The 144,179-nt window shown below is 41.8% G+C and overlaps 4 protein-coding genes and 2 long non-coding RNA genes across 9 annotated transcripts; 3 read left to right on the forward strand and 3 right to left on the reverse strand.

Annotated features, from left to right (window-relative positions):
- Nucleotides 1-1,779: 1,779 nt before the first annotated feature.
- Nucleotides 1,780-24,650, forward strand: LOC107077571 (butyrophilin subfamily 1 member A1-like). Of its 2 annotated transcripts, XM_069195879.1 has the most exons (8): nucleotides 1,780-1,974; nucleotides 2,379-2,517; nucleotides 7,085-7,438; nucleotides 20,010-20,294; nucleotides 20,816-20,941; nucleotides 22,103-22,448; nucleotides 22,936-23,009; nucleotides 24,049-24,650. In XM_069195879.1, exons 2-8 carry the CDS (start codon nucleotides 2,472-2,474, stop codon nucleotides 24,345-24,347), a joined length of 1,530 nt encoding a protein of 509 aa, XP_069051980.1. In that variant the 5' UTR covers nucleotides 1,780-1,974; nucleotides 2,379-2,471; the 3' UTR covers nucleotides 24,348-24,650. The 2 variants fall into 2 exon arrangements, with proteins under 2 accessions (XP_069051980.1, XP_069051981.1); XM_069195880.1 differs by lacking the exons at nucleotides 1,780-1,974; nucleotides 2,379-2,517 and adding an exon at nucleotides 6,727-6,810.
- Nucleotides 9,183-12,304, forward strand: LOC107077546 (uncharacterized). Its single transcript, XR_011191134.1, has 3 exons — nucleotides 9,183-10,447; nucleotides 11,011-11,084; nucleotides 11,936-12,304. It is a non-coding gene; the product is annotated as an uncharacterized lncRNA (long non-coding RNA).
- LOC138241866 (uncharacterized) lies at nucleotides 20,172-40,350 on the reverse strand. The gene is made up of 7 exons (XR_011191135.1): nucleotides 40,269-40,350; nucleotides 35,438-35,525; nucleotides 32,758-32,805; nucleotides 29,575-30,954; nucleotides 24,744-24,831; nucleotides 22,058-22,105; nucleotides 20,172-20,254 (listed from the first exon to the last, which is right to left on the reverse strand). It is a non-coding gene; the product is annotated as an uncharacterized lncRNA (long non-coding RNA).
- On the forward strand, nucleotides 29,456-35,344 carry LOC138241865 (butyrophilin subfamily 1 member A1-like). The gene is made up of 6 exons (XM_069195882.1): nucleotides 29,456-29,776; nucleotides 30,710-30,994; nucleotides 31,516-31,641; nucleotides 32,803-33,148; nucleotides 33,636-33,709; nucleotides 34,743-35,344. The coding sequence occupies exons 1-6, from the start codon at nucleotides 29,512-29,514 to the stop codon at nucleotides 35,039-35,041; spliced, it is 1,395 nt and encodes a 464-aa protein (XP_069051983.1). The 5' UTR covers nucleotides 29,456-29,511; the 3' UTR covers nucleotides 35,042-35,344.
- A 14,040-nt stretch (nucleotides 40,351-54,390) lies between the features above and the next one.
- b3galt8 (beta-1,3-galactosyltransferase 8) lies at nucleotides 54,391-56,160 on the reverse strand. The gene has a single exon (XM_015348897.2). It carries the CDS (start codon nucleotides 55,719-55,721, stop codon nucleotides 54,750-54,752), a length of 972 nt encoding a protein of 323 aa, XP_015204383.2. The 5' UTR covers nucleotides 55,722-56,160; the 3' UTR covers nucleotides 54,391-54,749.
- Nucleotides 56,161-62,024: 5,864 nt separating this feature from the next.
- On the reverse strand, nucleotides 62,025-74,254 carry LOC102696570 (prostaglandin E2 receptor EP1 subtype-like). Of its 3 annotated transcripts, none has more exons than XM_015348899.2 (3): nucleotides 74,150-74,254; nucleotides 69,226-70,099; nucleotides 62,025-64,286 (listed from the first exon to the last, which is right to left on the reverse strand). In XM_015348899.2, the coding sequence occupies exons 2-3, from the start codon at nucleotides 70,063-70,065 to the stop codon at nucleotides 64,020-64,022; spliced, it is 1,107 nt and encodes a 368-aa protein (XP_015204385.1). In that variant the 5' UTR covers nucleotides 70,066-70,099; nucleotides 74,150-74,254; the 3' UTR covers nucleotides 62,025-64,019. The 3 variants fall into 3 exon arrangements, with proteins under 3 accessions (XP_015204385.1, XP_015204384.1, XP_069051984.1); XM_015348898.2 differs by lacking the exon at nucleotides 74,150-74,254 and adding an exon at nucleotides 72,847-73,262; XM_069195883.1 differs by lacking the exon at nucleotides 74,150-74,254 and adding an exon at nucleotides 71,101-71,745.
- Nucleotides 74,255-144,179: the final 69,925 nt, after the last annotated feature.

Below are 144,179 nucleotides of genomic sequence, written 5' to 3' on the forward strand. Positions count from 1 at the left end.
CAAAAGATCAAGGTCTGAAAACACCAAACTGACAAAAACCAATTCAGAAAGCTACAGACAGAACTCAAGAACAGAGAAAAGGTGAACATTGAACAGGTTGGAAAACAGAAGCAGGAGACAAAAACAGGAACCAGGGAAGAATGTACCAAAGTCTCAAACAAGCAACCAGAGTAGTGGCAACAATAGTGAGCACGGCTTGAACCATGAGCAGGGTTTAAGTACGCTGGAGCAGGGGAGGCGTGGTGAGCTGGGACACTAGGGGAGTAATGTTTGGCTACAGACATCTGCTTGTTCGGATCCTCGGCTGTGTAGTCGGAGTAGGCGATAGAGGTTTGCGTGCCCTCTGGTGGACAGATGGTGAAATCGTAACACTAAGTGTTTATTACTATAATAGTTCTGTCATTTTTATGTATATCATGACAGTACATACAAAAAATGTCCCATCAGATATCTGACTATATATAAACCCTCTGTTGTGTTGTTGCTTTGTTTTCAATTGCATTTGCAATTGATTTGTATTAAACATCATACAGTATTCAGAAACCCTGTCTATTCTGCACTCAGAAACAGCTGCAAATGCACAGAATTCTGTCAGCCTACAAGACTGAATCTAGAGTGCTGTCAATCTGGACACTCAGTGGCCTCTCTGTGTGATGTCCTACACAGGCAAGAATGATAGCCGAGTATTTACACAACAGGTTAAAGCTCTAAAGGATATGGGATTTAACTCACATTATAATAATTGTGGAAAATATACTTGTTTTATTTATAGTCATTGCTCTTTGCAGTTCATTTAAACACTTATGGTCCAATGATATCTTTGTGAAGTAATTGAATTTGCTATAAAGGCAGTACTGTTGTCTGTTCAATTACTGCTACACAAAACATGTATTTCTGAGTTATTTATTTTCTTAGCAGGTGCCAGTATTCCGGAGTTCAGAATATATACTGTACAAAATTTACATTGTGTATTAGGAAAATGTCATGTTATTTATTTCAACAAAATGAGTCAGGCTGGAAATATTAAAACTTCACCTCAGATGACCCCCACTCTGATTGGCAAAAAGATCATCTGCTGATCCCCAAGAGGCAACATCAGCTACAGCCATTCTCCCATGGGAACTCTTTGCAGTGATCAAGAGCCTGCAGTGGTTATGTTTCATTCAAGCTGTCAAAGGTACAAGATTAGGTAGAGATAAGGACTGAGCTGTCTTGACCTGCGGGTCAAAGGTTATAGTTCAGTGGTTCCCAACTGGGTCTGAAATCCAACAGTTTTTTAAGGTCCTCCTAAACCCTGAAGAGCTCTTCACTGGGGAGACGTATTAAACTGATCCAAACTAGTAAAAAATCCCTGTCAGGGTAACAGACAATATAACAAAGACAACAGGAAATACACAGTAACAGACCATGTAATTCGGTCGTGTTGGGAACTGTGACAGGATGTGTTGGCTGCAAAAGAAAAGGCAAAAGTCCATTCTGTTTTTAAGAAGAGACTGGCGTCTGTGACTGGGTGGCATCGTGGTTAGTAGTGCTGGGGCCGTGGGTTCAGTTCAGGATATGCGGTACTGTCTGCATGGAGTTTGTTCATTCTCCCTGTCTTTCTAGGGATTTCTTTCAGGCTCTCTGGCTTCCTTCCATATTCCAAAGATATATTAGCTTTTGGGATATTTGGCCCTAAAATGTGAGTGTGTGCTCTGCAGTGGACGGGGCAGGTCCAGGGTGTATGCCCCAGCCCCTGGCTTGTGCCGTTGCTCCTCTGCAATCCTGAAACGGGAGAGGTTAGAATTGTTGGATGAATCGAATAGCGTCCGAACGTCCTAATCCTTAAACTCTCAAAACCAGAAAAAGCCGATCATATCAAAGCAGATACTTAACGAATTCACACATAGCTCAAATTACAGAAACAATAACAAACCCGCCCTCTTTCATCAACTTCCATTTTCGATTAGAATTAAACGCGAAATGACATCCAAGGTACAGTATGTTTTTTAATCCACTGTAAATACGTCTGCAAAAATAATTTAATAATCAGTCTGAATTTGTCGATTCGGCACTGAAAACCGCTTTGCTAAAACATGATCTGCGGTAATTTCTCGGTTGTTTCCCTGTCGTAAACGCGACGCTCCCAAGAGAAGTACTGATTTTAATTGTTCTAGCACGGTAATTGTAAAACGCAGTTTTACTTGACTTTTTAAAAATAGATTTGATAAACCAAAGAATAATAGATTGCCTGATAAGGGAAATTATTAGCTTATGCTACTCTGTGTAATTTTTTTTCGATTCTCGAAAGTCTTTCCAGATGATTATATTTTATTCAACAGGTTACCAAGACATTCCATTGTTTTGTGCAGTGTGCATGTCTGTCTTTCTCTGTGTAGGGTTAACTGCTGTGAGGTTACACTGACCAGCCGGAGCTGCAGATAGCTTCAAAATCTTTTGAAAAGCTACAGCTGACTTGAGGTGTTTGCGACATGAAGTCATTAATCATCCTTGTACTGGTTCTTCAGGGTGTTAAAGGTAAGATACCTGTTAAACTCGGCGATACTGCTACCATGTAAATAAGAAAAGCAAAATGAATATTTGAACTGGAAGTTTAAAACCCGAGATTTATCCGCATATCTCTTCTTCTCTTTTCAGTATTGAAGAAAACCTTACTTGTTCCTTATTTATTCACATTATCTGTTTATAATAAAGAGCCTTTTTACTTTATAGAAGAACAAACTACATTTCAAAATAAAATGTAATAAAATTATTTTTTTTCCACTTTCGCACGACTGTAGACATCTATATGAGAAGAAAACGTAATTACAGCACAGGCATAGTATGGCTTTGAATTCACTTTAAGAACGTCAGCAGAAAAGGCTAGTTTCAATTTCTCGATTCAGTACTTGCAAAACCGGTTTGCTAAACAAATTCTGCGTTCATCTCTCTGTTGTTTCTGTATCGTAAACACAACGCTATAAAAGGAAGAAATGCATTATAATCACTCTCCGCAAGAGAAACGCTGTTTTACTTTACTTTTAAAAATACTTTTGATAAAACAATAATTAAATGGTAAATACGGGAAACTGTCAGTTAGTGCGGTTCGATATAAAATCTTCCAATTCTCGAAAATGTCTCTCCAAAGAAACACCAAAATTACAAACGTTTTTAAAATTGTTTTATTGAACCGTATTATATCTACCTCAGAACGCGGAGGCACTCGAGGATTATGCAGAATGGTAGCTTTATTGAACAGCAAAGCTTCCAAAGAACAACTAACTAAACTCATCTAAACTACTTCTCCCGGAATCACGTAACTTAACCCCCCCACATCCCCTGTTAAAAGAGAGGTACAACTAACGTTCAGTTCCACAGTACACCACATCCCTTACCCCTAATCCACATAGTCCTTCACCCCTACAGAGGGGCCCCATGCTGATGTCTCGTACAGGGGACACTATACCTTTCACTCTCAGGCTCTGCGCTGGTGTCCATAGCTGGTGAAACAGGGACAGGAATAGAGGGTGTGTCCGAGTGGACAGAGTGGTCCAAACATCCTGAATCCTCAACACTAGACAACTGCAAGCTATCAGGCTCAACCGGCAACCATCCCTGCATCTGATCCACATGGCAGAGATGAGTGCGGCCATCAGCCGTCACTGCCCTGTATGACAGTGGTCCTGTTGCCTCCACCTCTGTAGCAGGCACCCACTTTGGGCCCCCAGCGTCACTACAGATTTGCACCTGATCCTGTAGTTCAAATCTACGAGCTACACCCCCACTCTTTGAAAACTTGTGCGTATCGTTGTACAATAGCCTGTGCTGAGGGCTGTATGATCTGATTTACTCCTGTAACCTTGATGCCAGGTTGTTCAAAGCAGTCACGCCCCAGCAAACTAGTCCCTCTCCCTTTGATGATGAGCAGTGGTAATTTGCATCGCTTATTATGATATTATACATCCACCCTGATCTCTCCCACCACTGTCTGAGTTTGGTTTATTTCAGGCGGTGTGTTGGGCCAAAAATACTGATACGTTGCATCATTTAGAAGTGAGCAGGCTGATCCCAAATCCACTTCCATTTTATATTTCTTGTTCCTAATCAAGACTTCCGCATAATACGCCATTCTCTTTTGTTCTCTTTGATGTACGCTGTAAATTCTATACTCCTGACTGTCATTCTGGACACACCCAATCTGTCCCGTGAGCTCCTCATCCTCTGTTTCAGTCACTGTGAGCAGTTTACTGAGATCCGTCTCATCTGGCAATCTCCTCTTTTGTTGCGGTTGTGGCACACAGCTGTAGAAAAGTGATAATCATTCAGATCGTGTAAACCTCCACATTGAAAACAAGGTTTTTCTTCATGTTCTCTGCTGTCATACTGAGCCCTATTTTTTCTGGTTTCCTTAGGTCTGATGCACCTCCACTGGTATTAGAGTGCTTGTTTCAGGTTCTGGCCTCAACTGGCGAGAATTTATGGTGGCTTTTTCTGCAGCCAGTGCTTTTTCCTCAGCCATTTTAAAAGTTAGTGTTGGTTCTGCCAGTAGGTGGCGCTGCAGCGCTTCATCATGGATGCCACACACTAACGTGTTTTGCAGCATGTCCTCCAGCTGGTCTCTTAACTCACAATGCACTGACAATTTCCTCAGTGCCACTATGTAGCTTGCTGTGGCTTGGTCTGGCTGCTGTGTACGATGATGGAAATAAAATCACTGCACTATAGTGGACAGCTTTGGGTCATAATGTTTTCGCAAGCACTCAATTCATTCTGCATAAGCTACTTCAGTAGGTTTTCATGAGGCTACAAGAGATCTGAGCATTGAATATGTAGCTGCACTGCAAACGTTAAAAGAAGTGAACGTTTTTTTTCAGGTCTCACAAAGTAATTTGTGTAATAAGTCTACACTATACATGATGTTGCATCTATTCAGTAACTGACTTTCTTCTGTTGTCACCTTCACTTAATATACTCCCTACGGAAATCCAAGAGGGTCATTTATGTTAACACATATCCTTACAATACTCCAGTCTTTCTGCATATTCCAGCCACAAACTCTCTCTGTTTGCCATAAACTCTTCCATACGTCCAATAGTCGCCATTTTAGACAATGTTTATGCCGTCAGTATCTGTACAAGCGAAAAGGCAACCGACACTCCTGTGATAACCATCGTGGCATAAAGGATGGCATGATGGCTCATGTGCTGGATGATGGTGAGACCTCAGAAACCTTCCCTGTGACAAATGGAGTAAAGCAAGGGTGTGTACTTGCCCCGACACTGTTCAACATGATGTCCTCAGGCATGCTGTCTGATGTTTTTTGCAACAGTGAGGAAGGCATCCACATCAGATACAGGAAAGCAGTCACCAAGGTGAAGGAGACAGTCGTCAGGGACTTCCTATTTGTCGATGATTGTGCACTCAATGCTGCCAGCGAGCAGGACATGCAAGCCAGCATGGACAGTCACGGGATCGACACTCAATGTCGTAGATAGCTTCACCTATCTGGGCAGAAATCAGGCATGTGAACATAAATGAAGAATTGAACTGCAGAATTGCTAAGGACAGTAGTGGGTTTGGGAGGTTGCGAGTCAACGACTGGGAATGTAGACGTATTAGTCTCAAGCTGAAAGTCTACAAGGCTGTAGTACTTCCAACATTACTTTATGCATGCGAAACTGGACCATCTAGAGCAGACACGTCAGACAATTGAAACATGTCCACATGAGGTGCCTGCACAAACTGCTGAAAATCAGGCAGCATGGTAAGATTCCTAACAATGAGGTTCTCGCACCCTGCTGCAGAAGACTCAGGCCTGATGGTGTCCACATGAGGTGCCTGCACAAACTGCTGAAAATCAGGCAGCATGATAAGATCCCTGACAATGAGGTTCTCACCCGCACTCACACCCTGCTGCAGAAGACTCAGGCCTGATAGGCCTGTCATGTCCTACACGTGGATGATGAGTGTCTTCCCAAGAAGCTCTTGTTAGGTGAACTGGCAGAGGGAAAGCGCCCAGTTGGGAGACCCAAGATGCGATTTAGGGATAGTCTAAAAACCTCCATGAAAAGCCTAGGAATCTCTGTTGACACTTAGGAAAGCTTTGTATCTGAACACTCAGCATGGTGCAGCGAGATCCTCAAAGGAACAGAGGCTGCAGAAGAACAAAGCATAGCCAAGGCCAAAAGCAAGCGTGAGACAAGAAAAGCCAGAGCGGTCAGCACCTCCACCACAGCAAACCCTGGACTTAATGCCATATTTGTGGTAGAAACTTCCGTGCCCAGATTGGACTCATCAGCCACCTCAGGACACAATCAACTCAATCTTAATCTCTTGATAGTTTATCGACATCCATGCACAATCGCCCTCATGCGCGGAGCGGTATTTCTTTCCCTGCTTGAGCTTGGTATATGGACATCTTCTGCCTACCTCTTCCCTCCGCCTCGTTTCCAGTATTATATCTAAGAACACGGAGGCACTCGAGGATTATGCAGAATGGTAGCTTTATTGAACAGCATAGCTTCCAAAGAACAGCTAACTAAACTAATCTAAACTACTTCTCCCGGAATCACGTAACATAAACCCCTCACATAACCAATGTTCATAGTACACCACACACAGGTTCTCAAGACGTTCAAATGTTTTGTGGATTGTATAGCTGTATATCTGTCTATCTCTGTGTAGTTTTATCTGTTGGGTGGTGATTACAATGACCAGCCAGAAATGCAAATGGTTAAAAAATATTTTTGAAAAGCTGCACTTGACAGGAAGTGTTTGATTGCGACATGAAGTCATTAATCTTCCTTGTGCTGGTTCTTTAGGGTGTTAAAGGTAATCTGTCTGTTCAACTCGGCGATACTGCTCTCAGGTAAATATCAGAATTGACTATCACATTTTAACGCAATACTATCTTGTATAAACACACTTTTTTTCTCCATGGTGCCAATAATCTGGTTTTAGCTCTCTTCCAAAGGACCTACAAAAATCTGCTGTCCAGGAGCGGGGACACCCAGGACTAAACTGAAACTGGACAAGGCTCCTGAGTTACGCTCTATTAATTTCCCCTTTAGTGAAGATTTTGATTTTAGTCTTTTCCTTTTACAAGGGACCCCACGTGTTCACGTGCTGACGCCAGCGATCACTGCACTGCGTGGGAGTGATGTCCGAATCGACTGCCAGTTCCACACTTCAGGGATGAGGAAAGACATTGTTGGCGAGTGGCTCCAGAAGAGACAGGGACGTACAAAGAGCATTCACCTGTTCCACCAGAGCCCAGAGCTGTCACACGTTTGGGACCACGGTGTCACTGGGAGGAGCACGATGTTCCCCAGTGCCGTTGCTAATGGAAACGCGTCCCTGCTGATCTCCAATGTGGAAATGACTGACGAGGGCGAGTACATCTGTTTCATTGTGATGGATGGTGCTGGTTACAGAGACACCGCAGTGTTGACAGTAGTGGGTAGGTACAGCTGCACTGTATTCCAGTTACAGTTTGTTGTCGTGTAAATTAAGACTTAGCTCCAATTACTGGAAATGCATTGCAACCGATTCCGTCATTTAGCTAAAATGTATGGGCTCAATTACACCACTGGCTTGATTACAGATTTATTTTATTTTTGATAAAAATAAATATAAATTAAAAAAGGTAGAGTACCTGTGAGAAATGATTTTGGGCCAGTCATCGTTTGGAGTACCACCTTAAGAATAAAGTCATCCACTACTAGTAAGCATGGAACAGCTCTTTCACAATGTCTCAAAAGGAATGCATACTGCTTATTTTATTTCTGGAAAGTTGTTTTCTCCTTAAGTTTCTTATTGCTCCCTGAAATTGAGCAGTTGGAGTGGTCAGCAGTGCTGTGCTTTGGGAAGGGCAGGGCTGTTCAAGGTCTGACACAGACTCTCTCACTCTCTGCAGCCTCCTATGAGCAGCCAGAGCTGAAGCAGGTCCTGGAGCAGGAGGCTGTGTCGCTGAGCTGTGTGTCTCGGAAGGGGTTTCCTGCAGCTCTGGTGAGCTGGATTGATGACAGGGATGAAAGTTACAGTCAGGAGGCCATCACAGAGCTCACACTGACCCCAGAGGGGCTGTATGATGTGCACAGTCGCCTCAAGAGAGCTTTCACCTCCCAGCGCAGGGTCTGCTGCATCATCACCAACAGCCCCCTGCAGGAGAGCAAGAGGAGCTGCGTTCAGCTCGGAGCAGGTAAATCACTAGAACATCAGCAGGCACTTCTCTGAGCAAATTATTCTCATGAGGAGTGGTGTCTAAAAATTCTGTGCAAACAACTGTCAAACACTGTCAGAACTCTGTAGAGTGAACCCGAACCCTAACCTAGGTCAAGCCACAGAAGTACGCAAGATATTGTTAGAACAACTAAAATCTTGTCAGATATTGTTTGTTCCAAACATTTCAGCATTTGGGTTTCTGTTGCAACCATGCTTGTGTTCCTGTAAAATTCCATTGTATTTTGTAAGGATGGATATTCTATTTTAATTCCCTGTCCTACAATATTACCAACCAATTCACACAAAGATGAATTCTCCTCTACTCATCCACAAGTACTATTGACTAAGAAAATGTCTGCCAGGTACTACACAAGTGTGTGGTTGACATGGGCAGATTTAAAAATGAACTACTGATATGCCAATATTTAAAATCTAACAAGAAGCTTGGTTTTTTTCCCGCTTTAATATATATCTGCTTAGTTAATAATTTCTCTGGTTTCTGCTGTTCTGCAGCTGTAAGGAATAAAAGAACACTCACAAACCTGTTTAAATGATCACTTATGTCTCTTTCAGAGCAACAAGAAGATGGCAGAACACGAGACATTTACACTCTGATGGTGTCTGTGATGTTTGTAATAGTCCTACTCATTTTATTATATTGTTGGTATTGTCTAAGAAGAACACCACAGAAGTCACCTGGTAAGCAGAAGTAATTGTAAAATACAAATATTTAAAGGGAAACCTCACATCTGTTCTGCTTAAGCTGACCTGACTGAATTTAACGTGTGTGATGTTTAAATTGTTCTTGATTTATGCATCATATTTCATAAACTCTTACTTCTTAGGTGCATTAACGTGCTGTAGCTTGATCTAGTCAGAGCTGAACAAGTAAGCAGACAGGGTCTGGTTAGTAAGGGGACAGGAGATCACTGAGGAAAACCTGGTTTCTACTCCAAGTGGTGATGCTGGACCAGTAGGGGCCGCTCTTCCCCAAACCAGTGCCCCAGTATAGTGACAGGGTGCACTGCTCTGTAAGAGATGCTGTTTTTTAGACATTAACCAAATAATCATGACTTCTGTTGATCATAAGCTAATTACTGTTAAAGCTGATCAATGAGCAGGACATTATGGGAAGTGTGTATCATGCACTGCAGTGATGGCAGTTTTGACTAATATGTAAAGCAATCATGCTACGTATATGTCAGGGAACTGGCAGGTAGTTTTATGAGGATCCTATGCGTAGCTGTGAATTCTGTGGGATGCAGAGGCAAACAATCCAAAATCATAATCCAGAAACAAGGTAGATTGGAGAAGCTATAGATCAGATAAAATAGACCGGAGACAAAAACGCGCACTAGAAAGCTCTAAAGGAGGCTTCTCAACAGGGTTGGTGCGTGAGGGAACTTTAAATCCTGAAGGGAGAGGGATGTGGTTGGATAATTGGTTAAGGAATGAGAAGCTATGGAATCTGGTGCCTGTGAGAATGGGATGGGTTCGGTTAGGAATGAGATCATGAAACAGTGGGTTTGGGAATGAAACAGCGTTTGCGAGGTAGAGTGCGGGACGCGACAATATAGGTTTGAAATAATCATGTTGACAAACTTTGGCATGGCTGAGGACCTGGTACTTTCATGTGGCGGAGTTATCTGCTGTCCTTCCTTCAGCCATCAAAAAGGACAAAAATCAATTGTGTCCTTTTGAAGCCCAGTATAAATATTTTAGATGCATTAAACCAAGATCGCTGCCTTCAAATAATCAAACATTGACTTGAAACTGCAGACTTCTGTCAGTTACAATTAACTGTACCTGCAACTAGAACTCACAGTAAGGCTTATAAGCTTTAAGGTTGCTTACCGCTTGTTACAGAATTTCTCTGAATATTACGTGTCTTTTTCTCAGGTGCTGCAGAGAAAATCCGCAAGCGAATCGGTAGTTTTTCACAGCCAGTTACTATTCGGATGGTTTCTCCGAGACATCAAGGACTGTCCTCCCTGCTGAACTCTTGCCTGTATGTTTATAAAGATAAAGAGCCGTACCAGAATGTAGCAAACTCTCGTGCTCCAGCACCTCTTGGTACTCAGGCTCTGGAAAAACAGCTCACTGAGAGCATCACTTTGAAGAAAGAAGAGCTATTTGAAGTAGTGGAAGACGAAACATTCTGGAGCCCTAAAGATTCAAGGGATGTGTATTTATCCAGATGGAGGGATGAGAGAAGTAAAGACTTCATCAATGTATACGTACACAGGTATGAAAACAGATTTATCTACATTGCTCAGGTTTCAGTTTTATTTCATGATACATAAAGATGCCTTGAGGTGAACTGAAGTAGGTCTGTAGCCCACAGAATCTTCCAGAAAGAGAAAGGCATTTTTCACTGAAGACTTTAGAACAGTCTCTGAATTTTGCCTCCTGTATAACCTCAGTGTTACATGTTGATAATCATGTAGCAGGAGGGATTGCCTGTAGCACAGAACACTAATAAAACACCTCATGATTTTGTGCATGCCCCTCAAAAGAGAAATTTCAAAATAATTGGTACAATGGAATGTTTTAGTGACTCTCTTACCACTTCATTGTAAAACTCAAAAGGAAATAAGACTTGCTGTTAAAGATTCTTCAGAAATTCAAAATTGATTGCGCTGAAGCAGTGAAGGATACACTCAGGAAGCAAAACTATTCCACAATTTCATGTCAAATACATTTCATCCCTACTCTGAGACTGTCTGCACTTTTTTCTCCAAAAACCTATTTCATCCACTCTGCACCATGTACACTATGTACATTAATTTGTGTACTGTGTTTCCACAGGGGTAACATGAAACTAAGTGATGTTTTCCAGGAAGAAATTAAGCAACTTTTTGAAGACTTGAAGCTACTGACAGGTACTTTATTGCTTAAAATCCACACATGACCCTTCTGTTTGATTGGTATACTTTCTCATTGCGCTTGTCAGTAGTGTATAGGATTATTATAGATTGTAGTGGAATAATTCTGGAATTTTTAATTCACTTAATGAAAACATAATAACCTGGAGTGACATTAAATTTCTACAATCTTGAAGACGAAACCAATAGTTCTTTGTCCTGGTGCTAGTAATATACTGTATATGTGCTCATCATTACCTTTCATGGAATATGGCTGTTAATATGCATTTCAGTGTGGCACGTCCCCTTTAAGTAGTGTGGCTGTGCAGGAATTGCACATGAAGCCTTAATTACAGGGAGATACAGAACCATGGATTTGGACAATTTGACACCGATGTAATAACTTTCCCAGCTCTAGATCCAACTCTGGTCCATGACCTACTGACTTTCAATTTCTCTTTTAATACATAGCGCTTGTCTCACCACAATAAAACCTGGAACCTATTTATTAAGGACCTTGATGATAATAAGTATTAAATTCCTCTGATAACCTCATGAGGAGGCCTTGATATTCCTCTCTTGAGTGTCCCTCAGTGTCCCTCTAGTGCCAGAATCCAATACCTGATCCTACCATTCCAGTTGCTTTGTTGCATTATAAAATCCACAGTACAAAACTTAATTTATACTGGAGTGCATCCCGAGCAGCAAATGTACGCTAGCAGATATACTTACTTATTACCTGGTAAAGGAAGAATAAGTAAGGGCTAGCAATCACAGACCATTTCTGAAAGGAAGAAATTGGCCTGTTAGTTTCAACTGTAAGTGGTGTGCTGTCTTTACAGAATTAATTTGTCTCTGTTCCTGAGCAGGGTCGTACCCAATTACTGTGCTGACCATGAAGAACAGAGGAGTGGAAAAGAGGTTGAAGCCTTTTTTTCTCAATCTGGGATGCAGACACGTAGTTTCAGTCCACAACTACATCATCGATGACCACAGTAGAAGCCCAGAAAGAGATAATGACATACTGGATTTCCTGAACATCTGTCTTGATGAAGCAGAATCACTGAGATCAACACGTGAACTTGACCCATCCCCTTCCAGCTCTGCATCTTCATTAACTCCATTGATAAGCATTTCATTATCAAGGAAAAGAAGAACATCCTCTCCCACCTCTCCCTCTCCCATCTAAAACAATAAAAACAAGGAAGACAATCATTACCAAAAGTAATGTAGTGTTACAGGATAATTCCTTTACATTGAGAGAGATATTGCAGTGGGGATGAAAGATTTCCTGAGTCTGTTAGTTTTACACCTTTTTCACCTGGGGATATAGAGGGATCTCCAAGATGGGAGCAGTGTAAATTCTCAATAGAGGGGATAAGACCTTTGTATAAATATGTAATATTTAAATATTTAAATTTGCCCCAGTTATTTTGCTACTTACTTTCACTACTTTTCCAGCTAATTACAATTAACGGTCCTGATGTTGCCAAATCAAAAAGGGAGACAGCATGTTAAGACACTTTCAATAAATAACTTGTAGCAAAGTGTTAAAATAGTTCCACCTACCTCAGGTATTTGTCTTAATCCACTCAGCAAGTCAGGAAAACGATGACACCGTTTGAGTGAGAAACGTCTCAGGACAAAGAAGTTTTCATTCGACATAGGTATAAGGCACTTTATGCAAAGTCAAGTAGGAAACATCATCTGTTATGCTTTTCCTCTAGTTCAAGCTCAGTACCCGAAAGAGGCATTTTCCTATAAATTAGGAAAAGGTGTTTTGCACTAAGTCTCTCTTCAGCAGTGGGATTGTAGCCTCAGGCTAGCAAGTGGGTTGATGTTCACTTTGTGACGTATATTTTGAGCCACAGTGCCTTATAGAGCAGTTAAATTCTTTAAATGTGTTTCACAAGGTTATGCTGTGTTTGCGTGTTTTTTTTTTGTTTTGCTGTTAAAACAAACAAAAAAAAGATCTTAAAACATTGTTTTATTCTTTTCCAGCAAATTATGTCATTTGCCAAACCGCTTTATACTATATGGTGTCGCGGGAAGCCGGAGCCTACCGATCAACTAACGAGCGCAAGGCAGGGTACAGAGGATGAGCTCTCAAAGTCTAACCCAATACTTAGCAGTAAGTTGGGACAGGGGGTAAGGTTCAAGTAGGCTCGAGAGGTTAACGAGGTCTGATTAACTTACGCTTCCCCAGAGTGGTTAAGGGACGTACTATCGGTTTGGGTCCCCTCTACTGGAGGGATGCTGGTACTGTAACAGAATATAAGATTTTTCTTCCAAGATGCTTAGGGTATTGGAACAACGAGTGGGTGTCGATTAATTGGACACTCATATGGAATTAATCCATCCATCCATTTTCTAACTGCCTCTCACACTTTTGGGTAACAGGGGAGCTGGAGTCTATCCCAAGAAGCAAGAGGCACAAGGCAAAATACACTATCACAGGGCACGTACGGACCTAAAAACACTAACCTGAACCAACATGCGGAACACATGCAAACTCCACACAGATAAACTTTAGGAGTTAATCCCAGGGCCCCAGGACTTTTTTCACTTTGCTATTTGCTATATCATACATGCAGTTTATTTAACCTTGCTATATAACCACTGTGCTGTCTCATTGACCCAAAACCAGCAATCAAGTAGGTGCATTGCTAGACAAACACATTTACACTTACCTATAGCACCAATTTTCCCAGAAGCTTAAGGCTTAATCCTCATACATATTCATTACATTTCAGTGTGAAAGAAATTATTAAACAGTGCACAGATGCCAATACATTTGTTCCAATGTATCAAAACTAGGAACAAAAATGACTGATACTTTATGTCTCTGTAGGGATAAGGGTCCAAAAAACAACTTTTACTGTAATATTGTGTAGAGCTATTTTGAGAGGATGTTGTTTATGGAACTGTGGGGCAGGGCGTGATTTTAAAACTATTCATTTTGGAGGTATTTCTGTCAATAAAGTAAGAAATTATGGAATTTGTTGTGTAATTGTAGCAGCAAAATATAGGTTTGTGTTTTTTAAATAAATTCTCCGTTGTGCCATTGCTTTGTCTTTAATTGCATTTGCAGTTAAAAACATACAATATTCTGAAACCCTGTTAAATCTTTTCTTGTACTCAGAAACAGCTGCAAATACACAGATGTCTGCCAGCCCATAAGACTCTGAATCTAGAGTGCTGTCTGGACACTCAGTGACCTCTCATCTACAGCCTGTCTGATGTCCTGCACAGCAAGTCAAGCAGAAATGATTCACACAACAGTGTAAAGCACGAGAGGAAAGAGCATTTAAACCACATCTTCATACCTGTTGAAAAATATACTTTTGTGTTATTTTTAGCACTGCTTTTTGAGGTTCATTTAAACACTTATGGTTTCATTAGATCTCTTTGAAATAATTGGATTTGTTGTATAGGATTTACTGTTGTCAATCCAATTATTGCAACACAAGAAAGGTCCATTGCCTTATTCGCGTCAATAAAATGACTCAGGCTTGAAATATTAAAACTTCACCTCTTATGACCCCCCACTCCGGTTGGCAAAATGATCCAAACGAGTGAAAAATCCCTGTCAGGTAACGGACAATATAACACAGACAGCAGATAATACACGGTAACAGACCATGTAATTCAGTCGTGTTGGGAACTGTGACAGTATGTGTTGGCTGCAAAAGAAAAGGCAAAAGAAGAGACTGGCCTGTATGTGACTGGATGGCACCGTGGTTAGCATGCTGGGGCCCTGGGTTCAGTTCAGGATATGGGGTTCTGTCTGCATGGAGTTTGTTCTTTCTTCCTGTCTTTCTAGGGATTTCTTTCAGGCTCTCTTGCTTCCTCCCATATTCCAAAGATATATTAGCTTTAGGGATATTTGGCCCTAAAATGTGAGTGTGTGCTCTGCGGTGGACGGGGCAGCTCCAGGGTGTATGCCCCAGCCCCCGGCTTGTGCCGTTGCTCTCCTGCAATACTGAGAGGTTAGAATTGTTAGATGAATCGAATAGCGTCCCAACGTCCTAATCCTTAAACTCTCTAAACTTCCATCAACTTTCATTTTCGATTAGAATAAAACGCGAAATGACATCCAATGTACAGTATGTTTTTTAATCCACTGTAAACACATCTGCAAAAATAATTTAATAATCAGTCTGAATTTGTCGTTTCGGCACTGAAAACTGCTTTGCTAAAACATGATCTGCGTTAATTTCTCGGTTGTTTCCCTTTCGTAAACGCGACGCTCCCAAGAGAAGTACTGATTTTAATTGTTCTACGCAAAGGAAACGCAGTTTTACTTGACTTTTTAAAAACAGATTTGTTAAACCAAAGAATAATAAATTGCCTATTACGGGAAATTATTATCTTATGCTGCTCTGTATAATTCTTTTTCGATTCTCGAAAGTCTCTTCAGATAGTTATATTTTATTCAACAGGTTACCAGGACATTCCATTGTTTTGTGGATTGTGTATGTCTGTCTTTCTCTGTGTAGGTTTAACTGCTGTGAGGTTACACTGACCAGCCGGAGCTGCAGATAGCTTAAAAATCTTTTGAAAAGCTACAGCTGACTGGAGGTGTTTGATTGCGACATGAAGTCATTAAACATCCTTGTACTGGTTCTCCAGGGGGTTAAAGGTAAGATGCCTGTTATACTCGGCGATACTGCTACCATGTAAATAAGAAAAGCAAAATGAATATTTGAACTGGAAGTTTAAAACCAGAGATTTATCCGCATATCTCTTCTTCTCTTTTCAGTATGGAAGAAACCCTTAGTTGTTCCTTAGTTATTCAATTTAGCTGTTTATAATAAAGAGCCTTTTTACTTTATAGAAGAACAAACTACATTTCAAAATAAAATGTAATAAAATTAACCTTTTTTTCACTTTCGCACGACTTTAGACATCTATATGAAAAGAAAACGTAACTACAGTCCAGGTATAGTATGGCTTTGAATTCACTTTAAAAACGTCAGCAGAAAAGGCTAGTTTCAATTTCTCGATTCAGTACTTGCAAAACCGGTTTGCTAAACAAATTCTGCGTTATTCTCTCTGTTGTTTCTGTATCGTAAACACGACGCTATAAAAGGAAGCACTCCATTATAATAACTCTCCGCAAGAGATACGATGTTTTACTTTACTTTAAAAATACTTTTGATAAAACGATAATCGAATGGTAAATACGGAGAACTGTCAGCTTGTGCGGTTCGATATAGAATCTTCCTATTCTCGAAAATGTCTCTCCAAAGAAACACCAAAATTACAAACGTTTTTTAAATTGTTTTATTGAACCGTATTATATCTACCTCAGAACGCGGAGGCACTCGAGGATTATGCAGAATGGTAGCTTTATTGAACAGCAAAGCTTCCAAAGAACAGCTAACTAAACTAATCTAAACTACTTCTCCTGGAATCACATAACATAAACCCCCACATCCCCTGTTAAATGAGAGGTACAACTAACGTTCCATTCCATAGTCCACATAGTCCTTCATCCACAGAGGGGCCCGATGCTGATGTCTCGTACAGGGGACACTACACCTTTCACTCTCAGGCTCTGTGGTGGTGTCCATAGCTGGTGAAACAGGGACAGGAATAGAGGGTGTGTCCGAGTGGACAGAGTGGTCCAAACATCCTGAATCCTCAACACTAGACAACTGCAAGCTATCAGGCTCAACCGGCAACCATCCCTGCATCTGATCTACATGGCGGCGATGAGTGCGGCCATCAGCCATCACTGCCCTGTATGACAGTGGTCCTGTTGCCTCCACCTCTGTAGCAGGCACCCACTTTGGGCCCCCAGCGTCACTACGGACTTGCACCTGATCCTGTAGTTCAAATCTACGAGCTACACCCCCACTCTTTGAAAACTTGTGCATATCGTTGTACAATAGCCTGTGCTGAGGGCTGTATGATCTGATTTACTCCTGTAACCTTGATGCCAGGTTGTTCAAAGCAGTCATGCCCCAGCAAACTAGTCCCTCTCCCTTTGATGATGAGCAGTGGTAATTTGCATCACTTATTATGATATTATATATCCACCCTGATCTCTCCCACCACTGTCCGAGTTTGGTTTTATTTCAGGTGGTGTGTTGGGCCACAAATACTGATACGTTGCATCATTTAGAAGTGAGCAGGCTGATCCCAAATCCACTTCCATTTTATATTTCTTGTTCCTAATCATGACTTCTGCATTATACTGCATTCTCCTTTGTTCTCTTTGATGTACGCTGTAAATTCTATACTCCTGACTGTCATTCTGGACACACCCAATCTGTCCCGTGAGCTCCTCATCCTCTGTTTCAGTCACTGTGAGCAGTTTACCGAGATCCGTCTCATCTGGCAATCTCCTCTTCTGTTGTGGTTGTGGCACACAGCTGTAGAAAAGTGACAATCATTCAGATCGTGTAAACCTCCACATTGAAAACAAGGTTTTTCTTCATGTTCTCTGCTGTCATACTGAGCCCTATTTTTTTCTGGTTTCCTTAGGTCTGATGCACCTCCACTGGCATTAGAGTGCTTGTTTCAGGTTTTGGCCTCAACTGGCGAGAATTTATGGTGGTTTTTTCTGCAGCCAGTGCTTTTTCCTCAGCCGTTTTAAAATTAGGGTTGGTTCTGCCAGTAGGTGGCGCTGCAGTGCTTCATCATGGATGCCACACACTAACGTGTCTCGTAGCATGTCCTCCAGCTGGTCTCTGAACTCACTATGCACCGACAGTTTCCTCAGTGCCACTATGTAGCTTGCCATGGGTTGGTCTGGCTGCTGTTTACTATGATGGAAATGAAATCGCTGCACTATAGTGGACAGCTTCGGGTCATAATGTTTTTGCAAGCACTCAATTCATTCTGCATAAGCTACTTCAGTAGGGTTTCGTGGGGCTACAAGAGATCTGAGCATTAAATATGTAGCTGCATCGCAAACGCTAAAAGAACTGAACGTTTCTTTTCAGGTCTCACAAAGTCATTTGTGTAATACGTCTACACTATACAGTACATGATGTTGCATCTATTCAGTAACTGACTTTATGCTGTTGTCACCTTCACTTAATATACCCCCTATGGAAACCTAAGAGGGTCATTTATGTTAACACATATCCTTACAATACTCCAGCCTTTTTGCATATTCCAGCCACAAACTCTCTCTGTTTGCCGTAAACTCTTCCATATGTCCAAAAGTCGCCGTTTAAAACAATGCTTATCCTGTCAGTATCTGTACAAGCGAAAAGGCAACCGTTACTCCTGTGATAACCATTGTGGCATAACGCTCCTTTCTATAGCTGGTAAGATACTGGCCCGAATCATGCTGAACCGCCGCATCCACCATCTCGAGCAAGATCTCCCCGAGAGTCAATGCAGCTTCCGCACCGGGCATGGTACAGGGGACATGACCTTTGCTGTGAAACAACTTCAGGAAAAGTGTCAAAAGCGGAACAGGGATTTGTACACCATCTTTGTGGACCTGACTTTCAAGCTTTCAACACTGTCAGTAGGGACGGAATCTGGAAGACAATGGCCAAGTTCAGATGTTCTGACCAGTTCATCACCATTACACGCCAGTTTCAGGATGGCATGATGTCTCATGTGCTGGATGATGGTGAGACCTCATAAGCCTTCCCTGTGACAAATGGAGTAAAGCAAGGGTGTGTACTTGCCCCGACACTGTTCAACATGATGTCCTCAGCCGTGCTGTCTGATGTTTTTTGCAACAGTGAGGAAGGCATCCACATAAGATACTGGAAAGCAGTCACCAGGGTGAAGGAGACAGTCATCAGGGATGTCCTCTTTGTTGATTATTGCGCACTCAATGCTGCCAGCGAGCAGGACATGCAAGCCAGCATGGCAGGTTCTCTGAAGCATGCAACAACTTCGTTCTCACAATCAGCACAAAAAAGACAGCAGTGATGTACCAGCCCACCACTGGTAAGCCTCTCAGAAACTCTGCATCACAGTCATGGGATTGACACTCAACGTCGTAGATAGCTTCACCTATCTGGGCAGTAATCAAGCATGTGAACATAGATGAAGAAATTAACTGCAGGGACAGTAGTTAAGGACAGTAGTGGGTTTGGGAGGTTGCAAGTCAACGACTGGGAACGTAGACATACTGTATATTAGTCTCAACACAAAGCTGAAAGTCTTCCAGGCTACAGTACTTCCAACATTACTTTATGCATGTGAAACATGGACCATCTACAGCAGACATGCCAGACAATTGAATCACCTCCACATGACGTGCCTGCGCAAACTGCTGGAAATCAGGCAGCATGATAAGATCCCTGACAATGAGGTTCTCACCCACACTCACACCCTGCTGCAGAAGACCCAGGCCTGATGGGCCAGTCATGTCCTACACATGGATGATGAGTGTCTTCCCAAGAAGCTCTTGTTAAGTGAACTGGCAGAGGTCGGTATATGTACATCTTCTGCCTACCTCTTCCCTCCGCCTCGTTGCCAGTATTATATCTACCTAAGAACACGGAGGCACTCAAGGATTATGCAGAATGGTAGATTTATTGAACAGCATAGCTTCCAAACAACAGCTAACTAAACTAATCTAAACTACTTCTCCCGGAATCACGTAACATAAACCCCTCACATCCCCTGGGAAAAGGGAGGTATAACCGACATTCATGGTACACCACAAACAGGTTCTCAAGACATTCAAATGTTTTGTAAATTGTATAGCTGTATATCTGTCTATCTCTGTGTAGTTTTATCTGTTGTGTGGTGATTACAATGACCAGCCAGAAATGCAAATGGATAAAAAATAATTTTGAAAAGCTGCACTTGACAGGAAGTGTTTGATTGTGACATGAAGTCCTGAATCTTCCTTGTACTGGTTCTTTAGGGTGTTAAAGCAGTTGGAGTGGTCAGCAGTGCTGTGCTATGGGAAGGGCAGGGCTGTTCAAGGTCTGACACAGACTCTCTCACTCTTTGCAGCCTCCTATGAGCAGCCAGAGCTGCAGCAGGTCCTGGAGCAGGAGGCTGTGTCGCTGAGCTGTGTGTCTCGGAAGGGGTTTCCTGCAGCTCTGGTGAGCTGGATTGATGACAGGGGGGGCAGTTACAGTCAGGAGGCCATCACAGAGCTCACACTGACCCCAGAGGGGCTGTACGATGCGCACAGTCGCCTCAAGAGAGCTTTCTCCTCCCAGCGAAGGGTCTGCTGCATCATCACCAACAGCCCCCTACAGGAGAGGAAGAGGAGCTGCGTTCAGCTCGGAGCAGGTAAATCACTAGAACATCAGGAGGCACTTCTCTGAGCAAATTATTCTCATGAGGAGTGGTGTCTAAAAATTCTGTGCAAACAATTGTCAAACACTGTAGAGCTAACCCAAACCCTGACCTAGGTCAAGTCACAGAAGTTAGCAAGATATTGTTAGAACCACCAAAATCTTGTCAGATAGTGTTTGTTCAAAACATTTCAGCATTTTAATTCTATTTTAATTCCCTGTCCTACAATATAACCACCAATTCATCAAAGACAAATTCTTCCCTACACATCCACAAGTACTGTTGATTGAGTAAATATCTGCCAGGTACTACACAAGTGTGTGGTTGACATGGCAGATTTAAAAATGAAGTACTAGTATGCCAATATTTAAAATCTAACAAGAAGCTTGGTTCGTTTTTCGCTTAAATATATGTCTGCTTAGTTAATAATTTCTCTGGTTTCTGCTGTTCTGCAGCTGTAAGGAATAAAAGAACACTCACAAACCTGTTTAAATGATCACTTATGTCTCTTTCAGAGCAACAAGAAGATGGCAGAACACGAGACATTTACACTCTGATGGTGTCTGTGATGTTTGTAATAGTCCTACTCATTTTATTATATTGTTGGTATTGTCGAAAGAGAACACCACAGAAGTCACCTGGTAAGCAGAAGTAATTGTAAAATACAAATATTTAAAGAGAAACCTCACATCTGTTCTGCTTATGCTGACCTGACTGAATTTAACGTGTGTGATGTTTAAATTGTTCTTGATTTATGCATCATATTTCATAAACTCTTACTTCTTAGGTGCATTAACGTGCTGTAGCTTGATCTAGTCAGAGCTGAACAAGTAAGCAGACAGGGTCTGGTCAGTAACGGGACAGGAGACCACTGAGGAAAACCTGGTTTCTACTCCAAGTGGTGATGCTGGACCAGTAGGGGCAGCTCTTCCCCAAACCAGTGCCCCAGTATAGTGACAGGGTGCACTGCTCTGTAAGAGATGCTGTTCTTTAGACATTAACCAAATAATCATGACTTCTGTTGATCATAAGGTAATTACTGTTAAAGCTGATCAATGAGCAGGACATTTTGAGAAGTGTGTATCATGCACTGCAGTGATGGCAGTTTTGACTAATATGTAAAGCAATCATGCTACGTATATGTCAGGGAACTGGCAGGTAGTTTTATGAGGATCCTATGCGTAGCTGTGAATTCTGTGGGATGCAGAGGCAAACAATCCAAAATCATAATCCAGAAACAAGGTAGATTGGAGAAGCTATAGATCAGATAAGATAGACCGGAGACAAAAACGTGCACTAGAAAGCTCTAAAGGAGGCTTCTCAACAGGGTTGGTGCGTGAGGGAACTTTAAATCCTGAAGGGAGAGGGATGTGGTTGGATAATTGGTTAAGGAATGAGAAGCTATGGAATCTGGTGCCTGTGAGAATGGGATGGGTTCGGTTAGGAATGAGATCATGAAACAGTGGGTTTGGGAATGAAACGGCGTTTGCGAGGTAGAGTGCGGGACGTGACAATATAGGTTTGAAATAATCATGTTGACAAACTTTGGCATGGCTGACGACCTTTAGACATCAAAAAGGGTAAAAATCAATTGTGTCCTTTTGAAGCCCAGTATAAATATTTTACATGCACAAACCAAGACAACTACCTTCAAATAATCAAACATTAACTTGAAACTGCAGACTCCTGTCAGTTACAATTAACTGTACCTGCACTTAGAACTCACAGTAAGGCTTATAAGCTTTAAGGTTGCTTACCTCTTGTTATAGAATTTCTCTGAATATTACGTGTCTCTTTCTCAGGTCCTACAGAGAAAAACCGCAAGCGAATCAGTAGTTTTTCACAGCTAGTTACTGTTCGGATGCTTTCTCTGAGACGTCAAGGACTGTCCTCCCTGCTGAACTCTTGCCTGTATATTTATGAAGATAAAGAGCCGTACCAGAATGTAGCAAGCTCTCGTGCTCCAGCACCTCTTGGCACTCAGGCTCTGGAAATACAGCTCACTGAGAGCATCACTTTGAAGAAAGAACAGCTATTTGAAATAGTGGAAGATAAAACATTCTGGAGCCCTAAAGATTCAAAGGAGGTGTATTTATCCAGATGGAGGGATGAGAGAAGTAAAGACTTCATCAATGTATATGTACACAGGTATGAAAACAGATTTATCTGCATTGCTCAGGTTTCAGTTTTATTTCATGATACATAAAGATGCCTGAAGGTGAACTGAAGTAGGTCTGTAGTCCACAGAATCTTCCAGAAAGAAATGACAAGGGAGGCATTTTTCACTAAAGACTTTAGAAAAGTCTCTGAATTTTGCCTCCTGTAAAACCTCAGTGTTAATCATGTAGCAGGAGGGATTGCCTGTAGCACAGAACACTTATAAAACACCTCATGATTTTGTGCATGCCCCTGAAAAGAGAAATTTCAAAACTATTGGTACAATGGAATGTTTTAGACACCCACAGCAGTTTTCCATTTTGGGACTCTTTCTTACCACCTCATTGTAAAACGCAAAAGGAAAAAAGACTTGCTGTTAAAGATTCAGGAGGCAAAACTAGTTTTCTCCAAAAACCTATTTCATCTACTCTGCACCATGTACAGTTGTTACATTAATTTTAGTACTGTTTCTTTACAGGGGTGACATGAAACTATATGATGTTCTGCAAAAAGAAATTAAGCAACTTTTTGAAGACGTGAAGCTACTAACAGGTACTTCTGTTGCTTAAAATCCACACATGCCCCTTCTATTTGATTGGTATACTTTCTCATTGTACTTGTCAGCAGTGTATAGGATTTGTATAGATTTTAGTGTAATAATTCTAGAATTTTAAATGCACTTAATGAGAACATCGTAACCTGGAGAGACATTGAATTTCCACAATCTTGAAGAAGAAACCAATAGTTCTTTGTCCTGGTGCTGGTAATATTCTGTATATGTGCACATCATAACCTTTCATGGAATGTGGCTGTTAATATGCATTTCAGAGCGACACGTCCCCTTTAAGTAGTGTGGCTGTGCAGGAATTGCACATGAAGAACTCCCTTAATTACAGGGAGATACAGAACCAGGGATTTGGACAATTTGACACTGATGTAATAATTTTCCCAACTCTAGATCCAACTCTGGTCCGTGACCTACTGACTTTCTATTTCTCTTTTAATACACAGCACTTGTTTCACCACAATAAAACCTGGAACCTACTTATTATTATTATTATTATTATTATTATTATTATTATTATTATTAATAATAATAATAATAATAATAATAATAATAATAATAATAATAATTGCTTACACTTATATAGCGCTTTTCTGGACACTCCACTCAAAGCGCTTTACAGGTAATGGGGACTCCCCTCCACCACCACCAATGTGCAGCATCCACCTGGATGACTAAGGACCTTGATGACAATTAGTATTGCTCTGATAACCTCAAGAGGAGGCCTTGATATTCCTCTCTTGAGTGTCCCTAAGTGTCCCTCTAGTGCCAGAATCCAATACCTGATCCTACCATTCCCATTCCTTTGTTATATTCAAGTATCCACCATACAAAACTTATTTAATACTGGAATGTGTCCCAAGCGGAAAATGTACATTAGCAGATATACTTACTTATTACTGTGTAAAGCAAGAATAAGTAAGGGCTAGCAATCACAGGTCGTTTCTTAAAGGAAGAAATTGGCCTCTGTTAGTTTCAACTGTAAGTGGTGTGCTGTCTTTACAGAATTATTTTGTCTCTGAGCAGAGTCGTACCCAATTACTGTGCTGACCAAGAAGAACAGAGGAGTGGAAAAGGAGTTGAAGTATTTTTTTCTCAATCTGGGATGCAGACATGTGGTTTCAGTGCACAACTACACCATCGATGACCACAGTAGAAGCTCAGACAGAGATAACGACATACTGGATTTCATGAACATCTGTCTTGATGAAGGACTGAGATCAACCTGTGAACTTGACCCATCCCCTTCCAGCTCTGCATCTTCATTAATTCCATTGATAAACACTTTGTTATCAAGGAAAAAATCATTCAGAATGGATCCATGACATATTAAAGGTCCCAATTTTGGAGTCCTTTAATAAACTGACCAGGGCTGTTTTTCACTCCATTTTAATTCCACTTTTTACCAATGATGTCTATGCATTCCAATGCCTGAAAGCCATTTTTACTTACCTGTAGTCCTTTGCCTCCTAAATGACCTGTGAATAATGTTACTGGTGATGTTTTTTAACTTTAAATTCAGCTCTACATTTTTCCTTGATAATACATACATTTGTCTGTATGGAATTATATGCCTTACCCAGTTATTAGTGCTGAATATAAATAAAACATGCCCTAGAATGCTTTTACTGAATGTTTTACAGTGGTTTGGGGTACTGTGACATCTTTCTGCAAATTACCTAATTCCCCGTAAAAGCAACGACATATGAAATAATTCCTACCTCCACTTTTCTTCCTTTTCACCACGGTTGGAGGTCCCATCCTCTTCAGGGGCAACACGTGCCTTATTTTTCCATCTAAAACAATTTCCTTAAAAACATAAGAACAGCACAAAATGTTGTGGGAGAGTTTTGAGTATTTTGTCTTGAGGTATATATATATACAAAACCCTAAACACTATTCCGTATAACTCCTACGGGGAGACCTTCTTGCCTTGAGCTGTGAATTAGAAAATCCAATACAACTCTTTATCTGAAAGTTCTACTTTAATCTCTTTATCATGTGATTGTCAATCTCGAGCACATCTGATGCTAATCCACCAACGCTTGGGTTTTAAATAATCGTGATTTTATGTTTGGTAAATAAGTATTGTTCACGACCAATTTTAAGACGGAATTTTAAATTTTCCACAGTAGTCTTTTACTAGAAAAATATTTTGAGTTGATTTCGTCACAGGTGGATGAAGTTTAACAAACTGCCACCAGGCGTCACAATGGGGTCATTCTTTTTCTGAACAGAGGCGTGTCTTCTTTCCCTCAGTACGTCGTTTCATTGTTGTCGTGTCAAACACAGTATCCGCTTTTTATATATTAGTAAGGCCATGCAAAGAGAGAAAAATAATATGACTCCTCTACTGCAGAGGTCTGCAACTCTCGTGATGGAGAGTGACTGCGTATTCTGTAGGGCTCTGAGTGACATAATTGGATCTGTTGAACTTAAGACTGTCTATAAAACATTCGTTACTGAAGCTCTCTGGGTCCACGTTAACAAAACAACTTTGTTAGACAAGAGTACATACAGGTAAGTGGCAAAATAAAGGAAACGTTGTCAACTGTGAAAACAGTGTGAAATACAAGAGACAGTGTCAAAGGAAGGCAGTGTCAACATAAAGTGTCTCATCAGGGCGTTGGCCCACAACAAGCCACCATATCACCAGATACAAGTGTACTTTGCTGGAGGGACACAACACCATTTTTCCATGATAAATTCCATCATGGGGTGTTTTGTTGGTGGTGGTGGTGGTGGAAATTGCAGTCTTTGAATCTCCCATAAGTGTGCAACTGGGTTTAGATCTGGTGATTTGGACCTGTGACCTTCAACCCTGTGACTCATCAGTGCTTCCTTATACGGTAGTTTTATTTTTTAATATGTTTCACGTAGTTATGCTGTGTTCGGGTGTTTTTTTTTGCTATTACAAAAATTGGGAGAGGCTACCAAGAGGCCGATGGCAAGTTTGAACGAGCTAGACACCTTTATGGCAATGACTGGTCATTGTGAACATGTGACAACAATATCACAAGCACTCCACAAATCTGGCCTGTATAGGAGGGTGGCAAGACAAAAGCCACATCAAGTGTTGTTTATGTTTTTCTAAAAACCACCTTAAAGATGCTGTGGTCAGATGAGACAAAAACGGTACATCTGGCGAAAACCCAATACATCTCACCATCCAAGGAACACCATTCCTACAGTAAAGCACAGTGGGGCAGCATCCTGCTGTGGGGTGTTTCTCTTCAGCTGGGACTGGGGCACTTGTCAGGATAGAAGGGAAGATGGATGGTGCAAAATGCAGGCAAATGCTTGAAGAAAACCTGCAGCCCTCAGACAGGAAGTTGAAAATGGGAAGACGGTTCACCTTTCAACATGACAGTGACCCAAAGCAACCGTACAGTGGCTGAAGGACAGGAAGGTGAATGTCCTTGAGTGGTCTAGTCAGAGCCCTGACCTCAATACCATCGAAAATCTTTGGAATGACTTGAAAAGGGCGGTCCATCAACGGTCACCACGCAGTTTGACTGAGCTTGAACAATTCTGTAAGCAGGAATGGGCAAATATTCCTCCCTCTAGCTGTGCAAAGTTGGTAGAGATGTATCCAAACAAACTAAAGGCTGTAATTCAAGATAAATTGGCTTCCACCATGTATTAACTCAGGGGGTGTTCTCTTATCCAACCCAGTTATTCTACTTTTTTAAAGAAATTTTGTTTTCTCGGATGTTACAAGGTACATTTTGTAAATAAAACTGGAAAAAGTCTGATTTGGTTTTCTTTTTCGGCTTTAGGGCAACACAAAAGGTAAACATTTTCAAAGGGGGTGGTGATTTTCTATCCCTACTGCATATACATCAATTACAATGAAACCTGTTTAATTTGTTTTGTCAGAAAAAAATCAAAATAGGGGAAAATAATTTAAAGACACAATTCAGTTTCCCTGAAATGTTCTTTAGAGCACAAACATAACCCTGAATGACTTTAGACATGCGTGTGTAACTCCTTTATTGTTTGAAAGACAGTTTAACTATCAGTAAACTATACCTTTATTAAACCTTTTGGAGATACCAGATCCCCTGTGTAAAGATTAAGACCGAATTCATTTCCTTTAATAACTAAAAGCATGCAATTGGTGAATAATACAGGAAATGTTTGCTTTTAGACTTTTCATACGTTAATAGTGTGTGTGACAGTGTGTAGTGGGATCCTAATAAACGGGGTCCAGCCTGGGGGAAAAAAAGAACCGCTAGCACAACGGACACCAGACTGGACTGACACTATATAGCGGGGTCCAGTCTGGCCAGCAGAGCTCGTAAATTCGAAACAAAACATGAACTGTGTACGTAACAAGAACGCGTTTGTATGCCTGCCGCAGTGAACGTGCGTGATGAGACAGGCAAAAAGAAAAAGTAAACCTTACGCGTTTGCAATCCCCTCCGAAACTGCCCGTGAAAATTCCTTTCTACCAGGGCTCCGCCTCCACACTGGCCACACCCCTTCGCGAACGTCACATCCGTTTTTAACTTTATGTGGTGGTGGTAGATTAGGATTGAGTGATGTTGAATATTGTTTTGTATTGTAACGCAACAGGGGCTCAGGCGGGCGCCCTTGCCGCATCTGGTCGGCCCCATCCCGACTGGAGGCTCGAACCCGGGACTTCCGCGTCTCTCTGCAGCGACCTAGCCCCGTGAGCTAAGGAGAGTCTTTAGCTCACGGGGCTAGGTCGCTGCAGAGAGACGTGGAAGTCCCGGGTTCGATCCCCGGACGGTGCAGGGGCCGAACAGATGCGGCAAGGGCGCCCGCCTGAGCCCCCGTTGCGTTACAGTATTATAGTTTTGTACTATCATTGTATTATTGTCGTATATGTTGCTGAACTTCTGATGTGTAGGACAAAAATATTGTAACGCTTACGGCCCACAAGCACTGTGTGTAAGAGCCGGCATACCAGAGCGGGTGACGTCACCGCCCTTCCCTGTGATAGGAGGACCACAGCTACTGGGCTGTGGAGAGATCTCTCTTTAGCTCACGGGGCTAGGTCGCTGCAGAGAGACGCGGAAGTCCCGGGTTCGAGCCTCCAGTCGGGATGTGGCCGACCAGATGCGGCAAGGGCGCCCGCCTGAGCCCCCGTTGCGTTACAATATATATTAGAATGATATAAGATATTTCTTCCAAGTTACTTAAGGTAAAGGTCATTAACTGGATACTATTGTATTAAGGCTAGTACATTTGGCTGCTTAATTTTGTTCATAGAACTGTGGGACAAGACATGATGTTAAAACCTAATTTTGGGAGTATTTCTGTAAATCAATGAAAAATGATGGAATAATAATTTTAGTGGAAAAAGATAACTGAATTTTATTCTCAACAGAGGCAATTTCAAGAGGGCTAATAAAGTTCTAATGTTTAAAAAAGCCTGCAGAAAACGTTTTATAATTACTTTCAATTTCTCGACTTCTCACTGAGAACCGCTTTACTGAAAAAGCGTTAATCTCTCGGTTGTTTCCTCTTCGTTAACACGAAGCTGCAAGTGGAAGGTACTGTATTCTAATCTCTAATCTAATCTCTCTCCGCAAGTGAAACGGTGTTCTACTTCTAAAAATACGTTTGATAAAACAATAATCAAATTCTTAATACGGGGATTGTTAGCATGCGCCATTCTATGTAGAATGTTTCTATTTTCGAAATTGTCTAAAGAAACACCCAAATTACATTTTATTCAACAGGTTCTCAAGACATTCCAAATGTTTTGTGGATTGTGTGTATCTGTCTATTTCTGTGTAGGTTTACCTGCTGTGAGGCGGTTACACTGACCAACTGGAGCTGCAAATAAGTTTAAAATATTTTGTCAGTTGAACCCTTTCTGGAGGTGTTTGATTGCAACATGAAGTCGTTAATCATCCTTGTACTGGTTCTTCAGGGTGTTAAGGGTAATCTGTGCAGATCGGCGATACTGCTCTCGCGTAAATATCTCAAGCATAACGAATATTTGAAGCTTAAAACGTGACACGTGGCAGCATTTTAGCGGTTTACAATAAAGAGTAAAAGGAAGAAAAACTTTTTTAAATCCATTTTTAAATTTGAAACTGTTCATGATGAAGAAAAGACTCACGCCGAATTACTTTAATAGTTTTCTATGAAATCAGTCTGAAGTCTTTGAACTCTGAAAAACATTCCAGTAGATTTTCTGGGAGTCCTGAATCCAGCAACTCCAGACCAGTGCAGAACAGTTACATTAATCCACTGAGTTACATTAGTTATCTTACTTGCACTCTTCCTAAGGATCCAGAAAAATAATCTGTTCAGTATCTGGGACCCAGGTTTAAATTGAAGCTGGACAAGGCTCCTGATTTACGCTCTATTATTAATTTCCTCCTTATTGATGATGTTGATTTTCATCTTTTCCTTTTACAAGGGACCCCAAGTGTTCACGTGCCAACGCCAGCGATCACTGCACTACGTGGGAGTGATGTCCGAATCGACTGCCAGTTCCACACTTCAGGGATGAGGAAAGACATTGATGGCAAGTGGCTCCAGAAGAGACAGGGACATACAAACAGCATTCACCTGTTCCAACAGAGCCCAGAGCTGTCACACGTTCAGGACCACAGTCTCACTGGGAGGAGCAGGATGTTCCCCAATGCTGTCGCCAATGGAAACGCGTCCCTGCTGATCTCCAATGTGGAATTGACTGACGAGGGCGAGTACACCTGTTTGATTGTGATGGATGGTGCTGGTTACAGAGACACCTCAGTGTTGACAGTAGTGGGTAGGTACAGCCCCACTGTATTCCTGTTACAGTTAATTTGTTGTATGATGTAAATTAACACTTTGCCCTGATTACAGGAAATGAACTGCAACCGATTCTGTCATTCAGCCAGAATGTACTGGCTTGATTACAGCACTGACTCAATTATAGTTCTTTCATAAAAGAAATATAAATTTAAAAAGATACAGTACCTGTTAGAAATAATTCTGGGCCAGTCATCCTTTGTAGTACCACCTTAAGAATTAAAACAAGAACTTAGAGAACTACTAGTAAGCACTGAAAAGCTGTCTCACAATGTCTCAAAAGGAATACATCCATTTTATTTATTGAAAGTTCTCTTCTCTTTAAGTTAAATTTTATTTCTCCACACAGTTGAGCAGTCTGAATGGTCATGTTCATTGGTGAGTCAGCAGTGTTGTGCTTTGGGTGTTACGCTGGACACCAGCTCGTGGGGAAGTGATGGACCTTACGTGGGTGACGAGATCACGATGAAGCAGTTAACAGGATGATCAGTGAAATCCAAATTCGAAGTCTAAAGACTATCACAAAAGGTCAAAAGCCAGAAGAGAGACAAACCATATAATACCCAAGACAAGATCTAGAAATCGGGGTCAAAAGACAATCCATAAACCAAGAAGCAGTTGAAGGACCATTGCAAAGAGGATCAGATACAGTATGTAGCTCACCAGATAAAATCCAATACTGATCAAGGTTGGAACAGAGAACAGGGTTGAAGTAGGCTGGAGAGGGGAGGCATGGTGATGAAGAAGTACTGGGCTTGGCTAATGACGTCTGGTAGATCCACGCCTCCCCTGAGTAGTTGAGGTAGGCTGTAGTAGTATAGGTGCCCTCTGGTGGTGGGATGCTGGTACTGTAACATTGGGAAGGGCAGGGATGTTCAAGGTCTGACACAGACTCTCTCACTCTCTGCAGCCTCCTATGAGCAGCCAGAGCTGCAGCAGGTCCTGGAGCAGGAGGCTGTGTCGCTGAGCTGTGTGTCTCGGAAGGGGTTTCCTGCAGCTCTGGTGAGCTGGATTGATGACAGGGGGGGCAGTTACAGTCAGGAGGCCATCACAGAGCTCACACTGACCCCAGAGGGGCTGTACGATGCGCACAGTCGCCTCAAGAGAGCTTTCTCCTCCCAGCGAAGGGTCTGCTGCATCATCACCAACAGCCCCCTACAGGAGAGGAAGAGGAGCTGCGTTCAGCTCGGAGCAGGTAAATCACTAGAACATCAGCAGGCACTTCTCTGAGCAAATTATTCTCATGAGGAGTGGTGTCTAAAAATTCTGTGCAAACAATTGTCAAACACTGTAGAGCTAACCCAAACCCTGACCTAGGTCAAGTCACAGAAGTTAGCAAGATATTGTTAGAACCACCAAAATCTTGTCAGATAGTGTTTGTTCAAAACATTTCAGCATTTTAATTCTATTTTAATTCCCTGTCCTACAATATAACCACCAATTCATCAAAGACAAATTCTTCCCTACACATCCACAAGTACTGTTGATTGAGTAAATATCTGCCAGGTACTACACAAGTGTGTGGTTGACATGGCAGATTTAAAAATGAAGTACTAGTATGCCAATATTTAAAATCTAACAAGAAGCTTGGTTCGTTTTTCGCTTAAATATATGTCTGCTTAGTTAATAATTTCTCTGGTTTCTGCTGTTCTGCAGCTGTAAGGAATAAAAGAACACTCACAAACCTGTTTAAATGATCACTTATGTCTCTTTCAGAGCAACAAGAAGATGGCAGAACACGAGACATTTACACTCTGATGGTGTCTGTGATGTTTGTAATAGTCCTACTCATTTTATTATATTGTTGGTATTGTCGAAAGAGAACACCACAGAAGTCACCTGGTAAGCAGAAGTAATTGTAAAATACAAATATTTAAAGAGAAACCTCACATCTGTTCTGCTTATGCTGACCTGACTGAATTTAACGTGTGTGATGTTTAAATTGTTCTTGATTTATGCATCATATTTCATAAACTCTTACTTCTTAGGTGCATTAACGTGCTGTAGCTTGATCTAGTCAGAGCTGAACAAGTAAGCAGACAGGGTCTGGTCAGTAACGGGACAGGAGACCACTGAGGAAAACCTGGTTTCTACTCCAAGTGGTGATGCTGGACCAGTAGGGGCAGCTCTTCCCCAAACCAGTGCCCCAGTATAGTGACAGGGTGCACTGCTCTGTAAGAGATGCTGTTCTTTAGACATTAACCAAATAATCATGACTTCTGTTGATCATAAGGTAATTACTGTTAAAGCTGATCAATGAGCAGGACATTTTGAGAAGTGTGTATCATGCACTGCAGTGATGGCAGTTTTGACTAATATGTAAAGCAATCATGCTACGTATATGTCAGGGAACTGGCAGGTAGTTTTATGAGGATCCTATGCGTAGCTGTGAATTCTGTGGGATGCAGAGGCAAACAATCCAAAATCATAATCCAGAAACAAGGTAGATTGGAGAAGCTATAGATCAGATAAGATAGACCGGAGACAAAAACGTGCACTAGAAAGCTCTAAAGGAGGCTTCTCAACAGGGTTGGTGCGTGAGGGAACTTTAAATCCTGAAGGGAGAGGGATGTGGTTGGATAATTGGTTAAGGAATGAGAAGCTATGGAATCTGGTGCCTGTGAGAATGGGATGGGTTCGGTTAGGAATGAGATCATGAAACAGTGGGTTTGGGAATGAAACGGCGTTTGCGAGGTAGAGTGCGGGACGTGACAATATAGGTTTGAAATAATCATGTTGACAAACTTTGGCATGGCTGACGACCTTTAGACATCAAAAAGGGTAAAAATCAATTGTGTCCTTTTGAAGCCCAGTATAAATATTTTACATGCACAAACCAAGACAACTACCTTCAAATAATCAAACATTAACTTGAAACTGCAGACTCCTGTCAGTTACAATTAACTGTACCTGCACTTAGAACTCACAGTAAGGCTTATAAGCTTTAAGGTTGCTTACCTCTTGTTATAGAATTTCTCTGAATATTACGTGTCTCTTTCTCAGGTCCTACAGAGAAAAACCGCAAGCGAATCAGTAGTTTTTCACAGCTAGTTACTGTTCGGATGCTTTCTCTGAGACGTCAAGGACTGTCCTCCCTGCTGAACTCTTGCCTGTATATTTATGAAGATAAAGAGCCGTACCAGAATGTAGCAAGCTCTCGTGCTCCAGCACCTCTTGGCACTCAGGCTCTGGAAATACAGCTCACTGAGAGCATCACTTTGAAGAAAGAACAGCTATTTGAAATAGTGGAAGATAAAACATTCTGGAGCCCTAAAGATTCAAAGGAGGTGTATTTATCCAGATGGAGGGATGAGAGAAGTAAAGACTTCATCAATGTATATGTACACAGGTATGAAAACAGATTTATCTGCATTGCTCAGGTTTCAGTTTTATTTCATGATACATAAAGATGCCTGAAGGTGAACTGAAGTAGGTCTGTAGTCCACAGAATCTTCCAGAAAGAAATGACAAGGGAGGCATTTTTCACTAAAGACTTTAGAAAAGTCTCTGAATTTTGCCTCCTGTAAAACCTCAGTGTTAATCATGTAGCAGGAGGGATTGCCTGTAGCACAGAACACTTATAAAACACCTCATGATTTTGTGCATGCCCCTGAAAAGAGAAATTTCAAAACTATTGGTACAATGGAATGTTTTAGACACCCACAGCAGTTTTCCATTTTGGGACTCTTTCTTACCACCTCATTGTAAAACGCAAAAGGAAAAAAGACTTGCTGTTAAAGATTCAGGAGGCAAAACTAGTTTTCTCCAAAAACCTATTTCATCTACTCTGCACCATGTACAGTTGTTACATTAATTTTAGTACTGTTTCTTTACAGGGGTGACATGAAACTATATGATGTTCTGCAAAAAGAAATTAAGCAACTTTTTGAAGACGTGAAGCTACTAACAGGTACTTCTGTTGCTTAAAATCCACACATGCCCCTTCTATTTGATTGGTATACTTTCTCATTGTACTTGTCAGCAGTGTATAGGATTTGTATAGATTTTAGTGTAATAATTCTAGAATTTTAAATGCACTTAATGAGAACATCGTAACCTGGAGAGACATTGAATTTCCACAATCTTGAAGAAGAAACCAATAGTTCTTTGTCCTGGTGCTGGTAATATTCTGTATATGTGCACATCATAACCTTTCATGGAATGTGGCTGTTAATATGCATTTCAGAGCGACACGTCCCCTTTAAGTAGTGTGGCTGTGCAGGAATTGCACATGAAGAACTCCCTTAATTACAGGGAGATACAGAACCAGGGATTTGGACAATTTGACACTGATGTAATAATTTTCCCAACTCTAGATCCAACTCTGGTCCGTGACCTACTGACTTTCTATTTCTCTTTTAATACACAGCACTTGTTTCACCACAATAAAACCTGGAACCTACTTATTATTATTATTATTATTATTATTATTATTATTATTATTATTAATAATAATAATAATAATAATAATAATAATAATAATAATTGCTTACACTTATATAGCGCTTTTCTGGACACTCCACTCAAAGCGCTTTACAGGTAATGGGGACTCCCCTCCACCACCACCAATGTGCAGCATCCACCTGGATGACTAAGGACCTTGATGACAATTAGTATTGCTCTGATAACCTCAAGAGGAGGCCTTGATATTCCTCTCTTGAGTGTCCCTAAGTGTCCCTCTAGTGCCAGAATCCAATACCTGATCCTACCATTCCCATTCCTTTGTTATATTCAAGTATCCACCATACAAAACTTATTTAATACTGGAATGTGTCCCAAGCGGAAAATGTACATTAGCAGATATACTTACTTATTACTTTGTAAAGCAAGAATAAGTAAGGGCTAGCAATCACAGGTCGTTTCTTAAAGGAAGAAATTGGCCTCTGTTAGTTTCAACTGTAAGTGGTGTGCTGTCTTTACAGAATTATTTTGTCTCTGAGCAGAGTCGTACCCAATTACTGTGCTGACCAAGAAGAACAGAGGAGTGGAAAAGGAGTTGAAGTATTTTTTTCTCAATCTGGGATGCAGACATGTGGTTTCAGTGCACAACTACACCATCGATGACCACAGTAGAAGCTCAGACAGAGATAACGACATACTGGATTTCATGAACATCTGTCTTGATGAAGGACTGAGATCAACCTGTGAACTTGACCCATCCCCTTCCAGCTCTGCATCTTCATTAATTCCATTGATAAACACTTTGTTATCAAGGAAAAAATCATTCAGAATGGATCCATGACATATTAAAGGTCCCAATTTTGGAGTCCTTTAATAAACTGACCAGGGCTGTTTTTCACTCCATTTTAATTCCACTTTTTACCAATGATGTCTATGCATTCCAATGCCTGAAAGCCATTTTTACTTACCTGTAGTCCTTTGCCTCCTAAATGACCTGTGAATAATGTTACTGGTGATGTTTTTTAACTTTAAATTCAGCTCTACATTTTTCCTTGATAATACATACATTTGTCTGTATGGAATTATATGCCTTACCCAGTTATTAGTGCTGAATATAAATAAAACATGCCCTAGAATGCTTTTACTGAATGTTTTACAGTGGTTTGGGGTACTGTGACATCTTTCTGCAAATTACCTAATTCCCCGTAAAAGCAACGACATATGAAATAATTCCTACCTCCACTTTTCTTCCTTTTCACCACGGTTGGAGGTCCCATCCTCTTCAGGGGCAACACGTGCCTTATTTTTCCATCTAAAACAATTTCCTTAAAAACATAAGAACAGCACAAAATGTTGTGGGAGAGTTTTGAGTATTTTGTCTTGAGGTATATATATATACAAAACCCTAAACACTATTCCGTATAACTCCTACGGGGAGACCTTCTTGCCTTGAGCTGTGAATTAGAAAATCCAATACAACTCTTTATCTGAAAGTTCTACTTTAATCTCTTTATCATGTGATTGTCAATCTCGAGCACATCTGATGCTAATCCACCAACGCTTGGGTTTTAAATAATCGTGATTTTATGTTTGGTAAATAAGTATTGTTCACGACCAATTTTAAGACGGAATTTTAAATTTTCCACAGTAGTCTTTTACTAGAAAAATATTTTGAGTTGATTTCGTCACAGGTGGATGAAGTTTAACAAACTGCCACCAGGCGTCACAATGGGGTCATTCTTTTTCTGAACAGAGGCGTGTCTTCTTTCCCTCAGTACGTCGTTTCATTGTTGTCGTGTCAAACACAGTATCCGCTTTTTATATATTAGTAAGGCCATGCAAAGAGAGAAAAATAATATGACTCCTCTACTGCAGAGGTCTGCAACTCTCGTGATGGAGAGTGACTGCGTATTCTGTAGGGCTCTGAGTGACATAATTGGATCTGTTGAACTTAAGACTGTCTATAAAACATTCGTTACTGAAGCTCTCTGGGTCCACGTTAACAAAACAACTTTGTTAGACAAGAGTACATACAGGTAAGTGGCAAAATAAAGGAAACGTTGTCAACTGTGAAAACAGTGTGAAATACAAGAGACAGTGTCAAAGGAAGGCAGTGTCAACATAAAGTGTCTCATCAGGGTGTTGGCCCACAACAAGCCACCATATCACCAGATACAAGTGTACTTTGCTGGAGGGACACAACACCATTTTTCCATGATAAATTCCATCATGGGGTGTTTTGTTGGTGGTGGTGGTGGTGGAAATTGCAGTCTTTGAATCTCCCATAAGTGTGCAACTGAGTTTAGATCTGGTGATTTGGACCTGTGACCTTCAACCCTGTGACTCATCAGTGCTTCCTTATACGGTAGTTTTATTTTTTAATATGTTTCACGTAGTTATGCTGTGTTCGGGTGTTTTTTTTTGCTATTACAAAAATTGGGAGAGGCTACCAAGAGGCCGATGGCAAGTTTGAACGAGCTAGACACCTTTATGGCAATGACTGGTCATTGTGAACATGTGACAACAATATCACAAGCACTCCACAAATCTGGCCTGTATAGGAGGGTGGCAAGACAAAAGCCACATCAAGTGTTGTTTATGTTTTTCTAAAAACCACCTTAAAGATGCTGTGGTCAGATGAGACAAAAACGGTACATCTGGCGAAAACCCAATACATCTCACCATCCAAGGAACACCATTCCTACAGTAAAGCACAGTGGGGCAGCATCCTGCTGTGGGGTGTTTCTCTTCAGCTGGGACTGGGGCACTTGTCAGGATAGAAGGGAAGATGGATGGTGCAAAATGCAGGCAAATGCTTGAAGAAAACCTGCAGCCCTCAGACAGGAAGTTGAAAATGGGAAGACGGTTCACCTTTCAACATGACAGTGACCCAAAGCAACCGTACAGTGGCTGAAGGACAGGAAGGTGAATGTCCTTGAGTGGTCTAGTCAGAGCCCTGACCTCAATACCATCGAAAATCTTTGGAATGACTTGAAAAGGGCGGTCCATCAACGGTCACCACGCAGTTTGACTGAGCTTGAACAATTCTGTAAGCAGGAATGGGCAAATATTCCTCCCTCTAGCTGTGCAAAGTTGGTAGAGATGTATCCAAACAAACTAAAGGCTGTAATTCAAGATAAATTGGCTTCCACCATGTATTAACTCAGGGGGTGTTCTCTTATCCAACCCAGTTATTCTACTTTTTTAAAGAAATTTTGTTTTCTCGGATGTTACAAGGTACATTTTGTAAATAAAACTGGAAAAAGTCTGATTTGGTTTTCTTTTTCGGCTTTAGGGCAACACAAAAGGTAAACATTTTCAAAGGGGGTGGTGATTTTCTATCCCTACTGCATATACATCAATTACAATGAAACCTGTTTAATTTGTTTTGTCAGAAAAAAATCAAAATAGGGGAAAATAATTTAAAGACACAATTCAGTTTCCCTGAAATGTTCTTTAGAGCACAAACATAACCCTGAATGACTTTAGACATGCGTGTGTAACTCCTTTATTGTTTGAAAGACAGTTTAACTATCAGTAAACTATACCTTTATTAAACCTTTTGGAGATACCAGATCCCCTGTGTAAAGATTAAGACCGAATTCATTTCCTTTAATAACTAAAAGCATGCAATTGGTGAATAATACAGGAAATGTTTGCTTTTAGACTTTTTATACGTTAATAGTGTGTGTGACAGTGTGTAGTGGGATCCTAATAAACGGGGTCCAGCCTGGGGGAAAAAAAGAACCGCTAGCACAACGGACACCAGACTGGACTGACACTATATAGCGGGGTCCAGTCTGGCCAGCAGAGCTCGTAAATTCGAAACAAAACATGAACTGTGTACGTAACAAGAACGCGTTTGTATGCCTGCCGCAGTGAACGTGCGTGATGAGACAGGCAAAAAGAAAAAGTAAACCTTACGCGTTTGCAATCCCCTCCGAGACTGCCCGTGAAAATTCCTTTCTACCAGGGCTCCGCCTCCACACTGGCCACACCCCTTCGCGAACGTCACATCCGTTTTTAACTTTATGTGGTGGTGGTAGATTAGGATTGAGTGATGTTGAATATTGTTTTGTATTGTAACGCAACAGGGGCTCAGGCGGGCGCCCTTGCCGCATCTGGTCGGCCCCATCCCGACTGGAGGCTCGAACCCGGGACTTCCGCGTCTCTCTGCAGCGACCTAGCCCCGTGAGCTAAGGAGAGTCTTTAGCTCACGGGGCTAGGTCGCTGCAGAGAGACGTGGAAGTCCCGGGTTCGATCCCCGGACGGTGCAGGGGCCGAACAGATGCGGCAAGGGCGCCCGCCTGAGCCCCCATTGCGTTACAGTATTATAGTTTTGTACTATCATTGTATTATTGTCGTATATGTTGCTGAACTTCTGATGTGTAGGACAAAAATATTGTAACGCTTACGGCCCACAAGCACTGTGTGTAAGAGCCGGCATACCAGAGCGGGTGACGTCACCGCCCTTCCCTGTGATAGGAGGACCACAGCTACTGGGCTGTGGAGAGATCTCTCTTTAGCTCACGGGGCTAGGTCGCTGCAGAGAGACGCGGAAGTCCCGGGTTCGAGCCTCCAGTCGGGATGTGGCCGACCAGATGCGGCAAGGGCGCCCGCCTGAGCCCCCGTTGCGTTACAATATATATTAGAATGATATAAGATATTTCTTCCAAGTTACTTAAGGTAAAGGTCATTAACTGGATACTATTGTATTAAGGCTAGTACATTTGGCTGCTTAATTTTGTTCATAGAACTGTGGGACAAGACATGATGTTAAAACCTAATTTTGGGAGTATTTCTGTAAATCAATGAAAAATGATGGAATAATAATTTTAGTGGAAAAAGATAACTGAATTTTATTCTCAACAGAGGCAATTTCAAGAGGGCTAATAAAGTTCTAATGTTTAAAAAAGCCTGCAGAAAACGTTTTATAATTACTTTCAATTTCTCGACTTCTCACTGAGAACCGCTTTACTGAAAAAGCGTTAATCTCTCGGTTGTTTCCTCTTCGTTAACACGAAGCTGCAAGTGGAAGGTACTGTATTCTAATCTCTAATCTAATCTCTCTCCGCAAGTGAAACGGTGTTCTACTTCTAAAAATACGTTTGATAAAACAATAATCAAATTCTTAATACGGGGATTGTTAGCATGCGCCATTCTATGTAGAATGTTTCTATTTTCGAAATTGTCTAAAGAAACACCCAAATTACATTTTATTCAACAGGTTCTCAAGACATTCCAAATGTTTTGTGGATTGTGTGTATCTGTCTATTTCTGTGTAGGTTTACCTGCTGTGAGGCGGTTACACTGACCAACTGGAGCTGCAAATAAGTTTAAAATATTTTGTCAGTTGAACCCTTTCTGGAGGTGTTTGATTGCAACATGAAGTCGTTAATCATCCTTGTACTGGTTCTTCAGGGTGTTAAGGGTAATCTGTGCAGATCGGCGATACTGCTCTCGCGTAAATATCTCAAGCATAACGAATATTTGAAGCTTAAAACGTGACACGTGGCAGCATTTTAGCGGTTTACAATAAAGAGTAAAAGGAAGAAAAACTTTTTTAAATCCATTTTTAAATTTGAAACTGTTCATGATGAAGAAAAGACTCACGCCGAATTACTTTAATAGTTTTCTATGAAATCAGTCTGAAGTCTTTGAACTCTGAAAAACATTCCAGTAGATTTTCTGGGAGTCCTGAATCCAGCAACTCCAGACCAGTGCAGAACAGTTACATTAATCCACTGAGTTACATTAGTTATCTTACTTGCACTCTTCCTAAGGATCCAGAAAAATAATCTGTTCAGTATCTGGGACCCAGGTTTAAATTGAAGCTGGACAAGGCTCCTGATTTACGCTCTATTATTAATTTCCTCCTTATTGATGATGTTGATTTTCATCTTTTCCTTTTACAAGGGACCCCAAGTGTTCACGTGCCAACGCCAGCGATCACTGCACTACGTGGGAGTGATGTCCGAATCGACTGCCAGTTCCACACTTCAGGGATGAGGAAAGACATTGATGGCAAGTGGCTCCAGAAGAGACAGGGACATACAAACAGCATTCACCTGTTCCAACAGAGCCCAGAGCTGTCACACGTTCAGGACCACAGTCTCACTGGGAGGAGCAGGATGTTCCCCAATGCTGTCGCCAATGGAAACGCGTCCCTGCTGATCTCCAATGTGGAATTGACTGACGAGGGCGAGTACACCTGTTTGATTGTGATGGATGGTGCTGGTTACAGAGACACCTCAGTGTTGACAGTAGTGGGTAGGTACAGCCCCACTGTATTCCTGTTACAGTTAATTTGTTGTATGATGTAAATTAACACTTTGCCCTGATTACAGGAAATGAACTGCAACCGATTCTGTCATTCAGCCAGAATGTACTGGCTTGATTACAGCACTGACTCAATTATAGTTCTTTCATAAAAGAAATATAAATTTAAAAAGATACAGTACCTGTTAGAAATAATTCTGGGCCAGTCATCCTTTGTAGTACCACCTTAAGAATTAAAACAAGAACTTAGAGAACTACTAGTAAGCACTGAAAAGCTGTCTCACAATGTCTCAAAAGGAATACATCCATTTTATTTATTGAAAGTTCTCTTCTCTTTAAGTTAAATTTTATTTCTCCACACAGTTGAGCAGTCTGAATGGTCATGTTCATTGGTGAGTCAGCAGTGTTGTGCTTTGGGTGTTACGCTGGACACCAGCTCGTGGGGAAGTGATGGACCTTACGTGGGTGACGAGATCACGATGAAGCAGTTAACAGGATGATCAGTGAAATCCAAATTCGAAGTCTAAAGACTATCACAAAAGGTCAAAAGCCAGAAGAGAGACAAACCATATAATACCCAAGACAAGATCTAGAAATCGGGGTCAAAAGACAATCCATAAACCAAGAAGCAGTTGAAGGACCATTGCAAAGAGGATCAGATACAGTATGTAGCTCACCAGATAAAATCCAATACTGATCAAGGTTGGAACAGAGAACAGGGTTGAAGTAGGCTGGAGAGGGGAGGCATGGTGATGAAGAAGTACTGGGCTTGGCTAATGACGTCTGGTAGATCCACGCCTCCCCTGAGTAGTTGAGGTAGGCTGTAGTAGTATAGGTGCCCTCTGGTGGTGGGATGCTGGTACTGTAACATTGGGAAGGGCAGGGATGTTCAAGGTCTGACACAGACTCTCTCACTCTCTGCAGCCTCCTATGAGCAGCCAGAGCTGCAGCAGGTCCTGGAGCAGGAGGCTGTGTCTCTGACCTGTGTGTCTCGGAAGGGGTTACCTGCTACTCTGGTGAGCTCGATTGATGACGGGGGGGCAGTTACAGTCAGGAGGCCGTCACAGAGCTCACACTGACCCCAGAGGGGCTGTACGATGTGCACAGTCGCCTCAGGAGAGCTTTCACCTCCCAGCGCAGGGTCTGCTGCATCATCACCAACAGCCCCCTACAGGAGAGGAAGAGGAGCTGTTTTCAGCTCGGAGCAGGTAAATCACTAGAACATCAGCAGGCACTTCTCTGAGCAAATTATTCTCATGAGGAGTGTTGTCTAAAAAGTCTGTGCAAACAATTGTCAAACACTGTCAGAACTTTGTAGAGCTAACCCAAACCCTGACCTCGGTCAAGCCACAGAAGTAAACAAGATATTTTTAGAACAACCAAAATCTTATCGGATACTATTTGTATCAAACTTTTCAGCATTTGGGTTTCTGTTGGAAACATGCTCATGTTCCTATAATATCCATCTTTATAAAGCAAGATGGAATATTTTATTAGAATTCCCTGTCCTACAATATTACCAGCCTGTTCTTTAGAGATGAATTCTCCTTGACCCATCCACGTACTATTGCTTGAGAAAATTTCTGCCAAACAAGCATGTGGTTGACATGGGCAGATTTAGAAATACACTACTGCTATCCCAATATTTAAAATCTAACAACAGCGATCTCAGCTCTGATTCTGCATAAATACATAATTTCTCCCATTTCTGTTGTTTTGCTGTTTTAAGGAAGAAAATGCTGCACAAGCATGTATAAATGATTGTAACCTTCTCTTTCAGGGCAACAAGCAGGTGGCAAAACACAAAATACCTCCTTTCCAATGGTACCTGTGATAGTTGTAATAGCCCTTACGTTTTTATTGTTTTACTGGTATTTTCGAAAAAGAACATAAAAAAGTTACGTGGTAAGCAGAATTATTTATACAGTAACATATTTCATGGGATTATGACATTTATTAAACTGATCTGACCCATTGAATTTAACAGATTCTGATGTTTGAATTGTGTTGAGCATTTGATTCATTCCATTTCATAAACTTGTACTCCATAGCTGTATAAACATTCTGTAGCTCGATCTAGTCAGAGCTGAACAAGTAAGCAGACAGGACCTGGTCAGTCAGGGGACAGACGACCACTAAAGAAAACCTAGTTTTTATTCCAAGGGGTGATGCTGGACCAGTAGGGGGTGCTCTATCCCTGCTCTCAACTTTCCAAACCAGTGTCCCAGTATGGGGACAGGGGACACTGCTCTTTCGATGAGACATTAACCATCATCCATACAGGTGGATGTAACCCTGTATTGCTTTTGCCTGCCACACCTCCTACAGTGCCAAGAGACCTGCTACAGGGTGTTTAGCCGGGGACCACAATTCATTGTTTTGCCCTTTACCCCAGTCCTAGTGGTGGGGCAGTGACAAGCTGGTGTATCTCTTGGGGGTTTTGGGCTCCCAGGCTCCTATCTCTTCTCCTCGGCAATAGCCAGAAGCTTCCTTTTTCCACATCTTCCGCTAGATCCCTTACTGCCCTCTTCAATGCTATGCCAGCCACTCACACATCCCTTGGGAGGTGTAAGATTGATGTACACTTTAAACAAATAATCATGACTTGTGATTATTATAGATCTCATGGCACTGTTCTTAAGAACAGGGGTGTTAACCTCAATCTCTTGACTAAACTCCACTCAGGGCTTGCTCAGTGTGGTCTCCCTAAATTTCCTCATTTAATTCTATTGGTGAATTAGCTACTCACTTCATCTGATCTGCTGTGTAGTGGGGCTGCTGGTGCAGAATGGGGGTGGGGTTGCTTTTCAATGGTCTCTACTTGTGTGTGAAAGCTTTGGGATTTACATTTAAATTCAAACAATTAACGTAAAACAAAGTACACTTTTGAATGTTTACTTTGTGACAGTTTTTCTGGAGTTATTCATAAGCTCAATTCTATTAATACTGATGATCGAGCAGAACCTTTTTGGAAGTGTTTATCATACACTGCAGTGATGACAGTTTTGTCTAATATGTAAAACAATCATTCTAATTATATAAAGTGGCTATCAAAAGTATTCACCCCCTTGGACTTTTTTATATTTTATTGTGCTACAACATGGAATCAGAATGTATTTAACTGGGAGTTTTTGTCATTGATTGACAGAAAAAAAAATTACAACGCCAAAGTAAAAACAAAATTCTACAGATCCTCCTAAAATAATTATAAATATAAAACAGAAAATAACAGATTGCCTATGTTTTCCCCCTCTTTGAGTCAATATTTGGTAGATGCACATTTGGTAATAATTACCGCTAGGATGTCTTCTTGGATAAGTTTCTACCAGCTCGGCACATTTGGAAAAGTGTTTGCCCACTTTGGGGGCATAAATGCCCATTCTTCCTTGCAAAATTGATCAGACTCCCTCAGGTTTGATGGGAAAAGTTGATGAACAGCAATTTTCAACTCCTGCCACAGATTCATGATTGCACTGAGATACGGGCTTTGACAACGCCACTCCAGAAAATGTACTTTTTCTGGAACATGAGTCGTCTGCCAAGTCCCATGTCTCCTGCAGACTGCAGTAGGCTTCCTCCAGGATTTCTCTGTACTTTGCTTCTTCCATTTTTCCTTCCGTATTCACAAGTCTTCCAAGGCCCTAATGCAGCAAAACATCCTCATAACATGATACTGTTACCACCATGCTTCTCAGTAGGAATGGTGTTCAGCGTTATGCTTGTGCCAAACATACGCTTTTACCATTGAAGCCAAAAAGGTCCATTTGAATCTTGCCAGACTAGAGAGTCTTTGTCAGTGTTGGTATCAGAGTCTCCCTCATGCCTGCTGGCAAAGTGTAGTTGAGATTGGATGTGATTTTTTTATCACTCTCCCATGAGGCCCAAATTTGTCTGTTCCTCCCATAAAATAAATACTTTTTATTCCTTTAGAGTTGTCACAGGCCTCTTGGTGACCTCCCTAAGTAGCGCTCTTCTCGCCTGGATACTTGATTTTTCAGGACACCCTGATCTTCACAGTTGTGACATATTTTCTAGATTTTTTTATAATGGATTTTACTGGGAAATATGTTATGCCTTGGTAATTTTCTTATACCCTTTCCCTGATTGGTGCTTTTCAATAACTCTATTGAAGTACCTTTGTCTTTCTGATGTAGTCGTTATTGGGAGCTGTACCTATCAATTGTGGGACCTCCCAGAGAGAACTCCTGTGAAAAACCCAAGTTGCACACAGGTGGACTCCGTTCAACAAATGATGTGAATTCTAAAGGCATTTTGTTGCATCAGAGCCTATTTAAGTGTGTGTTAGTAAAGGGGTTAATACTTTTCCACTTTGACATTATAGAGTGTTTTGTGTCGATCAATGAAAATAAATCTAAGCCACTGGAGGTTTGAAAAGACCACATTGACAGTAGAAAACCTTGCCATGGCTGGGGACCAGGCATCTTGGTGTGGTGGAGTTGTCTGCTGCATGTGCTCAGAGCTCTCAAGCAAGTGGGGTTGAATCTCGGCAGGGGCAGAGATATCTGTACTTGTCACACTAAACCTTTCAGACTTGCAAAACAGTTGTGTGTCCTTCCTTCGTCCAACGAAAAGGATCTAAAGTGCCCTTTTTAAGTGGACTTTGAATATTGTAGATACAATTAACCTAGACCTTTGCCAAATTCCAATTCCAATTAGAACACACAGTATGGCTTGTAAGTTTTAAGGCTGCTTAGCTTGTAAAACTAATTTCTCTGAATATTGCATGTTTTTTTTTCTATGCAGCACCTGAGGAAATCCGCAAGTGAATCAGCAGTTTTTCACAGCTAGTTACTGTTCGGATGCTTTCTCTGAGACATCAAGGAATGTCCTCCCTGCTGAACTCTTGCCTGTATGTTTATAAAGATAAAGAGCCGTACCAGAACGTACAGTAGCATACTCTTGTGCTTCAGCACCTCTTGGCACTCAAGCTCTGGAAATACAGCTCACTGAGAGCATCACTTTGAAGAAAGAAGAGCTATTTGAAACTATGGGAGATTAAACATTCTGGACCTCTTAAGATTCATGGGAGATGTATTTATCCAGATGGAGGGATGAGAGAAGTAATGACTTTGTCACTCACTGTATACAGTATGTACACAGGTAAGAAAACAGATTTACAAGTATCTGCATTGCTCAGGTTTCAGTTTTATGCCATGATACATAAAGAAGTTAAGAGATGGCTGAAGGTGAACTGTAGTGGGATCGTAGCCCCCGGAATCTTCCAGAAAGGGATGGCAAGGGAAGCATTTTCACTGAAGACTTTAGAAAAGTCTGAATTGTGCCTCCTGTGAAACCTCAGATCAATTAGTCACCTCATGAGCTGTTTATTGTGTACCAAGTGAATGAGGTGTGGCCTCAGGCACAGAACAGTAATAAAATACCTTATGATATTTTGCATCCCATTGACAAGAAAAAAAAAATGTTTGACACCCAGAGCGGTTTTCCATTTTGTCTTACAATGTTATTCTGAAACTCAAAAGGAAATTAATCTTGCTCTTAAACATGGTTTTGGAAATTCAAATTTGATTGTGTTGAAACAGTGAAATATCAACTCACTCTCTGGTAAAAGCAAGAAAACTCAAAAAGCAAAACTATTTCACATTTTCATGTAAAATAAGTTTCATTCCCACTCTGAGAAGGACTATTTTTAATCTCCAAATACCTTTTTTTATCCACCCGGCACAAAATGATGCAGAGTAATATTAGACCATTGTCTCTCCACAGGGGGGACTTGACACTAAATGTTCTTCTTCGGGAAGAAATTAAGCAACTTTTTGAAGATGTGAAGCTACTAACAGGTACTTTATTTGCTTAAAATTCACAAATGCCCTCCTGTTTGATTGGTTTACTTTCTCATTAGGTACAATTTGATGTTATGCTTGTCAAGAATGTATAAAAATCCTAGTGTAATGATTCTAGAAGCTTAAATATACTTCATGAGAAATATACTTAATGGCATTAGAGAAAATTTTCTTGGGACCACAAAATTACTCAGCAGACGAAAAGGTTTCAGCCGGAACAGAGTCTTTATTTGCATGCGTGTGGGAGATGCAGTGTTAATTTGTCCAGCGCCCTGGTCCTGATATAATAACCCTCCAAACCCTAGTTTGGTCTGTGACCTACTGATCTGTTTCCCCTTTACCCTCAACTGAGAGACAGACACCGAGCCTAACATTTCAACTCTGAAACTAACCTCGCAACTTTTGTCTCACCTCAAGACTGAACTTCTTGACACACTGCACTTGAGTTGCTGCAGTGAGGATAGTCAGGCACTTTTAGACTCTTAAATGAACTTGTCTCGTTACAAGACTACCTGTGTATTCCGATCATAACAGTAGGCAGACATCTGTTACTCCTGAACCTGTTTAACGAGGAAGCTAATGATAATCAGCTGGATTCGATACCTCACATAACCTCCTGTGGAAACCTTGTTTTCCTCTCTGAAGTGTCCTTAACCTTCCTTCTAGTGGCGGAAATTGAAACTACCATTCCTGTTGCTTCGATACATTAGGTATCCACAGTACCAAAGCAATGTTTCTTGCTTTACTTGTAATACTGTAAAGTGCCCCAAGTGACAAATTTACACTAGAAAATATTTTAATGTAATCAAATAGCAAGTACATTTACAGACCAGTAATAACAGGTGCTTTCTTAAAAGAAAATGCCCTTTGTTAGTTTAAACTAATTCTGCTAAGTCTGCACACCAATTACTTTGTCTTTGTTCCCGACCAGGGTCATATCCAATTACTGTGCTGACCAAGAAGGACAGAGGACTGGAAGAAAAGTTTAAGCTTTTTTTTTCGATCTGGGATGCCAACATGTGCTTTTAGTGCACAACTACAACATCGATGAGCACAGTAGAAGCCCAGACAGAGATAAAGACATACTGGATTTTCTGAACATCTGTCTTGATGAGGCAGAAGCACTGAGATCAACACATGAACTTGACCCATCCCCTTCCAGCTCTGCATCTTCATTAACTCCATTGATAAACCCTTAATTAGCAAGCAACAGCGGAAAATCCTTTCCCACTACTTCCCCAGTCCGGACTGTAATATGGACTAAACAGAAGAGGACAGAAGGTGCCGCATATCATTAATAATCCTACACAGAAGCAGTAGTTCTGATCCAAACCTTACCTACATGAAAACAACTCTATATAACAAAGGTTTCCCCAATAATCATGTCGTAAGTGTTTCTCAGCCGAAAAAGAAATCATAATTTCACTCCCTTTTATTCTGAACAACATAGGTCCAGTTGTCAGAGATTCCAGGCTCCTTTCCATTCTCTCCGTCTTTATGTTAACTGGCTAATTTATCCATCCGCCACCTCACCTATTACAACCAGAAAGTGTTAGTGCTCTCTTAAAAAAAATGGAAAAAAAAGAAGCTAAATAGCCAACCTGCAGCTCCTTTAGTAAATCACCTGCAATGGCTACATGGACACAGTTTTCACTGTATTCCGTATAACCACACTACTTGTATATATTGCATATACCATGGACACATAGCAGCTCTACTCATATTGGGTTTTATTCTGTTTCTATTACATCTATTATTATGTACCCTTATTTTCATAACCTCAATTTTGTGATTTTTATGTTTTTGTGATTTTTGGAGATTTCTGTGATTCTTGTGATTTTTGTGAGCTTGCAGAAAAGACATTTCACTGCCAGCACTACTGCTGCACGCTGTATTGTTGTGCATTTGATAAACAAACTTTGATTTGATATTGTAGCCAAGAAAACAATTTATTTGATCATTATCTGACTTTCCCTTTCAAGCAGTGGAATCGAGCGCAGGGCACCCTCGTTCTTGTTTAATGATACATGGGAGTGTCCCCGTGGTTCAAACTGTGCTCACATGAGGTAACTGTAACATTTCAGTCTGAATACACCCCAGGGAAAAGTAAGTCTGCGCTTTTTGCACCATCGCACTTTGTCAGGAAAACTAAACCCGCAGTGCCAGCAAAGCCAGCGGTAGCCTGTAGGTGCTGTCATTGCACACTGGAACAGGTTGCTCATACACTGATATGATCAATGCTATCTCAGGTAACACAGGAATGCACTTCCATGCATTAGTGAGTTCTAGATATTTTTCCGCTTGGTTTGAGCAAGTATTAAGGCAGCCTGTTTGAAGAATGGGAGGAATGGAAGTTTTCTGTATTCCGTTTTTTTAATTTATCTTGTGCATAGATTTTTTTTTCCAGTTTCACGTACAGTTAATGTTGAAATCGTAACTGAGTTTTAATGTTAGTTTTTAGATTTTGTACGATCTGAATTCTATTTTAGTTTCGTGTATGCTGACTGATAGTGGCCAAAGTTTGTAATTTATTTCTTGGGCTGTTTGGGTGGCCTTATAAGAAACTTTATCGGGTGGTCTATCAGAAGTGGAGAGAGTGGGTTGTTTCACTATCCTAATGCAGCTGGAGTTGTTTTTGTTGGCGTTGTCTTATTTGAATATAATAAATGTCTCATTCATGTTGGTGTCTTGCCCTTTAGTTGCTCCCAGCAGATAGAAGAACCTTTTCAAAAGATGGTTTTCCGAACATCAGAAAGACTACCAAAACCAAAATTATCCTGCAGCTAGGTTCGCACCTTCCCCCGTCTCTTAACAACGGACTACTTTTCTTCTAAATTTTCTCCATTCATTGTAGGTTTCATTTCACACCTCTCTACACCTGTTCTGACATCACACCTCTTGATTGGCCTCTCTTTCTGTCCCCTGCTCCCGCCTCTTGTTCCTTCTCTCTCGCAGCCTTTGTTCTCCCACTATATTACTGTACCTTAGCTTACTGCCCTGTCTTTCTCACACCTGAAGAGGGCTCCACGGCCGAAATGTTGTGTTTTCTTTCTTCTTTTTTTCCAGCATGGAATAAACCTATTACTTGTTCCTTTGCAGCCTACTCATGCTGACGCAGCTCCCCACCTGATAGAAGAACCTGATTGTTATAACAGGAGGTTCCAGCATCTCTATTTAGGGTTTTAGGTCTTTTCGGGTTGCAAATATCTCATTTAAAGATATGAAAAGGAAAAGAGGGGGAGGATGACCTCCAGGTCCAGGTAAGGAGCCAAAGGAATGCAGTGCCAACAAAGTGTCTTAATAGGGTGTTGGGCAACAGAAAGCCACCAGAACAGCTTTAATGAGCCCTGGCAGAGATTCTACAAGTGTCTTGAGCTCTACTGAAGGGATGCAACACCCTTCTTCCACGAGAAAGTTCCATCATGTGGTGTTCTGTTGATAGTGGTGGAAAGTGCCATCTCAGACTCCTCTCCAGTATCTTCTACAAGTGTTCAACTGGGTTGAGATCTGGTGACTGGGACAGCCATGACATATGTTCAATGTTCAATCACCTTTTCCCGTCTGAAGCACGAATGCACGAGTTAGACAAGACATCGTTGTTTCTTGCGTTAAAGCGCATTTCACTTCTTGGAAATTTTGGGGATATTTACATTTAATCTGAAAATACTTTTCAAATACTGTAAGAACGTGAAAAGGAAAAAAGGTCCCATGAAAATGGAATAAGAAGAAATCAATTGATGCCAGATTTCTGCTTTCAACCTGGTTTGTTTGCGGGTGTGGATTTTCCTCATATACTGTACATCAAAATTCTTAAATTGCAATACAGTAACCCGCAATCGCCACTGAGATTTCCAAAATACGACCCACAACTGTGACCATGTCAGTACCATGATGAAAGAACAATTACTCTTCAAACCGTCTCTAAGCGTTTTAAAAACAACAATGCTGCCATTGTCTCTTGCAGACCACAGAATTATGGTGTTTAAAAAAGCACTCCATCTGTGCGTCCGTACTCGGATTACGCATATCACATTTGAACACGTTTAACGGCTTTTCTGAAGCATCTTTGACACTTTCGTTCTTGCTCCTGAGGTTAAGGGGCGTCTTTATCTGAAATGACAAGCCGATTAAACTTTTGTTAACTGAAAGAATAACGAATTCTTGTAGCGCAGTCTTAACTGGTAAACCTTTTCTTGAAGCCCCGTATAACCTCCACACTGATGCAGCTGCTATTGTATTGGCCCTTTACTTTCACTTGTCTGAATAATTTTAAAGAGGTTTTAAAATCTTTAGATTTCAAATAATGTAAAATTTGGAGATTACCGTGAAACTTAATATCGGTATGGCGTTATTATAAAAACAGTCAACCAGACAATGCATAAAACAGATACAAATGACTCCTTGGCTAGACTTAAAGTTTACTCGTCGTTCAGCAGTTTGAATACGAATATTCGCCGTTTGCGACTCTGAATTATAGGCGTCTGATTTATCTATGGACAGAAGAAGACCATGTTGCAATATTATACATTGACCTTCGTCAAAATTACTTTGAAGAAGAAAAGTCACACTCGGGGACCTGAATAAACTGGACACTCATTCCGTGTTTAGGTTCCGTCTTATTGAAGATAAACTGATTCTCCTCAGTTTTTGAACATGTTTCGGTGAATATACAACTTCCTTGAATAACAAACATCTGTTTTCTAACCGCTTCTTCCATTCCAGTATCAAGTCACGGTGGAGCCCGAGTCTATCCCAGCAAGCAACGGGGGGCAAGGCAGGGTACCCATCAAAGGGCAGACACCCAGACGCGCATGCACTCACGCAAGAGTTAATTATCTCAGAACGTAATTAACCTTATAGTACGTGGTTGGACTGTTGGGAGGAAACGCATGCGAGCAGGGAAAGAGCGCACAAACCCCACGCAGATCTCACGCTAGGAATTGAATCCAGAGCCCCAACGCTATGAGACTCCAATGCTAACCACTGCGCCACTCTGCAGGCAAAGACGAAAAACGCAAATCAGAAATTGGTTACTACCTCATGACCTCTTTTTGCAAAGTTTTTAATTCGGAGTAAAAGAACCAATATACATCGAATAATTCCTACCTCCACTTGTCGTCGCTGTTGTCACGGTGGGAGGTAGCATCGTCTTCGAGAGCAACACTATTATTCAATTCAATCTATACATTTTCCTCATAAAAGAACCCCCCTAGACTGAGTAGAATGTGTTGAAAGATAAAAAAAAAACTATATATAACTGCTACAGCAAGACCTCCTTTTCTTGAACTGTGAATGAGAAAATCGAATACGACACTTTTTCGAAAAACTGCTTTAATCCCTTTGTCCAGTGACTATCAGTCTCGAGGACGTCTGATGATAATCCTCTATCCTAAGGGTTTTAAATAAAACCCTTTGCTATACTGATTTGCATGGAACAATTAAGCGCCACTGAATGGCAAATAATACTTGTTCATGGCCAGTTTTTCCATGGAAATTACTGTCATTTACCAACGAACAGTTTGGAGGTGATTTCATCACAGTTGGATGCGATTTCACAAACAGCCAACAGGTGTCACAATTGTGTCATTTTTTTCTCTAAAGAGAAGCGTGTTTTTTCCTACAGCAGCATCGCGCAGTAATGCGTTTCATTGATGATAAAAAACTATCCCCTTAAAAAACACTACCTTCTTATTTTTTTTAACTAAGACAATGGAATTGGAGAAAATGCATCTGAACCCCCTAATGCATAAGTCTGGAACTCTGGTCAATGTAGAGAGTGAATTCCGTTTTCAATTCCAGCTAAGCTCAGAGTGATATTATTGGATCAATCAGTGGAACTCACCTTGTTTAATTGACCACTTAAGACTGCCTATAAGACATTTATGATGGTAATTATCTTTCCAGAAGCTAATGACTTGCAGTGGCTCTGTGGCTAAGGATCTGCGCCTGTGGCTGGAAGGTTGCCGGTTTGTATCCTGCAGCTGGCAGAGGAATCCTATTCCGTTGGGCCTCTGAGTAAGGCCCTTAACCCCAAGTGCTCCAGGGACGCCGAATAAATGGCTGACCCTGCGCTCTGACCCCAAGCTTCTCTCTCCCTGTCTATGTAACTGTGTCTCATGGAAAGCAAGCTGGGGTATGCGAAAAGACAAATTCCTAATACAAGAAATTGTTTTTGGCCAATAAAGTGATCGTATGTCTTACTTTACTAGAATGCCTTTGGACTGTAGGAGGAAATCTAGAGGAAACTCACATAAACATGGAAAGAACATACAATCTCCACACAGACTGCAGGAATTGAACCCAGGGCCCCAGCACTGTGAGGCAGCAGTGCTAACCACTATACCACCCTCGAAACCATATGTATAGAATTCTCCTTGTCCATACCTGAAATCAGCACACATACCCAAACCCAAAGTCCCAGTGCCTCATTATATTCAAATTAAATTTAATACAATGCATACTGAAATAAATCAATAAGGGATGCAGACACTGTCAAATCCTGGTGCTGGAGACCAGATGTGTCTGCAAAGTTTCATTCCAATTTCATTAAATTCTTAAAAAGCTCATTCAGTCCAATATTGGCTCCAGTATCACAGTTTGGCATCTCAGATGCTGGTACTTTATAGAGACCCAGAAAATCTGCACACACCCTCTTCTTGAGATAGCTAGGTGTTTTGCAAGCAAGGTGTAATCAAAACTTTTTCTCCCAAGAGACTTTTCAAAGAGAGGCTTTTTGGCTCAGGAACTGTGGCTTGCAAACATGCAGGGAAAATGAGGTGTCAAAGCAAAGACAGAAATGGAAATGTCATTGTGAAATTTAACACGGGGATATAGATCAATGACAAATGTCAGCCTAACTCAGTGGCAATTTTGATTTTGGCTTTACTGAGACAACACATATTAGAATAACTTGAAGGGGAACTGCAACACTATTTTTGTATTTCGGAGTCAGAAAGAATCAGCTTTGATGAGTGCATTTCAAACACACAATGAAAGTAAAATTTACACAGTAAAGTGTTAAACCTTCAATTTCCATCACAAAATAGATTGTTTTCAGGTATGCACAGTGCCATGTTCTGCGATTCAGAACAAGGCAACAAAACTTTCGGTGAGGTGAAGCAGCCCTATTACACTGTGAACTGTGAGGCTTGTGAACACATTTTTTTTAATCCAATAGAAATATTGCTCTTGATTTCTAGATGGTTTTGCGGACAAATACTATTTACTTACTAAAGGACAAAGAGAGGCCAGGCTGAGAGACAGAAGCCATGTTGGGAGTCCTTGGACAGGAAAGAAAGAGAAGCCAGGCCTGTCGCCTCTGGAGACGGGAAACCAAACAGCTGTGTTTACAGCTGAATTCATATCAGCATGCCACATTAAGACCGGGATCAAAACAGAATCCTGTTTCCACACTAATACTAATAATACAACTCATATTATCTCTGTAGACAGTTGTGTATATCTGTACAAAGACTGCATGTTTCCAGATAAAGTTCAAAATTAGAGCTAAGTTAGTGGATAGAACAAAGTTAAACAATTAGGAGCACTAAATCATGTCCCTTTGCATATATTAAAACGGAAGATTAAAATAACAGAAGAGAAAGCAGAGTTCACCCAGACCAATATTTAGAACCCCACTTGCAGGCGTTTCTTTAGTCTGCTGTCATCCAAGGACCTGTCTAGAGCCCTCCTGCAACTTCAGACACTCGAACAAAAAAGAAACAAAACTGATGACAGAGCGACAGTGCTTTAACTTCCTTCCTCTCCACCTGACTTCCTTCTGAATTGTTATGTGTTGCAGAGTTTCAGAGTGGCACCAAAGTAATAATAACAACCAGGAATGAAACTGTCTTGGGTTTTGGAGAGGCTACTAACCCACGTCTTTGAGCAACCACTCAGTGCAAATTCCTGAATTCCCTAGATTCCAGAAACACAGACTTTTTTCTGTGATATTTCTGGCCTTGATGCTATATGACCCGTATTCCATCTGACATTTTTGCAGTTATGTGCTTTCAATACAACCACATGAAACACGAGACTTGAGTGCCACTCTGTAAATCAATAATCAACACAGAAAACACAATGCACATCGGGCTATATCCTGTTTTTATTCAGCTTCCATTACGTCACCAGCTCACATTTGCTTTAGGGGTTCAGGATTATACAGCCGCACACATTACTAAGGACTGCTTATCTGTCTTATGATAAAAGCTGTGCAACATTATAGATTTTAAACGGTAATCACCTGGTGACCCATATACACTTGTTCTGAGGTTCATGAAGAAAAGAAACCAGTTGAAATGTCAGCTTGAGAACAAGCAGTTAGAATTTCTAAAGGCACAAGGTCTTAAAAACATAATCACCTGTATGAAGGCACTTTTCAGGAATGTGCTGCCTTAAAGAAAGTTGGTTGCCAAGTCCTGATTCATACTTCCTGCCTGGCTAGATTCAGCAGGTGAACTTGGCTTTGCTAAAGTCATGCCAGACGTGAAGCAGTTTGCTGGGCGTGTAGCCTGTGACTGTGACGAGCTGGGAGAAGATGCACCTCTCATAGGCCATGGACTGAATGTTGAACAAGCTGCGCCACCATGAGGAACGCCTGGGCAGGACTCCAAGCACCTGCAAGCACAAGCCCAGGTAGATGTCCTCCAGAGGAACGGGCCTGACAAACTTGGAAGCAGACAGCAGCTTTTTAGCCAGACCCACGGAGAAGACGTAACCCGTCCCAGAGACATAGGGCGGATAGGTATCTTCGGGATAGGCGTCCTCTGGCATGTACCACTTACTTTCCTTACTTCTGCGAGGCCTTCCGTCAGCAATGACCGCTCCTGTGATGAAGTCCTCCTTGGCAGGGACACTCCGAGTGTCCAGGACCTTGTTGACCAGGTAGTCCACGTTGAGGAACATGTCCGTGTCGATCTTCATGGCGTAGGAAGCCCCCGGGCAGTAGGTGGCCAGCCAGTCCAGGATCATCATGGTCTTGATGGTCAGGTTTCGGTAGCTGTCCAGGAAGTCCTTCTGGACAATGTCCCGGTGCTCTCGGCTCTCCTCCTCCAGTGCCACCTGGATCCGAGGGGCCTGGTCACCTTGGGGCAGCCCCACGTAGAAGATCCGCCCGATGATCACCCCTGGGATCAGGCCCTCTCGGCCCCAGGTCTTCCGGATGGCGTCTCTGGCTGCGCGATCAGTGGGAGCCACTGGGATCATGAGGATCAGGAAGGGGGACATGTCCCGGCACTTGTCCGGTTCGTTGAGGATATATCTGTACGTGGATGGAGAGATGACCTTATACAGCTTGGACTCCACAAGCTGCTGTCTCTGATGCTGCTCTCTGGGGAACCAAACCAGGTAGATCAAGAGGGAAAGCAATCCTGTAAAGAGCAAGCATCTTCCCCGTCTCCAGAGCCACACTCCCACCATGCTGATTTCACCGTTCTTTCTCCTTCAGCCCCATCCCTGCGGCTCACAAACTTCCTCAGAGGAGCGACGCCTCAGCCAGATGCCCTGCATGGAATTTCCTGGTTTCCTGTTTTTTTTTTCTCCAACCTTTCTGTGGGCATTGCACTCTGTAGCTCCGGCTGCTCTTCTAATTGTTTCTAAGCTACTTCTCTTTCCCCTGTTAGCTGAAGAGAAGCTCCTCCCTGAGCTTACAAGAAATTTGCACAGTCCCTCCCCCGCAGCACCTATGTTAAAGATCAACAAACTTGTTTCCTGAAGAACGGAGGGGGAGGACAAGCAATCTGACATCTTCATTCTTCACGTTTGACAATGATTCAATCAAGTAAACAGGAAACACCGGATCAGAAAGTAAAGCATTATAAACAAAATGGCTTTTACACAGAGAGCTTCCTTTTGGCTCTCTTTTTTCCCCTAAAGTCCACAAAACAGCGACAGTGGCATGGGCTGGTTAAACAGCAACTTTTGTTTGATCAGATACCAGCCTCTCCCTGTCCTAGTCCACAAGCTGATAAGGAATGACTTGCAGACTTATTCTCCAGGTTTTCCTAATCAAGAGGTTCACTTCTTTAAACTGTTCACCCTGCACGACAGACAGATTCCCCTGACCAGCCTACCCCTCTGGGCCGTTTGTCTTATTACAGCTTTCAGATGTTTCGAATATGTTTTCCACCTCACAAATACCCAAAATTGCCGTTTGTTGCATTTATTACCAAGGTACTTTACAGATTCTGGTAATTCTACATAATCAAAACATAGAGTTTGCTTTCAGATGGTGAAAAACTCATCTTCAGGCCCCTCAGTGCTTTCCAGTCGCTGTTCCGCCTCAACATCTGTAAAATCCACCGAATATTTTATGTCTCTGTATATACAGTTTTATTTGTTATCTCAGTAAGGCCAAAGGGAAATGTACACTGTATGAGGCCACTGAAGTGGATTCTGATTCTGAGAATGTGGCATTTGGGATGTCTCATCTCCGCACTGTTTTCTCAAACCAGATTTACCTGCTGTTACACCCTCCTTGTCCTAAACACAGCTGTAAAACGAGCTGGCCTATAATGAGCTCTGAGCTCAAGACTCTGGAATTCCTAAACTGCATTCCACATTGTAGAACTGTGTTATTACTCAGATCGCATGGAGACAGCAACAGGACAACACCCTTAACTGAATGAAAACAGGACGTAGAGGAAGGGTTTCAGAAATCAAACAAAGCTTTATTCCCGTGCTTACAGTCTGGGTAATTGGAGACTGCGCTGTTCTGCTTCCTATGGTCATATACGGGTTTTTCACACGAAGCCGTATTGAACAGTATTGTTCGCGTTGTGAACGTGTGCACACAGCGGTCCCCCGGGTTCCAGTTAGTGCGTAATTACGCATCGATGAAAAACCGGAGGTTTAAAAAAAGATAATTAGCTCACTGATAGTTTGATGTAGAGGCTGAGGAAATTTCCACAAGTCGTGGTCTTTAAAATGCATTTGGTTTGGAGGCGTTCTGTGCTTCCATTGCGAAGATATGGATAAAAGAATATTCGAGCGTGGTCAAAAAAATGACATAAAAACGACAGTGAAGGCTGAGAAAGCATTCACAATGTATTTTATACACAAAGCAAGTGTTTATGTAACTCTTAAGAGATTTGGCGAAAGCGCTACAGGCGTGCCAAAATCGTTTTCGAACTTCAAGCTAACTTTATCCCGGTATGTATTGTAACGCAACGGGGGCTCAAGCGGGTACCCTTGCCGCATCAGGTCGGCCCCTCCCGAGCGTTACAGTATTATAGGTACGAAGTGTTGACATAAAGCTTTTATAGCGTTACCCCATTACGACTGATGTATATTCGTTTAGTAGACATATTTAATAAATATGTGTACCATTAAAGCTTTGAGCTTTGAAGTATTGTCAAGATTATCTTTTTATATTTTACTTTATATGAACGTAAATAAATGCGTTTTGTTCCTCGTACTGTCATTTTTGTACTGGGACAGACGATATGAAATGCATTTAGTAGTACAAAGTTTTGAATACACAGCGGTATTGCCAAAGTTTTCCTTAATTTACTTTGCCCGTTTCGAGTCGAGCCTGCTCAACACGATGTGTCTCTACTTCTGTGCAGGGACAGGCGAGATAATAAAAATGGTGTCCCCCTGACCCTTTTTATAAAAAGGGACACAGAGGTGCGGGCTTGGAGGAAGGGTTTCTGGCTTAAGTAGGGCAATTGGGACAAGGCAACGACCTTTTAAGATGAAGTGCAGACCCTAACCCGCTTCTGCTGGATACAATTTTATCACCATTATAGCTTTTCAGTACACGTTCAATGGCGTAGATGGAGTGTCCAAGCAGGTATTCCACAGACGAAACATTTTGCCGCGTTGAGTGGAACAAAATAATTTCCTCAGGGTACCCCGCTACGTATTTTCCTTGGACAGTATGGATATCAACTGTATGTGGTGATGAAACAAGCCACAAAATTGCGTTCGCTTATCTGCCCATCTTAGACCCTTCGTTGCATTTGACACGCGCACTTCATGCAGAGAAAAAAAATGTCACCCTTTAATCAGCACCACCACTCGCCGACTCTTTTTATCCAATTATTCTTTGTCAAAAACATTTTTAGAACTGAATAGAACTCTGCTACTTTTGGAGGATGACTAAATACCACATGAATTACTGTCAGCTGTAGCTCAGTAAAACGTGAACTCTGCCAAAGATGAATAATGGTCAAAACCTTTACTGCTAAATCAGTGATTCAATAAAGGAAAAATTTCCCTTAGGTGGCAGCAGAGTACTATTACACATTACGTTTGTCTGCAGTTTCTCTGGTCATGATATTTTACAATTCTCGGAGCAGGGAACTCCTTTCCCTCTCAGTGCAGGGCTACAGTTCTGTCTCGCTTTACTAGCGGATTAAGCTGATGAGGCCTCAACTGATTATCTCTGACGTTTTCAGGTGCGCATGAATTATGTAGAGGCCCAGGCCATTAAGAAGCTAGTTGCAGCAGAAGTCAGTGGACCAAGTTGTCATCTGGGATCAGGAATGTACAGTGGCCATCAAAAGTACTTATCATAGGACTTGTGCAATCAGTTATTTTCTGTTTTAAATTTATAATAACTGCAGCTATCGAAACTATTAATCCCCTTGGGCATTTCATATTTTATTGTTTCAAAATGGATGATTTGGGCTTTTAATTGCTATTGGTGAACACCCAACCATCTATAATGTCATAATGAAAACACAATTCTACAGATCCTCTTAGATTCATTATAAATATAAAATGGGAAATAGATGATTGCATACGTATTCACCCCTTTGTTATGACACACCTAAATACATTGTGGTGCAACCAAATGTCTTTGGAAGTCACATCTTTAGTTGTATGGAGTTTACCTGTGTGCAATTTCACCTTAATTAATGAGTTCAGGTTAAAAACATCTATATCTGGGAGATCCTACAACTGGTTTGTACAGCTCTCAGCAAAAATCACATAATGAAAACTAAGGAACATTCAAAGCAAATCTGGGATCAGGTAATTGAAGAGGAAGGGTATAGGAACATTTCCAAGGTATTAAATATTCCCCAAATTACAGTGAAGTCATTATAAACAAACAGGAAAAACAGGACATCCTAAAAAAATGAGTATCCAGGCGGGAAGAGCACCAGTAGGGTGTCCACTAAGAGGACAGTGATAACTCCAAAGGAATTGCAGTCTTCCATGGCTGAGATGGGAGAAACTGCATACAACAAGAAGTCTGGGTGCTTCACAAATCTGGACTTCATGGAAGAGTGGCAGAATAAAATACCCACATTAGATCTTGACTGCCAGAGACCAAGCAGAACCAGTATCTACGGTCTGATGAGACCAAAATGGATGTTTTTGGCCTTGACGCTAAGCTCTGTGTTTGGTGTACGCTTAACTGTGCACATCATCCTGTGAACACCATCATTACTGTGAAGCATGTTGCAGGCAGCAGCATGTCAACGAGATACTTCACTGCACCAGGGCCTGGAAGACTTGTGAAGATTGAAGGCAAAAAGATGCAACAAAGTCCAGAGAATTCCTGGAGGAAAACCAGCTACAGTCTGCAAGATACCTGGGATTAGGAAGAAAATTCAGCAGGACAATGACCCTAAATGTATAGCCGAAGCCACACTCCATCTGAGAATCTGCTGAAATCTAACTGGGTTGCTCTTTTGGAACGGTCCCCATCCAACTCAAGGGAGCTTGAGCAATTTTGGAAAGAATGAGCAAAAATGAGTGTCCAAATGTTCCAATTAGTTAGAAACATTGACGTTGTAGTATGTTTTGTGTTCATCAGTGGCAAATAATCCCAATTACATACTGTACATTAAGATCCCATTTGTATTATAACTCCATGTGTAACAGTATACAATGAGAAAAAGTCCGGAGGGGTGAATACTTTTAATATCCACAGTAGCTTGTGGAATGCAGGCTGTGTAGCCAATGCATATAGAAATCCATGAGCTTTCCTCAGATCAGTTATTTCCTTAAAACATCCCTGCTCACTGACTATTTAATGCCATCTATCAAATGCTTAGAACTGTGGTCCCTCGTCACAAGAAAAAACATCAGATATTTTTAAATTTGATTAAAATCTGTCACAGCATACAATCATCTTGGCCAGGATTTTCCAACCCCTGGCCTGGAGGGCAAGTGTGTCTGCAGGTTTTCATTTTCTTATTGACCTCTTCAGCTTGTAATATATTGAACTAGACAACCCCCACCCCCCTCTTCAGGCCGAGCTATGTTAATGAGACCTTGAAGACCTGCAGATACACTGCCCATAATTCCTATGTCATGAAGGACAGCTCTGTACAGAAAATACCATGGCTCTGCAGGAGCAGGAGTGAGTGCTGGTATTTTTTTCTAACCATTTCCATCAAACTCGGGGTTCAATTCGGGGTTATGGGAGAACTGGTGCCTATCTCTGCCAGCAACGAGGTGCAAGGCAGGATACACCCTGGATGGAACACCAGTCCATTGCAGGGCAGACACACAGACACAAACACATACGTTCACTCCATGGCCAATTTTCCCAGAAGCCAATTAACCTGCCAGTGTTTGGACTGTGGGAGGGAAATCGGAGGACCTGGAGGAAACCCATGCAAACATAGGGAGAACTTGCAAACTCCATGCAGACAGCACCACAGGAACTGCACTCAGGGCCCCAGCACTGCGAGGCACCAATGCTAACCACTGCATCACCATGCCACACACTTTTAATTATCAGAAATTAAATACTGAGTGGTCACATTAATAAGAATCTCTTTATATTAATATTTTAAACTATTAGCTACTGAATAAAGGGGATTGGTAGACCAGCAGCTACATGACCGACAACTGTCTGATTTAATTTCTGAGATTTACTTTACCTTGGATTCAAACTGGATAGTTAATTAATTCTTGTAGGTATAAGAGTGAAGTTCTCACTGTCATCCCACATGCAGCAGTGGTTTATGATGAACTTCGAATATGAGGGGAAAAAAAAGGAGTTCAGCAAAGTTTTGTCAAGCAGCACACACCTTGTTAGTGATCTCAGAGGAAGAACCGCAAAAGACTGTGGGTTAATGCTCAATTTGAAGCTGAATCTAAAATCCAGCCCTCAGGAGGATAATATCCTTATCATACCTGTAAATTGTTACGGCAGGGTGCCAGGCAGCCACTTCATAAATACTGTGTGCTCATTAGTGCTTAGGAGATTAGTTCTGTTCCAGCTCTCTCCACTCCTTAGCCTGAGAGGTTCACAGTCCTGGCTGTGGAAATCCACACTGCTGCACGTTTGTGCTCCAGCCTGGCTTTGAGCTACACAGCTGAACCATTAATTGACTTAATAATAGGTTTCATTGAAGAGGTTTGTTTTGAGGTCATACAGTATGTACGTTGCGATTTGCCCTATATTGCGTTTCATAAGTAAGATAAAATCCCCAAACCTCTGAGTGGAATAATACCTTTTAACTGTTCAATTAGGTAATCAGACTCATTTGCAATCAGACCAGCATGCTGGCACATGCTGGTCGCCTTAGCTACACACAGCTTCCCGATGATGACGAGAGCAGCAGCGTGCCAGGCCACGCCCGCGTTCTCAAAATCAGACAGTGTCGGAGTCTGGGGCTGTTTGAGAATGCCTGGTCCACCGCAGGCAGTGAACAACAGCCTTGAACCTTGGAGAGCTAAAAAAAACAAAACCTCTCGATAGCAGTTAAGATCAGCTATACTCTGGAATGCCTCTAAGGAAAAAACAACAGCAGAACATTACGTCAGTGATAGTTTATTTATTTACAGTACATTCAGTAGCTTTACAAACCTTAGCTTGCACTTCTCCCAGACAATTGGGAAACCGACTTAGATAATAAATACACATACACAGTATTTATACAACGAAGGCTTTTGATCTCACATATACAAACAAACACTGGTAAAGAGCATGACATTGCTTGGTGTAGCAATATTCACCTGCAGTTCAGCAAAACCAGCCTTTTACAGTTTTGTAGCACTCTGTGCATTTGAGTCCTAGCCTCAGAGCGTCCTTCAAGAAAACGCCCAGCAGTTTGAGTCTGGTCTTGGGGGGGTGAAAGTGCAAAGAGGGCAGCTGTTAATAATGTTTAGAGATTCCTTGTGGAATCACATAGGATTAAAGATGTTTATAAAAAACATCCAAATGCTGGAACGGCACTTATTTGCTTTGCAGTTGCATTCCAGAGCGACAGAGAAAAGCCTGAAAAAGACTACAGATACACTGCATCTCAAACCGACTACTGATCTCCAATACAGAAACCCCAGCAATACCAACCTCTTCTCCATACACACACCTACACACTTCCAACAGCTTCTTGACTGTAACCTTCTTTTACTCCCTTCACACTGATATGTAAAGTGCTAAATCCCATCTGAATAGGTTTAGTTTTTGAGGACTATGTTAGCTTCTGGATATTCCGGCACACCCAAGCAGGAAGTGGCTTGTTTAGCTGAGTCTGTTTAACGCCCTTGCAGTTAAGCTTCGACTGCATGGCTGGGCTGCTGGTTCCAGTCTCCTGCATCGCTTCTTTTATTTCGGAAAGGAGTGGGCGGAAGAGATACTGAGCTGTTAGAATGCAAAGAATGACATTCGATTCTCCATTTCCGGCAGACCATTCCAACAGAGATCTTTAGACCACTCGGCTACCCTGGCCCATGCACCTGTGCCTCTCTGGACCCGGCCTTTGCCTACCCCTGCTCCAACTAAGGAGGGACTGAGTGTAAGAATGCAGCATGCTTTTCTGTTGAAAGTACAGAACAAGGAACAGATCAAATGTTTCCACATGAATTTTCTATATTCATCAGCATGGAAATCCTAAGCCATGTGGAAATCAATCATTTGTGAAAAATCCGTCATTTTCCCACCCTGCATTGAGCAGGGAAGTTGTAAGGAAAAGGGGATGGTTGTCTACATGTCCCAATCCTGTTCCCAAGAGAACAGAACCCACATCTAGTATCGCGATCGTAGCGTCTACCTTAACGTTCTACATCACTAAGGCAAATCGGTTGTAGAGCTCCACGCTCCAGCTTGAGATTTAATGAAGAACATTGCTCTGGTTCAACCTAAATATGCTCTGTTTTGCAGTGATCCACTGATGTATTCCTTGTATATCTGAACCTACCAAGACCTTTATTCTACTGCTGTGACTTCCCTGAGCAGTCCCATGGGATCAGTGGATGACAAGCTTTCCCCTCTTCTATGGTGCCTGAAATGCGAACCCACACTGCTTTCCTGTTCACTTCCCTGCTGCTGCTGAGGGCACAGTGCAGAGCAGCCCGCGTGGGAAACAGGACCTCTTCTCTGCCCATCAGCACTTCCCCTGTGACTGAGCAGGCAGTCGTAGGGAGGTCTTCCCCATGTTGCAACCCCTGCCCCTTAAAACTGTATACAGTACACCAGCTTTTCCTTCCCGGGACCCCCAACGTTCTCTGCCCCCGTTCCCCTTCTTTAGGGATTCTTAGGGATTCAGACTGTGATGTTTAGTCCTCTTGCCCATCAATGCGTTTCCTGTCCCCAGGCTGAGTGCCCTCTGTCAATGCACTGAATCGGGAGGCACGGCTGTTTCGTGGGAACTCGCCAAGACCCCCGATCTCCTCCACGGACGGAAGACACCAGCCCACTCCCCTTCTGGGGGAGTGGTGGGAACACTGATTAATGAACAAATGTCCCCTCCCCACCACCTTGGTTGTCCTCCAGACCTTGAATGGGCTCCTCTGTCCAGGCTAGTGTCCTCACACCCGGTTCACGGCCATCTTCTCCGAACCCTGGAGGGAGCTGATCTCCCATCGCCGAAACGTGCTCCCTTTCAGGTTGCTCTGCCCCTTGGCGATGGTGTAGATCTTCCGCAGCACAGCTCTCCGCAGCAGAATGTACACCCAGGGATCCAAGATCTGGTTCCAGGAAGCCAGCCGGACCCCCAGAACCATCAGCTGCTTGTAGTACTGGAGGTCCACCTCGCAGTTGCTGTAAGATTTGGTCACGGAAATCATGCCGAAGATCTGAGGGAGACAAAAACACAAGCTTTCAGCTTTCCAGTCCAGTTTTTCACCACTTCTTGCAGTTAAGATTCAATGTTACCTTGAAACTGAGTCTCTGGAGAAAATGCTTTCCTGCACAGTTTGCAAAGTCAATCAAGTTGACTATGCAGAAGCACAAACTCTTTTTTCAGCCCCTGCAGAGTGCAGTTTTAAATAAACAGTTGTTGAAAACAAGTTTCAAATTATTCTGACACAACACCGTGAAGTAAAGGAAACCTACGACTGACAAAGACAAAAAGGCAGTGTAAACTGAGCTATACATTTCACACTGTGACAGATGCTCTATTTATTTTGATTTTTGCTGCCTTTTCACTCATCCATCTATTTTCAGTTCAGAGTTGCGTGGGAGCCGTAGCCTATTCTGGCAAGCAATGGGCAGGATACACCCTGGACAGGATGCTACTGCATCCCAGGGAAGACAGACAAACACACACACTCACACTAGAACTGGTTTTCCCAGAAGCCAATTCACCTACCACTATGTCTTTGGACTGTAAGAGGAAACCAGAGCACCCAGAGGAATCTCAGGGAGAACATACAAACTCTACACAGACAGCATCCCCAGGTCTGGAATTGAACCCAAGGCCCCAGCACTGCGAGGCAGCAATATTAACCACTGTACCCTCATGCCACTCAGAGCTTTTTCAGTTCAGCCATGCAGTATACAGTATACTCAATTACACAGGAGTTCATCGGCAACGCATTCTGATGACTCTGCAGACATGCTGACAGAGTTGAGCCTGGGAGAGCAGCTGTGCACAATTCATTGTTCCTGGGCTTATCTGTTAATATCCTCTCCCTGTCACTTTCCTCCATCTATAACCAGAGAGGCGTTTTCACAAAATGCCAATGTTATCTGGCTTTAGATGTAACACCTTTACAAAACATACGAAAGCAGCTTTTCAGAGACTTTGAAACACTCTGCTGTTGTCATGGTTTGCCTCGTCAATTAAAAACAAAGCAAACATCATGTAATACTCTGCGTCTGGCAGTCGGGGGACAAGACAAAGCAAAATAAAAAATGGTCAAAAACAGCCTTTGTGAAAATGAAATTTTGATATTCCATTTTGGGGTTGGTATAAAAAAAGATGTTAAAAAGATGTGAAGGTTTGTTTAAAATGGGTACAAAACATCCCATTTTGGCTTTACAGACAATGAAAAAGTGGCATTTTAGAATTACTCATAAAGGAAAAAACAGATGGAGGCTATCATTTATTTCACCAGCTGAACATGTTGAAATGGTGTGTCATATTTTCATACTGTGATACCAAGATAAGAGATGTGCAAGTCACAAGGCCAAAAGCTGGGCTTTTTTGAGCTTCAACTTGCTCACAAAAGAGCCGATAAATGATAACACAAAGCAGCCTGCTGCTTAGGTCTTACAGTGCAGGCTCCTGAGGAGTTCTGTGACCTCTGTCTGCCCCTGTACCACAGTTTGCTAATGAGTTGAAAGGCTGAAATAATTTCTTACTTTCCAGATGACTTTATAAGGAGCAGCAAAGATTGAATCTTTCTGTTCTTCAGTGTTTGTGCTCAGGAAAGGTTGATCTCCTTTGGCACTGATAGACTAAAGAGACAGAACCTTTTTAGTCTAGAACACTGAAATAACGTTCAAGTGCATTTAAACCTGAGAATAGCAGGCTCCACTTTACCCAAAGAGTTGTGGGAGTATGGAACAAGTTAGTTAGCCATGCTGAAGTAGATATTCTGGTTTATTTAAATTATTAACTACCAAACAGGCTGTATTTTCTTATCTTTACCTGTCGCGAAAGAGAGCCCCAGATCTGTTGCTCAAGCAGTACTAAAATCTAAGGATGCTTGGAGGCAGACGCACTGAAATACTGCACACAAAAAAAATCCGGACACTTCAACTTCAGCTTTCCAAATTATTCAGCTTCTCCACAGAGACCATTACTGAGATTTGGATGTAGAGGTAAAAAAATGCTAAATTATCGACAGCTCTTCTCAATAAGCGAGCAAAAAAGCACAAACCCAGTACTGCCACTGAAAAAGACTGAAGCAGAAGTGTCTGTCAGTTTGTGTTATTAAGATTCGATTGCACAGCCAAGTTACAGTAAAGCATTGTGATGGATATGGTGACTTTAGTGAAACTCTTGCTTTATAGGAGTTTAGGAAAGATTTTCTGGGTGATTCCTTTTTCCTGCTTCCTCATTTTCAATACAAAGTTTGGTAATTACAATATTTGTACAGCTGGATTTGCTGGAGAAATCCCAGTAATGCTCAAGGCTACAGCAACAGTGCAACAATCTGGGATTTAAACCCACTATTTCCAAAAAGCTTTCAATGTCTAGTCTACTAGACTACAGTCATTGTAAGGTTTTTATAACTAAATCTTGGGAAGGATCACACAGCTCCTAGGAATATGTTTACTCTCTGACATTACAGTATAGCTATATGTTACTGTAGTAATACACTGTTACTACTGTGTAAACACAGAAAATTGTGACCATACAAAGGGGAGTGGATTCCTGTGGAAAGAGCATGAAATCACACTTTCCTAAAGGACTCCCAGACAGAACCAGAACAAATCCCGAGAAATGCACATTTTCCCAGCAACGTATACATTACATATTCACAGACAGGACAGCCTGTGTCTGCTATTTCCTGCCGTTTCCTTCCTGAGCTTTTGAATGTCTGATTGCACGCCTCGGGAGTGATTATCTTCCCTTTTCGGCTTTCATTGCTATTTGCAATCCTAAGTGTTCAAGAAACAGCCTCTGAGAGATGACTGGTGGGAAATAGCAGGTATTAATGCATAATTCATCTGAGTCCCCAAGTGGCTAATGCATCACCAGTGGATGGTTCAGACACTGTGGCTCATTATTGTTTTGTTTCCTGTAAAGATCTGCCTCTTAATCAGCTATTAGATACCTCTCAACAGCCTCTTTTCTATTTCTGCCACCCAGAATATGACACGCCAGAAAATGACTCTTGGAAAACAAATGCCAGAAATACAGAAATGAAGAATGTATGAAGCTCAGAGAAAACAGAGCCATGGAGGCTCGTGAGGTCAGAACTTAGCCTCTCCTGCCACAGCCTCCCTTTTGCTCAGTACACAGGCAGATTGCTCTGTACGAAGATTGTCTGTCTTCCTATAATTAATAATAATAATAATAATAATAATAATAATAATAATAATAATAATAATAATAATAATAGCTTACACTTATATAGTGCTTTTCTGGACATTCCACTCAAAGCGCTTCATGGGTAATTGGGACTTCCCTCCACCAACACCAGTGTGCAGCCCCACCTGGATGATGTGACAGCAGCCATAGTGTGCCAGTACGCGCACCATAAACCAGCTATCAGTGGGGAGGAGAACAGAGTGATGCAGCCAATTCATAGATGGGGATTATTAGGCCATGATTGGTAAAGGCCAGGGGGAAATCTGGCCAGGACGCTGGGGTTACACTCATACTCTTTTCGAGAAAGGCCCTGGGACTTTTAATGATCACAGAGAGTCAGGACCTCGGTTTTACGTCTCATCCTATCATCTGGAGATCCCTTTGTTACACAAGTTCAAGATACTGATTGTATATATTGGCTTCCTTTTGGTCATCAGCTCCCATACAGACTTTACCAGCAAGAAAACAGCTTTGAAACCCCCACAGCACTGATCAAACATTATGTGTGTAGTAGGATCTCTGGGGTAGTTGGGAGAAGTGTTCAGGTCTCTGGCTCCAAGTTCTCAATGCAGACACTTCTCATGGAGAAAACTGAGCAAAATATGTTATTTCTACTGCTTCTCTACATAATCAATCAGCAAGAAGACACTTGTGAAACCCCCATAGCACTGAACACTATGTGACTGTTCAGTAGAGATCTCTGGGGTAGCAGGAAGCAGTGCCAACTCTGGATCTCTGGGGAAACTGGGAGTGTAGTTACCAGTCAGCAATGGGGATTTATGTGCCACTGACCTCCCGTCCATAGGCTGTCCCATCCGCTTCCCACTAAGTGCTTCCACTTCCTATGTGGAATCTATACGGAAGTGCATTTAAAACTAGATACACGAGGCACTTCATTTCCCGTAGGGTAGTGGGAGTGTGGAATGAACTATCTAGCCAGGTTGTTGAAGCTGATACCCTGGCTTAATTCACGTAATGACTGGATGAGATTCTCAGCTCAAATAGCTACTAACTGCCAAACTGGTTAGATGGGCTGAATAGCTAACGTTCGTTTAATAATAATAATAATAATTGATTACACTTCTATAGCGCTTTTCTGGATACTCCACTCAAAGCACTTTACAGTAATGGGGACTCCCCTCCACCACCACCAATGTGCAGCCCCACCTGGGTGATGTGTCAGCAGCCATAGTGCGCCAGTACGCTCACCACACACCAGCTATCAATGGGGAGGAGAACAGAGTGATAAAGCCCATTCACAGATGGGGATTATTAAGAGGCCATGATTGGTAAGGGCCAATGGGAATTTTGGCCAGGACCCCGGGGTTACAACCTTACTCTTTTTGAGAAACACCCTGGGATTTTTAATGACTACAGAGAGTCAGGACCTTGGTTTTTACGTCTCATCAGAAGGATGGTGCCTTTTTACAGTATAGTATTAGGAACCACATGGACAGCAGGGTGAGCGCCCCCTGCTGGCCCCACTAACACCTCTTCCAGCAGCAACCTTGTTTGCAACAAGTCTGCAACTTCTTATGTTCCTCCTTAATGCTACAGGATCAGGGACACGCCCCAGCTCTGAAAGCCAGTTGGGAGTGTGAAGTACTTCATGTTTGTCCCTAAAATGGGTGTTTGTGAGCCTCTGTCGTCCTGTGAGAAGCCACCGCCCTCCCCATGGCCTGATTGAGCCTTATCACGCAGGAGCTCGCCCGAACCCCAGCTGGCAATGGCGCTCGTGCCCTCCCACTCACCAGCAGGGGGCTCCAGCAGATGCAGGAAGTGACCATGATGCCCACCAGCTGCACCACCATCTCAATGTCATGGGACTTGGCCCGGCGGTTGTAGGTCCTCTTGCGGAGACGCGCCAGGACCAGGGTGAGGCCGCTGGTGGTGTTGCAGACCATGGACACCCCCAGGGAGGTCAGGCCGAGGCCAGAGAAGAGCAGCACGAAGATGACATCTGAGGCGGTGGTGTCACTGTCCACCTTGATGAAGCACCAGGTGCCGGGATACTGCATGCCATAGGCACCCAGCTGGAAGCAGGGCAGCAGGGCCACGCAGAGGGCGAAGAGCCAGATGACGGCCAGCGACAGCTTTGTCCGGGTGGACGTCACCAGGGCCGAGTGGAGCAAGGGCCGGGTGACGCCCAGGCAGCGCTCGGCCGCCATGGCACAGCCCAGGAAGAGCGGACACAAGCCAAAAAACACCATGCACCCTCCCAGGAACTGGCACAGAGCGTCGGAGGAGGCGTAGGAATCTGGCACTAGGTACAGCCGCAGCACGAGAGCCCCCGGGATGATGTGGCCGGCGAAGTCGGTGGCCACCAGCGAGCTGGCGAAGAGGAGGAAGGTGGCTTTGGAGCGCCGCCGCATGCGGGCGTAGGCTTTGGCCAGGATGAACAAGGCAATGATGTTGGACAGGATGCCCAGAGTCATGGACAGCCCGGCGGCCGTCGGATCTGTAGGTTTATAAGCAAAGACTCTCTCGTCGACCACACTCATGTTGTCCCCGAGCATCCAGGTGTGGTTTCGGGAGTTGGCGGCGTCCTGGCCAGCCCCCGACGTGTTAAACTGATGCACAGCTAACATCATGGGGCTCTGCAGGTCAGAACTGGCGTAAGGGGGCCTGAAGGACAGATGGAGAAAAAAAGAAGAAATTATACTGTGTTGGGAAAGTGTGTCTGTAGATCGTAGCTACTTAGCGTATGTCACGTACATTCCCCTACATTGCAGAGTTTGGCTACAACCAGCTCCTTACCTAAAGAACTGATAAAATCAGCTGGCATGCAGCAGTCAAGCCTCTATACTAGTGCACTGCAATGGAATGGATCAGAAGGACCATTTGATATAGCCTACAGCAAGGACTGCATATACAGTATATGATATACAGTATAATATACTGTAGAGCCTTAGTGTCTCCAACCACCTGGAGAGCTGCAATACTTTGTTTTTTTATAGGTGTCTTCAATCAGCTCATCTGAAACGGAAGACGGTTGGATTGAAAACTTCACAGCTGCAATGAAATGAAAACCAGACTCTTCCCTTCCCCTACAGGGAATATGAATTCGAATAATCTCGGGTTTGGAATGTATTAGGGCGACTGGAATCCTGTTGTTATTGCTGCATTACTCAATTTTACTTAAGAGACTACAAAATGATTTTTTTCCCCACAAAAGAGCAAAACATGGCGTTCCCCTACTACGGAGAGATATGTTTCTCGTTTATGCTCACAGATGGTGATTGATAAAACAGAAAAATGATAAAGCTTCGCCAGAAACACTAGAAACATTATTGTTACTGTAGATATACCCCAGAAAAGCCAGGCTAATACGGTGAAAACGGCGTTTCTGAACAAATATTCTGCGTAGCTGCGGTGGAAAAATGAATATCAGGGTTATTTACAAATAGAGAATCCCCTAAGCAAACTTTTATTTTTGAAGTGTAGAAGTCTGTCGCTCTTCTTTTTGCTCCTTTTCCAATACTTTTTTTGTGGAAGTACAGAACTTCCGTATTATAAATTAATAATTTCAAGGGTATCGGTCCATCGAAAGAACCGAGACAGTACCGAGAATAAATCATGACAGCCTAGGAAAAATGAATTTTAGAATACAAAAAACGCGATCTTACCCACGTGTCGGTGAAAACATACAGTACGTTCTTATCGTGTGCCTTTCGTTTTATAAAAAACAAAAATAATTAAACGATGCATATGTAATAGAAACTTTTTCTCGAGTGTCTCGAGTACTGTGCGGACTATAGAAAGCATTCCTTTAAATGCATTTCTCTACAATTTCTAGTGCCCAGGATTGTTCCAAGCCATGTAGACACTCAAGTTCCATTTGTCTTTAATGCCTGAGAGCAAGGCAAGTTAGGACAGTTCAGATGCCAGAGACTATCACGAACGCGCCTGCTCAGACAGGGCGCTATTTTAAGAAGTGATGGTTATCTTTTGGAGAATGAATCGTTCTTTCTTAATCTGATCAATGCTGTGCTATCTCCGACTTGCCACAGTTTTTGTATCTAGCACGAATAAAAATTCAAAAGACCTGGGAGATCCAGTATACAGTATATGATTCCAGTCGCCCTAATACATTGCAAATCCGCATTTCAAGCTTGTATAAAAAAAAATCACTGAGCGGAATTAGTCATTATCAAATATGATGCTGTTTTAAATGTAAGTGACGAAAACATCTTGTTTTTAAATACTAAGGCTTCACCCAATTTGTTCAATAATATAAAAGAATAGAACCAGACGTAGTCAGTCTAATAAATACACTAAATTAAAGGTTTGCTCAGTGGATTAATAGCAGAGAAAATATGACTAACTGGAAGAAAACAAACGACCGGTTAGAAATTAAAAAAGAAAAATCAGGTAGAAAAGGGTTTTAGATATTTTACAGCGCAGTTTGACACAATTAAAAATATGTACAGGTTTAATGCTAAACTTCAGGCAATTAAAATCAACGTTGCACAGACACATAATTCGTCGACGGTAACAGACCTGTAGGTTATGTACAATTATTTTTCTCCGCACTATAACAGTTGTGGTACGAGGGCTCGTTGGGAGTCAAACTGGCAAAAGCTATTGCATGGTATTGCATGCAAAGCAGACGCTTTGCATGCAAACTTCTCCTCATTCATTCCGGTCTTAGACACTGTAATAATGATCGAGTCATCAGTCAAGAAACCGCTTCTCAGAAATGAGCTATTTTGCAAACAAAAAAGTAATTATTGATATAAGAAATTCTGAAGAACTAAAAATGCTATTTAGTTGTGAAAAAATGTTTTAATTACATTTAAAGATATTGATTTAAATGATCGGTAAAGCTAAAGAGAAAATTCGCTTTATCTACCTTGTTTTTATAAATAGTTAAGTGGTCATTTCTCAGAGCGCTCATTGTTGCTCCTCTGTGATAGCAATAATTGTTTCAAAATCAGTTATGTCCACAATAATCTTATTTAGTTTCATTATATAAGATATATTAATGATATTAGCCTTTTTACTGCTGTAGTGTTGCTATAAACATTTTAATAACATTCTTTCCCTTTTAATTTCGAGTGCAGGTGCAGACACCCTTAATAACTTATAAAGACATACTGTACAGATCAACTGTCCAAAGGCACACTGACAAGTCATGAAACCTACTTGACAGCACTGATGATGACAAAATTAAGCTTGTCAAAGCACAGGTGAATTTGCGTCCTTTCACTATAATTCATACCAAAAACCCTTTCAAAAGCCCCTTCTTAAGCAAATGACATCAGGCTGTTCACGACAAAGTTTTGAAATTAATGCCTACATCAAAAGGTTTCAGGGATAGTTAATAAAAATGCTCTCAAAGGGAAAGGGAAGTACATTTTCCAAGAGTTTACCGTTTCAAATAAAGATTCTTTGGCGACGGAAGATGACATGATTTGAAAACGATTTAGCTTTTTAAATAATTTTCAGCTTTCCCTGTTTAAACTCCTGTTCCGATAAGGCGCTCTCTTGCTTTTCAGTTCTTCACGAAGTCCAAACCACAGTCTTGTACACTTCAAAATCAAGCCGTTTCAGGGAAAAAACAGTTTTCAATTCTTGCTGCAGCGCGTCTCCAAAATGACTGATTCGGGAATAAATGCCGTTCATTTTAAATCCGTTAATGCGTGACGCAGAAGTGAAATATCCTTTTATTCTTGAAAGAAAATACAAATATATAATCCTTCACGCGTTAAGTCATGTAAAGCTAGACCCATCTGTGTATTGTATGTCCCCATCTCGATGTTAATGCCTTTTCACTGGCAACCAGATTTATATTATTTTTAACCTGTAGGCGGCGACTCGAGGGGGCGGCGAAGCGAATCGATTCGGAAACAGCAGCGTGTGCCAGGTACTATGAGAGAGGAGCTGTAGTGAACATGGAAACCAGCGGGTCTTCAGACTCAGCAAGATTAATTTTCAAGTATTTAATGCAAGTCCAGTCTGTGTGTGTGTGTTTCAGCGATCTTGTAACAGTTTCATTTACATGAAGGTAAATAAGACGGAAAAAAAAAAGATTGAGAACCGAGCCACCCTTCCTTCCTACGGCTTTGAACAGAATTCTCTCAGGAAAATAACCCCAAAGTTGTTAAATTTATTTTTTCTTTAGAAAAGTTTGGCGATCACACTAAGGCGAGAGAAGAAAGACCCCTTGGAATTACAAATTTGAAAACGCCTGTTTTTTCTAGTCTCGCGGTGGGCTCCTGAAAGTTTCCATTTGTTTTTACGCAGTAATGAGTAAGGGCCCTTCTTCAAAGTTTAATTGTGCATCAAACTGCAACGCGGTTTTATTAAGTTTTTGCTTTTTTGTCAAACAAAAACGTTTGGAAAGAGTTTTTCAAAGCACACTGTTTGCCTTTGCATAGCTGACAAGGAAGTATTATAATTTTAACGAAACATTACTGCCTCATAATACTGCCAGTGAAAACAAAATCCCCAAATCGAAATGGACATACACAAGTGGTACACAGATTTCAGTGTACAGTTTATCACCGATGGGTTTCAGAGCATGGTGCGACACTGATTAACTCTCCTGAGTAGTACCTTTATATCTGGCAGGACTGGAGAAAACTTTAAATGAGCTTTTTTGGGTTCAGTAGCAGGCATCGAACATGACTGAAACTCCTCAGAAAGGTGAAAGGTCATGCAGAATGCACATACCTGTAGTATCCCAGTATCCCCCACCAAAGAGGAAGAGTTAGAGCTCTAGCACAAACAGCCTTGGAGCCCAGAAGAAGGCAGCTGCCTGTGACCAGAGTGCCCTTGCATGAGCTGTGCCTGGAAACAGAGAAGATGGTGTCAGTGCTGTATTTAAAATTTGGAAGCTGGCCATGGTTAGAGTTCGGGGCGGGGATCTCTAAGGCACCCTTTGCCACTTACTTTTTTTTAATCTATATGGACCTTGTGTAAAAAGGTGTCAGGTGACCTCTACAGTTTTGGCCAAAGCTGTTTGCAATCATCATCCAATATCTCTCCTATTCGTAAGGTGGCAATAACAAGGAAGTGAGATTTCACAGACAGTATAGTTTCCTAGGATTAATTCCAGTTAAACTCAGCTGCAACTTAATTCAGGTCATTAGCTTTTGGCATGAGTAAGGATGTCGCTGGCCCTAAAACAGTTTTATTAGGGAAATGCACACACATGGCCCTGCTGTATTACATGGAGAAGGACGCCACAAAATACAGGAGTGGTCTATTTTCTCAGGAGTGCCTCTAAGCCACTGTCAAAAATACCCTTTTCTCTTTGAGCATCTGCCCCAGGCCCTGCATTTGTCATGCGACATGCCACTGCAGTTGTGCCATGAATTGTTCTGCTTAATTCGGATCGCCTCCAGCTGTGTTTATTGTGCAACACCACGCCCACACAAGATTCCTGCCTGTGTTATGGGGTCACACCTCTTGTCTCTGAGGTCCCTGCTTCACAAGGGGCACAGCCAGGACATTATCCTTTGGCGCCTTCAGAACATGAGCAGCGCGAGACCTGAGAAAGGAAACACGAGAGCATCAGTTTGTAAGAAAGGCTTCAAACGAGAGGAGGTCATTGGGCCTGTCTAGCTCAGTTGTTAGTAGTTTATCGGTTCAGAGAATCTGTTTTTAAGCCAGGCTTCATCCGCTTAGACATGTCTGAGTAGCCTGTTCCATTAACCCAGAAAAAAAGATTAAATTGATCCAAATTAAGGTTTTATTGTGTGATTTCAACCCTACTTTACAGACTAAGCAGAGGATGTTTTCAAGGAGCATTGCTAATTGCAGACAGTAAGTAGGACAATGACTGAGAATGAAGTTTCCAGGTTTAAAAGCTGTTTGACAAGTGACACACACAGAGCCCTGTAAACTAAATGGCCATACCCTAACATTTCTTCCATCATTTTTTTGGGGGTATTACATACTTTACTCTGCGTTGCCACAAAATAAATAACCATCCTGTTACACAGATCATCCACATTCAAGTCACAAATTTAATTAATACCTGCTTATCTATTCCCTGCTCTGTGGACTTACAGTAGAAGACAGTGTGAACAGCAGAGCAGAAGATTTCATTAAAAACACCCAGACTGTGAAATTCAATTGAATGCATTGTTGAATTGAATCCACCACTGCATGTGTTCCACTACAGCCCCACTGTGCACCCAAAAAGACAACTGCGTGGTTTCCGGTACAGGATATTGTTGAGAGGCCCCCCCATTTGGGATCGTCTCATGCTCCTGGGAATCTGTCTCCCAGAACGGGATGTACTTGTGTCGAGTGTTTTAACCCTTCCACCATCTGTCCGGGGCCTGCAGGAGCAGTCGTGAGCAACTCGAGCTCTGCCCACCCACGGGCTGCGCTGTGTACAAAGTCAGGTGGGTGTGTTCAAGTGTAGCTATTCCTGCTGCTCTTCCCTGGCATGCGTCCTGCATGGGGGGGTGGGGTCATGACTGCAATACAAGCTGTCCCCCCAGTACAGAACCCACGCTGACCTGTCCCAAGTGACCATGCTTCACGACTGTCTCGTTTTTAGATGTACAGATTCAGCGGGGCTCTCTTCAATGTGGTCATTATTCGGGCTGTTCTGTCACAGAGTAGCAGGCCCCTTAGAGTGCACTTCAATGCACTTGTCTTGTCCAGTTCATACATCATTCAAACGCCATTTCTTAAATAGCAATGTTAGAGCTGTGGCTTGTGGCCAAGGTGCAATATGATATCTGCTATATGACGACACCTCGTGACACCGCCAAGAAAAAGAAATACAGGGGAAGAAGTGCATGAGAATTGGACCAACGTCGTTGGTGTTACATGCTCCCTGGTTGGTGGTTTCAGTCTGGCTCTCAGCACTGTGACTACCTAAGGGACATATAGGTCACCCTAATGTTCCCCATCAGATGTGGTGAAGTTTTTTTGAAATGTTAACATAAACATAGTCTTTTCGAAGCTCTGTGCCACTGTTCACAGCATTTCCATTGCGTTAAACCACAGTAAAAGTACAATGAAGTGCACTGAAGTAACTGGAAGAGCACAGTAAAGCACAGAAGTTTCCTAACTCCTACATCAGAAAGACTACAGAAACTACAATTATCCTGCAGCTAGGGAAGACTTTTCCCTTCTCTCAACTAATTTTCTTCTAAATTCTCTCTATTAATTGTCAGTTTCATTTCACAGCTCTCTACACCTATCCTGACTTTGAACCTCCTGATTGGCCTCTCTTTCTGTCCCCTGCTCCTGCCTCCTGCTCCTTCTCTCTCCCAGTTTTTGTTCTCCCGCTACATTTCCTTTGCTTCCTGCCCTGTCTTTCTCACGCCTGAAGAAGGTTCCACGGCCGAAACATTGTGTTTTCTTTCTTCTCTTTTCAGCATGGAATAAACCTATGACTTGCTCCTTTGCGGCCTACGCATGCTGATGCAGCTATCCACCCAAACTACAGTAAACAGACTAGTGCTGCAGAGGGGTGTTCACATGCAAGCTACTGTATGATCATGCTGAAACCGCAGCGCCAGGTTCAACAATCCTGCTGCAGGAGGGCCGGTATGTCTGTGGGTTTTCAGTCCAGCTGGGCTTGGAACAGCCCAAATCAGCTCATCAATTGTTTTCAACCAGCTCTTGACATGTTTAAAGAGACCAAGAAAACCTGCAGACGCAGCTCTGCCCTGCAGGACTGGGACTGGAGATCCCTTTCATTGCAGAATTAGAAGGCTCCAGAGGAAATGAGGATAAACTTGCCTATGGGCAGTTCTCTCCACATCCAGCTGAACTAGACCTCTGCTGTAATTTGGCAAACCTTGATTTAGCTACAATTTGAGCACAGGCAAAGAACAGTGAGCTTCAGACTAGCTCTTTTATAGATGTTTTTACAGCCCACAATGCTTAACAATGCTTAAAAAGGCCCTCAATGGTCATTAAGTTAAAGCACTTTTAATGAATGATTATTGAAAAATAATAATGCCTTCTCGATGTGAACTTCTTGAAACCATGTTTCTTAAGGGAAGCTCAATGGCATGAAATTATGGAGTGCACATAGCATTCATTCGGGCAGGTGCGTCTGTTTGTTTAAACTAATCAGACCCTGGAACTAATTTAGACAGATGGTCTGGAGGCCATCTTAGATTAACATCTTCAGGAAGCACGGGGTTACATTACAGCATTTACTCAAAGAAAGCCAATATCTTTCAGAACAGAGGGAGGTGTCTGGGTTTCTAAAACCACTGTCTTAGATTGTATTTTTGTAGCTGATGATGCTGAAAGAAACAAAGCTCTTAATAAGAACTTCACCAAATCAGCATATGGTCCAAATTATTTTTAAATTGTTTATAAAGCAGGGTTTGTTCAAATTCTTGCTGAACATTGTTAACCAAAAGGAAAACCCAGCCTGACAGCTGCAAAGGAGAAAAGCATCTAAAAACCTTAAAGAAGGTTGAAATGAACATGTTGTGTTATCTTAAAAAGGACTGTGTGAAAACAAAAGAGACTGTATGTTCTTAATTTGAAAGAGATTGCACAAAACTGAACCAAGAGCTCAGCCATATTGTTGAAGTGGATTTTGTAGCATCACCTGAGAAACCTCACTTGCCCTTGCAAGAAAGGCTACAAACAAGAGTAGGTAATTTGGCCAATCTGGTGCATTTGCTTGTGGGTTTCTTGTGAGTAGCCAATTGATCCAAGGACCATGTCCAGTTTTTTTGTGAAAGAAGCTGTGGTATCTGCTTTAACAATATGACTGGGTAGCTTGCGCTACACACCCACCACCTACTATGTAATGAAGTGTTTCACAGTTCATTATGAAAAAAAACTACTGACTTAATTTTAAATGCTTGAATCAGGTTACAGGACTGTGATCCTCTGTGTTAAAGACTAAAAAGGTTCAGTTCTTTTATCCGGTCAATGTAGAACATTCATTCTGCTTGGGAATGTTTATTTTTGTTTGAGACCTGACTGATTCTAGAGCAGGAATTTGTTTTTTTAATTTCCATTTATATTCCATTAGATTATATTTCCATTTATAATGAGGCAACCACAACCATACACAATATATGTTTGTTTTACTAGTGCCTTATACACCCATTCATCCAATTTCCAACTGCTTCATCCAGTACAGGGCCACAGGGGGGCCTATTCCAGCTAACAGTGAGCACAAGACAAAGCACACCACAGGTGGGATGCCTGACCACTGCAAAGCACACACTCACACCAGGGTCCATTTTCCCTGAAGCCAATCAACGTTCCTGTATGTCTTTGGATTATGGGAGGAAAGTGGAGCACCCAGAGGAAACACATGCAAACTCAGGTCGGATGTATAGACTCCACATACACAGAACTCCAGAAACTGAACCCAGGGCCTCAGCACTGCCAGGTAGTAACACTAACCAGTGTGCCAATGTGTCTGTGTAATTTTAATGTACATTATAATTTTTGGCATAGTTAAAAGTTTATTTCCTTTTAATTGTTTCTCTACATTGTCTGGTGAAGGTGCCAAAATTTAGTCAATAAATACTAATACTAAGTACTAGTTTGTAATAAATATCACTTGCCAGGTGTTTGCCCAGTCTTCACTTTTATCAAAATCCTTTTAAATTTCATTTGCTCCTTCTACAGTGTTTGTTAATCCTCTGTTTATATCTGCAAACATGGTCAGTATACTATCTCTACCGGAATCTAACTCAATGATATAAATCAGGAAGAGCTGGTAGGAAGAAAATACTGAATATATAAATAACATGTATATATTGTGTCTGTTCATTTTCCTTTTTCATTTGGGGGAATATAGTACATTCAAGGCAGTATATATTTGGATAACTTACACTTCAGACCTTGTGGTTCCTTCAATCCTAAGAAACCAGGTGAATTGACACGACAAATTTCTTCCGTTACGTAATGGTTTAAATTAAGTTCAGGGAAAATATCAGATCGGGATAACAAATCCTTTTCTAATCCCAGCCTTTTGAAGGCTTTTCATTTTGTACACCTGTGGAAAATCTGCACGGATCTGCTTCTGCTCCGGTTCATGACAATGCTCTGTTGACAGATGTTTGATGGACTAAGAATTGTGCCTGACAATGCACTTTTTCCGATTTTTCTTTGCAGCTCTCAACTTTGGATGAACTCCAGCCTTCTGTAGTCAGTATGATCTCTCTTGATTGTGCATAGGTAAGCATGGGTGGAAATGTGCACAAATGCATGATGATTTTTTAAAGGAAATGTAAACAACAGAACCCCAACAAAGGCAAAAAATGGGAGCTCATATGTAGAAGCCATCTTGCCTTTGTGTCATTTTTTGCCCTTGAAAAATGTAAATGTAAAATGTCATTAATTCTACAAATGAATGCAACCAGGAATCAAAATCTCTGCACTTCAAGTTATCTCAGGGATTAAAGGGCACTGGGTTAAAATGTTTTCTTCTTTACTGCAAGAATGTAATAATCCAGGAAGAACAAGAGTGAACTCTCATCATGGAAATGTGGTGTATCTAATTGTCTGGCCACCTGAAGAATAAGCTGTCGGTCACTATAGTGTCAGAGTTAAAGGTACAAGGCCTTTCCGTTTGTGTAGTGGAATGGTCATAGATCCTACATTATGTGTGTTATGCCCCAACGAGCTCCAGCACTGCTGCATTTGTTCCACCAAAAACCAATGCGCATTCCGCATATGCTGGAGACTCAATGGGGCCATCCTCAACGAGATCAGACCAGGCCTGTCAGGCCTATTAGGGAACCTCACACAGTATTTTAGCCCTGAGGAATCATTCCTCAGGGCTCAGACATTGAGTTGCTAACTCAGCTTGAGTTTCTCAGTCTCAGGTTCTCAAAAGTATAAGCCCTTAGCCCCCAGCCCTCACCTGATTCAGCTGTGCAGCTACTGCTTAAGCTGTTTTCTCAGTTTCAACTCTGTTGATCCTCTTCAGTGCTGCCACCAAATAAATTACCTCGATCGCCGCATATCTTGGCTCATCGACTAATTTTGACCGAGCCCGTCTCAACACCTTGTTGGGCCCGGCGTAACAGAATGTCTGAGCCACCGAAGTCTCGAGCCAGGAGGCGGCAGAAGAAATCAGGACGCACCGCTGCTGATGCAGCACAATACCTCAGAACCCTGCTCCAGGAAATTCTTCCAGAGGCTCCACGGTTAACTCCTTCTGCCTCTTCCATGGAAACGATACCCTCTGCCTCAAGCCCTGGGCCTCCCCAGTTGCCAACCCAGCCCACAGGTCAGTGCTCACCTCAGGTGGTCTCAGCCTTTCCTCAGCATCAGGTTCCAGGTTTCCAGATGCTGGGACCTCAGCCTCAGTCACACACCTCTGAACCCGGATCTCAGTTTTTTGCCCCAGGCGGATTTGCTTCCCAGCCTCAGCCCCAGATTCCAGCTCAGATGCTCCCTCAGTCTCAGGATACAGGTCAGTGGCCATCTTTCCCACCATTTCCTGCAAGAGGGCATGAGCCAAGATAGCCTCCTCCAAGCTCTTTCTCTGGAGCTCCAGACCAGTGTCGAGGCTTCATCATGTAATGTGAGATGGCCATGTCTCTGCAGCCCTCAGCATTTCCGACTGATGCCTCCCTGTTAGCCTTTATTTTTTCTCTGCTCTCAGGAAGAGCTCTGGCATGGGCTACAGCATTGTGGTACCAAGGAGACACAGTTTGCCAAAATTATTCGGCCTTTACACAAAAGCTGCTTCAAGTTTTTCAACCCCCAGGGTATGCAAAAAGAATGGAGCATCAACTCCTTAAGCTGTCTCAGGGCAACCTCTGTTAGTGATTATGCTATTAAATTTCAGACCCTAGCCTTGGAAACTAGGTGGACTGAAGTGGCCCAGTGTTCATATTTTTATCACGCCTTGCTGAAAGGATCAAGGATGAGCTGGCAAGGAATGAACTCCCGGACTCCCTGGAGGAGCTCATATCACTTGCAACTCGGCTTATAATCGATTCCGGGAAAGACACTCAGAAAAAATTCCGAAAGGGTGAGACCAAACCTCCCATTGCCACTTCTAACTCCCTTCCCTCAGACTCCACTCTCGCAGACTTCAGACTCGGAAGAGCCCATGCAAATTGGGAAAACGAGACTCTCGGTGGAGGAAAGAGAAAGAAGATATCGAGGTAAACTTTGATTTACTGTGCAAAGGAGGGCCATTGGAAAAGGACTTGTCCTGAGTTACCGGGAAACGGGGTCCACTCAGTAAAAAGGGGAGGAGCCTTGCTGAGCGGAGCCCTTCAGTCTCCTCTAGTCACAGATAAACATCTGTTACCAGCCTGTCTCCACTGGGCAGACGGTCAAGTGCATCTGTCTGCATTTATAGACTCTGGGGCGGCTGGTAACTTTATTGATGAAGACACCGTAAAAAGATTACAGATTCCTCTAGTTCGCTGTAATTCTCCCCTAAAGGTCCAAGCTCTAGATGGCTCCCCTATTGGGTCAGGCTAAATCTTTCGACAGACTATCCCACTAAGTCTTCAGATCGACTCTTTCCATCAGGAATCTATTCCCTATTCTGCATCAGGGCTCCACAGGCGCCGCTAATTCTTGGCTTTCCCTGGTTACAGAAACATAACCCGCACATAGACTGGAAAAAGATAAAATTACTCTCTTGGAGTCGCAATTGTAACTCCCAGTGCTTGTCTGGAGCCAAATTACTGGCCTCTATGGACATTGATCTTGATAAGCTACCTATTGAATATCGGGATTTTCAAGGTGTTTTCAGTAAACGAAAGGCTCTTTCAGAACTTCCACCCCACAGACCATATGGCTGAGCTATTGAACTAGTCCCAGGGAAATTACCCCCCCGAGGCCAGCTATATTCCCACAGAAACCAGGGCTATGGAGGAGTATATCTCAGAAAATCTTGCCTCAGGATTTATTCAACACTCTACCTCACCAGCTGGGGCTGTTTTTTTCTTTGTTAAAAAGAAAGAAGGCAGTTTACATCTGTGCATTGATTACCGAGAGCTCAACAAAATTACCCTAAGGAACCAGTACCCTCTACCTCTGATACCGGCATTACTGGACAAGGCTTCAAGATCCACTGTCTTTTCGAAGGTTGACTTCAGGGGGGCGTATAACCTGGTTTGAATAAAAGAAGGAGACGAATGGAAGACTGCCTTCAGCACAGAAACTGGACATTATGAGTACCCAGTGATGCCATTCGGTTTGTGCAATGCACCAGCTGTTTTTCAGCACTTTATGAATGACATCTTCCGGGATTACCTAGGTAAGTTCGTCATCATTTATTTTGACGACATCCTAGTGTTCTCCCGTGATTGCACGGAGCATGTGCAACAGGTACGAATGGTGCTAAGCCGACTCCGAGAATATCATCTCTATGCTAAAATAGAAAAATGTGAATTTCATCGCTCAGAAATTGCCTTCCTGGGGTACATTCTCTCCTGTTCAGGCAGGAAGATGGATCCATCCAAAGTCTCAGCAATTCAGAATTGGCCTACTCCCAGTACCTTGAAACAGATCCAAAGTTTTATCAGCTTTGCTAATTTCTACAGGTGCTTCATTAAAAATTTCAGTTCTCTCATAGCTCCCATTACTGCCCTGACGAAGAAGGGAACGGAACAAGGACAGTGGAACCCCTGGGGTCAAGTAGCCTTTGAACTACTCAAAAGAAAATTAATTTCTGCACCTATTCTGCATCACCTTGACCTGGAGCGACAGTTTGAAATTGAGGTAGATGCATCTGAAGTCGGGGTAGGTGCGGTGCTCTCTACCTTGTTCATTGGTGGGGGCGTGGAGCTGAAGATCGGTCCTGGGTCCAGCGAGATAGTTGACAGCTCCACGACTAATCCGGGCATATCATGCGAGGTTCCCCAGAAGGCCTGGTCCAGCGCCCAGAGGCCGCTCCTTCAGGAGGGGGCACTGTTATGCCCCAACGAGCTCCAGCACTGCTACATAAGTTCCACCAATTGCCAATGCGCATTCCACACATGCTGGAGACTCACTGGGGCCATCCTCAATGAGATCAGGCCAGGCCTATCAGGCCAATTAGGGAACCTCGCACAGTATTTAAGGCCTGAGGAATATTTCCTCAGGGCTCAGACATTGAGTTGCTAACTCTGCTTGAGTTTCTCAGTCTCAGGTTCTCAAAAGTATCAGTCTTCAGTCTTCGCCTGATTCAGCTGTGCAGCTACTGCTTAAACTGTTTTTTCAGTTTCAGCTCTGTTGATCCTCTTCAGTGCTGCCACCAAATAAATTTACCACGATCGCCACATATCTTGGCTCATCGACTAATTTTGACCAACCCGTCTCAACACCTTGTCGGGCCCGGCGTAACAATGTGCCCATGAAATAGACCATGGTGATCGTCACTTTGGTGGAAATGTTAATAGATGTTAATGTTAATAGGATATTGGCACTGTTCTTAGAATAGCTAGTCTTATCAGCATATTTTATTCTACAGTTTGTCTAGGAGGGATTTAAATAGAAATGTCTCTCCAGTCCTATGTCATTATAGTTCCCATGTCCCATTAACAACATTACAATTTGACAAACAGTCAGATACATTTACAGTAACCAAATAAAAATTTAAAGAATGTCAAAGCTATGGGGAAAATCGAATTACATATCTGAAACAAAAGGATGTTTCTTAATTTGGTATTGACTGGGTTTTCCACAGAAAATGGTCCAAATCCCCTCAAAACAGTTTCTTTGTGGCAATGTGAAATATAGCAGGAGTTTCACATTAATAGCAGTCCCTCTGCTTGAAATATATTGGACAACGATGAGTCTATGGATATACATTTCCATTTCATATCTTTTCAGTTTTCTGGTTCTTTCGTTCATTTCATATTTATTTCACATATTGAAGCACAGCTGTTTGTTTTGTTTCTTAACAGTATGGGAGAAGTACTGAGAAAGAAACAAGGGACAGACATGACGTACTTTTCCATGAATATGTGGCGTGTATTTACTCCCACTGTTAAGGCATGAATGGTATTCACTGAGAACTACTGTGCCAGACGTTCTGTGGTAAAATGACATTTTGTATCACCATTACAATAAATTATTTGGTCCCTGTAAATGCAATCTGAAACTAAGCAGAATTAATCCTGCTTGTTTTTTTATGAAGCATGGGGTTCCATAAAATTATCTACATTTTTAATACCTCAAAATCAGGCTTCCTAGAATAAATTTACAGTGAAAAATGTCTAAATTTACAATGAAAACAGCAGTGTCAGTGGGTTAATTAACAACTGGCCACATCATTTCTACAGCAAGCCTGAAACACTGTCTGCACTTCACTTCCGCAGAAACTGCACTCCCTGAAGCCTTTCAATATCTGTCTTCCCCACTGGGGGTGAGTCCAGTTCCCTGCAGAGGAGAGACCTCCCTTCATCAAGGGAACATCTCCCCTTCTGCTGCTGTGTTACCACTGCGTGCCCTCAGCTCGGGGGTCTCTCTTGGAGAACTGCTTGCCCTCAGCTCGGGGGTCTCTCTTGGAGAACTGCATGCCCTCAGCTCAGGGGTCTGTCTTGGAGAACTGCATGCCCTCACCTCGGGGGTCTCTCTCAGAGAATTGCATGCCCTCAGCTCAGAGGTCTGTCTTGGGGAACTGAATACCACAATGACTGTGTCACCTGCACCCATGCCAAGGGGAAACCGAAAATGCAGGCAGCATAGGCACACTGCAATCACCGCAATCAAGCACAGTACAGGGGACTACATGCATAATGGTACCAACGGAGGACCTCACCATCTTCATTGCTACAGTATATGCTTCTTGCATAATTGGTTTTGACAGCAAGAGCTGCACAGCAGGGTATAAGATGCTGTTTTCATTGGACACTCTGTCATAGATGCCCTAACGTAGCTTCCCACGAGATTCTGGGAAAACCCACTATTTCTTAATAAATGTTCTCATTTAAAGTAGGCAGTGCCAACCCCTCTCTCTTTCATCCCCTTCTCTTGCCACAAACACAGCTCCATAACACGATCTGAGATCTGAACTGACAAAGCTGTTTCCAGCTCCTCCAGGATATTTGAGCCCATCCACAACAAGGCCATCACAGCCCATCCACAACAAGGCCGAAAATGAGCAGCATATGAGTTTCATTTAAGAGGGAACACACATACCTTTAATACATCTGCACTTCAGATTTGCCTCAGTGAATGGACTCAGATAGAAGCTTGTCCGCCGCAGTTGACCGGCTGGCTGGCCACAGCAGGTTAAAACACGAGGCTGAGTCATCTTAATCGCACATCACCAGATGATGAACAGTTACGCGCCGATTCAGCTCACTGGACCGCCGTGCTGCTGGATAAAGAAGTGGAACAGTATTGCCGCCTGATAACGAGGTCAAATTTTAAACAAATTTTGCTCATTTTGGCAGCTCTCATTTCACTTTATCCCTCCCCTTACTTCACTATTGCCCCAATAAAATCTGACACTGAGCAAGTGGGTGCCCACCGAAGTGAGCTCCTGCTACAAATCATCTCTTCCTGTCTTATAGCATTGCCTCATTGCAGGGATGGAAACAAGATCCCGCTCTGTAGAGCTTTGAGTTGTGCCAGGTTTTCAGAGTTGTAGGTTCTTAGGCATCATCAAATACCAGGAGATGGAGAAACATGAGTCTGCACAGTCTGTTGTATGTTAATATAATAATATTTGAAGCTTAGATCAGTCATTTGCACCTTCAGCTGCTGTCGATGTTCTCTATAAACTCCAGGCTTTGGCAATCCTCATGTCACCTTCTACTACATAGGTTGTGACTTTTTGGATTCGCAGAAGGTCCTCTTCTGCTTTGTTTCTTGTCCTTTAGAGTCCAGTATGGATACACACACACATTTTTGCATTCTTATACAGGTAGGGACCTCCCCATCAACCTCATCCTGTCTTAATTACAGTTCCAAGTGAAAATCCACACAGGGTGAAATAAGACCCCAACTCCTTCCAGAGAAATATTTGGAAAATTTTAAAATAATGCTATTTGGTTTATATAAAAAGGTAAGTAACATTCCTTGTTGATAGTAGTACATGCCCACAAACCCACACATTCTTTTCAGCTTCATCAGCGTGCTGAGTTTCTGCAACAGCCTGCCTGTTGTTGAGAAAACGCCACAAGAATGAAGTGTGGTTCCATTTCTTGGAAGATAACATAAAAAAGATTACAAATGAAAGGAGTCCAGTTGACCCTTCTCCCACAGTTGGTTGCCAGTAGCTTAGATCTGAGGATTCCTCTCAGCTTTCTCTGGAATCATCCCCAAGGATTCTTCTGTTCCAGCAACATGGCTGGGTAACTCATTCCAGACCTCCCACAATCCTTTGTGTAAGGAAGTGACCCCTGTTGTCACTCTGCAGTTCCTCGCCTTTTCCTCTTTTGCCAAGTTGTTGAGACCAGGATTCCCTAGCTGAGACAACGCAACTCTTGCTGGAAGTGGGATCAGTAGAGAATGGAATGACACAGGAACACAACAAAAAGTAAGGTACATAAAAGTTTCAAAAACTTCACAGAGAATTCACATACAGAGCAAGTTCGGGCAGCTTGTCAGCCTCCTTAAATCCTCGTGATATTCCATTCTTTTTCCTCTCGGTCCTGCTTTCCCTATAAAATTGGATCCCTCCATGTGACTTGGGCATTTCCCTTTCTGTATGATGCGGACCTCAATATAGTAGCTCAGACCTGACATGTACCCCCCCAGAAATCAGCTTGTGCTCTGGGCCCTGGAAGAATTAGAGATGTGATTTAAAAAAAAAGCTCCTGTTGTGCCACAGAAAGATTTACTCCTGGAGTTTTAAAAAAAAAAAGGAATGGTTTGTTTTATTGCCACAAAAAGAGAAAGTAATTTCACACTGTGCACTGTAGTCCAAAGCCTAGAGCTACGTCCAGTAAGTGATTTTAACTTGTCCTCGCAAGGACCCCTTCTCAGGTCGCTGACTACTTTTGCTGCTCCAGCATGAACTTTGTATGTTCTTCTGGCAGGGGTGATTACACTTGGACTCGATACTGGAAATAAAATCAGACTGGAGCATTACAAAGCTGGGATGAGGAAACACAGCCACAGAGCGTCTTCCTTCCCCAAATCCCTGAAAGGCACGAGTGTTCTTCTAATCTGCACGGCTTGACCACAGGCACACAAAAATGCACGCTCTTGTAAGTCTTCAACAACCACAAGCTTGCCTCCATCGATTTGGCCACCGGGGGCTGGATCCTCTAAAAGAGGAAAGAAATTATTCGGGGGAGAGGCCAAAAATCACAAATCACCCGAGGAGCAACACAGTTTGAATTCAGTCCTCACGCGAGCGAAAGGATTTCTGAACCGCAAAATACATACTGAATAATGACCACAAAAATGCTTGCTCCATTTCTAGTAACTATTGAACTTGCTGAAAGCATTTATTTCATATATCAGAGATCATATTCGGCATAATATTAAGCGGCAGTCAAAACAACCCAACAATATTAGCACATTAGCAGATGAATCCAGACGACTCCTCCTTGGCAAGCTTTTGTAGGTTTATAGTCCTCAACAAATCAATTAAAGCAAAAAAAATAAATAAGTAGTAACCATGCAAATACTAGTGGGAGAGATGAGTTTCTAAAGTTTACAGCATCAGACAGCATTCTTGATCAGCAGCAAGAAACCTGAGAAGCTGTCTGTCCTGAGATTATGTTTTTACCCAGTTCTCCATCTTTATGATGTCACTTCCTGAAGAACTATATTTACTATAGTGAGCCTCTCCTTCTTGAGCTAATCTTTCTGCATCGCTCCTCATCTTCACCTGTACAGCCCCTCTTGGTTCACTCCTCTCTCTGTGTGGGGGTCGTGACTTCCTTCTCCTGTGGTCTATTTTTGGCCCTTAGCCTAGCGGGTTAAGGCAAATTTCTTCCACCTAAATCCTAAATGCATTTTCTTATTAGTTGATGTTATTCCCGGTGAACATCCACTTGTAACTTGGGGCTAAATAAAGTCTCTCTCTAAAAACAAGGAGCAAATATTCAAATGTCATCCTATTTAATGAAATATGGATGCAAAAGCTCATCAGGCAGTGCCTTAGTGAAACACCCCATTAATGAGCTTCTCTGAGTAATAAGTAAGTATTCCATCCAAATTCCATTAAGCCTTAAGTAAGCCTTTACTCAATTCTGTTGTTCTGGTAGTGGAGGCCAAAAGGATTGTAAGGGCCTGGAGCTCAGGTCACATACGGAATTGAGATTTCAAATTTCAAACTGATTATTTACACAAAAAGAGCACAGCAATCCAAATGGCGGGGATGCAGCTTAAAATCAAACCTTCAAGGGATATGTTAAACATATATAATGACCTGACTAGTTAGGCCTGACTAGAACATGATGTACAATGTTGGTCACAAACGTACCCCCAAAAAAAGATATTATGGCTCTGGAATCAGTCCCGAGAAGAGAGAAAGATCTACATTCCGAGACTACAAACAAAATGTCCTATACTGACAGGCTAAAATTATCCTTGGTCTTGAACAGAGAAGGACAACCTGATTCAACCCAGGGGACATCTTGAGAATTAACAGTAAAACGCCAACCAGGGGTCACTGGGAACATGACGTTGATGTGCATTTAAAACTGAGACTGAGAGGCACGTCTTTACGCAAAGGGCTGCATAAAGTACAAGTGTGGAACAAACAATCGAGCCACGCTGTTGAAGCGGATATCCTGGCATTTCTCAAGAAACAGCTGGTTGAGAACCTCAAATCAATGAATGGTTAACTTCCAACTGGACAACATGGACCTCTCATTTGTAACTCTAAAAACGTCTTCCATTCCTCAGTTAGTCTCATGCGGTGTGTAATTGGTGGTGATGGGTCAATGGACAGAAATGTGGAGAATACAGGGATGTGAATCTCTGTATCTGTGGCAGCAGTTAGTCTCTTCAGTTAATTAACTGATTCTTAAATTAAATGTAAGAACCTATAAAGAAAAAAACTGAATCTATATAAAAATACAGATTTATTAACATAACATCAGAGGGGGACTCCATGGTTCTTGTGAGCTACAACATCTTCATTCAAGCTGATTCTTTAATATTAATTTGTTTTCATTGATTGCTTTATCAGTCCAGGTTAATATAACCTTAAGCCATGAGCTAAAGACATCTATAAACTCTACATTATCCTGGAGCAGAGCTAATTGCCTTTCCACCAAAACATGTTGGCTTTAGAATTGTCTCGTAAGCACAATGTTAGGCAGTTAGGTTTGTCTTATTGAAAGTAAAGTTGAAAATGGAAATGATGGAATGTTGTCTAGTAAATGCTGATAGGCAAGGTTAAAGAGATAGGAAAGATGCTGATTTCTTTAAATTCAAGGTTATGTCTCCTCTGAAGCCCTGTAATGAGCATTCCTTCTTTATGCTGTAATCAGAAACTAAAACATGACTGTAAAAAATAAAGTTATAATAATGTTTCATAGTTATAAAGTTTATTTTTTCATCAAAAATAATTGCCTGGGAAATAACTGCCAGGGACAACAATGCAGCTGGTATTTGAGAATTTTTGGCAGGACATTTTTGCTTTTCAGGGTGAAAAAAGCAAGTGTTGTGCTCTAGTCACAGCAGGATTTATTTATGAGACTCTTGCTGGCATTTCGGCAGAGACTTTCTGTTAGAAATAAAGAGATCATTGGAAGAAAAAAAGATATACAGAGGAATAATTCTACATATTAAATTGGATTTATCAGGTGATGCACACTACTTCCTGAGTAATTAATGAAAGGCAGGAAGAAATATGAGATCTCATCAAACCATATTGCAGAATACCATCTGATTTTGTGTGAATGACCGTATAAAAGTATGATTAAAATAAACAGATTAATCATATTATAATTTTTTATATGAGTCTTTGTTTGCTTTCCTCTCTTTCAAAGCAGACACATATCTGATATTCTACAGGGCCGAAAAAGCTAGAGATGTTTTTTTCTTGTTTTCCCAGAGGCAGACAGCTTAATTTCTGGATTTTTTTCCATTTAAAATAATGGGATCCATGGCTCCAATTCCTTGTGACAATTTCCATTAAGTAATGTCCTTGGATTACTCAGTGCATAAACTTTGTCCATTTGGAATGGCTTTCCGGACAATTACGCACTAGGAATTGTGTAAACTGATAAGACAGGCGAAATTTCCCTCTTTTTGACTCCTGGGTATGTACGCTAAGACAAGATCTATAGAACTCGGATAATCTGCATTAGTGACAGACACACCATTCAACAAAGGAAAACTGTGACCCCCAGCTAGTTTACTTGTGCTATCTCAATCTTGCACTTCTATCTGTACTCTATTAAAGTGGTCGAGAAGCTAAATCTGTAACTTAAACACTGTAATTGCAAACAGAGCAGGATGTTTTAGAGTTGATCTATGTTGTATTTACAGCCAGAATATTAGAAACACTTTACAGTAAAACCCATTTGTCCAAATGCATTGCAGTTCTGTATTTTTTTTGAGAAGGAAATAAACATATATAATAGCAGAGAATAGAGACATTGTGGAGCCACTCTATGTGTATGGTTTAGAAGAATTAGTTAAGGAGTCATGCTTTTTTATGGGGCTGCAACCTCATTTCCTCTTGCCAGAATAGGCTGGCTCTCTCGTTGCAGTGCTGGAGAGATGCAGCAGAACATTTTACAGAACTGAGTCGCTTTGAGAATGTGCTTCAGACTACAGCTACTATGGTAACACCAGAGCATTCTGGCTAAAACGGACTGTATAATGACTCATGATTGCAGCACACAAAACAAACAGGAATGTAAACCTGAAAAGCTGTGTGTAATATCATGAAGCTGTCACAAACTACACCAGGAACAAATGATTGCAAAGCCTTGTAGCATCCTGGCCCTTTGCTACACCCTCCGTCTTTATATTGTTTCTTCAAGAGTTCCAAGGGTTCCTTCAAGAAGTCAGTTTGCAGTACAAGCAATGGTTATAAGCTCCATATTAACTGCAGCATATAAAGAGCTCAATCGCACACAGGCATTGGAATTACAGTAGCTCACCTGAAATTAGCCAGCTGTAGATCAAGGAGCCAGTTCCTATAAATGTAGAAGCGAGTATGCACACGTTCGGGCTTTAGAAAAAGCCTCAGATCTACGAAGGTGAAGGGAACGGAGTTTTGTGTAAACTGTGGTCTAAGGCTTGTCCTTGTGGTCAACAGCCAACAGGTCTCAGAACCTCAGGGGACGGCTGCCGATCTAGGAATGTACCAAGAGTGGAAAATTAAATTACCTCAGATAGGGAACTAGATCTGGATGCTTTGATTGCTGATATGAAAAGGAAATGCTGGAAAATAGTTGGAAAATAATGAGATCAGGATAATTGCAAGATCTTGGGTGCGTGTGACCTCATCCACTTGACTTTTGATCACTGCACAGCAACAGCTTACAATGTTTAGGCAGTGATGCAATGCTGGGACAAAGTTAAGAGAGAGGAGCCTAGAACAAAAAAAAATGTACAGTACTATTTTTGCGTTGCACAAATGTGTCATCAACCATCTTTTGAAATCCTTGTGGGAAATGTGAAACATGAAGGCTTTAGTGCGCTCCTGGGAATGCTTTTATAGGGAAATCGAAGACATGCACTCCTGGGATACATTTCAGAGAACTACACCGGCGCAATGTTCTTCATACATGCATGCGCTTTTATTCCAAGGAGAACTGAAATTGCGTGAGGCTGGGAACTACCGACTGTGCTGTCGGTGTGACCATCGGCTGAATTAATGTCTTCCGTTCTCGACTGTATAGGAAGTTTTGGTTTGTAGAGCAAATCTAGCCACCGAGAGCCCATCTAAATTTTATTTACTACTTCAATATTCTATAGACATCATCACAAGTGAGATAAGACAGAGCAACAAATCACACCTGGCCATCAATGGTAGAATTCATTTCATTCAGTTTTTTGGTCATCATCATCAGATGGAGTCAGGATAAAATATTGCACTTTTTGGCTTGCCATGCTGTTTCAGCTGTGAAGAAAATTAAGTTCAAATGACCATTTACCCTGCTATTCCTAATGAGAGCTGAAAACCCACACAGCAAGGAGACTGGTCTCCCCGATATGCCTGCTAATCTACAACAAATAGGTATCTGCGTCAGCATGCGTAGGCCGCAAAGGAACAGGTAATGGGTGTATTCCATGCTGAAGAGAAAGGAAACACAACATTTTGGCCGTGGAGCCTTATTCAGGTGTGAATAAGGTCATCATCATTAGATTGATGGAATAAATGATGGAATACGATGGAATATATTCCATCATGGAACAAACCTGTTCAAATCTACAACATATTCCTAAGAAGAATATAAGAATATAAGAATTCTGGTATTCTAAGAAACCAGAAGGAGTTACCATACCAAAACTTTACTGCTACCTCAACAAAACTTTCAAGTGCATGTTCTTTCAGCATAGATTGCTAAAGTTGACTGGCCTTGTTTCATAAAAAAGTGCACAGTCTCTTCAGAAAAGAACACACAGGTGTATAAAACCAGAATATCAAACACATCTAAATCAAAGACTACTGTATATCGATTTTCCACCAAGACAGTGAACAAAGAGGCTGATGAGGACTTAGGTACATGTGCAAAGACTACCAAAGACAGCAGGCAGCACCCATTTCAAGATCAACATAGAGGAGACAAACACAGACTTACATCCCAGTGCAGGGAAGCAGACGTCTTTAACAGAGCACTAATCACAGTTTTTGTGCTGCCACTCCAAGACAAACTATACCTGTTTTTGTTAACAGCAAAACCTGTTTGGTTTAGCCATCAGTACTCACTAATCCTCACATTATCAGAGTCTGTGCAGTTCTACTGTACCGGACAGGAGGCCAGTTGCACTGGAGAGGGTTCAGCAGGCTTACATACACAAGCTCAGTCATCATATGAAACCTGTTACAGGCCCAAGAACAAGGGTGTCACAGTCCGGGGGAACTGCTCCAGAACAGACTCTGTGTTGCAGCAATGAAAGTAGGGAAGAGAATTGGGGACAGGGCAGGACTTGGCAGTATGCTCCTGGAGCAAGGCAAGACAGGGTGCACGTTGTTGGAGACATCTGCCAAAGGCACAACAAGAACTGGGCCAATCAGACTCTGTACACTATCAGAGAGGTTTACTCCAGAGACTGGGCTGAGCACGTGCTGTCAGGGTGGACTGAAAAAGGGCAACTGTAACGAAGGCTGGGTTGTGATGACAAGGATCCGATGCAGATGCAGGATTCCTGGGGCGGTGAGTAGGCAGACAGAGCTATCCAGGAGCTGGGTCGTAATCCGAAGGCGAAAGGTAGGTCGAGATCAGTAAACGGCAATGGTGGCGAACAATCCAGAACGAGAGACAGATACGTGGTCGGAACAAGAGCAACAGGGTCGATACCAAAAAATAGTCACGGGTAGCAAACAATCCACGGGGCGAGACGCGAAACGTAGTCCGAAGGCAAAACGATGAGGTCAGAAAATCCGGTAAGGCAAAGTGAAAGAAACGCTAGGTAGAGCCACAGGTAGGGAACTCAATACTGAGCAGTGATATGCGAGTAAGAGCGGCTTAAATAATGCAGCCTGCCGCACGGTAAGACGTCTGAAGAGAATTAACACGTGCGGCGGCGTTTGTAATTATCACCCAGCTGCTGGGACTGATTAGACCTCTTCCGAGCTGGTCTGGGCCGGTTAGTGGTCGTTACAGTACCCCCCCCTTCACGGGCGGCTCCCGACGCCCGAGATGGTCGCTGGGGAAAATTGCGATGAAAGTCGGTGATGAGAGCTGGATCGAGAATATCCCCCTCCGGAACCCAAGATCTGTCCTCCGGTCCATATCCTTCCCAATCCACAAGATACTGCATGGTATTACGGTGCCATCTTGAATCCAGGATCTTATTAACTGTATACGCCGGATGCCCCTGAATAGTATGAGGAGGTGGTGGACGTGTAGGAGGGGCCACCAGGGGTGAACGGTGAAATGGTTTCAGAAGAGAGACGTGGAAGGCAGAATGGATTCAATGGATTCCGGTGTAATTCGAGAGAGGATCCGGAAAGGACCTATATACTTGGGACCTAGCTTCTTGGAGGATAGGCGCAAGGGTAAATTCTTTGTGGCCAGCCAGACGAACTGACCCTTCCTGAACCTAGGGGCAGGTCTACGACGTCTGTTGGCAAAAGCGGCCTGGCGCTGAGTTGACTTGAGGAGAGATGTTCTAGCCACCTTCCAGATCCTCCTTAACTTCGAGATGTATTGTTTGTAATTATCACCCAGCTGCTGGGACTGATTAGACCTCTTCGGAGCTGGTCTGGGCCGGTTAGTGGTCGTTACAGCAACAGGGAACTGGCCGAGCATTGCACTCACTGAGGACCGGAACCGGAGTCCCACGGGCAGGTCACACACAGCAGGCAAAGGGCCTGGGTGATGTGCAGGCTGACAGGAAACAGGGCCGGAGGGTCTGCATCTGGAGCCGGGCAGGACAGGGAGTATGTCTACTGGAAGTGTGCCAGAACCAGACCGAACAGAACATGTGCTATCAGGGCAGTCTACTCCCGACCACCGGGCTGAACTGCAGAAGGCACGCTGTGGACCAGGCCAAACAGTGCCTCCTACTACAGGGCCCAAAGTGAGGAAGGGAAGAACCTGAAGCTGCACTGTAGTTCACGGTTCAGGGTAGGGCTCAAGGGTCTGCACATGGAGCTAGGCAAAACAGTCAACCAGGAGCACGCCAGGAACCGAGCAGACTAAGCCACACCCAGCTGTCCAGATCAGTACTGCAAAGCACAGCAACAGATGGGACCCCCCCCAAGTGGAATCTGGGTGTGCAAGGAAGTGGGGGAATGACAGAGAAAATCCAGGCAAGGAGGGAAAGAGGCAGGGATGGATTTTGGTGTTCGTAGGCCCTGGGGACTTTCACTCCGTAATGTGCTAAAAGAGGGGTAAATGGCAACTGAATCACATCGATTGACATGATGCACTTTAAACTATTCTAATGCTAAACCCTGTGATTGATGGAGCGAGTCTAGCGACCATCACTTCAATCTTTCTAGTTTCTAGAACAGCCGCTAGATAGAGTATGATTATTGATTTGGAGCACCTAAGCAGGGGAAATCACTTGGTCTGGCCCTGCCAAGGCAACCGCAGGCATAGAGCCTGGCGATAATTCGATAACGATAATTATCGCAATATAGTTTCCTCGATATAATTTTAACAGAAGTTTGATAAATGTTCGTGCTTTACGCATGATACGCGCATGCGCACTTAATACTGCTCGAGTCCGCGTGCGTGTTGCAGACTGGGCAGCTAACAGATTTGTTTAATGTTTCTGCTGTTTGGCAAGTGTTGTGTTCTTAAAATAAAGAGTTGTTTAATTCACCAATTAACTGTCTGGTTTCTTCAACTTTCACTCAGGAGAAAAAAATCTGCCTTTAAACTTGAAAGAAATAGTGATTTGACATTTATCGTGATAATTATCGATATCGACTGATATGATTTTTTTTATTGTGATAATGTTTTTGGCCATATCGCCCAGCCCTAGGAAAAGCAGTTGCGAGTAGTAACATCATCAATACCAGCTAACATCACACACCTCACCAAAAAGAGGCAGTTCCAGCCATCACATTAGGGGTGAGTTAATTAAATGTTTGACCAAATATAGCAGGCTGATTTTTAAATTTATAATTTTGATAATTGATGGCCCGCGAACGATGTTATAAATAGCCAAATGGCCCTTGGCAGAAAAAAGGTTCCCCACCCCTGATCTAAAGTGAATCGCAAGCATGTTGTTTCAGCTCGTTTTTCGTTAGTCACTAGTTTTTCCCTCCTTCGTAGGCCCTAAAAATTTCGTAGGCCCCAGACACTGTGCCTACAGTGCCTAATGGGTAATCCGACATTGGAAAGAGGAACAAGGCTAGAGAACACTGACTGGTGGATCACACGTGAAGCCCATTGCAGGGATGCAGGAGATGCAAAGCAGGTTTCCCAAGAAGAACCTAAACAGGACTTAAATATCCCAGAGCACCTGAAAGAGGTATGTGATTGCAGCCAGCTGTTCCATGTGTCCTCCTGTCTTCTCAGCAACTCCTGCAGAGCAGGCATGAAGGAGGAGGCGTGGTACATGGGCACCACAGCTGCCACACGCCCAGCCACTTCACAGCAGTGCGGAAGTAACAAAACCAGGCCAGACTAAAAATGTGCTTTACACAAGGCCTGATTTAAAAATGATAGACAAGGTAAAAGAGGGATTTTAGACCCTGTGAATCCATCACAAAATAAGAAGCTATGGGATTAAGAACAAAACAAAACAAAAAAGACTTTTGGCACCATGCGCAATAAGTGCAATATGTTTGGTTTGTCATTAGACGTATAGGAGACTATGGACAAACATCATCTCTGTAGCCGAATGTTTCCCTGGCAACTGCAAAGCTCTCGAGACATTCAGCCATCTAACGGGACCCTTAAACCTGAACCTTGAAAGATTTATGCCACACTTCACAGCTTCTCACAGAATTCTCCTTTTCTCCCAAGACGATAGGACCCACTGTAAATGCGTCACAGGAAATAATGTAGGTTGGCCCAAAATCTCTGCTTCCGACACACAACGACATCTGAGTTTTCAGAAGGCTCCATTTGGACAAGAAACATTAACTTGAGAGACAATGTTAAAAGCTTCTGCGAAGCTGAAAACGCAGATAATCCCAGCAGGCCTACAGTACTTCTGGCCAATCCTATTATACTCTACTTGAGATTTGTTTTCCTTGAGTGGAGCTGGGGGGGGAAGAGAGACTCTGTTGAAAGCATAAAAATGAGTAAACAGACAAAGTAAACCAAGACTTGGCTGTTCCACAATTCAGCACCATCCACCCCACCCCATGGGTAATGTCAATATTACATACATTCGATAGTATGGATGAGACACATGAGAGCCCACTTTGTGGTTTTTGGTCTTAATCGCGCCGTGCAATATTCCTTAAGGGTTGATTGACTATTTTTCCTTGTGGTTTCTGTTCCGTGACAGATTCTTTTCTTTTGTGCTGCTCAAACAGACTTTAAACAGTTGCGCCACTCGCTGTCCACAGCTCAGACGTGGGCTCCAGTGTTTATTTTTGCACTTGCCAGGGGCATTTTTTTTCCGCGATTAATACAAAAGCAGGAATTTTATTTTCTCGAACTCTAAATAAATGACAGGAAAAGAGCAAATGTGGCTGCTTTGGCGAGGCTGCTGACAAGAGAAAAACAGATTCCAGTTTACACAGAGCCTGGAATCAGTTCCATATTTCAACTCAGGTACATTGCACAAAACATTAGGGGCAAAATATTAAGAGGAGGAGACTCCCACCACCATTGTAGTGACAAAGGATAGGAAACATGGAACCTGCAGCTCCTATCATCTCAACTTCAGATGAAAGTATCCCTCTAAAGCAGGAGTGTCCAATCCAGATCCTGGAGGTGTAGGCCATCTCCGGGTTTTTCTTCCAACTCTGCCTAAAGCAACTCATTGCTCACTTAATGGGGACAATTTCTTATTTCATCTAAGCTCTTTAGGTTACCTTTGCATTATTTAAAAAACATATAGACCAGGGGTCTCATATTTAAGGTCATTGGAACTTCTGATTTCTGCTCCATTCATATTCACTGTAACATAATTGGTTTAATTAGCTGCATACATATAACAATTTTAACCTCTAACCTTATTATTAATTATAAAAAGTAATTGCAAGAGTACTTTTGTGGCGACTAGGAACCGATTAAGCACAACGAATGCGGACAGAGAAGGATACAATACAGTTTTATCGCCATGAAATGTGCAAAATAACTAATCCAAAAGTGAACATTTATAAGTGAATTAATGTGCTGTGATACACACTTTTTCAGGGATAATGAGAATAATAAAAGCAGGGTTAAGATATGCTGGCTATAAGCAGGTTAGTAGTCAACTCATTAATAGTCTTCTATCTATATTCTTACAAAGGTACTGAGGTGTTTACGCGGTGGAGTTGCAGAAGCAGTATTGTAGTTACAGTGCAGCAACCTCTAGGTAAAAACCTTTATTCACTACAAGTATTTTTAGTATTCGCTTTCATCCAGTTCATATTACTGAAATACATATCCTGACATTGCTTTAGGTCACTGCATTTCAACACAGAATTTTGAGGGAGAGGGAGTCTTTATTATCCCCAAGAGGGCAATTTGTTTTACAGCAGCAGACAGTACTAAGAAAACCTGCAAACAAACAGTACACATGTACTGTACATACTGTACATAAATGAATCATCTGTTAAGCAAGGTTATAGCCACATGAAAAATTAGAACTTATGCCTGTTTGTTTTTAAACAGGGAAACCTGTACCTGCATTCTGAGGGGAGTAATTAGAATTCATTAAACAAAGGATATGAAGGGTTCTCTAGAATGGACTCACGGATTTTTGCAGCAATAACTTACATTTTGAATGTGATCGTTCCCCTGGAAAACAGGCTTACAAGTCCTGTTCAATCTGTTAAGTAGAAATTCATGACCCAGTCACATATTGATAGACAATAAACACATTTAATTCCCCAGTACCTCGTGCCTTTAGACACTTCTGCTCCTGGGGTATTGTCTGTTTTCTTAAAAACAGGACATGCAGTATCTGGAGTGCAGCCTTAAAAAATTGGATACATTTCCACTAAGAGAAGAGCTTGTGGACTTGAACTGATTACTGTGTGTGTGTGTCTTAGCCAGGATAGTTGAACCACAGGCCACAATAATGAGTGACATTCATCGCTGGCTTCTTGGAAAGTGTTTTATTGTGTAAATAAATACACCACCCTTGGAGAATTAAAAAAAAAAGCACTACAGTATATGATCTCATCATCGCATGGCCACACATTCAGAACAGTGATGGTTATTGAAAAGCAGGGGATTGGTGGACCTGTACTGTCAAGCCTGTCCTGTTTTGAAAATCTATCACTCTGAGAAGCTTTTTAAACCTTTCCTGAATCGGCCCCTGTAAATCGGTTCGCTTGTTCCCAGAAAACCACACCTTCCGTACTTGAAGAGGAGTCGCCTCTTTTAAACCCTGGATCAACCCTGTCATTCCCCTTGCCTATTTCCCCTTCCTTTTGTTTTTTTTTTTGAGGATGTGTTACTTTTTGGCTTTTTTGTCTGTTTTTGTTGGAAGGAAGCTTTTCTATTGATTAAGTGTTTCTGTTGTGTAAAGGAGTGGACATAAACAGGTTCCAGAGTTCTGGGTCATTTCTAGTTCGGGCTGTAATATGATGTTTTGGGATTTCATCACCAACACTCTCTGTTGAGACCTCAGCTGAGCCCCAGAGAACTTTTTTCAAAATTTTGAACTGTATTTTGTATTAATTGTATGTAGCATTCCGTGGTCGAATAATTGATCTCAAAGACTCCCTCCCTTTCATCTAGATTTTTCCATTTTATCTTTTCTGTCTCTCAGTCCTTTCCTGTATTCTTTTCGTTGTTGAATTCTTCTTTTTTTCTGTCTTTATTTCTTGTTCTTCCCATCTTCAGTTTCCTCCTCTGTCCCGTCCTGACTGGCTCGGTCAGCTGCAGTGAAACTGCAGAGGCGGTACGGGTTGTTTCCTAGATGCTCGAGGAAAGAGAAAGAGCTGAAGGGGAATGCGCCACTGACTTGATGGATGCTGTTAACACCACTTTTCCCTAGGGAGAGAACCCCCTGCCCCACAACCCCTTTCCAATTAGTGAACCGGATACAAATGACAAAGGGATTTCATTCACAGCGTCCATTTTCATTTAAAGACATTTATCTATTAATAGGATGGCCCAGATTTCCCAGAGCTGTCCCTGATCTCCAACCTCTAGTCCAATTTTTTTAGACCTATTCATAGATGTGCATGATAAAATTCTGAGAGTGTGAACGTGTCCTACCACAAGCAATTTGGCATAATCAATATTCTCATTCTAACTTCTGGCAGATAACCGTGAATAAAAAGTCTGTTCTGTTTTCACTGTGTGGATTAGTTTGGTTTTCCTTTTAGCTGTGCTCTTGGTTTTTTTTTTTTGCTAACATTTACAGGAGCCAAATGACTTAGCTACTCCTTTCCTGTTACTTTCAGCTCCTAAAGATTTGGCACTTTCAAATTGCTTATAAAGTTTGTGCTAGTAGCTGTGACTAGCGAACTCCTGATGTTTAAGAACTGAAACAACGAAGAAGGTACAATCGAGCAAATTAAAAAGAACTATTAGGAGCTCAATTAAGTAACCAACGACTCAGCTGGAATAAAGACCAACAGGAGATTCAGGAGTGTGGTTAGAAAAAGGCACAATAATAGAGAAAATGAGAAATTTAACTACCAACTGTAATCAATTGCTCCAAAAATATATATAAGGTAATATTACAATACCCAAAGGACCATCATCAGGATGAAATAACACACGTCACCTCCATTCGGACTTATTTAATGTCTTGATTAAACAAAAGTGAATACTCAGCAAAGAATTCAAATCCTCAAATGCCCTCCATTGTCATAAAGTCATTATTGAAAACCTAGCTCTGTCACCAAAACTGTTAGTAACCAAAGGATGCCAGACCTTCCAGGAAATCAGTTTGCTCCACTTGAGATCACTAATTATTTAACTGTGTAATAGTAATATTTATAATCCAGCTGAAAAGTGATTTATAAACGAATATACTTTTAATGAAGTGAAATATTTAACAATGAATGTCACTAAGAAACTGCCCACATGTTTTTAAGTAAGAAAACAATTAGGTTTATTGTTTAATTGACATTAGAGATTAAAACAATAACCAAAAAGAGAGAAACTGTATTTAAACAAGCGGTGTCAAGTGGATCATTCATCCATCCCTTTTTAAACAACTTCATCCAGCACAGGGTCACAGAATAGTCAGAGCCTAACATGGCAAGCAATGAGCGCAAGTCAGGATACACCTTGTATGGGGTGCCAGTCTATCAAAGGGCAGACACACACACACTTCCACCAGGGCCATTTTTCCCAGAAGTTAATTAACCTACCACCATCTGTTTAGACTGGGAGGAAACCCATGCGAACATGGGGAGAACATATAAACTCCACACAGATAGTACCCCAGGAATTAAACCTGAAGCCCCAGCACTGTGAGCCTCTGTACAACATTCAAAGGCAAATACCCAGTAAGCTGGGGTAGGGATACACAGTGATTTTCAGGAAATGTGGGGCTACCAGAGAAGCTTTCTTTATAAACAGACAGGCATTCACATATTAACACCTAGGCGTGCCATCAAGATCTCTTAACCTTATCAAACACAGGAAAGCAAGGGTGAGTCCTCATCTGCTAATTACCCGATTCTCATAAAGAAAAGCATCAGATTTCATTTAACATCTGAGGTGCTGGATCTTTTCTTTCTGTTAATTCTTAATGTACCAACCGAGTCTCTCCACAGTGAATCACATAAAATAGCTGTGGCTTTTTTTTGTAAGACCAGGGGCAGTTCTGGAGAGACTGTGGGTATGTGGAACTAATTGCGGTCATCTTTTCAAAGTCTTTTAAAAGATGATGATCTCAGTTGTCAATAATGCACAGTGTATCCTAGGTATTTTGCTTGCACTATGGAAACTGTGTATGGAAGCTGTTATTTTTTAGTTCTCTACCTTCAGTGAGCCTGTTATACAAACTGCTATGCAATGCAACTTTTATCCCTTTCAGTATTAAGCTCAGATATTAAAACCTGTTCAATATATTATTTAATAAAAAGCAAACCATGAATGCTACTCGAGACTGGCCTGTGCACAGTAAAGACCAAGATATTGTTATGAATATACATGCAAAAGAGTCAAGACCTCCTCTGTCTACATTGCATATGAGACCAGACCAGCATTTTAACAGCTGGGGAAAAGAATAAGTGCTCTCATGTGGCATAGCAGGCGGTAGAACAATCAGATTCTGTACAATTTAAAAGGCTCTCACACTTATGGATTTGAATTATTTCCAAATAATTCATGCTGGCTAACTAGTGCTAATGATGACAAATTGATCCCAGTTCAAATCCCATCTTATCAAGGCTGAAAGGCCATTTGTGAAATCTGCTGCTGCCTAAAAGGATAATGGCTGCCAGATACAACTGAGCACCTCCAGTTTGCCAAAATGATGTAAAGCTCTGCAATGCTGGGGAACATGACAATAATGAAATTAGGGACATGATATCATGAAAAATGGAATTACCACAGGGAAAGGGATCTGCATGTTTCTCTCCCCAGACTCATAATAAAAAAATACAGAGTATCAGCATTTTAAAACAGTAGATTACTATATCACCCTGCAACTCACAAGTGGCAGCCCACTGAAGCCCAGCAGGTGTGAGCCTGGTCAGTACCTGAATGGGAGACCTGCTGGGAAAAACTAAAGTTGCTGCTGGAAGAGGTGTTAGTGGGGCCAGCAGGGGCGCTCACCCTGTGGTATATGTGGTTCCTAATGCCCCAGTATAGTGACAGGGACACTATACTGTAAACAGGCGCCGTCCTTCGGTTGAGACGTAAAACCGAGGTCCTGACTCTCTGTGGTCATTAAAAATCCCAGGGCGTTTCTCGAAAAGAGTAGGGGTGTAACCCCAATGTCCTGGCCAGATTTCCCATTGGCCCTTACCAATCATGGCCTCCTAATAATCCCCATCTATGAATTGGCTTCATTACTCTGCTCTCCTCCCCACTGATAGCTGGTGTGTGGTGATTGTTCTGGCGCACTATGGCTGCAGTCGCATCATCCAGGTGGATGCTGCACACTGGTGGTGGTGGAGGGGAGTCCCTATTACCTGTAAAGCGCTTTGAGTGGAGTATCCAGAGAAGTGCTATATAAGTGTAAGCAATTATTATTATTATTATTATTATTATTATTATTATTATTATTATTATATATGATTGTCAGATGAATTGCAAAAGGGGTATGGCGCTGCCCCTGTGGTGAACCTTGAAACTTTGGTTTCATCTAGGGAGACAGTGGTGTTTCTCAGCATGGATATCAGGTCAGACTTGTTTCGTCCAGCCCCTGCAGGCCCCACATCTCTTTCTGCTTGCTTGTGTTCCCTTCTTCCTGTATGTCTTTCCCAAAGAATCATGTTTAAGCCATGATTCTTTGGGAAAATGAGACAAGGTGTGTCAATTTACTGCAGATCAACACACTGCATATTGAACAGTAATTATGTTATACCCGGCTTCTAATGGTAAACTTTTGAATTTCTAACATAGCTCGCTCAGCTTATTTTCAATTGGGATGTACCGTCAGATTTGGAGCATATTCATGTCAGAGCTCTGCATTCTCAATAAAACCTGAGTTTTGAGGCAAGCACTTCACAAGGACATCATTGATCTAACTGGCCCAGTGTTGAATGTGTAAAAAAACAGGCCCTCGGGATGGACTTAAGCAAGTTAAAAGGAAAAAGATAAAGTGACCCAATAAAAATTGCAATATTCTCTGATGTTTTCCTAGCATTACTAGTACACAGCATTATTATTAATCTTGCGCTCTATGGTACTCATTAAAGCTTAGCAGTACAAGGCTAGGGCTATTATCCCAGTATGTTTTATGTGCAGAATCCTGGGATTTTCAGGGGACAAAAGGAATAACAACGAGATGACAATGAGTGAGCACAACTCGATTTCAGTTTAGGGTTCACATAACACCAAGTCAAAACCATGACAGTTGGCTGGACTCCTGTCCGTTAGCGATGGGAACAAACAACCAAATCACCTTTGGCCAAGGCTCTGGCTGTGCCGTTATCCCATCTTGGCAACAAGACTGTTTTTCCAGTCGGGAAGTATAGACTCAGGGGGAAAATAGACACCAACAAAGGAGCGATTTACAGTGAGAGACACAAAGAAGATAAAAAAGAACATATCGAGCAAGAATGACAGTTTGAGAAAGATTGGTGTAATCTTTACTACCCTATTGAAGATCCCAGTTTTCAAGAGTAGAGGTATTAACCCTGGTGTCCTGGCTTGTACGATCTGGCTTGGCTAAAAATCCAATTTTATTAGAATGACAAAACTTTTTCACTCTCCTCCCGCTGTGCACTGTACAGTGGGGCTGCTGGTGCAGAAAGCCTTCTGCGTGTCCCTCACTTGAGGCTGCACTTCAGGGGTGTGTTTGATGGGTTCCCTCCAAGAAGTAAAGTACTCTGGGGTCCTCTGCGATGAAAAGGAGTACACTTTACATACATTGTATGCATCATCGTTATTACATGCCACGCAACCAACTACAAAAAACATTTCCTTCCCATTCATCCATCTTCAACCTCTTCTTCCAGTTGAGGCTTGCAAGGGAGCCGGAGCCTATACCAGAAACAAATGGCGCAAGGCAGGATTCACCCTGGACAGGTTACCTGTCCATCACAGGGGACATAAAAACAGACTTGCATACACACACGCCAGGGCCAATTTTCCCAGAAGCCCATTAACCTACCAGTTTATTGTCCAAAAACAAAAACAGCGGGTGCAAACGAGAGCACCCAGAGGAAATCCATATGGGGGAGAACATGCAAACTCCACACAGATTGAACCCCAGGTCCAGAACTGATCCAGGCCTGCAAGGCAGCAGTGCTAACCACTGTGCTGCTCATTATCATCTCAGTACAGGCATAATACATCATATAAAGTACTGTACTCTAAATTTTCAAAACTGTAAGATGACTTTGTCAATCAAATTAACATTACTTGAGCTGTGATTGCGGGATTACAGCACACAGTGTAACAGTGGGTGAAAATGTAGGGATCAGTCAATTTCCATTCTTCTCTTCTGGCTACTGCATGTATCTGGGCAACAATCATGGAAGCACTAATTAGACTGGTCTGATAAAAGTAATGCACGGACATAGAAAGTGGTGCCCTCTCCACTTTTTACTAGTTTCCATGGGAACAGGATGTTATCAGTCCTGAAACCCTGCCAAAGCTGACTTCCGGAGGAGCACCACTCTGGGCATTGACCTGGAAGTGGTTCAGGCTCCGCGCCAGGAAGAATCGGGTAGGTGCACTGTGCCAAACCATAGCAAACGAGAAAGGTTAAAGTTCAAAACAAAGTCTTGAGAAGCTCTTACAGCTGTCAGCACACCAAAATAAATAAATATCATTGCTTGCACCTCAGTCTTTCCATTTTAATCCTGCAGCCCTTCATCTAGTTTCACGGAATCCTGTAGCCCAGACGTCAATAAGCTGAAAATAGATCCCTGCTTAAATGTTGGTGTATCTTGCGAAGCAGAAGGAACTTATTTACAGATCACTTCTGCTCTCAGACAGCATGCTGCTTTTTTTGCTGATACATCAATTTTCTAATCGCTTTTATCCAATGCAGGGTCATAAGTGAGCTGGAGCCTGTCCTGGCAAAGAACAGGCGCAAGGCGGGCTGCACCCTGGACGGGATGCCAGTCCATTGCAGGGCACACATAGGCACAAACATACACACACATTCCAGGGCCAGTTTTCCCAGAACTCAATTAACCTACCAGTACATCTTTGGACTGTGAGAGGAAACTGGAGCACCCAGGGGAAACTCATGCCTATAGGATTTGCCGATCAAGGCTGTAAATTAAACAAGATGTGCTAGCTTCCCTCAGACCTGGAACAACACTCCTGCAAATCCCATTTTGAAAGAGTCCCACTTGAAGGTCAGAAGTGGCATCATCATAAAACGTTTGCAGCTTTGTGCAGAAGCACTGTGGCAACACAAATGCACTAACTCTATGAAGTCAAACCAAACCAAAATACAATAATAACACAATACTACTGCAACACTCATGTTCATCTAGAGAATTTTGTACCAACATAACACACTAGATTTTAAAAACCTTGCTTAAACCATTTTGTCTCACATAGCCTAAACACAATCTTATGATCTTTTGTGTGAACTGGGTTCTTTTTTCAAAACCAAGACTCAAAGCACCAAAAAACTGAAAGGAAACCAAATCCTACTATCCTACCCATACCTACATATTTCATTTTCCAAGAGGTGATATTTGATATTTAAAAACATCTCTCTTATCAGGGTCATCATCATCGTCAGTCTTGCAACTGATGTTTCAAAATGAAAACTGACACGTGCCAAGCTTACTGTAGCTTTGCTTCACTTCATAAGAAAATAAACCTGCTCTATAGGAGCTGGATGGTAGCCAGTACCCCAGACTGGCAAAGCACAGAGGAAACACAGCCCAAGGAATCCAAAACAGCCAATTAGACTTAGAGAGATGTTTCACAATAAATACTAAAAAATAATAATAAATACACAAATGTTGTGTGTAAAAATACAATTTTTGGACCAGGATAAATTAATGACTTATTCAAGAACAGCAAATACACTGCTAACATTTATCATTTATCACAATATTGACAGTGATAAACCAACCACTATATCATATCATATCTCAGTACCACCTCATGGTCTGAAAATGGCTCCTAATAAACATAGAATAAAGAAATATGAACACTGAAGTAATCAGGAATGTTTTACTAATGACAAGGACAAAATATAATTAGCTAAACACCTTATCATTAGTAAGGATTATGTCCTACCAGGTTATTCAACATACAAATAAATGTTCTGTTAATGTATAACACGTTCTGAAAAATACACAATATTATTTCTTTCAATATGTTTCCAGCATTTAAGAATACATTAATGTGGAAATGTCTTGGATATCTTGCATTGTTCTGTTTTTTACTCATCTCTTATTCTACTCTATGTAGATACCATACAAGTCTGTGAAATGTTAGCCATACTGTTTAAAGATAATTGTTATGCCTGAGAGATCTACAGTACAGTATATTTTGTAATAAAAAAACAGCCTTTTAGCTTTATGGCTGTACAAAGAGGACAAAATCATGCCAATAACAAGGACCACCTGACAGTTACTGTAAGTCAGTTTTGATTGGTAGATGTGATGAGTTAGATTATATATTGGCTGTAGGATGACTGGTGTATATTCCTATAATGGCTTGAGTTTGCATGCATGCCATTTTCATTTAGTTGGAAAGTACAGTCTTTTGTACAGAAGGAGGGAGAGACCACTGGGTGGTAGCGAAACTGATGATCACAGTAAGCACATTGTAAGCAAACCTTTGTCCTTAGTCTTCACCTGTGGAAATACTTAACCCAATGGCTTACCTTGAAAACTGCCAGGCTAGATCACAATCACACAATAGTGTTCACTGTAGAAACACAGCAGAAGAAAAAAAATTGCATTTTGGTATTCACTATTTGAGACATGAATTTCACATACAGAAGCACCTTTGTGTATATGTTGATATTGCAGACCTGTATGGGCATCCCTCAGAAAACATATGGCTATTTGCTCTAATGTGTATTATAAGTGCATTTCAACACAAACCGTGGCTTGGAGGAGCATGTGCTTCAAAAGACATGAAGACAGACACTGCACTGCTCAAGTCTTAGACATCTTGAACACAATCAGGAACTGTATACAATGGGCATCACCGACACTCGTGTTTTCCATTATTATAACAACTCAAACTGTTATTATTTACAATGTGGTCTGGGCGAGACACTAGCAATCTTTATTTTTACAGTGATCGCAATCTTCAAAATCCTGACCATGGCAATGCAATGTAAATGATAGATGTGCAGCCAATGTACACAGTGGCTAATAGTTAATCCATTACATTTACAGTACCAGTCAAATCTAACTGACTCGTACCCAGGCGTTCCTCACCATTAACATCACTGCTTTCTCTCTGCACTTTTATCAAATGGCCAAAGGGAGGCTTTTGTATTCCAAAATACTGTTTTATGAAAGGATAAGGATTCTTATAAGTCTTTACTGGCAGCTTAAAACAAAATAGTCAAAATTCAAATGAAAAAAACATATTTCTGCATAAAGACGGATACCAAAGTGATTGAAAACCACAGAAAAATACAACTGTGTTCACCAGGGTCAACTTCAGACCTCCAACGAAAAGGTCCCAATTCATTTAGAACCTGCAGACATTACTTAAAAGTGTCTTGAAAAATGGTTTATTCTTTGGTAATTACTCTATTCTTTTTCAAATTGGGGTTATGGACTGATTCACAATCATACCCACATTACTTTCTGTTCTCGAACAAGATATTGGTTTTGTAAAATTCTCACAGAACCCGATTTCGCTGTTCCCAAAATGAGCAGGACCACGGGAGGGAAACATTTATTTTTATTTTGGTTTTTCAACAAACATCTTTACCGCTTTCCTAATGTAAACCATATGCTAGCTCCTAGAATCTGCAAAAAAAAGGTCCTCAGTGTTTTAAATAAAAAAAAAATACTAAAAAATAAAGTCTGTCATTACTTATAAATAAATCTCCCATTCTCCCCCTGTTTGTACAGAAAGGTATTTTCTGAGCTCATTTTTTCTGCTCAATAACAGCAGTGATTCCTACCTGTTTACGCCAGCTCATTAGTGTAAATCATGTCTGTTGTGCCCCAAGACAAATGAAATTTCTCCTCTTAAAGTAAATAAAAGCACCTCTCTTCTGTAGGTTTGATTGGAAAGCTATCTTGTTGTGAAACATGGATACTGGGGAAGCAATAACAGATGAAATATGATCTCCATGAATCAGTTAAATACAGCACTGGCAGAATAATCTGCCGAATAAGAACTGGCAAGAAAAGGCACATTATTTTCTCCAAGCACTTCTTGATCTGAAATGTATTTATTATAACAAATAGGGAACAGAGCTTTTCGGATGGCCATTTAGAAGTAAAAGGCCCAAGAATTCCTAGGCAGCAGGATAAAATTTGTAAGTTCCTGATGTTCTGTAAGTTTAATTCTACCCAGAAGAGTCACAGACTGTGGACAAGCTTAAAAGCACATGAACATGTTTTGCTTTTCCTACTTCTTCAGGGAGTCCTAATTCATTAACATAACAAGGAAAATATGGTTAATTAAAACCTCGTTTCATGAACTTAAAACCTCAGTTTTCCACCCAGACAATCTGTGCTTTCTATAAGAAGCAGATGCATGGCTTGCTCAGAGCCAATTGAAATTAATTAATTGCAACTATATAGTGCCTTTCACCAGCACTGATGGAGGTACTCATCCAACAGTAAAATATTTCAGGCAGGTGGCTGCCTCAAGGTTTCTTCCTTGCTGAAAAGAGAAGAAAAGAAACACAATGTTTCAGCTGTGGAGCCTACTTTGGGTGTCACAACAATAAGATATATTTCAACAATAAAATATTTTTCCATTTCAATATTAAACAATAAAACATATTTCCTGGGGGGGGGGGGAATTACCTTACTACTTACTAACTGAATGAAGGGGTAAATGTAGGGAGACCAGACTGTGCAAGCCCAGAGAGGACCCTGGTTAGGACACCAAAGTTAACATTCCTACTCTAACGAACATTGATGATACAGGATCTTTGATTATCAGATAATCAACACCTCTGTTTAATGGCTCATCTGATGTCACCTCCTTAAAACACAATGTTCCCTTTAATCACACCAGGGCATCAGTTTAGAAATTCTGCCCCAGGGGGGAAGAGCACCACCTACTGGTCCACCAACAGCTCCACAACTAACAACATGGTTTTAAATTTGAGGTCTTCCATTCCAATATCATCCAAGCCCAGCCTTACTTACCTCCTAGGTTTCTAATAAAGTCTAATGCTGAAAGTATGTGGCCCTTTCCAATGTATCAACCACAAGTCACGTGTATTTTACAACACCAGTACTGCAGAACTGGTTTTGATAATACAGAAAACCCACCCCACAACACAGTATTGAAAAACCACCATCCTGCCAGACAGAATGACGAGCAATCTACATATAAAAAAAGAGGAGAACCAAGATCAGGTCTGGCCTCTTAAGATACGCGGAGCGCCTGCTCATCTATAGGATTGTCGGAGAAGGCAGAGGAAACGTGAGCGGCGCCAGCAAGTGAGGAGAATCGGATGGAAGGAAAGCGCGAAAGAAAATTTCGATTTCAGCCTCCATCGCCTTAATGCTCCACAGCTGTAAAGCCTGACAGAGAAAACGTAAGAGAATCTATGCTTGGGAGAGACGCGACTGCAAACACACGCAAAAAGCATGCGTTCCATTTATTTGTAGAAGACGTAATGCTCTTTCGCCAGCTTTTATTTACAAAGATCGCAAAGCATGATAAATGCAATGAAACTGAGTGAACGGGAATGCGTCAGACAAACGTTAAATTTGGAAACAAGATGTATATTAAATCGGACTCTAAGCCCTGCGCAATCAAGAGTCATGCGGCGGTTTTTCTCTGCAGACAGCAAGGTATCGGAAACACGTGTCTGGATCGGTTCCATCACCCTTTAGAAACAGTCCATCAGGAAACATTCAATCAGTGACTAAATATGAAATGAATGAGCACAAAATGAGCAAACGCTCATCCAACAGTTATGCGTGGATGTGGAATTTTAGTAACTTAATTGTAACACTGCAAAGCATCATGTAAATTATCCTTCAATACAGGAAATTCATACCTTGTTTCAAAAGCAAGTTCAGCTTCTGTGGTCAATCACATTCCTAATTCACAGTTGACTGGGTCAACACATCAAAGGGCATAAGGCGATACTGAAATAACTGGGATGTTCGTTCAGTAAAAGTCTTCAAAATGCAGGTTAGCCTGGCATACTCCTTCTTCTTGCAGGTACTGGAACAAGTAAAATCCCAATCGATTCTGCTCAGCTGCCAGGGAGTGAACAGGGCTTGAACTCTCATCAACAAATGCTCAGAGCATCACAAACTTCACTTTCTCCCTGAAACTATTTGCACAATAACAACAATCCTTTTCTGAAGGCCTTTTCCCATTCACTCTACGATTTCCCTATTACACATTAAATCCCCACATAGCTTCTACCAGTCATTTCACTCCAAAGCTCTTAAAAAGAAATTACAGTTTGCAAGATGGGAGAAAGTCCCATAAAAACAATTCAAAATGAGCAACATCAGAGGATACAGTTTCAGAATGCTCTTTGTTCTTTAGTGGATGTGTGGGTGTGTGTGTGTGTGGAGGGGGGGGTACATTTTCTTTTTTAGCCTTCTGCTATTTTTAATCATGTCAATGTAAAAGTATTGTGTTTGGCAGCACTGTGACCACACCAATAACATCTTTCGGCATTTAAAATTGAAGAGAGAAACAGGGAAGATGGCAAATGCAAACAGGAAACCAGCAAGATGACTGCTTTGTGTCAATCTGACATGAAAACGTTCCCCTCTTCTCTTCTCATTCAACATTCCTACTCTAAGTGTCAGCAGGGCTTTTGTTATAAAAGACAAGCCGTAACTATAATGATAGAACATACACTTTGCTGGCATGTTTGCACAAAGACAAGTAGGAGTTAGATGTATGATTCAGACAATGACATTGTCTGTGTTAAAGCATCTTAATTTGAAAAGCCACCTTTTCAGTTTATTTCCAGAGATCCTGGCTTGGAAAAGAGTATACTTCAAAGGAGATGGAGTTAGACACTGTTCTGTAAAGGTCTGAGATCTAGTGAGAAATAATGATATGTATAATACAGGCATCGCTAATGTAACACAAGCATTCACTAGAATTTGCTAATATTGTAACAAGTTTTAGGTTTGGTGAGAAAGATTTCTGAATTTTGTCTGAAGAAGCCCAGATGTGTAGCTTTACTTTTTGCACTTTGAGCCCCAACAGCAGATACAGTAGGCAGCACTGCAAGTAAACCCTGCCCGAACCCTCAACCGCTTGCAGATCTTGGATTTACTTCCATAAGCCCCTTTCATAACACAGAGGGTAATATAGCCATTCACTGGTGAAAAGTCTTAAATGACCTCAGACGAAGGTACAGGCACAATCTCCCCTTCCCAAACAAGGAATAAATACAGTATAAACCCTGATCTTTGATTTGTGCAACATGATACAAATGCAATCCTCAATTTAAGATGGATTACCAGTAAAAGCACAGGGTGTTAATTGTCCCTAAGCAGCATTCTGTAAAAGAAACATAGCTTTATTCTTTGAACCCTGTGATGCCCAAGTGTACTTTCTTTCTCAAATGGATTAGATGATTGGTGGTGGTGGAGGGGAGTCCCCATTACCTGTAAAGTGCTTTGAGTGGAGTGTCCAGAAAAGCGGTATATAAGTGTAAGCAATTATTATTATATGATTATTGAAATGTCACAGTACTGTTGCATATATGCAGCTCATGATCTCTGGGGGTTAATATGGTTCACAAAGAGGATGATTTTTTTACATCTATTCTCCAACCCAGGCTTTGATGATCTCCAGCAGCCTGCCCTGGCCCTCCTGATGGCTGTATAAGGTTTGAAACGAGTGTGCGCCCAGTGCCAAGGAAAAGGTGCTTCCAACAGGCAGCATATTTGCAAGGTCACTCAAGCTAGAGCTTTTCCAGTTATCTTTTAAAATCTAAATTTTATGAGGAATCCTCTTTGCTTTTTTAAAGATTTAACGGCTGGCTATGTTCTCTTCCAAAAGCAGCGGTGAAGGCAATGTAGCATAAACCCCCCCCCACATTTTGACTTTATTCTCTTGGTCAGACTTCACACAAGCACATCACAATCCAAAGATATAGTTGTGAATCAATTGGAATCTGGGGAAATTGTGAATGCGTGCGTATTTGCGTCTGTGTCTGTCCTGCAACGGACTGTCATCCTCTACAGGACATACCCTGCCTTGCACCCGTTGCTTGCTGGGATAGGCTCCGGCTCCCCCACGAGTTTTGGATTGGACGAAGTGGAAGATGGATGGAGGGACAGAAGATATTCCCTAAGTAAGGTTTACTCCATTCAGGTACCTGGTGTACTGGAAGAATACGATTTTAATGCCAATATACACACCTCGAAATGCAATCACACCAACAGTACCCAATACCGATCAGGGTAAAACTGAAAATGACGAGGCTAATGGGAAATGCAGCTTCTCTCGCCCGATGAGAAACCCACCCAGCCTCAGAAACCCGCTGCGATCTGGACCGTGCTCAGGCCAAGGCACCAATAATGGTCCAATTCATCACCTGCCAAACAAGGCCCTGACCGCACAGTCTCGGGACACCCAAACGGAAAGCAGATGTCTGGCAAACCTCCCTGCCTCTTACTGCAAACTTTCCTCTTACTGTGTTTTGCAAAGAACAGATCACTTAGAAAGCACGCGCAATTTCAGAAAAGAGAAAAGAAAGAAGAAAAATGTCTGTTAACTTCCAGGCAAGCTGCACAACAGCAGAACCAGCGTTTGCAACTGATTTTGCTCATGAGAGAATCTTTTGCCAGATTACTTTGGCTTTGGCCATTTTGGACTGGTAGAAGTGAGGGGAATCTGTATTTGCTTTCCTTTAAGATAATAATAAGAAACACTGTTGAATACAAATTTGTAGTGCTATAATGTCCCCGTTGATTTGACCAATTCTGCCTTAGCACCAACATAAAAAATACAGCCTTCTCAGTCTTAAATTATATAAATCTAAAGAAATATGAATTTATCTGGATTTGGTCTCGGTATAACTATTTGGGCATCTTAAACAGTTTTGTTCAACTTAGAGGATTAGTGAAAAACATTCTTGGAGATGGAGACATGAGGTTTGAAAGATCCTGTCTTACAAGGTAACCATGCTTTGTGTTTTTATAACTAAATGCTTTATATGTTCTGCAAGGTGCCTGCTTTAAAATATGCTACAGTACATAAAATAAAGTTTAATATGATAAGACTGCTTGGATGAGTGACCCTGTCAAGCAAATAATTCAATGACATATGGAATTCACACCGGTCACTAGAAAATCTAAGAATATATAAAATATAGATTGAATTCATATTTAACATGCTGAATTTTAGGGTTACACCTACTGATGTAATTGATGTGCAATACTGAAGAAATATTTAGTTTTTATTAATCGGTACAGTGGGAAGAAATTAGAGGAAATAATAATTAACCTGGTATAAGAAGGAAGCTTCTATTAAGTAGCCCAAATGCAACCATCACCTGAAAGCCACTTATTTCTAGAGAAAGTCACAGCAACTCAAACCCTATCCAGGAAGCGCACAGCAGATGATGGGACTGGACCCTGGAGAGAAGACAATGTTTTTGCACAGCACACGCAGGCAAAATATAGAGACAAGAATTCACATAGCCAGAAAATGCCTTTTGAAACTGGAAGGAAACTGGAGATCTACAAACAATGCAGGCATTAATACATGCAAACTCCACACAGAAGGTACCCTAACCTGGACCTGCTTGCAGGAACCAAGAACTGTGGGCAGCAGCATTAACTGCAAAGCCTGGGTGCCATCCCTGATCCAAATGATATCCATTACAAAATCCAGCTTTCATCAAAACACCTGAAATAAAACCAAAAGCCTCACCTCTTATCAGGTCATCCTGTCTAACCACTTGAGATATCTTTTCACGCATCTCTGCAGTTTCAATTTTCAGTTGAAACTCAGATCCAGTGGAAAACAAACCAGTTTACAGCATCACATTCCACCTGACATGCAGAAGGGTCTGAAATAGCTATCCATCTCATTCTTCAGAAACCAGAAGCCCTTCAACGAGAGCGGATGAGGTGGAATGGTAACTACTGTCACACCCTCTACAGTTAGAGGGCAGTTCTATTCTGTCCTGTCCCTAGTTTCCTGTGTGTCTCTGTCTGGGGCTATATATTTCCGGGTCACGCTTTCTTCCTTGCTCAGCATTGAGGTTCGGATGTCCTGAGATCCGCCTAGCACTAGGTTGCTACCTGAGGGAATAGGTTTCTATACGGTATTTCCCGAACAGCTGAGTCTGGGCTAAGCCCCATCCCGCCGCTACGCATAGGGTCTTTTTCCGCCATCCTGCCATTCCATGGTTCGTCCCTTCCGACATCCGTGACAACTACTGGATGTCATGTACCAACTTGCTCTTCTCACAGAAAGAGAAAAGGCTTTATTCTGCAGCGTCTCTCACAGTTCTATTTAAGTCGATTCACGACACAGATCTGGAATCTGTCCCAAGCCTGCTCCCTTTGGAATCCTACACCTGTCTTACTTGGCCATGAATCCACATTTGTCTCAATAACGGCCAGGGAGTCCCAGTCCCTCCTAGGATTCTCTGCTGCTCCACCTCTGGATCAAAGCAAGGATGAAGCAGCGTTCATAGTGCCAAGCGACTGTCATTCGTTTCCTCCAGTCAGCCTGTTGGGGAGTAAACCTAGATGGTTTTGTGTGGTAGGTTCCCAGGATGTCTCTGGTGCTAATGACACACCCTCAAAGTAAAACAAATACATTTTGTTAGACTAGCAGTGAATGGACTAGAAATAGGTCACAGTAATGACCTAGGGTTGCTTTCGTAACCCTGGTAACCTGATGGGAAATTTAGTCATTGGCATCTCAACACAGCGAAGCTCCTCACCACTCAAGCACTTGTGCTAAGGTTGTCCTACTTAGATCTTACCAAGTCATCTAACTTCCCCCTCAGCTCCACGGCTGGGGTAAGGAGGCAGATGCCTACCATTTTTTGATGGCCTTGCAAGACATAGAGTGACCCAAGAGTGCAACCAATGCATTCCTGCTCTATGGGTAATGGTATATAATAAACAGCCCAGCTCCACCCCTATTCGGGCAGAATGCAGCCATTATTACACAGCAACAAGGCCAAACTGAGCTGTTGAGACAAGAAGAGGGAGCAGCCTGATTGAATGGAGATGAAGGTTGAGGATTTGAGAAGGCCTCAAACATCCCATCCTGGTACAAACCGAGATCCACACTGGATCTGCCGACAACAGAACAGGATTTAGTTGCCGTTAAACACAGGTCTTTAAATTAGCTCTAGCAAAGAGAGCTTATGATGCAGATACTAACTCGGTGAAAATAGCCGTCAAGTCCCTCAGACTCCCCACGAGACAAAAGGGCCATAATGCAGCAGTTGCGGCATTCCTTATTCAAACCTAAATTCTTCCTTTGTAAAAGCCTAAATTTTAAAATGTTATGTAGTTTTATACATAACCGTTTCCCACTCCTTTCCCTGCTGTCTCACTTGTAATGTCCCAAACAGTTCGCAAAATAGTCGTCAGGGATATTAAATGTAATTTATTTTTTACCTGAAACCTAGATCACGAGTTGAACCAGAAACATTTGACTAGAATTTCGATGGGAGGTGTGAGCTTTTTTCAATTAAACAGCTGTTAAATATTTAATTCAACAGCTGAAAAAACGACAGAAAGATTCTGAACCTGAAACTCACTTTATAAACACGATTCCTTTCCCTTCCACGGCTCTCCACAGAACACCAGTGCAGTCTTGTCTGTGGCTAGAGACGAAACAGCGTGGATTTACCGAAAGAAGGAAGACAGGAGATCCCACTGACTTGAAGAGCCCACAAAAGAACAAAGAAAGCTTAAAAGGAAAGTGCTTCTATTAATAAAACAAATGAATTAGCCTCACAAAGTGTTGGAACAAGATGTCCCCTCCAGGACAAAAAAAACAGGTTTAGACTTTTGGAATATTGGTCATCTTTATAAAATGTGTGGCAGCGCACCAAGCAAGCTCAGCGAGAGGGATTTTTTTAGGTCTTCTTAAATTTATTGTGTTACGGTTCCAGAGCGCACTGTGAGTAAAGGGAAAGCTGTAAATACTGGTAGACAGCAAAAAAAAAACAGCCTTCTCAGTTCTTCACGTTTTTCTCTGTTTGGGTTCTAACTCATTTCTAATATTCGTTGCATGGCACATGCAAACATATTGTAACGCAACGGGGTTCAGGCGGGTGCCCTCGCCGCATCAGGTCGACCCCCCCACCGTCGGTGTCACTCAACAGGGACCCAGCCTGGTGAGCTAAAGAGAGACCTCTCTACAGCCCAGTGGCTGTGGTCCTGCTATTACAGGGAAGGGCGGTGACGTCACCGCTCTGGTAAGCCGGCTCTTACACAGCGCCTGTCGGCCGTATGCGTTACAATATGCTTAATTAGCTTTTAAAAAACTTTACCCGTTTTTGAAGGTGTTAAATTGTTTGTGAAGTTACTATAAAGCAACGCATATGCCTTGTTACAGCATATGTAACTACAGTAATTTGTCTTGATGTCACAGTTCTTGTTTAGGAGAATTCCCAAAGGAGACTCCAGTCTCGCTGCCATCGAATCGCTTTCAGGCCGAGACGGGACTGAATGAGAAGTTCTTGTTAGATGTCAGTGCAAACGCACCCTCGCGTAGAAAATAAAGCTAAAATTGTGTTTTAGCGCTTGGACTGCTCAGTTACACAGTGTTCTGGTGAATTCGAGACATTGGCTGTTTTAGTTGTAATAGGAAACAACGGTTTTACTTGAAATTGGAGTGTGACCGACCAGCCTACAGCATCCTGCACAGACTCTCAGACCTCCGCTTATATCACTTTACTTCAGCAGCTGGCTTACACTCACGGCAGCTGTTACGCTCACGTATTAAATGAACCTCCAATCTTATTTAGAGAATTAAGAATTGAAGTCGGACATGTATATATCTCACTTATCCACCATCAAAGTATCACCACTTAAGCACATTGAGAGAGGTGTTGGTGGGGTCTGTTAATTTAGCCTCAAACAAAAGTTATACTAAGATGCCATTAAGCTGACTTGCTTTAGCAGCCCCAGTGGCTTAACTCTACATAATAAAAGACAGGAACAAAACCCACAAACAGGATAAAGCAGACCAATGTCTGCTGCATATCAAAGGACAGAACCTAGAGCAAGACAAGAAATAATTACATATCAAAGAACAGGACAAGCACTCAGATTGTGAAACAGACTTTCTTCTGACTGTATATAAGAGCTGTGATACCCTTGCAGTTTGTCTGTTATGTAGGGCAGGCCCGGCGGGCGTTGTTGAACTTATTGAGCTCAATAAAACTGAATCTGCACAAGACTGTGTCCTGCTCCTCTGGTGAAGAATTTCCCACAACAAGAATTAACATCTTAATTCGGTATTTGTTGAAGCGCATAGGAATGGGAGCTGTTGCTTTTGTTGATTCAGATGCAGATTCCACAAGAGATCAATATCTTTCATAACATCAAGATAACCATACAGACGTCGGTCCCTGTACTTTTTTATTTGCATTACTATAATCATTTTACTATGGAAGCCCGTTTCCGCCAGGGAGCAAAAAAAAAAAACGCGCTACGGTATCTCAGAATTCCGACTATCTCAGAATTGTGACTTAGTAACTCAGAATTGCGACTTCGAAATAGCCCATATTTCATTGTCTGTCCTTTTGTAATTGTAACGGATTCAGGTTCTAGGGCTTGTGCCCTCGCCGCTCCCACCCTAGTTCGTGCCTCACTGCTCGAACCCTGGTCTTGCCTCTGAGCTAAAGAAGACTTTTTTAAAGTAAAAAAAGACATACAATGGAAATAAGTAAAAAGTATGTTTCAGCTTTAATAATTGTGAATTTCTCTGGATGTGAAGTGCCTATTTTTGTATTTTATTTCATATTCTGTCTCCGAAAATAAAAACTATTTTTAAAAAGCCCACCGTGCACTATTCCATCCGGGTACTATGGAAGCCTCACTGGCGGAAATGGGATTCTATAAACATTAGTGTAATTAATTTAATTTTTATCAGGACACTGTACAAGACAAGTCTTCAGGTTTATAGATCCTATGATCCTGTACGATTCATGAAAATAGTGTAACGGAACGGCCGGCATACAGGTTGTACGATCTGGTTGCAGTGTGGTGACGGCACCGCCCTCTCCTGCGCATAACAGGGATGCTGGCCGCCGGGGTTAAAGAAAGTGTTCTTTAGCTCAGCTGGCAAGACCTGGGTTCGAGCCAATGCAGTGAGGCATGACCTAGGGCGGGATCGGCGAGGGCACAAACCCTAGAACCCGAATCCGTTACAATAACAAAAGGACAGACAACGAAATATGGGTTATTTCGAAGTCGCAAATGTGAGATATAAAGTCGGAATTCTGAGTTACTGAGTCGCAATTCTGAGATACTAAGCCGGAATTCTGAGATACCATAGCGCGTTTTTTTCTTACTCCCTGGCGGAAACGGGCTTCCATATTTTACCGCTGTCTGCATTTGTACTTTTCCTTTAAAGAAACTGCGAGGTAGAGAACGGCTTTGGCGTTTTACTTTGTTTTGAAATGAGTAAAAAACACATAAAAGCAAACTATTAAGTTGGTGTACAGTATACACAGGGTCGTCTTCTCCTACCCCGCGATTGTTTATTATCCATCATTGTAAAAGAAACAGTCGTGATTTATGTACACCACATCTCTCGTCTATTGAAAAGCATATTTTCCAGACGTCTCATTCGGCATAGAGGACTACCAAGTTCTTTTTTTTAAAGGAAAGGCGAAACAAACGCAATGAGATAAACCAAATGAATAAAAGATATTTACTGTACAGTAGTTAACACCCATCAAGCCTGAATCCCCTACTCCCGAAGGTAGCCTTGGGAGAATGGGCATTATTTACCCTCCCGCTAATTGTGAATCCAGCTACTGCTGAGCATTTCATACAGCTATAGTATCTCATTTTTAACTCTAGTCTGTGGTACAGGATACTTACAAAAAATACCACCTCAGTCTCTTTGGAGTTCGCCTTAATACGCCTACAATACAAGCTTTAATTATTCTGATACGTTCTGGATCTCTTTAAACCCCAGACTGAAGTACAGACATGCATGTGGCGCTCGGGGACACCGGCTACCGCGCTTTTTGCCCGAATATATTGCGAGCAGTTGACATGAACATGTTTCTATAGCGCGTTCAGACTCTAGTCGGGTTTTCCGAAAGGCGTACAGAGAGCAACCCTTGGCTCTTGGAAAGAAACTGCCCGTCTCGTTTCTGTAGATCCAGCGATAGTCTTGGAGGGCCGAGCCAGTTGCATTGATTCCAGCTGTTTCCTTTCTTGGCCAAGGAGACGTGTCGAGTGAGAAATGTAGAGGGGGGAGACATTTACCGGCAATCATTACTGAACTCATTATCTAAAAAGTTTGTGTGTGTGAGGGTGGGGGGCGAAGTGAAGAATCTTAGGAAACTCTTTTATGGAAAACATGATCATCATATAATGATCAAAACAATCTGCGGTTTTACCCACGTGTACAATTCAGTTTAGCAATGTTTACAGTCTCTCGTTGTTTTATTTCACAGAAAGGTCTAAATGTTTAAATCAAAGAAATTGATCTTGGACAAAACGTTTGGCACGATTTTTCCATAATTCCATTAACCTGTCTCATTTTGCCTCTCCGGATTGTGGAACCTACAGTAAATAGTGGATAACCAGGAATCCGCTGGTTTAATCCCAACTCGCCAGCACGTTCTTTATATCTTGGTTTGGATTTAACCATTGCTAAGCAAAATTCAGCTTGTCTAGCAATTAAGAAGACCTCACACCTTTCAGAACAGGGGTTGGCAAACCTGATACTGGAGGTGATTTTATTGACAGGTCTGTAGTTATCCTACTTGTAAATTACAAATTGGACAAACGGATGACTTGCCAGGTTTAGCAGATAGTCCATTTAACCAATTATGTCATTGAATTAAATTCAGGAAACAACTGGACTCTTCTGGACCTGGGTTGCGGACTTGTGCCATAGATGTATTGTCTTAAGGCTGGCCCTTTAAAATGTATAAAATTGTTAAAAATAGGAATCCAGTCACCATCAGGCAGCTCCAGATGTTCCCTGTTCTCTGCTCCTGAATCCCAGAACGTTCCTTAGATTAACTCGCCCGCACACCCTGTGAGGAGCGACTCAGAGCACAGTTCATGTCAAGAATATTCCTGCTAGTCCGAATCTTTTGATTGTGTTCTGACGAGTGTCCAAATATTTCAACTGCAGTGGTGAAATTATGAAAGCACATTGCTGCCATTAAGAGAAAAAATATTTCACGGGTCACGAGATAGTATTGTAACGCTCCGGGGTTCACGTGGGCACCCTCGCTACTGCCGCCTTAGGTTGGCCCCCCCAACGTCGGGGACTTGAACCTGGGCCTCCAACATCACTCAACAGGGACCCAGCCACTTGAGCCAAAGGGAAATCTCCCATCAGCCCTGTGGCTGCTGGTCCCTACTATTCGCTGTTAAACCTGCTCTAACAACCCACAATCGTGGCTGTATGCGTCGCAGTATATTATCCTCTACTTGACGGGATAATCACACATATATAATAGCGCAATTGTCAGACAATACTGTATGTTATCATTAGCTGACTTTCAGCTTTTGAACAGTAGAATCGATTGAATGGTATGCTCTGTCTTGTTTATTGCTAAGCCTGGCTGTCCTCATGGTTGTACTGTGTTCATAGTACATAGAAATTGTAACATTTCATTATGACTAAACCGCAGTCGACAGTAACTCTGTGGATATTCTGTAGCAGTGAACACTGTCAATAACACTAAACCCACGGTACCCGCTGAGCTCTCGGTAGCTTAAAGGTGTTGTTATTGCACAGTGTACAGTAATAAGTTGTCCATACACTCAAATGATCAGTAGTATCTCGTAATAACGAGATACAATTTTTTTTCTTTGATGGTTGGTAGCAATACGCTTCCGTGTGAAATTGTGTAATTCAGTTTATTACAACCAAAGTGGCTAGAAACTGCGTTTTTTTTGCAATATACGGGCCCGTAGGAGGTGGTTTTGGACCTAAAATATTCTCGATTGCACATTACATATTGGAGACACGTGTGATCCCCCCCACCCCATCTTAATTTTCATGATGTGCAGAGGCTATCTGTCCCCTACAGCCGTTTTATACAAAACTAGACCAAACCTCAAAGCTTTGGAGGTCTTAAATGTTTTCAACGGCGGAATATAGAGAGACAGTGAGTGAATCGGCCTCTGTACAGCCAAGAGAATAAATTTAGCTTGAGGATCTCTTTGAGAAAACAATATCTTTTGGGCCTAATACCTCAGGCCCAGTCTCACTTCTGGGGCTATGAGGGACAATTATGTTCGTTTTTACACTTCAAAAATGGGCACACCTCATTTTTCATTCTTCTCTTGGAACATTTCTGGGGTAATTCTTTTTAAAGTCATTAAACCACATATGTAAATCTCGGCGAGAGGCGAAGCCATTTTTTTCGCCGGCGAGCTTGGCTTTGAGGTTACAACATCTGCGAGCCGAACACCCGTTGTTACGAAAGAGACATGGCAACAGGGCGCATAAATCATCTGACCGAGCAAGGAGATTGCTAGCATATCAAAACAGATTCACCGTCGTTTTTCCACAAAACTTAAAATCATGGGGGTCTCCGAGAACGTTTACAAATACTATATGTTAAAAACGCCTAATCAACAGCACTAATTTGAAGAACGCGTTAAATGCAGACCTTCACTATTCGGCATTTTCTGCAAGCGATGACGCAAAATAAATCAAGGGTTGACCGGTGATTGCTTTTGGTCCTTTCAGGTTTAACCAGAGCCCTGTTTTCTTAATATAGTTACACGTTTACGCAGCGGCGTTCTCTTACATGAAGTAAGGTCCGTGCTCCGCTACATAATGAAAAATTTCCATTTGAAATTGACGTCAAATAATTTTATTTAGTAATCGTTTGGAACGAAACTCCAAGGATTCTTCAGCATTTAATTGATCAATAAGACGTAATTAAAATAGGAACATTTGCAAATCTTATTAACCTGTGAAAATCCCTGATTTTGGGTGCTTTAGAATACTATGGTTAGGGATCTTTGGGGCCAAGGTTGGAGAATTTCGATTTATTATAATCAAGCTATGTGGTTCAGTACAGCTATTTTTTTAATTAAAGGCCTTTTTTCCCAAATTGTCTAGAAAGACGCAAAGAACTCGAAAGGCGGGTAGACCCGTCAGAAGGAATCCCGTTAAAATAAAACAAAAAAGCATTTCTACTCTGAATGTTACTGTGAGCCAGCAACATCTGTCTGTAAAATCCCATGGGTCTGGTAATGATTTGAAAATACACTTGATGGCACAGCAGTCCAACCGCAGCATATTTAACAGTGGAAGGTTGTATTAATTAGACGTTTCAAAGTTTGCCGCCGTCTGATTCTGCTCCAAAGAGGTTCCGAGGTTGTGTCGAGTTCAGGACGTCCCAAACCTTCCTGTAAGTCTGTGCAGATTTCTTTCCAGTCTGGAAACATGATTTGGGAATGACAGGACGAGTTATTTGGCAGTGAAGGCGAGGCAGGTGCAGAGAGAAGCTTCTCTAGAGTTCTCGGTGAGTCAGCATCTCGAGAGTAGTGTTGCGAAAAAAATACAGGAGAAAGGTTTTCATGTTTATCAAGGGACAAATGGTGCATCTACTGAAAATAGAGACGAAGTTCAGTTTTCACTGCTGACACGTTAATGGAGAATGCAATAAGACAGTGGCTAGGAGAAAGACGCAAATAATCTATTAATATCTAGACAGGTTTTAACAGACATACGGTAACACCGACACATCCATGAAGTACAATAAAACAGTTTTCGCGTTATATTAGTAATGCGGTGTATGAGTAAGTGAACTTCAAGTTTTACAGATTACATGGACGATAACAGTCTTCAGGAAAAATGTCACCAAATTGCCAGAAAGACTAAATAATATTTGCTTGATTATAAATAGCTTTGTTAATAAAAGGCAAAATGCAATATACTGTATATAATGTATGTGCAACATGTATTGGCACGTCTAACGAATTGTGCTTCAAAGATCTCATTAAACCCCCCCCCCTCCCCCCAATAAGGCGCTTACAAAAAGTTGTCGGCATCATAAACTGACAAATTCCTCACTTAACTGATATTAAACACGCAATTCCCTGAAAATGATAGTTATCGGATCGTATAACTTTCCCTTTGTGCATAACACCCATAAAGAATTATTAAAATTAAAACGGCGCGCTGACTTCATTATCACAGAGTGTTTTGTTCCATGCAATGAACGAAGGCTGGTCTTATTAAGATAATTAATTTCATATGGTCAGTGAGTTTGGCTGAGATTTTTTTTAATCAAATTTAATTTTTACGTTATTTCTTTCATGACCAATTGTACTGGCAAACACAGAATCTTCTATGAAAAGTTCAGTCGCTGCAGGAATTGTTGCTGTTGGACCTGTACGTTTCAGACATAACCTCCGACCAGAAATTCCCACACCAGAGCCTGCAACTGGCGACGTTGCAGGAGGGTGCGCTATTTCATTGCCTGGTTTCATCCATCCAGTTCTTTGCTTCTGTGGCAAACACGACAATGTAGACCACAAATTGGGATTACACCTGAACTGGATGCCAGGTCAGAGGGAGCTCGCACACATATAGGAACTATAAAATACAAGTTATGCTGACGTCATTGGTGAGAGGAAATCGGGGCATTCAGTGAACACACCAAAGGAACACGCAAACACCAAACAGACGGTGTAAACGGACTGAAAAAGGAGCCCAGAACCCAAGAGCTGGGAGGCAGCAGCAGCGCTACTCTCCTAACACTCCCTGGAGCTGTCTACCGACAAAACGCAGCCGTCATCTTTATTGCATTCGTCGCCCGATCTCAACTTCGAAGAGAACCTCAGGGCGAGCGATCAAAGTTTTTCGTTTCATTAAAGAAGGACTTTCAAAAGAAGCAACGGGCTGTAGAACTGTTTTCCTTTATTCAGATGCGTCTGGGGTGGCAGCAATTTCCATGGTACAGTGTTTTTTTCTGCCATCGGATGAAATTAAATGTACAAAATATTTTTGAAGATAAGATCACTTTATTGGCCATATACAATTTCTTGCATTAGGAATTTGTCGCATACCCGAACTTGCTCTCCATGAGACACACAGGCAGGGAGAGAAGCTTGGGGTCACAGCGCAGCGTCAGCCCTTGTACAGCGCCCCTGGAGCAGTTGGGGTTAAGGGCCTTGCTCAGGGGCCCAACAGAGTAAGATTCCTCTGATATGATCCGGCAACATTCCAGCTCCAGGCGCAGATCCTTAGCCACAGAGCTAAGATGCAATTAAATTGCGTGTTTTGCTGCTTCCTGTCCTTCATAGAGCAATACTGCACTTTTTTACCGGGACAGTCTGCCTGAAGTAAAATAAGCACACTTGACATTTCCGAGGCACCGTGAACTGGCACGACTGTAAGCATAATTCTTGCCCCATTTGTCAGCTCTCAGTTCCATGACTAAGCCCTGGTTAAGTACATTAATAAATAAGAACCGCCTTGTTTCCCCACTTCCTTGGTCATGAAGAGAACAAAATTGTTTGGCTACCTCAAATCGGTCCGTGACGAAAGAGAAGACATACAGTAACTCCCACGCCACGATTTGTGAGGGAGCTCGTGAAGCGCCGGTCTTCCTTTAACGCCATATATAGTCCTCCATCAATCAAAGGCACTTGGATGTCTGGGAAGAGCTGCGTCATGGAGAAAAAAATGACTATTGGCCCTATAGTGTTACTCTTGGCTCACCTAAAGAGCCGGAAAGAAGACCAAGCGGGTCTTTTTACTTCGCTTTTCGTCTTTTCTACTTGAAAGTGATGCCATGAGACGGAATAGCGTGGTGTCAAAAACCGAGGAAAGCAGACAGCACACTTTAGGGAAAAATGTGGTTTGGCCAGACTTGGTTCACAAATATATACTCGATATACATTTAAGAACTGTAAATATGCATCCCTTTTTAGAATATCTTTCCACATGCAACTGCAGATGTGCAATGTCTTATTGGAGCAGGACAGATTTCCTGTACAGCGCATCATACGTAAATCACTCGGCAGAATTTCCGTCCATGTTTGGATCTGTCTGCATTCCTTACCAGAGTTTGTTGCTCCAACACGGGTCCACAACACCCGTAAACAGAAGCCCAGACGTCAGGGTTTTTTAAACGTGCAAGCATATCATCAGAGTTGGCATAATCGGGGAGCGTGCATTAAAATATTCCCTGGACATATATAAAATTAGCTTGTACCACTGTTTAAACTCTAAATAAAGGGCCTGTTTATTGTTCAAAATTCCTCAGAAATAAATATACGCTTTGTGAAAAGAGGTTAGCATTTTGAAATAGATTTATTTCGCCATTTTGCATTTATGCCAATAGTTAAACTGTAAATTGCACAGGCAATTACACTGTTTCACACAAGATCGATTTGCATACTATTGCTTTTGATTAAATCCTGGTACAGAAAGTCATCTCGAATTCAAGATATTGTGTCTGTAATACTTGCAAAACGCAAGGAATTCTGACGTGTATGTGCGTCCATCCATTTTTAACGGTTTTATCCAGTGCAGGGTCACAGGGGATCTGGAGTCTTTCCTGGTAAACAAGGGGCACAAGGCAGGATAAACCCTCACAGACACGGACACACCCACACCTGGGCTAGTTTTCACAGAACTGTTGTCATGACATTACCCCGAATTCACATTGGAAGCGGCACGTAAGCGTAGTGTAAACGACTATCCGTCCAATCCACACCAACTCCGACAGTTGCGTTCCGTATTGAAACGCTACAGGCGGGAATAGAGGAACAGTAGGTCTCATTTGTTTTCTGGAAAACGATATTTTATGATAATTTCTCAACGATCGATTATCAGTTATGGGTAAATGAATGTACTGACGATTTTATTTTCGTTTTGAGTGTGTTTTGGAGATCTACAGTACAGAAACAATGAAAACAAATCATGCGACACCGAACAGTCCAAAAGGGGCAGTTTTGTGTCCATTCAGATTACCGGTATGAAGCTATTCAGGTTTTGCATTTTGTGGGCAGTGAGTCGTCTCCTAACGAGTTCATTTCACCAGCCCTGGACCATATAACTAAGCAAACAACTCCAGTCTATTTCCAACACGTTATGGCATGGACCAATACAGATTAAAATATTGACACCACTATTGCACCTGTTTAAAACACAGTACTGTAATTCCGTTTTTCTAAATAAATTCCCATAATTGAGTTCGTATGCAGATGATACCGATCCAATTCTGGCATGTAATTTAGTCTAAATAAGCCTGCCAGTGCTGTACCAATACAGTGACAGAACACTTCGGATGCGTTTGCTGGGCCTGACTGCCTAGAACAATAAAACAAGAAACATACAGTAAAAAAAGTCAAGAGATGTTAGCAGTGTGGATTCAGAGTGAAAGGGAACACTAAGATCACTCAAAGTTCCTGTACATGTTTTTTTCCATAACTAGTAATTCCTAAACATAACTTGTAATTCTTAAACAGAACACCGTCAACAGTGCTCAGAGAAACCAGTTTCAACACGCAAGTATGTAAAGATGAATTATCAGGCTTCACACATTCGCTCTCCATCTGCAGTTTTCCAAGTAGGAGGAGGACACATTAAGCTGCAATCACACTTAAATATCTTCTACTTCAAAATCCATAAATCTTCATAAAAGGAAGAGGACATGTGTCCTCGGGTATACAAGGATGATTAAATCTAGAAGAGGCGATTAAGAACCATTTTTCTCTCTCCTGATCTCTCCATACATGGGAGCTGGGCAATGCACAACAACGAACAATAGTGTTTAGTGTTTTTTCCTGGCAACTCCAGGTCTTTCTTGGGCTGCAAATTTCAAGGATTTGAATTCTTTCCTGTTTTTCGGCTAGAAAACTCAAACCCACCAAACTGGTTAAGAGGGGGAGAAATGTGTTATGTGGTAAACTGTCACTTATCTTGTTAGGCAGATTAAAACAAAATAAACTAAGAAAAAGTAGATCTGAGTCATCGATGGGATAGAAGCCGGGCTTCTTGGGAATTTTTTCAGACTCACTCACCCTCAAGCTTTAGGTGTTGTACTAAGCTTGGACTGAAAGCCATTTATTTAAAAAATACTGTCTTATATGTGAACCCTGTGGGAAATATTGCAATGTTAACAAACAGCCAAGCACAGATACTTTCAAGAAGCATAAGGCAGGACTAATATTGTGGTTTGTATCAAAATATGCTCTGAACTGTCTCAAAACCACTGCATTTATAAACTCCACTTTAAATAGATAGGGCCTGGTTAAAATCAGGATTGACATCAGCAAGAAGAGATGTTGCCATTTCTGACTGATTAAGCCGACTTTAGTAGAGCATCATTGTTTTATCCCAATTCTAAAAATACCCTGCACACATATACAGAAGACCATTTCATTACAATAAGGGGGAGACTCAATTAATTCCAAACGACAGAGTGGCAATCTCTCTTTTACACATATTCAAAGCTTTTCTGCACAGTGGAGGAGAGAGGAATTATTCAAGTGTTTAAAAATGTAAAGGGGAGAAAGACTGAGGACCTTTACTTACAAAGTGTGCTAGAACATGATTAGTTTTAAATGACCAGGATTACAGTCAGTAACGAATGTGAGGTAGAGCTGTAGAGATAAGTCACCCGTGGGTCGCTCAGCAAAACAGTGACTCCTGTGATGTCTCAGAAACCTTCAGTGTTGTGATGACATCAGTGAGAGACATGAATCCCTTCCAATCGGTGCCAAACCTCCTGTAAGGCCCTGTGGAGCCTGTAGCCTGGTTTGTCCATTGTGTTTCTCCCAGTGCAGCACAGGAATAATTGTGAGCAGAGATCTAAATGGGTAATTAGCAGTTCTAAATTGAGCAGATGTGAAATGAAAAAAAAACAACAACAAGAAAACCAGACAGGAACTTACACACCCTGCTAAGAATATGTGTTGGAGCTAATAGACCAGTCTGATTGCGAGATAGCCATCTACAGTCTCACTAATCGTGCAGCCAAACCTGTAAAGAAACCAATTAAAAATAAGTGGCACAATATGGATTCTCTGCCTCAGACAGGAAAAAGCCACTGCTATAAATAAAGATGTATTGCATGAGGCTCCAAAACAGTAATTAAATGAAAGGCACATTTAAAAAAAAAATGATTGGAGACATCCTAGTAATGGAAGTACAGTGGGGGAAAAAAGAGTACCCACTGAGGACCAGAAAGTTTTCACTGTTGGAAAAGGCAATTACAGTATGTACATTATTCACAACTGGCAAAATCAAAGATCTATGTTGGAAATGCAGGAAGTTTTCTGTAGTCACAGGCCCTGGTCTATAATAATAAAACCAACTAGACTGGTGTTCAGAAACCCCAGATCTAAGGCACAGGTCTCAGGACCTCCTACATGACTACAGAGAGCAACCCAGACACTACTGGTCTGAGCCTGCACCGAGTCAGCAGCTGGATGTGATTGTGACTCCCATTTGGTGGAGTACAGCTGGCAGAGCATAGTGAGGAGAAGATGGACTTCTTGTAAGGGATGTTAAATGACAAGCTGTTAAGTAGGAGGACACTTACAGTAGACAAGGTCTTTGTCCAGCTGAGTCACAAATGTGAGAAGACGAATTGAGCAAGCAACACGGATCCCACTGTAGACACAATGGTAGCAAATACAGCTTTCTACCCTTCAGCATCTGAAAGTTTACTTTCCTAAGACAAGAAAGTCAAATTCGTTATGTATGGGGGTGAGGGTGGAGGGGTCAGCATTGTTATACCCATCATCAGTGATTTATGAGTTCTTTTTCTAAATGGTGTATCCATGCTGCCAGTATAATACGTAATAAAACTCATGGCTGGATAAAAAAAAACTTCTGAGAAATTCTGAGAAGCAGCTGCAGAGGATGCAGCAAGTTAAGTTTTATTGCACTTTCTGTCCAATAACGGCAGTATTTTGCAATATTCTTCATGTTTTGTCGCTTGCCAGTTAAAGCTATACAGTATATACACACAGATGCAGCTCGGTATATGGAAAAAAAAGAATGAATTCGTTGTATCTGCTACAGAGCACTTGCAAATAGTTTGCCAAGGAGCCCTTTACAGAATTATATAAGTGAATAATGGTACTCAAGCACGCCGCCTTACATACTGCGTCCTCCCCGACTCACTCACACCCAGCTGCCGGGCGCACACCGCTGAGCTCAAATTCAAGGCCCTACGGCATTTTGCAGGCAATGTTTCATCCCTCCGTCTCATCACTCACCTTCCGTTAATTATCTTTCCCTCCTTTCAATCTCCCCATCTTTTCTTATTCTGTATCCATCCTCAATTCCTTCCCTCCCCCTTTATTTAGAAAGTTTCTGCTCTGGATCTTTTTCAATTCTGACTTTATATACACAGCTTAGCATGGTATTAATTGCAGTTTATAAACTGAGGGAGATAAAGAAAGGATTTTCACATTTTTGGCGATACTACACACAAGTGTTAATATTTTGACGCATTCCTTAGAAACAAATGAAAAGTTAAACAACACAGGCTACCATGGTTCAGAACCTGCATTCCATCTTTGCTACTGGAGAATTATTAGTTCTTGAAAGATTAAGCGGCGTTAGGGTCTGTCACTTCAGTCAGGCAGAGAGGAAAAACAGACGGAAAGAAGAGTCCAGTCAGCCAGTCGGGTGGCGACCTTTGCTGCTCCGCGGAGCTCTTTACAGAAGAAGCAAAAATAGAAACTGGCTTCCTGGCTAAAGGCATACAGCTGGAGCAGATATCATCTCACACCCTCCTTCCCAGCTTTTCCAGTAAAAGCAAAGAGAGAAATCGGGAAGCTGTGTAGACACTTCCGTGCGATGTTACAAAAACGGAAAGAGGAAGATGTTAAAATAATAGATAACTGTGGAACCTGGGGTGTCCCAATTTGCATTCCACCTCTGCTCTAAAGTACTTAATTGCACTATTTTCATAAGTGAAATCAGCAGGTTAAGTCCTGTAGAAGGTAAAGGTCTCCAGGCATGTGGATAGGAGTTGCCCTTAAGTCCTGTCCAAGCCCCCTCATGCAGAACTGTTTTGTTGGCCACTTACTATGTTAAAACCATAAACTCTCTGTTTTATGGGCCCTTTTTTCTGAGCAAATTATCAGAAAGCCTAAACCTTTTTATAAGCAAAGAAATTAAATCTCTTCATATTAAAAATAACTAATGATTAAACATCAATAATTCTGAACAAAAACAGCAGGAAGTCTGATTTCATTGATTTCAAATTCTGGCTTTAGAATTTCAGTTTTTAGAATTCACTTATCAGATCGTTGGATTAAATGTCAACTGTTCAATTATAAATAAGAGCACCAGTCAAAGCCCCACAGTGGAGCAAAAGATCAGGGCTTTGAGACATTCCCATCCTAGCTCCATCGGTGCTCCATCCTAGGTTCACAGTCGGTTTGGCTATCATGTCAGGTGGACCAATCCCACCTTGTCCAAGTTTGCAGGTCCCACCTTGTCCTAGTCTGCAGACAAGAGGAGAGAAAAACGGCCAACTCCAACCCTGGGAGCCCTGTGTTCCAACCCTGTATAAGAAGTTCAGCCTGGATTTGAATCGGCAATCTTCAGGGCCACCCATGCATTTCAGCAAGGGCAGCAATGTGGAGCAGGGGTGAAGGCTCTGAAACCCATGGTTACAGGTTCAAATTGCAGGTGGGGCACTATCGTAGAACTTTTGAGCAAGACACATCACTCAGGCAGTGCCAGTGAATGAATGCGTGCCCACTGAAATTGAACAATGTGTTTCTGAGTTATTAAAAATCATTTTCTCTTCAACACAAAGTCTTAAAGCAAAAGTCCACATCCTACAGGGTTTTTATTCAATTCAGTTCTTAATGGTTTAAGCCAATAATGAGCTGATCTAGAGGGCAACTGCTGCACTAATTTCTTGAACCGGTTATTAAATCTCAGTAACAAAATCAATTCATTGATGGTATCTCCAAATATCCCATATTCCAAATTAAGCACAAAATCGTGAGCTTTGTGAAAGTACTGTATGGTCACCATGTTGTCTCATCATGGAGGAGAGCGAGAATGTGCAAGAATTGTGACGTGAAGCAATCCTTCCTACTCACTAGTCACCATAATGACTAATGTAATGCGATATATGAACGAAAAAGTACAGGTTGTTAAGCAGACATTTCATCACAGGAATGTTCCAATGTGATCTGCATGCAGAGTTAACAAGTAGTATTTGTTGGCAAAGCCGTCTCCAGGCCGATATGTTGAATTCAATTCAATTGCAACCATTCAAATTGACGGTTTAGTTAAAGTATCTAAAAACATGTTGCCTTGTATGTGTCGTTTTCATAACATTTTATATAAATTTATCTAGTAGCAAAATTCACTTGCTCTAAACCATGTGCTTTATTGCAACAGAAATAGATTGTTTTCAAACATTGTTTATTTGGGATGGGAAATGTGTATTGAAAGGTTCTTTGCTTTGGAGTTTACACGATTATGAAGCCTGACAGTTCATAACATGAAATATATTTTCGTTTCATTTACCGAAATGACATTTTATCATGTTTTAAGACTTAAGTTTAGATGTGCATTAAATATGGGTTTATGACTAAGCAATATTTCTAACGGATTAAGTGAGATGTGTTCACAAATCTGCCTGTTTACAATATAATAGGGCTGCTTCACCTCAACGGAAATTTGGTTGATTCATTCTGAAATCACAGAACATGGCACTGCGCATACCTGGAAATTTAATCTATTTTGTGACGCACACAATAACATATAAAACCTTCAATTAATATTTTTCTTTCATTGTGGTTTGAAATGCTCTCATCAATACCAATTCTTTCTAACCCTGAAAAGGTGGCCTTCATCTGGACCAATTTAACAGATTCTCCCAACTCTTCAGGAGCTGCCATTTCAAAGAGACTCAAAAAAAGACCTACAGGCATACTGACTCTTTAAGGCGAGGCTGTCCAATCCTAATCTTAAAGTCTCAAATTAAGATCACCAGGCTGAAACATCAGAATGCTGACCAAAAGCACAAACCCACAGGTCAAAAAGTCTTGGTCTCAAGTCCTCCAGCTCTCTACAAATACAGGCCTCTACTGAATCTCTGGTTAGCCTGAGCTTCATTTAGCTCCATGAAAGACTTGGGAGACCCTTGTTAGTCTGTTTCTAACAGTAGCAATGACTGGGATGGGATTTACTGCATTCAGGTGAAAAAGAAGTCATTGTTTCACATGGGAACTGCAACAAAATGTGCATAGCAAAAACGTTTTGTATTTAAATCCAGTGTTCTTAAAGTTATGTTTTTTGGACAAAGGCTATTTTTATATGCCGGACATCATCATTTTTTAAAGTTATTTTTTCATAAACAAAACCAGTGTTTTAGTGCAAGTCATAATGCAGCAGTCCAGCCAAGATAAACACTGCAATCTCAGCCAAGTTGGAAGATGTAGAAGTCATTAAAAAACTGTAAGCTTTTGCTGGCCTTTCATTTTCTTAATTTAAACTTGGCACACTTAGAGAACCCAAGAGGCAGATCACCCTTTTACCAATATTCTTCCTCTTTACTGAAGGATCCTCTGTTTTTATTTTGGCTGTGCTTCTGTCCTTTTAATGACAGTGCAATCCAGCTTCTTAATTTAAATGCAAGAACACATCAAGAAAATAAAATTCTTTTGTTTGGCAATTACTTGTTTATCTGCTCTGTTTATATGATCTGCAGGCCAAAGTAGGCTGTTCCACACATCCACAACTCTTTGTGTAAAGGCGTGCTTCCTGTCTGAATGTTCAGTCCTGTATTCCACCTGGACTGACTATCCCTCTCAAAGTTACTCTAAAGACAACAAAGTTGTTGTAAAGACAAAAGTGGTTTAGTCACTTTAACTGTGATTTTATAGGAGCTTCCCATATAAAGGAAAATATAATCCAATATAAAAAAATTCTCAGGTCTTTTTTTTTATATTACCAGACAACTTTACTCCATGAGAGGAAAATGTTAAGGTGTAGGGGGGATAATTTGGAGTTTTGAAAGTGTGAAAAGTAAAACACTGAAAACTAAAATGAATTGGCTTAATCTCTCTGTTCCCACTGATAGCTGATGTGTGGTGAGTGTACTGGTGCACTATGGCTGCTGTCACATCATTCAGGTGAGGCTACATATAGGTACTGGGGTGGTGGAGGGGAGTCCCCATTACCTGTAAAGAGCTTTGAGTGGAGTGTCCAGAAAAGCGCTTTATGTGTAAGGAATTATTATTTTAAAAATACAGACCTAGGGAATAGCAATTTTAGCATGGATTGACCGAGAAATTCCAGTTAATAACCAAATTGCTTTCCAAGGTACAAGAGGCAATGGAGTTTGAGATCTGTCCCCTAGCCTTTCAAATAAGTATAATACCATAAGGGTCACTAGCAAAAGGGTCACACCTGTCTGGAAGGTGCTTGGGGTTAAATTGTGCTATGCTGTTTCTCCCCTGTAGTGAAAAGCCCTAGCCATGCACCCTCTGCTGGATTTGGCACAGATGACCAATAGAGTCATGATGTACCACAAAGCTTTAACTGACTTCCAGTAATTAGGAAGCGGGAGACAGCTCTGGTGGAAAGCATTCCTAATTGTTCACTTCCTCCTGGAAGATGCATCTTGCAGGCAGCAACAATTGCAAATCAAGGCTTTTCCCATCCTGGCACTTAGAATCCAGGATCATCCTGATGTCATTTGGGTTTTTTTTCCTCACGATAGAGCAGCCAGGGAATTGTACCGATTTAAGACCTGAATGCTTAGCAATGGGGAGAATGAGGGCCTGCAGACATGCCCCTCCAATCACCCTCTGACAGTCTGCAAGCTTCACAATGCCTGATGGGAGCAGCGGAGGAGCAATTAAAGTAACAGAATGAGTTGGAACCAAACAGGCCCAGAAAACTCTAGGGTGGAAAGCAACAGGACTATTAAACTGCTGTGAACCATTTCAAGGTCCCAATCAAAGGAACAGAGAGCTAATCTGAGAATGCTGCACTTTGCCAGTGTTTAAAAACCTGTCACAGCCTCACTGTTAAATAAACCAGTCTCATGGAATAGTCTCAGGACATGGAAACCTGAGTTTGAATTAGTGCTTTCCATGCACTGGAGGAGCAAAATGAGGCCCGATTTCCTTTTTGTGACGTTTTGCCAGAACTGCACACTTCCTTCAGTGCCTTTAAATGCACCATTTACTTTTTTCCTATCACTCACATAACAAGGTGATTCACACCCATAAATTGTGGTCTGCTGGCAAACACGTTCAGATTTTAACTCCACCTGTAAGAATTTTAGCTCAAAGCACATGAAAAGATCAGGGCAATGCACAAAGCATAGAGGAGCAACTTGTGACATCCCCAAAACGAGACAGCATCTGGAATGCTGGTATAGCTCCATAAACATCTCATCTGATCCATCTTCTGCCAGCATTTCCAGAAAACCCTTTCGGTTGGGATGCCAAGGAATCCAAGCGGAAGGGAGAGAGAACTGGTTTGACCCCACAGCAAGAGGACATACAGGTCAGAAGCCAGGAACTAATAGCAACAAGGAAAAGACACGGACTTTGTCACCTTAAAGCTGGTTTCAAAAGAAATCCTGGCCGCACTGCAAAAGACAGTCACGTGGCTCAGTTTAAAGCTGAGCCCCCAGCTTGATCCATCAGGTTGCTTCAAGAATGTGGCAAACACAGCCATATTAGGTTGTATCGGGCCATGTGGCCACAACCCCTTGACTCTCATAGAAAGAAATTAATCGAAATGGCTGCCTCCAAGCCATTACAGGTCACTGCCTTGCCCTTTTTTGTAAGATTTATTTTGCTTCCCTCTCATGGGAACTTAACATAATATTGCTAAACCATTAAAAGAAACATGGACCCCACAACAGCTGTCAGTCTCTCTGCTGTATGGGTACCACCCACTGCTGAATTTTCTGCTTAATGGTTTTCACATGTACCAATGTTGCCATCTCTATTAAGACAGAAAAACATCTGGTTTTGACACAGAGCTGTACACAGAGGAGAACACCAGAACCAAAGTGTTTAGTTTTAGCTTGTGTTTTGTATTATTGCTTTGTTTTGAAAAAAAAATTAATTCAATGTTATTCACAAAACAGAAGTCTTTCTAAACTTTATAGTTTTCCTCTTACAGACATTTTACAACCACCTTCCAATTCAGGGTCACAGGGAGGCTGGAGCCTATCCCAGCAGGCAATGGGCACAATGCAGGGTACACACTCGTCAGGACACAGGGTAAACCAACACACACACACACACAGGGCCACTTTTCTCAGACGCCAATTAACCTACCTGACTGCAGGAGAACTGGTACTGAGGTGCCAAGCCATGTAGAGCCTTATAGGTGAGGGGTCTTGGGAGCCAAATAAAACTACATGGCAAGACGGCAAGAGAAGGGACAGAGGCTTTTCCAGCTTGGTAGTTTAATTTAGTATGTGCAGCATAGGATCTTCTTCAGCACCTGGCATTAATATTTCCCAGATGTGACCTTATTTGGTGTGAATGTGCACAGGCAGAAGCAATGTAAAAGAACAGTAATATACAGTATATGGCTTTTATGCTTCATCAGTAGAATATGTACAAAAGCTAGAAATTCATAAATCCAAAAAAACCAAACAAGCAGTAATCCAATGACTGTGTAGAGCCCATCATCTGCTGCTTCAAATGCAGTGGTCATACCAAGAAAGGCAACAGGCATAGAATGGGGATTAGCGATAGGAAGCCCTACTTTAAACAAACAGAAAATAATAGGCGTCCAGCACAAGCCAAGACATGATGTTGTCATCAGCGTTGATTCACTGTGTTTTTTCCCAACATCGCTGCTTGACAAGTCAGTAGGATCAAGCAGCAGGATGAGAGCCATTTCGGCCAAAAGGCCTCTTTCTGTTCACGAACTTCCTGGTTGTCTTCCTTAAAAGCTTCCCGGAGGATAAGCAGCGCAGCTGTAGCAGAGAGGCAGAAGGAATGACTGCAGACAAGCCAGTCTGCACTGAACCAGGTCAAGGCAGGAAAGGCCAACCCAGACTAAATCAGGTGTGTGGACAGACAGAAAAAGGACCAGAGGGAGCCTTTAAAAAAAACTGCCTTTCTACGAGTGCAAGAACACAAGCAAATGCAAAGCATTCTGCCCCTTGTTTTCCAGAATCCCGTTCCAGAATCTTCTCAACTTTTCTTTGTGTAAATGAAGAACCAGTACTGTACATACTCTACAATCCAATTTGCTTTTCTTTATGACTCAAGTGGGGCTAGATGTTATACAGTAGTTGCAATACCAACCCTTTTCCAGGATTTTGAACTACATCCAGCATAACGTCCCTTTACTTCTTGTTTCAGGGAAAAATAGGGCCATAGTGATTCAATGAAGGGAATGAACCACTGGTCATGTTTGTGGGATATTTTCCCCACAATTTCCCTAACTTTTACATTATGTGGAAACTGCAATTTTCCTATAAGAAAGTCTGCGGGGTATGTCTGCAGCTTTACTGTACTTTTCACTCACTACAGTTTTAAATCATCTTGCAGTCTGCAGTTTACTACAGTACCACCTCTCTTCTGTACAACTCCAGATGATAATACCGTATGTAAACGGTGACAAATCATTTCACGAATAGAATTCTACAACTGTTTGACCAACCAAGCTTGCCATTAGTGTACCAGGTCTAGATTTTTTTTTTAAAAGGCTCCTTCACAGCAAAGGAAACATTTAAAGAAATGTAAACATTTGGTTTTGAATTTTGTAAGTTGCACGTGACCCTTTGCTGGGTTTTGCTTTCAGGCACCAGCTTAGTTTACAGAGTCTGTGAGCTGGCATGACAACTCTTACTGAAGATTATGCCATAGAGAGGATAGACTCAGGCTGTTCACACCAAGGAGTGTTTTCTAACTCAGGAAACAGAGTAGGGCATGTTATATCAATATACACAAAGACTTAATGGAGTATGGTGCAAACCAAGTTGTTTAAGCCAAAGGCCTGGCTTCTTTTTCAAAAATATGATGGCAATAGACTGCTCACTACTAAACTGGCTCGATGAGTCAAACACTTTTTATATTGTGAGTACTGAGAGTAATGGGGCTGGTTCATTAGTAAATTACCACTCACACAGACAACACACCCTGCTACGAGTAATACATGGTCAAGCAGCTTTTCCAGGAATCTGCCACTTTTATATTTCTTAGGAATTGTACAGAATTTAACGCAAACAGAACAGGGTCTAATGTCTACAAAGGAAATGGAGTGGTTGGAAACTTTAAGCTCAGTGACCATTTTGGTTAGTAACAAAGCCCATAGCAATCGCATGAGGATTCTGGTTTGGTTAGATCATGATCTATTGGTTGAAAGGAACTCTTGATAACTTCTGGGAATTAAGACAAAAAGAGCAAAAAGTAACAGGCCAGACCAAAAACATATCGGGGTGAAACCGAAACTCTATTCCAAAGAGGAAAAATAAACCCATATTACAATAAGAGACTATTCCTTTTAGAATATTTCTGATTTTACTGCTGTGCATTTGCCAAGTGGTCCCCAGAACAAAAACAGTCTCAAACTCACGAACAATATGCAGATGAAATACAATGTGGAACCATTTTGCTTAACGTAGCATACAGTGCAACCCTCCAGGAAAACAGACTGTATAACCCTAGAGACAATGGGGCAATGTAGCACAGAAAGTATGGAAGTGAAATCACCTACTGTGTAAATTAAGTGAAAGTATGTAACTATCAGGAAATAATCAGAAAGATATCATTTAACATAACCAAGTCATAGAGTCAGAAGCCTGAAAATTCACACAGAAATTGAAGCATTTTAGCTTGATATCAAAGTTTTAATGTTTTTTTTCTGTGCAGCAACACGTTTTGTAAATATTAAACCACAAAAATAGCACTGCAACACAAGGACTGACCGCAGAGAACACAGAGTAACACTCTGCACAATTTCTCCAGAAGAGCACTGTGGGCCCAGAATTTCAGGTCCTGTGAGACAGACAAGACTGACAGAACAATAAGGCAGGAAAGAATCCTGAAGTATTTCACAAGCCAAAATATAAATCAGAAATAAGGAATCAGAGGCTGGCAGCATTTCTTATTGCCCAGATGGAAAACACAGCATTAAAAACAAAATTCCTTGGCACTTCTCCATCTTTGCAAAACCTGCTACACCCAAGCTCCCTTAACAGAAGTGCCTCTCACTCTCAGTCATAGAGAATCACAGCTGTTAGTCAATGAGATTAATTCACTTAACTGGAATGATCCAGCACTCATTCTGAATGCAATCATGAAAGATTTTAGGTGAGGTATGAAACAAGGAGGGATTTTCTGAATCAGGAATGAACAACACTGGTCTAAAATGCTTTACAACCATTAAACATTTAAATTGACACCCTACTATGGTGAGTTACAATTGCACTGCATAGTAGCTCAGAATATTGAATCACTTAAGGTTCTAACACATAGAGCATTTATACCACAGGTGTCCAGTCCTGGTTTGAAGAGCCATTTTGCTTGCAGAATTTCATTCAGAGATCAGAGAAGTTGTAATATTGATCTACAGTAGATAAAGTTAAAGATAAATATTGATCTACATAAAGCTAAACCTAATATTAAGCTTTTGTTTTGTTAAGAACTTAATTGAACACCCCTACTGTAGCACTGCTACTGAAACAGCCCAACTCAAACAGGACAAACCAGCACAAAAGAAAACAAAACACCAATGAAACTAGCCTACCTCCTGCTAGACAAAAGACCATGTTCTCCATCCCTGGAGAAAACACAAACATGATCTGTATTCCAAAAGAGAAAAATACATTCCCTGGACACATGATTTCACCTTCTTGCCCACTAATCTACCATAAATTATTCCAGCTTTCATAAAGTACGTAAAAATACAATAGTAGAAACAAGAGGGCATGACCAATAGTGTTAACAAGATTGACTGCAGAGAGCATTGGAGCATGATTGCAATGATTGAATGCTAATCATCTGAAGTTAATTAAAGTTCAGGTTATAAAAAGGTTTGGGCAATTGTCTGATCATGAAGACAAACCCAGAGCAGCTTTGCTTTTTAATTGGTTGTAGCTGCCCTTGGCAGCAGTTGATAGCAATCAATTGCTAGCTAATTTAACCAACACTTGTCAGTTAGCCATTTCCATGGTAATTCAACATCTTGTGAACTGAAGATAACAGTGCAATTGTGGACTATTGCACTTGTCCTTCAGTGATTCCAGTGTAAACGCAGGTGAGGAATTTACAGAACTAATACATATTAATAATGTCTTTAACTCTATTTGTACAGCAAAAATCCTCTTATTTCCATAATCCCTTTATTCTTAGAGGAGTCCATGAAATAGAGCCTATCCCTGCAGGCACAGAGCACAAGGCTGGACTGCACTTGGAGTGTATACACACACTTTGACTCATACACACAAGTGAACGATTTAAAAATGCCAATTATACTGGATGGCATATCTTCAGGGATAGGATCTCCAATACTCATTCTGGAAAGCCCCAGTCCAGCAGGTTTTGTAGCTTACCATTAAATACATGTCTAAAGGTATAGAACAATTAAGTCACTTAGGACTAAAATCTACTAATATATATTCTACAACACTTGAGTACCAATAAGGTAATCTGAATTATATCAGCACAATGGACTGGAGTGCTATGTCCAGAAAAGGGCTATATAAGTGTAAGGAATTATTATAATTAAGGAATTATTATCCTAGTTTCCATGGAGAGAGAAAGTAACTCCCCACCTGGATAGGATGCTAGTCTATTGCAGAGATTACCTCCAGCAATGTTGGTTTTTATTTATACAAATGGGTAACACAGCAGGGACTCGAACCCACAACCTGTCTGTCATGAGTCCAGAGGCTTAACAACTTTATCATACTACGCTGCTCCTCCAAGGACCAGATTGCTCTTAATTTGAAATGATTGCTTAAGATGCAGATCTTTAAAAACAGGTGACCTAAAAGACTAACTGGATTGGGACTGTCCAGGACCAGGATTGGAGATCCCTGCTTTAGAATGTGGGAGGTAACCAGAGAAAACCTATGTGGACGACATGTAAACTCCACACAAAATGTGCTTCTGTTCAGCATACAGTAAAATGGAGGACTGGAGCTCCCTGTCATACCTCATACTGTATATTCTTTAGAGAAAGTGCTTCTCACAGTGAAAAATACGAATTCTGGGTCTGTGTGTGCCAGCTCCTGCAATGTTCTGTGAAACAGGGATAGCAGGATGTTGTGCTGGAAAATCAGGCCAAATCCATAAATTTGATGGCACCTTTTTAGAGCTTCACCTCCACTGCACAGAGAAATATTAAACAAAACTGGCGTTCAGCTGCCATGTTTGAATACGTTTTTGAAGTCCACTTTCTAGTGTTAGGAAAAACAGATCCTCTCGCATTACTGTAAGAATAATGGTAGCAAAACAAAAACGAAGAAGAATTCCTTGGCATCTTGCTAGCACTCCACAACTCACAGACCACCAGCCAGGCAGCCTAGTATTACTTAACCCAATTATTCCCAAGGCCAGTTTAAGCATTATTAAGGTATGCAGTACAGTTGACAACATGGTAATGTCTGGCAAAGTGTACCCAGAATACAGAAGACACTTCACAAATGAGAGAAGCCCATTCGGCCATTCAGCTTGTTTTCGTTAGTTAGTATGAAGTATTTGAAGGGATGACTTCTAAGAAATGTATGTAGTCACTGAACAAACAGACTAAGAAATTAATTTCTTTGTTAGTTTTATGGTAATAACATTGATTTGGGGCAGATGATGCTTAGGTCTGCAATTTCTTAACAATGATCAGCAGCATAATGTCTAGGACCACAGCTTTTGGAATGCAGACTGTGAAGAACAGATGTACAGTAGTTCTTTGTTTCTCAGGCATAGAACTTCCTAGCTATGCTTATGGCTACTTCAGCCCTTTGAGAAACAGCATGATGGGGCTGTGGGAGCGAGAATTATAATGATAAGCAGCCTCTTCTCTTTTAAGTGCTGCTGTGTGCTGACAGCTCTCTTCTTCAGCTCTGCTGTATGGCACTGGGAACCAGCACTGAGAGTAATGTTGAGAGGAAGGATTGTGTTTTCAGGTTGTGGCAGCTTGTGGGAATATGGAATAAGGAGATATAAAATATGAGCTCAATGCTGGGAAAAACAAGACAGCAGTAATATCACCCTGCATCTCACAACTGACAACCCACTGAAGCTCAACAGGTGTGAGCCTGGTGTACATGGGTGGGAGACCTCCCGGGAAAACTAAGGTTGCTGCTGGGGACCAGTAGGGTGCACTCACCCTGTAGTCTGTGGGGTCCTAATGCCCCAATATAGTGATTGGGACACTATACTTGAAAAAAAGGTTCCAGCCTTTGGATGAGACGTATAAACCAAGATTCTGACTCTCCTTGGCTATTAAAAATCCCTGGACATTTCTCGAAAAGAGTGTCCTGGCCAAATTTTCCCTTGGTCATCATGGCCTCCTAATAATCCCCATCTATGAATTGGCTTCATCACTCTGTTCTCCTCCCCACTGATAGCTGTTGTGTGGTGAGCATACAGGGACGCTGGCTGGCGTCACATCATCCAGGTGGGGGCTACACATTGGTGGTGGTGGAGGAGGGGAGTCCCTATTACCTGTAAAGTGCTTTGAGTAAAGTATCCAGAAAAACAATATATAAGTGTAAGGAATTATTATAATACAATGCCCTGTGCTTTGGATTTATCAAAGCATTGTAAAAAGCTGGTTTAAGGCTGCAGGCATTCATGTAAAGGAAAGACAGCTTCACAAAGTATGTTTCAAACCTTACTGAAACAACTGAAGAAAAACAAAAAAAACAGGAGATTCACCACACAGGCTTGCTCTCTTCTCTTCCCGTCCACACACCACAACACTCCCACTTTAGGTCAGCTAAAACTTTTCTTATACTAAATAAAACATATCCGTTAAAATAAACCCGCATTATAACATTACATACAAACAACGCTATAGCAAAATATGCTAACTCAAATTAAATGTCTCACAGTGTGTTTGAAGTCATAGTTTATATAGAGTGGTAAATGATATAAAGTGATCAAATGAATCCCAGGTTCTTAATCCAGTTTAGCAGGCAGAGTTTCTTAATGACTGTGTCAGTGTGGGGGGTGAAGAGTTCCAGTACGTGCCTGTCTATTGCTGAACTCTAATGCCAAAATTATTGTGTGAACAGCTGTTTCCAGTTGTTTCTTACCTGCAGGATTTAGTCATAAGGGAAGCCCTTTGCAAAAACGTTCTCAGGGTTTTTCAGCCCATGTTTCTTACAATAAAGCTCACAATTTATACAAACGAAGCTGAAGATACAATTATTTTATTCATTAGATACTAAAATTAGACCTGCAGGACACAGGTCTAATTTTAGACTTAATTTTGCAAACTACTGCGGGGGCCCCAAATCCAAAGGGATTTTTCCTAAGACAGTACCTAGAGAACCCCAATCTATGACTGAGAACCTATACCTTAAACTGGATGATTTCTAAGAAAACCCTCAAGCACAGGAAGAAAACAAAGTGATCCACTTGACAACTTTAGCCTCTGCCTTGTCTAATAAGTTCTACTTGTCCCTGCTCTTTTAATAAGCTTGTCAGTTGTGTACAATAAAGCTGGCATTTGGATTGGTGCCCAAGGCCCATTAGACTGTCCAGATGAATGCTTTTCAGACATATCTAATTGCACCACACTTCTCTGTGTATTCCTGTTTTAATGGCTGTCTAACAGCTCTTTAACCAGAAGTGGGCCCTTTTACATTTTGATCACCCAAAGAGGTGCAGACATCACAGTCTTTATACGGTACCTCTAAGGTACATTTATAGAACAAAAATTTGAAAGGATGCCACTATTAATATACACTATTAGCCCTACTTTTACATTTTCTTCAATCCAGAACATCTCAAGAAGGGGTACTGGGACATTCACAGATTTGCAGATCAGTAGAAATGCCTGGTGTACAGTATGAAGCAATTCTCTGATTTGTCTCTTTCTTGTTTTCCAGTGCAGATGTGGCTTGGATTCAGGGTCATGGGGCTGCCAGAGCCTGTCCTGGCAAGCAATGAGCACAAAGCAGGATACACTTTGCCTTGTCCAGTCCATCGCACCACACAGACAGACACGCACACACTCACACCAGGGCCAATTTTCCCAGAAGCCAATTAACCTACCAGTATGTCTTTGGACAGTAAGGAAACCCACACGAA

Source organism: Lepisosteus oculatus, chromosome 11 (assembly GCF_040954835.1).
Source record: "Lepisosteus oculatus isolate fLepOcu1 chromosome 11, fLepOcu1.hap2, whole genome shotgun sequence".
In the NCBI taxonomy this organism is placed as follows: Eukaryota; Metazoa; Chordata; class Actinopteri; order Semionotiformes; family Lepisosteidae; genus Lepisosteus; species Lepisosteus oculatus.

Coding starts and splice junctions, on each gene's coding strand:
- LOC138241865 (XM_069195882.1), top strand. CDS start 29,512: ATGAGGAAAGACATTGATGGCAAGTGGCTCCAGAAGAGACAGGGACAT. Junction 29,777..30,709: donor CTCAGTGTTGACAGTAGTGG/GTAGGTACAGCC, acceptor CACTCTCTGCAG/CCTCCTATGAGCAGCCAGAG. Junction 31,642..32,802: donor AACACCACAGAAGTCACCTG/GTAAGCAGAAGT, acceptor TCTCTTTCTCAG/GTCCTACAGAGAAAAACCGC.
- b3galt8 (XM_015348897.2), bottom strand. CDS start 55,721: ATGGTGGGAGTGTGGCTCTGGAGACGGGGAAGATGCTTGCTCTTTACA.
- LOC102696570 (XM_069195883.1), bottom strand. CDS start 71,120: ATGTTTTCACCGACACGTGG. Junction 70,100..71,100: donor ATGTTTTCACCGACACGTGG/GTAAGATCGCGT, acceptor TCTGTCCTTCAG/GCCCCCTTACGCCAGTTCTG. Junction 64,287..69,225: donor TCTGCTGGAGCCCCCTGCTG/GTGAGTGGGAGG, acceptor TGTCTCCCTCAG/ATCTTCGGCATGATTTCCGT.
- LOC107077571 (XM_069195879.1), top strand. CDS start 2,472: ATGAAGTCATTAATCATCCTTGTACTGGTTCTTCAGGGTGTTAAAG. Junction 2,518..7,084: donor GGTTCTTCAGGGTGTTAAAG/GTAAGATACCTG, acceptor TCCTTTTACAAG/GGACCCCACGTGTTCACGTG. Junction 22,449..22,935: donor ATCAATGTATATGTACACAG/GTATGAAAACAG, acceptor GTTTCTTTACAG/GGGTGACATGAAACTATATG.